Source organism: Carcharhinus amblyrhynchos, chromosome 7, assembly GCF_965287045.1.
Source record: "Carcharhinus amblyrhynchos chromosome 7, sCarAmb.v2.hapA, whole genome shotgun sequence".
NCBI lineage: Eukaryota > Metazoa > Chordata > Chondrichthyes > Carcharhiniformes > Carcharhinidae > Carcharhinus > Carcharhinus amblyrhynchos.
The window spans coordinates 60102782-60224677 of NC_137330.1; the positions used below are offsets into that span (position 1 = coordinate 60102782).

The 121896-nt window shown below is 41.8% G+C and overlaps 1 protein-coding gene and 1 non-coding gene across 2 annotated transcripts; both read left to right on the forward strand.

Moving 5' to 3' along the window:
• Window positions 1-21909: 21909 nt before the first annotated feature.
• Window positions 21910-22015, forward strand: LOC145345830 (U6 spliceosomal RNA). Its single transcript, XR_013887200.1, has one exon. It is a non-coding gene; the product is annotated as a U6 spliceosomal RNA (small nuclear RNA).
• A 10301-nt stretch (window positions 22016-32316) lies between these two features.
• Window positions 32317-119122, forward strand: tnfrsf21 (tumor necrosis factor receptor superfamily, member 21). The gene is made up of 6 exons (XM_080192428.1): window positions 32317-32834; window positions 53829-54471; window positions 57718-58149; window positions 72757-73022; window positions 115762-115969; window positions 117699-119122. Exons 1-6 carry the CDS (start codon window positions 32751-32753, stop codon window positions 117926-117928), a joined length of 1863 nt encoding a protein of 620 aa, XP_080048554.1. The 5' UTR covers window positions 32317-32750; the 3' UTR covers window positions 117929-119122.
• The last annotated feature ends 2774 nt before the right edge of the window (window positions 119123-121896 follow it).

The following is a 121896-nucleotide window of genomic DNA, read 5'->3' on the forward strand; positions in this document are numbered from 1 at the left end:
GATGGGTAGTCCTATTGTCAAATAAAAGTTGCGCCAGTTTAGTCTTTATGGACACTATGACTATAATTGATCTCTGACACAATTAAGAACATGGGACCCAAAAAATGATTGGCAAAGTCCACAGGACGTCTGCATCAAGGCTGGGCCACCATATGTAGCTCCTGGCTAGCATTATCATCTATGAAATCCCAGGGTGACTATGGTGAAATAAATTGACAAGGGTCAACTACACAGGAACCCCACGGGATGATGCTGTGATAACATCCATAAAGTCTTGGGGAATCATTGATTAACCTTTCTGCGTGACTTGTCAAATATGATTTCACCTGGTAACAGGCAGCAGCCTGCCCAGCTGGAATTCATTACTTGAGCCTTTTATAAGGCAGGCCCAGGACAGGGCCTATTGAACTGTAGTCATAGGCAGGAACTAGTGTGTGTACACCATGATAGTGGTTTTACTTTGCATTCTGTATTAAACAATGTTTCTCTCCAGTCTGGCTTCCTGTGTCATTACAGATACCAACCTCAACACTGAGCCGACCTTCATCCAATGATGTTTCATTTAATCTGCCGACTGTCCTTTCAATTCCCCATGTAATATTATGTTTTAATTTAGATAAGGCTGGGTCCTATTGCATCCAGGCCTTGATTTGCCTCACAAACACCAGTAAAGTGTTCAAAAAAATCGAGGGTCATTGCGACTTCTTCCACAACTGGTAGCAAAGCTGGGCTTCTGGGCAATCCAAACAACTCAGTGCATTGGCATTAGCTATCTGGGTCCTAGGGTAGTTTTCTAGGAGGTATTCATAAGCTCCCTAATCTTCTTTAAAGAGCACCAGAATGGTTTATGATCAGTTACTATGATGTAAGCGTTTTGATGGAATTTTTTAACACCGAACATAACTGCCAATTCTTCTCCCGATCTGGGAATACCTCCATTCAGCATTCGAGAGGATCCTGGAGGTGTATGCAATAGGCTTCTCTGTTTCATTTCTCCAGTGGTTTGCCAGCAACATCCCAACCCCATAAGGGGAGGCATTACATGTCAAGATAAAGTCCTATGTGGGGTCAAAATTGGCCACTAAATTAGAGGACAAAAGTTTCTGATTAATGCTGTTGTAAACCTCCATCTGTGGAACTCCGTCAAGACCACCTTTGATGTTTCCATTGTAGAGCATGCAAGGTGCCCAGTAAAGAAGTTAAATTCTGAATAAATTTCCCATAATAATTCACTAACCCCAAGAAGGTCTTCAATTCTGTGGGGTTCCTTGGAGCTGACATCTCCTTAATGGCCCTCACCTTGTCCTCCACCAGATGAAAGCCCTTGCCATCCATCCAATACCCAAATATGTCATGGTACTTGCTGGGAAGACACATTTTTGCCTTTTCAGGCATACCCAGACCTCTGAAAATTGCCATACGGTCTCTTCCAGGATTGCTAGATATTTGCGGCTGAAGTTCCTGTGACCAAGAGATAATTTAGGGGCAACACTACCTGAGGTAACCTTTGTAGTATCTTCTCCACGATCTGTTGAGGAATGGTAAATACAGTCAAGACCTCGAATGGCAGGCAAGTGTATAGGCCTTTGTGCGTATTAATTGTCATGTACTTTTGGGAAGGCTCATCTAATTCAAGTTGGAGATATGCATTGCTCATTTCCAACTTTGAAAATGTTCAATCTCCAGCTGGTTCAGTCGCATTTGACAAAGAGGTTATTGCAGAAGGTCAGGGGACTTGGAGTTGGGGGTAGGGTGTTAGCGTGGATAGAGGATTGGTTGTCAAATAGGAGGCAGAGAGTGGGGGTCAACGGGTGCTATTCGGATTGGCGGATGGTGACTAGTGGAGTGCCCCAGGGGTCGGTGCTGGGGCCTCAGCTTTTTACCATTTATATAGATGATCTGGAGGAGGGAACCGAGTGTAGGGTGTCGAAATTTGCGGATGACACCAAGATTGGGGGAACAGTAAATTGTGCGGAGGGTGTGGAGAGTCTGCAGAAGGATCTAGATAGGCTGGGCGAATGGGCCAGGAAATGGCAAATGGAATTTAATGTTGGCAAGTGTGAGGTGGTCCACTTTGGTAGGAAGAATGGTAGGAAGGACTATTACTTACGTGGCGAAAAACTGCAGCAGGCGACGGTGCAGAGGGACCTCGGGGTCCTTGTGTATGAGTCGCAAAAACCCAGCTTGCAGGTGCAGCAGGTGGTCAGGAAGGCAAATGGGATGCTGGCCTTCATAGCGAGGGGGATTGAATATAAAAGTAGGGAGGTCTTGCTGCAGCTGTATAGGGCATTGGTGAGGCCGCAGCTGGAGTACTGTGTAGTTTTGGGCGCCGCACCTGCGCAAGGATATTTTGGCCCTGGAGGGAGTGCAGAGGAGGTTTACTAGGCTGATACCGGAGTTGAGGGGATTGAGCTATGAGGAGAGGCTGAATAAACTAGGCTTGTACTCGTTAGAGTTTAGAAGAATGAGGGGAGATCTCATTGAGACGTATAAGATGATGAATGGGATGGATAGGATAGAGGTGGAGAGACTCTTCCCGCTCAAAAAAGACAGTAGGACTAGGGGGCACAGCCTCAAGATAAAGGGGGGGCGTTTTAGAACCGAGTTGAGGAGGAATTTCTTCACTCAAAGGGTGGTGAATCTCTGGAATTCTCTACCCGTTGAAGTGGTGGAGGCTGCCTCTCTAAATATTTTCAAGAAGCGGGTTGATGGGTTTTTGGTAAGAGAGGGGATTAAGGGTTATGGGGAGAGGGCCGGAAAGTGGAACTGAGCCACGACAGATCAGCCATGATCTTATTGAATGGCGGGGCAGGCTCGAAGGGCCAGATGGCCTACTCCTGCTCCTATTTCTTATGTTCTTATGTTCTTATGTGTTGGAGCCAATCTCTTCTTCAAAATATTAAGTCCTTGTCCCCATACAATGATGAGTGTAAGTCAAGCTGCCCGCTGCCTATAAGTCACGAGGATCTCTGTGATGATCTGCAATGGTTCTTCTGTGCAGGTGGCCAGCCTGGCCTTTGTGTTTTCAAAGTTCAGGGTCTGAATACCAGCCTGAAGGTGATCATAAGTCTGCTCCCTGATAATGGAGAATGGAGCCCCGCTATCTACTTCCATTTTCAATGGGTGGCCATTTACTAACAACTCCACCATTACCAAGGGCAACTTCTAATCATGGAAATGAAATTTAATTGCAATATCTCGATTTCTGATTGTGAGCATATCTGCAAGTTATGGTCCAGTAATGGCCTTGGCCTTTTTTTGAAATAGCATGCATTTTGACTGTCACTATTCCTTTGCCTCAGTTATGGTCTTCCACAACACTTGCAAGTGTCCATCATCAGGCATCTATACCTTCTGGAATATGCTCCCTAGAAGTCTGAAGGCTGTCCCTGACCTTCCTTGACTGCCTGGTGATATGACTCAGATTTTACCGCTGTAAGGGATTCTATGATATCTTACCAATACTCAGTTGAGGGATGGACACTGAATGAGTCCCCCCCAACAATTGGAAGACACTACTATCTCATGTCCTGTGTAATTCCTGAGCTCCTTTCACTACATTCTCCAATGATGGAACTATCTCAAAGGCCTTCTTTAGATCAAACAGGGTTCTGCCATAAAGTTTCTTGGACCATCACATTGATAATTCTACAGGCCAGTCTATCACGCAATATGTCATTCGGGGTGGCCCAAAATCAGAATGTGTCATACATTCCCCAGGGGTTCACCCTGCTGTATTAAGGTGGTGTTGTTTGAGTATTACAAAGGGATTTGGAGCATAACAGGCTTTAACCAAGTCCACTAATTCAATAAAGGTTTTGGAGTCAGGAACATTAGGTACGTCAGACTTTTTATTACACTGAAGGTGGGGACCTCACGTGCCATCAATAGGAAGACTTTCTGCTTCTTGTTCCCCTCAATATTGTTGACTCAAAAAAGGTAACATATGTATTCTGCATATTGTGTCCAGTCTTCTATGCTTGTGTAGTAGGCTTCAAGTTTACCAAAAAATGAGATTTTTCTTCATGGAAGATTTCTTGTCTCAACAGAAATGATGTCTGGAAGGAAAAAATAATTACTTTACTCCTCATCGCCAATGTAATAATTTTGCTGAAGCCAGTCTTCCATCACCACCGCTCTTCGTTGATAATGTGCTGTAAGTACATCTCAGTGGCTACAGAGTGCAAGTCAGGCCCAAAGTCTTTCAACAGCTGAATGTAACAAATTAGTTTTAAAACCCCGCTGTTTCTTCTCTATTGGGCGAGTCTTCACTTGCCTAATAAGGAAGCTTCTGTTCTACAAAATCCACAGAGAGATCTATTGATGATCTCTCCATGGCCATCATAACAATGAGGTTAAAAAGGACATGATATAGATTCTTTGTGTCCTCTTTTAAATTGTGCCACTAATGACCATTTTAATTGATTTTCAGAGAGAGGGCTGAATGAGGGGAGGCAGGAAAAAGGAGACATCTTGTTGAGTAAGTGTTGTGGTGGATTGGGGGGAAGTTTATGAAAGAGAGATAGTGATGAAACAAAGCTGACAGTAACTGTAATAAAAGTACTTCTGAAACTATCGTCTTTTGTTTTTGTCAGTTCCAGTCCTTTAAGGACTCTTAAGATAAACTGGCAACGGAGTATAATCATCCTCAAAGAAAGGCAGCAGTGCTATTTTTGTGTCTTCTGGTTTTACAGAGATATAAACTGCGGCTTAATTACAGACTTGGGGATGTTATAAATTTACTTTGAACTCCTAATATTAAAAAAAAAATGATTTTCCAGGTGCAATCCTTTCAAGATTTGTTTGAAGATCATGCGCTGAAGTTTCATCCTGAGGGTGAGTCGCTGGAGTTGGGAACATTCCTGGTTTATTGCGTCTGCTTTGAGATGAAGTGGCTCTGGAGACATAAACTTCATTGTCCAGAGGCGGGTGCAGTCTGAAGTTAGACCAGCAGACCCAAAACATACTTCAGAAGCAGAGACGATTTAGGAGGTGGGTGTTTTATGACTCAGTCCCTACTAAAAAAGGTTGCCTTTGAAGTCACTCAGTGACAGGAAGGCATTTGTGAAGGGGTCAAAAGAATGAGTGGGAGGAAACTTAATTATGCTGTCATGTGAGTACAAGTTTTCAATGTTGGGGAACTGGTTATTTTTGATGTAGGTCTATGTCCATTAAGAGCCTTCCACAGAAAACTTTAGATGCTTATTTTGAATGTGTAAGGAATGTCCACACAGCTGGCATTTACTGTTTGCAAAGATCCACCACACCCAGCCATGTAGATGTCAGCACCTTTGCAGCTACAGTTGGTCACAATACTGTTCTGCAAGTGAAATAAGCTTGGCACCTCAGGGGTTGGCATGCAGATCCTTCATGTCCAACATATGCCATTTCATCTGTCGCATTTCCAAGTGTGGGACCCAAAAAGTGCCTCACTCATAACCAAATGACATCAGCGTACTGTCTTCATATTGCACGGTGTATTCCCGAAGGGTCCTATAAGATCCAGACTACACCATGACATCCTGGGGTGTTCACACATAAGTACAGTACACACAACCCACAACATATGTGCGTCACTCAAGAAGCAAGTTCCAGTAGGTGGTTGCACATGGGTATTAAATAGCACAGCATAAAGAGAGAATCATAACTTAGCCATGTGTTTCATTCATTAACATCATGTCCCAGAGGAGCAAGGTGTCTGAGTCTCATGAATGAACTGCACCCAGGTTCTGAGACCAGTATCTGGAGATCCTGGTGCAGAAGGTTGTAGTCCTGTAGAAGGCAGATAGAAGAAACCCTCCTGCAGTCACAAAGTGAGCATGGAAGACAATTGCTGAATTGGTGAGACCATCAGGAGAATATGCCTGAACGAGGATTTAGTGCTGCAAGTGGTTCCACAACCTGCTGCATCCTGGTAAGGTGAACTGTTTGATCGAAGCACACATTTGACACTGGTTTGGGCCTCAAGTGACTGAGATGTAAGGTGGACACAACTGCCATATATGTCACCATCAACAAGGTTTACCAAACCAAAATGACACTCTTATATGTCCAAGTAAAAATGAGGGATTATCTGAATGACCACTTTGACAACTAGCCACATAGATCACGTTCATACATGGATGCAGGATTCAGGATTATTGTTACTTGCAGGACAAGAGAGCTGAAAATGCTGAGGCAATGAGCCAGACAAGGGGATGGACTTGTGAACATAAGAACATAAGAAATAGGAGCAGGAGTAGGCCATCTAGCCCTTCGAGCCTGCCCCGCCATTCAATAAGACCATGGCTGATCTGAAGTGGATCAGTTCCACTTTCCCGTTTTCTCCCCATAACCCTTAATCCCCCTGTCTGTCAGAAACCTATCTACCCGTGACTTAAATATATTCAGCCAGGTAGCCTCCACCACTTCAACGGGCAGAGAACTCCAGAGATTCACCACCCTTTGAGTGGGATGATTGGTCCAATTGAGAAGAGGGCTGTGCAGATAATACACATGCACTCCCAGACCATTGCAGGAAATGGTGAATCATCCAATGCAGGTGACAAAGGTGGTGTGAAAGGCATCTATAATCATGGCTTTACTGGTGGTGGTGATGGTTGTCCAATGCAGGAATATTTGGCATATGGCACATGATATAGTTTGATGGAAGGATTCCGGGTATTATAGTTTTTGATAATGACCTGTAACTACATGTGGGCTCACACTGAACAAGGATTTCACTAGTTATCTCATATTTTGTCTCACACAGACCTCACAGCCACATGCTTACAGTCCAGAGCTGAAACTTTCCTCAGGCATCAGGAAGGGTGTAAAGAGATGTCCAAGAATACATCACCCCAGCTGACCAGCCCACATTCTACCAGCACAGACACCAGCTCTGCAGAGGGAGGTAGCTCCTGTTTAGACTAAGTTGCACGTGGGGCAGGCGACCGCATCTGAGTGCAGGAGGAGCTGTCCAAGTTAGAAACATTTGTGTACAGCCCCGCTTGGAGGAGGGAGGATGGTGAAGATGATGTTCTAGCTGGCATTGAGATAGGGCCTCAGCAGTCACCTTATGGAGCACAATATTTGGATCAGCAGATGGCGGCACGCTGGCACAGTGGTGATGAGCTCAACATTGTCTCATGGGCTCAACCGCACGCACTCCAAATCTGTTTGAGATCAGAGGCAGCATCACTCGGAATAACTGCATGAGAAGCATGAATTCTTCCAAGAGAAGTAAGGCTCACTCAGTAGCCTGGGGCAGTCGCTTCAGAGTCTGACCACTGTCATCCATGGAATACATAAGGAACTATGTAGTCATAACAGGATGTTCTCATTGGTGGCGGAATGGATGTTTGAATAGATGACTGCGATGTCCTGGCAACCCATCTCATCCAACCATCCAGAAAACCAATCCTGGGGTGGGAGCATGAATCTCCTGTGAACAGTTCTGCATACTCATCTTCCACAGTGGCACAGTGGTTAGCACTTCTGCCTCACAGCGCCAACTACCCAGATCCAATTCCCAGCTTGGGTCACTGTCTGTGTGGAGTCTGCATGTTCTTCCTGTGTCTGTGCGGGTTTCCTCCGAGTGCTCCGGTTTCCTCCCACATCCAACGATGTGCTGGTTAGGCGAACTGGCCATGCTAAATTCTCCCTCAGTGTACCTGAACAGGCACTGGAGTGTGACAACTGGGAGATTTTCAAACTAACTTAATTGCAGTGTTAATGTAAGCCTACTTGGTACACTAATAAATGAACTTTAAACTTTAAATAGCTTCCCCAACCCCTTCACCCTGAGCTTTCATCCTCAGTGACAATGGTGGCCCCTGTAGAATTGCAGGGTCTGCAGTCTCAGGTAGGTCCCCAGTGGGTACCTGCATGAAGAGGCTGCCTATACTGCTCCTTAATGCCTTATTGTGAGGTGACTGTCCTCATAAGGACTGCTCCCACCTCTCCTGAGGCACCACGTAGGCACGTTCGAGTTTGAAATGTACCACAGCATTTCAAGCACTAACAGGTTCACATGTGGTTTGACAAACGGCCATTTGGACTCAAAACAACAGCACTTTTCTCTTCTTACAGATGCTGCCAGACCTGCTGAGATTTTTGGTATTTGTATGGCTGGTCTGGTTCAGTTTCTGGCCAGTGATATGATGTTGATGATAGTGGGAGCTTCAGTGGTGGTAATGACATTGAATGCCAAGGTTAGGTGGTTTGATTCTCTCACGTTGAAGGCAGTCATTTCCTGGCGTATGTGTAGCAATGAAGTGCTGCCTATAAATCAAAATCAGTCATCAACATCAAGGAACATTTTGAACTGAGTCTCACAATCAACATAATTCAGACCACATGCTTATATAAGGAAATTATACTTCATTTATTGTTTTGAAATTGTATAATGGATTATTGTGAATTAGGTATACCTACATTGTTATTTAGTTTGCAGACATTCAACCATTAGGTGGTGTTGTTGTGCCTCTAAATGCCACCTTCAGGCACCATTGTCCTCTGTACTATGTCACAATTTAAATTTAATTTCAAATGGTCAATGTAATTTTGCCCCATCAGTTTGGCCTATGACCTATGGCTAGCACTCTCCACCCTTCAACTAACCATCCAAATTTCTTTTCCCAGCCTCCCCTTTCTGGTGTGATCAGACCCTTCCTCACCTCAGTCCCCCAGTCTGAATCCTGTCCGTGCCTATTGCCTCTCTGAAAGCTAATTCTTTACAAATTCAATCCTCCTCCTCAGCTCAAAGCTTTCAGGTGTATAAAGTCACTTGTCACCAGCATTTTCACCTCCTTTATACTCTGTGCCTCTCCTAAGCTTCCTGTTACTCTTCACCAGCTGACTGATTCTTTCCATTTTGAAGGATACTAAACACTTATAAAATGTATTTGCCAACTGTAGTACAATTGATTGGACTATCAACATGTTCAGTCGTTGGGTCTGATTTTAATCTTTACTCACCTGACAGAAATCTGGTGGGTGGGCAGTTAAAATCACTCTTGGCCACTTAATGGCTCTGAGGTCACCAGCAATCAAGCCACAACTTTAACCTGTTCAGTTGAGCTGTCAGCAAGGATGCCCATCATTGGGATCTAATTACAATTTTCAGCAATTGGCCTTGAATGGAAAGTGCACATTAACTTACCAAGTCAATTCAAGGAGGAAGAAGATTGGGTCCAGTAGAGGTCCAATGTGAGTTGCTGCTGTGCATTGTGTAGATGATACACATGGCTGACATTGTGCATGGACTTTCAAGGGAGAGTATTTTTAGGGTGCTAAGTGAGATGCCAATCAAGCAGGCTGTTTTATCTTCTTTGATACTGAGCTTTTTAAGTGTTGTCCAAGCTGCACTCATTCAATGACTATCTTCAAGATGCGAGAATCAAACCATCTGACCTTGACAATCAGTGTCATTAACATCACTGAAGCTCCACAATCAACATCATACCACTGGCCAGAAACTGATCTGGACCTGTCATACAAATATTGTGACTACAAGAGCAGGTCAGAGGCTGGGAATTCTACGGTGAGTAATTCAACTCTAGACTCCCCAAAACCTGTCCACCATCTTCAAGTCACAAGTCAGGCATGTGATGGATTACTCCCCACTTGCTTGGATGAGTGCAGATCTAACAACACTCAAAATGCTCAATACCAAAGAGGATAAAGAGGTAACTTTAAAAAAACTGTTCTTGTTAGCTCAGGAGGAGCAAGCCAGCTTTGCCAGGCCCAACAGGAAAATTGAAATCTCTCTGCTGCAAACGTACCCCACCATACCCCCTCACCCCATCTTGGACATCCTGCTTATTTGCAGAACTCCCACAGAATGGCCCTTTCTTCACTTATCAGCTGTTGGCAGGCAATCTTTGTTGGCAGAACCATCTGTTATTCTCCCTCAGCAGCTTGTAAATGAGTTAACATACCCCCAGGCCTTACTTCAGTTACCAATTCACACCATTAGTCACTCATCCAAACCTGGTCCACAGTTAAAACTGGGGCAACTGTGTTGCCCATGCACATACAAATGTTTCTATTTGAAAGAAAACATATTACGTTATCAGAATCTCTGTTTAGTTTAGGACATTGTGTAATGTTTCCTGTTGCACACAGATATATTTAGAACCTCCTCTGCAAATATTCTCAAAAGTTCAAACTGACAGAACTTTTTGGGAACATCTGTAACTAACTTTACTAGCTATTTAAAATAACTTAGAACTTGAGCCCAGAATATTTGGGAAAGAATTAAAACATTGATGAGCAGCTTATTAAAGTAAATAGGAATCACATTAGACAACTTTGAAAGAGTGGTATGTGGCTTCAGATGTCATGATGTGGAGATGCCGGCATTGGACTGGGGTAAACATAGTAAGAAGTCTCACAACACCAGGTTAAATTCCAATAGGTTTATTTGGTAGTAAATGCCACAGATGTCCACATGGAGGCAGCCTTTACAGAAGGATACAGACTCTGAACTAAAGATAAACCAATTGCCTGAACCAACTGCCACGTTGCACACTTCTAAAATGCCACATCATCTGTTAAATCTACTGCGGACATACCAGATCAATATTTGGAAATAAATAATAAAGGTAGTGTGCACACCCTGATGGAATAATATCTCTCTTCCCAAACAAAAGGCAAGCAGGCTTGTATTACAGAATGTTTTGCAATGCCTAGAAAGCAAGCAGATTGCGATTATAGGTGTTAACTTTGAACCAATTGTGGTTTCGAGGTTTCTTGCTGCATACGTTCGATATGGGAGCCCGAAGTGAAAATCTCATGAGTGAACCACACTAATGACAGAGGCCTGCTGGTCTCCATGGGTGCTGGGAGAAAAGAGTTATCTTTACTCATGATGGTGTTTTGTCTCCAGGGCAGACATGGAAAACCACATCAAGAGTTGGCCAGGGTGTGTGTTCAATGATATTATAACACTAGATTTGAAGGCAGAGCTGGTTTCAAAGGCAGTTCAGTAATGCACTGACCATTCTGGGAACTAGGTCCCTGCTCCTGCTCCCCTCCCAATTGTAAGCCTGAGACAAGCTTGCTGGGCTGGCTCATCCCACAGTCATTTAACTGCCTTCGAGTCTATTTTTGCCTTTAGATGGGTCTTGTGTCTCCTTCCAAGAGGAAGTCCCACCTCAATGAGCTGGTAGCCAGCCAAATAGGTGTTCAATCTCTTGTCCCAGCAGTGCCACCAGAATGATGATCACTGCTGGGACTGCACAGCCTCCAGGGAAGGCTTCAATGATGGGACCCTGGAACGTGAAGTGAGTCTGTCATCTTGCAGTGGACCGGTTGGTAGGCTCAAGGGTGGTGATGTGGGGGGCATGGGCTGATAGGTCAAAGGGGCAGTTCACACTATGTGGTGGCGTTCTGCTGGGCATAGCAGCCAGAAGATATCCCTTCCTCCATAGCTCATAAGGTGCAAATTGCACTGAAGGCGGATGCAGGCTGACTCAATGCAGTAACCCATTCCCCGCATACCTGGCTCTAAGTAGGAAACAAGTTTGTCAGTATCAGGAGAAAGGCAAAGGTAAATGCTGCTCATTTTTGCTCACATGTTTTGTGAGGCCTATTAGTTGCAGTTCAATAGATCTGACATCATTACCTCTACTTCACAACAGAAGATGCTGTTGTGCTTCCTGCTGCATAATGACGTGCCTATAACATCTGAACAAGAGAATCTTTGTAGAAGTGAAGATTAACACAACATGAAACTTTTATACTCGCTGACTCCTTCCAAACCACAACAGGAAATCCCTGCCACATCAGATAGTCTGCAGTGCACGCACATGTCAAGCAAATAAATGCTATGATTTTTCTTCCACATTTTCTCAATGGAAAGGTGGCATCTGCTGGACAGTGCATCAGGATCTCTCAAATGCAAGGTATCAAATGTTGCATTCATGTCCTCAGAGCTCCTCACGTCAATAGCCTATTGAACAGGAAAGATGGGCACTAAATTAATGTTCATATCATATTAGATCACAGTAACAACGTTACATATGTTGATGGTAATTATTGAGCAAGTCCCCAGGGCCAGCCTCTGAAATTATAATTGCTGATGCCGCTAACAATCCCCCTAACAGTTAAAAGCTGTCAATAGTTTTTAGTGGCAATTTACAAAAACAGGAGAAGTTTATTGCCCAGTTCTTTTGCAATTTATTGCAACAGAATCTAATGCGGATTTTCCTGCTCTAATGTCAGTGTTGGTTCCTTTTATTCATGCAATTCATTCCACTCAACCTTCCTCTTTGTGCTGTGCCCAAGTGATCCAATTCACACAGGAACAGGAAAAACTTCTCCAGTGCTTGCGAACAAGGAAATAATTATGCACAATACAAGAAAGAAATGACTTGTATCCTTAGATATCCTCAAGTGCTTTCTGTACTTTTGAAGTGTATTCAGTGTTATGGTGTGGAACATAGCAGCAGCTAATTCACACGGCAGGGGCATATAATGCTTTCAATGGTAGACTCTGTTGCGTCAATTCCCAGTTTGGACATTGGCCAAGACAGTATGGAGACAGTAAGGAGATTAAGAACAGTGATAGGCAGAGAAATCAAAGTCCAGAGTTAGATAAGGATCGAGTAAAAAATAGTAGGAAAGGGGAAAGAAATGTTGAAAGTGCCCACCTTAAGGTCATGTACCTGAATACTGGGACCATTCAAAACAAAATGGATGAATTAGTTGCACAGATAGATGTAAAGGGGTATGACATAGATGACATTACAGAGACTTGACTCCAAGGTGAACAAGGACAGGAGCAGAAGGACAGACAGGAAGGAAAAGGAGGTGGAATTCATTGTTGATTAAAGATGATATTGAAACAATATTGAGGAAAAATATTAGCATCGATGATGTGGAATCTGTATGGGTCGAGTTAAGAAACAACAAGACACAAAAGACATTGGCGGGCATGGTATGCCAAACTGTAGTGGTAATGCTGGGATACGTATTAGACAGGAAATCAGAGATGCACATGTTAAAGGAACATCTGTGATTATGGGTGACTTTAATCTGCATATAGATTGGGAGAGTCATGTTAGTCACAGTACAATAGAGGAGGAATTTCTGGAGTGCATATGGGATGATGTTCTGGAGCAATACATTGAGGAACCAACAAGAGAGCAGGCCATCTTGGACAGGATGTTGCGCAATGAGAAAAGATTAGTTGGCAATCTGGTTGTGAGAGAACCCTTGAGGACGAGTGACCATAATATGGTAGAATTCTTTGTCGAGGTGGATAGTGATGCAGTTGCTTCTGAGACCTATAAAGGTAACTATGTTGATATGAAACATGAATTGGCCATGATGGATTGGGAAACATTACTGAAAGGAAAGACAGTGGACAGGCAATGGTAAGCATTTAAAGAATGAATAGATGGACTCCAGAAGTTGTTTATTCCTGTTTGGATCAAGAGTTATAAGGGAACTGTGGCCAAACCATGGCTTACAGGAGAAATTAGAGGCAACATCGGATTCAAAGAAGAAGCATATAAATTGGCAAGAAAAAACAATAAGCATGAGGATTGGGAGCAGTTTAAAATTCAGCACAGGAGAGACTAAGTGATCGGTTCAGAAAGGAAAACTAGAGTACGAAAGTGAGCTGGTGTAGAACATAAAAGCTGACTGTAAAAGTTTCTATAGATATGTAAAGAGAAAAAGATGGACAAAAACAAATGGGAGAATTCATAACAGGGAATAAAGAAATGGCCGAGGAATTAAATATGTACTTTGCTTCAGTTTTCACAAAGGAAGACACAAATAATGTACCAGAAGTGCTGAGAGAAACATGTTTTGGTGAGGAGCTGAAGGAAATCAGCATTAGTAGAAAAATGGTTTCAGGGAAATTGATGGGATTGAAGGTGGATAACTCTCCAGACCCTGATAATCTTCATCCCAGAGTACTTAAGGAAGTGGCCCTGGAAATAGTAGACCCATTGTTGGTTATTTTCCAAAATTCTTTGGACTCTGGAATAATTCCTGCAGATTGGAGGGTAGCTAATGTAAGCCCACTATTCAAAAAGGAAGGTAGAGAGAAAACAGGGAACTATAGATCAGTGAACCTAAGGTTGGTAATGGGGAAGTTTCTAGAGTCTATTATCAAGGATGTCATAACTCTGCATTTGGAAGGCAGTGGTATAATCACGCAAAGTCAGCACGGGGGATTTACAAAAATGAAATCATGCTTGACGAATCTATTGAAATTTTTTGAGGATGTAAAGTTGACCGAGGAGAACCAGTGAATCTGGTTTATTTAGACTTTTTCAAAAGGCTTTTGGCAAGGTCTCACATAGACTACTTTGTAAAGTTAAAGCACATGGGATTGCAGGTAATGTCTTGAGATGGCTAGAAAGCTGGTTAGCAGATAGGATACAAAGAGTTGGCATACATGGGTGTTTTTTTGATTAGAAGGGTTCTTCAGGGATCTGTGCTCGGACCCCAACTGTTCACATTATATATTAATGCTTTGGAAGAGGGAACTGAATATATTATCTCCAAATTCGCAGATGATACAAAGTTGGGTGGAAAGGTGAGCTGTGAGGAGGATGCAGAGATATGTCAGTGTAATTTGGATAGGCTGAGTCTGGGGCATCAGCATGGAAGATGCAGTATAATGTAGATAAATGTGAGGCTGTCCACTTTGGTAGCGATAATAGGAAGACGGATTATTACTCAAATGGGTGTAAGATGAGAAAGGCGGATACTCAATGAGACCTTGGAAACCTTGTGCATCAGTCACTGAAAGTAAGGGCGCAGGTGCAGCAGGCAGTAAAAAAGAATAATGGTATGTGGCCTTCTTAAAGAGAGGATTTGAGTGTAGGGATAGGAGTGTTTTGCTACAATTGTATAGGGCATTGACGAGGCCACATCTGGAATATTGTGTGCAGTTTTGGTGTCCTTATCTGAGAAAGGATATCCTTGCTATAGGGGGAATTCAGCGCAGGTCTGTCGTATGAGGAGAGACTAAGTTGGTGAGGATTATATTCACTAGAGCTTCGAAGAATGAGAGAAAAAGTCGTAGAAACTTATAAACTTCTAACAGGATTAGGCAAGGTTGATTCAGAAAGAATGTTTCCAGTGGTGGAGGAATCCAGAACTAGGGGTCATAGTTTAGGATAAGGGGTAAACCTTTTAGAACTGAGCTGAAGAGAAATTTCTTTGCCCAGAGGGTGGCGAATATGGGGAATTCACCACCACAGAATGTAGTTAAGGCGAAACGTCTAATTTCAAGAAGAAATTAGATACAGCTCTTGGGGCTAAAGGAGTCAAGAGATATGGGAGGAAGGGGGATCGGGATATTGAATCTGATGATCAACCATGAACAAAATGAATGGCAGAGCAAGCTCAGAGGTCCAAATTGACTACTCCTGTTTCTAGTTTCTATAATGGACCTCCTCTAAGATATATTCAAAACTGAGTGGTATCTTTACCTTTCTCAATCACAGAAACCTTGTTCTTAATTTGGAGCTGAGTGGCTCTCCCAATCCATCTTTTTAATGCTGATTATTCTTCTTCTTCTATTGGTGTCGGGCCATCAACTCCAAATAGGCCACCTCATTTTCTTGTACCCTTGAACTAGACTATCAAATTCTTCAGCATCAGCAGGTCCTAGTGTCTCTGATGTGCCTTTGGAGCATTATTAGTCAATTATTCTGCTGCCTGCACAACGTTTCCTTATTGGAAAATGGCCATCATCTATTGGAGTTGGTGCCTAGCTGGATTTTCTCTCTCCTGCCAAATATAAGTTCTCTGGGCATGTGTTCCATGTGCCAGGAGCCTATTCAAATGAAGAACAGGTTACTGAAGGTGAAGACCTTGTGCTCCAGGATGAAGCCAATCTCCAGATGCAATTATACAACTCATCTGCTTTATCTTGGACCATAACATCTTCACCTTCAACAATCACTTCTTCATCTAGACACTCGGAACAGCCATAGGGACCAAATTTACACCTCAATACGCCAACATCTTCATGCACAAGTTTGAACAAGACCTCTTCACCACACAGGACCTTCAATACTAGATACATTGATGACATTTTCTTCCTTTGAATTCATGGCAAAAGATCACTAAAACAACTACAATGATGACATCAACAAATTCCATCCCACCATCAGACTCTCCAGAACCAATTGCATTCTTGGACACTTGCATCTCCATCAAGGGTGGTCGCCTCAGCACTTCACTGTAACGTAAGCCCATGAATAACCTCATGATGCTCCACTTCTCCAGTTTCCAGCCTAAACACATTAAAGAAGCCATCCCCTACAGACAAGTCTTTCGTATACACAGGATCTGCTCAGGTGAGGAGGATCGTCACAGACAGCCACAGACACTGAAAGAGGTCCTTGGAACAACAGGATATGACACTCGACTCATCGATTGACAGTTCCGACGCGCCACAGCAAAAAACCGCACCAATCCCCTCAGAAGACAAACATGGGACATGACCAACAGAGTACCGTTCATTGTCCAGTACTTCCCCGGAGCAGAGAAGCTACGACATCTGCTGCGCAGTATTCAACATGTCATTGACGAAGACATCTCATCAAAGTCATCCCACATCCTCATTATTTGCCTTCAAACAACTACGCAACCTCAAACAAACCACTGTTTGCAGCAAACTACCCAGCTTTCACGAAAACAGTGACCATGACACACACAACCCTGCCACAGCAATCTCTGTAAGATGTGCCAGATCATCAACACGGATGCCATCATCACACGTAAGAAAACCATCCACCAGGTACACAGTTTACACTCAAGTGATTTGGCCAACATTGTCTACCTCATACGCTGCAGGAAAGTATGTCCCGAGGCATGATACATCAGCGAGACCATGCAGATGCTATGGCAATGGATGAATGGACACCACTCGACAATCATCAGGCAGAAGTGTTCCCTTCCTGTTGGGGAACACGTCAGCAGTCAAGGGCATTTAGCCTTCAATCTTCGGGTAAGTGTTCTCCAAGGCAGCCTTCAAGACACATGACAACGCAGAATCGCTGAGCAGAAATTGATAGCCAAGTTCTGCACGCATGAAGATGGCCTCAACTTGGATCTTGGGTTCATGTCACACTACCTGTCACCCCCATCATTTGGCCTGGGCTTGCAAAATCCTACTAACTGTCCTGGCTTGAGACAATTTACACCTCTTTAATCTGTGATTAAACCTCTCTCCACTTGCATTGTCTGTACCTGTAAAGACATGATTACCTGTAAAGAACTGCATTCCAACCATTAGCTTGCAATTGAGTCGATGTCTATGCATGCCCTGTTTTTGAACCCAACTCTCCATTCACCTGAAGGAGCAGTGCCCCAAAAGCTTGTGATTCCAAATAAACCTGTTGGACTTTAACCTGGTGTTGTGAGACCAGTCCAACGCCAGCATCTCCATTTCATATTAATAGAAAATATCCCACAGTATTGGTCATAGTGCATCAGAGATTGTGCTGTTTTATTTTGTTTTATGTGCAATATGTTTTCAATGTCAGCTTATTATGCAATGTTGGTAATATTTTCAATTTGTGCATATATTTGCAGTTATATCAGCAGAGAAAACTGGGATACAGTTGCCATTGGCTGTGATGTTTTGAAGTCTGACTGTTTGGAAGAGGTGAACAGAAACAAAACAGTTCAGTTGGCTGAGAAGAGGCCCACAGCAAACAGAGACCAGCAAATTGTGCACCTTCTCAGCCCACCATCTGCCTCTGCAGCAAATGCGACAGAGACTGCCATGGCCAGAGTGGGCTCCTAAACCACCCCAGATGATGCCTAACACAGAACTGACTACCTTGAGCAAACCATTGTCTTATAAGGTAAAAGGCTGCTGTGTTGTTATTCGTATTTAATGGGATGGATTGTTTTCTTCTGGCCTAAGTTACTTCTAAATAGTTCAGACCTGATACAAATTCTGTTCATTGGGTTAAGTACAAAATAGTCACCAATTCTCTGGTCTGAACTCCTTTGCATTGTTATAAGAAGAAGAAGAAGAATAAAAAAAAGCACGGGAAACAGGCCCTTCGGCCCAACGAGCCCGCGCCGCCATCTCAACACCATCAGTCCCCCTCTCCACCCACGACCCTTGTCCAATGTTTTATGACCATCCAGATTGAGGGAAACTGATTTAGGGACAATTTATTCCTGCCAATCAGCCTAACAGCACATCTTTGGGGTGTGGGAGGAAACCGGAGCACGCCGGCCCAAATCCATGTGTCTGCACAGCAATCAGCGATAGTCACTGAGCTGTCGACGATACACAGCAGGCATGATGTGGAGATGCCTGCGTTGGACTGGGGTAAACACAGTAAGAAGTCTGACCTGGTGTTGTCAGACTTCTTACTGTATACACAGCAGGGCCAGAGAGCAAAAGGAGGTCATGTTGAATTTGCATAAGACACTAGTTCCAATCTGAACTGCAGTATTGGGCTCAGTTCTGGGCACCCCCATATTAGGAAAGATATAAAGGCACTGGGGAGAGGACAGAAAAGATTCATGAGAATGATTACAGGGATGAGCAACTTCAATTAACAAGATAGATTGGATATGTTGGGATTGTGTTCCTTGGAGCAGAGATAGCTGCGAGGACATATAATCTTTAAGGCATTAGACAAGTGTAGGCAGGGATAAAGTGTTTCCATTCTTGAAGGATTGAGAACATTCAAAAGGTACAATTTAAAATAATTAGTAAAAGAAGCAAAACTGACATGAGAAAAAACTGTTTCACAAAAATGAGTGGTTAAAGTGTAGAGTGCATTATCTGTGAGTGTGGTAGAGGCGGGTTCAATTGCAGCATTCAAGGAGGAATAAACCAGTCACTTGAAAAGGAAGAATTTGCAGTGTTATGGGGAGAAGGCAGGGGAATGGCACTAGGTGAATTACTCATTTGGAGATTAGGTGCACAAATGATGGGCCAAATGGTCTCCTGCACTGTAACAATTCTGTGATTCTGTGAATTGGGCTCCAAACTGAAAAAAAGGGCGATTAAAAGAGGTGTGTAAAAGTTTTGTCAAAGAATGCGTTTTTAGGATGGCCTTAAAAGAGGAGCAGGTAGAAATGATGAAGATTTTAGATAGGGAAATTTAGAGATGGCTGAGTACAAGTGACGAGGGGTGGGGGGACTCAATGGAGAGGACATAGCACTCATGCAGGTAACAGAGAACTGGAGGGGCAAGATCATGAAGGGAAATAAGGACGAATCATTTTGAACTAGAAGCACTGGAGGACTGGGAGCCACCATAGCTCAGCTGCACAGTAAAAAGGAAACATCAGAAATGGATGGTGTGGATAACCATGACAAAGGCCTCAAGAAGAGGAAGTGGAGTAATAACATACCAAGGTCATAGTTTCAAAGAATTTTGTTGATTTGATGAGTTCCAACATAGGGAAGCCAGCTCTGAGATTTCCAATTACACTTAAAGGATTGGCGAGTGAATGATTGGGTTCAGTTGTGGGTCATCAGTGTATTGGTTACACTACATTTAGATTTACAGTGCCAATAATCTAATTTGCACAGAATTTACATTATTTCTTTGGGAAAAAAAGGTGTTAGCTAAGCCAGTACTTGCTAAATAGATACCATTACAAATAACATTGGAAGAAAACAAACTTTGCCGTGAAGTGACAATTTGTAGTTCTTTTCCAAAAATCATAAGTTCAACCTGCTGAAACTAGAAATTTAACTCCTTGGTGGCCATTTTTTTTATTGGTGTCTTGTATTCAAAACGACATCTTTGCCACATGCAAACAATTCTGGTGCGCGTTACGCTAAACGATACTTTGGTGATGGCTAAATAAGAGGCTCCTTTATCTGAAGTGAGTTTTAGGCGATTAAGATATGCCAATAAGAGGCTGATACTTGCTTCTTTCTCTCTAATTATTGTGGACTGTGCTTGAGGCCGCTACCATCAGCGCTAATTCCCTCAGGGAAAGACAACACTAAACAGCACAGAATTTTAAAAAATGATAAATACTGAATATAATCTCTGTCACCCCTGGTTCTAAGACATCTTATGTCAGTCCTAATGCTGACCCCCAGTATCTTTCGATCTTCCCTTAGCCCTGACCTCATACCACTTTCAATTGCTCTCCAAGGATGAAGCCCCAGCGTGATCTTTCTTCTGACCCCTCATAGCCTTCTGATTGTATTTCATATCCTAGCTGTTCATCCTCTAGTTCCCGTAGGTCTTACCCAATGACTTACTTGAACGGTGGCACGTGCATCTTTACAAGCCCTTCCTCTCCTTAAGCAGCGTTCAGGATAGAGGATGATTTGCTTCAACAAGGGTTCTTAGATGATTGATGAGTTCAGTGCATGATCTGCAGATTCTGCCACATGTAGGGCAGATGGTACTTGAATGGTCAGATAGATGGGTTGCTTGGATATTTGTGCACTCCCATTGATGCCTCGACTTTGCCTCTGCACTATCTGATAAAGTCGCCGATTGTGTTTGATACCTTCCTGAATAAACATTCACCATTTTAGTCAGTCACAATCCAGGGTCTCCTATGTGTCAGTGAGGTGTCTGATTTCATTGCACACTTCAAGGACATCCCTAAATTATTTTGCTGTCCTCCTGGGAGTCTCCTGCCATGAAGAAACTCTGACGAAGAGTCATCCAGACTCAATGCTTTAACTCTGTTCTCTCCCCACAGATGCTGTTACACTTGCAGGTGTTTTCCTGCATTTTCTGTTTTTGCTTCCGATTCCAGCATCTGCAGTAATTTGTTTTTATCTGAGTAGAGCAGTAGCTTTGGGAGTCTGGTGTCAGACTTATGAACAACATGTCCTGTCCAGTGGAGCTGGTTTTAAGTGATTAGCACCTTGATGCTGGGCATATTGGCTTGGGAGAGGACACTGCTGTTGGACTGACTCTCTTTCCTACCACTAGATTTGGGAGACCTTGTGAAGGTGCCGCTGGTAGTTTGTCTCCAGTACTGTGAGGTATTATAGGCTGTCCAAATTTCCAAAGCAAATAGGAGTGAGGGGATCATTGCTTCCTAATAGACCATGAACTTCGACTAAGGCTTGAGATTCTGGTCCAAATATGACTTTCCTCAGTTGACCAAAGGCTGAACTGGCACATTGGAGGTGATTACCTTGACAGGTCTTTACCCTTGTATCATCCACTGTATATGATAAAGAACATAGAACATAGAACGTTACAGCACAGTACAGGCCCTTCGGTCTTCGATGTTGCGCCGACCCGTGGAACGAATCTAATGACCTTCTAACCTAAACTATTCCAATGTTATCCATATGCCATTTGAACGCCCTTAAAGTTGGCGAGTCCACAACTGCTGCAGGCAGGGAATTCCACACCCTGACTACCCTCTGAGTAAAGAACCTACCTCAAAGGAGGTAGGTTCATGAAGAAGTTCATGACCAAAACTCCAAGCTTGCCCAGACTTCACTATTTGAGTGTGGGTTATTCGCACTTTCTATAGAAGGTGTCTAAAACTGGAATCTATGGAATTTCTTGGCCTTGATTTGTTAACTTTAGAATAATAAAAGTGCAAGTTAAGTTGCTTGATAGTTCCTGTCAGCTGCTCAGAAAGATAACTGACTGAGTTCACAGTGCCTCTGAGAATTCACATGAAAAAAAATCTTTTTTTCAGTTATGACACATTGAATATATAATTTTTACTAAAATTCAGTGGTTCAAGCTTTGAAAAGAACACTGAAAACTGGAATTTTATTGTTTGTAAAGTTCCTTCAACTATTTTAAGCAACAGGCATCATCAGACTTGTTATAGTGTTAGATTGTTTTAATCACTTTGCAGCAGATGCACTAAAGCTGCTGGAGTGGGTGTGCTGCAAACTTTTATTGGTTGGTCCTCATTGGAGATGTACACAGCAAGTGCCTTGCTTAGATTGGTTACCAAGCCAGGAAGTGGGACAGAGGACAAAATGGCAGCACATATAACTAAAATTGGAACGAAACAGAGAAGATTAGCATGGCCTCTATGAAAGGATGACATGCAAGTTCTTGAAGGGTTCCTTTTTTAAAAAAAATACCCAAACAGCGCTGTAGCTCTGATAGATTGATCCACCTTAAATAAATAGCTGTTAATGTCTATTATTATATTCAAGTCAAACTTGAGCACATTGCACACTCTAGCATGGTGGCACAGTGGTTATCACTGCTGCCTCACAGCACCAGGGACCCAGGTTCGAATCTGGCCTCATGTGACTGTGTAGGTTTGCACATTCTTGCTGTCTGTGTGGGTTTCCTCCGGGTGCTCCAGTTTTTTCCCACAGTCCAAGGATGTGCAGGTTAGGTGGATTAGCCATACTAAGTTGTCTCTTAGTGGGCAAAGATGTGCAGGTTAGGGGAGTTAGCCATGGTAAATTGCCCCTTAGTGTCCCAAGATGTGTAGGTTAGGTGAATTAGCCATGATAAATGTGTGGGGTCACAGTGATAGGGCCTGAGTAAGATGTTCCACCGGAGAGTTCTGCAGACAAAAAGGGCCAAATGGACTCCTTCTGCACTGTAGGGATTCTATTCTATTCTACGAGTAACCCTTTAAGTAAATCTATGGGATTGATTCCATGTCGCTTTCCAGAGAGTGGGAAATCACAAATGCACTGTCTGTGATTATCAATCGAGTCATTTTAATAAGGAGAAAAAACTAGTAGAAATGCAAGGATTGTCCCTTATGCCAAGTATGTTCCTTTCACTGGGGGAAAACAGGCATCTATGACAAAATTATAGGCATGTTTCCCAACTTTAAGCTGCTGGCAGAGAGCCTTGCCTGATGGCCACACATATTGGGACACCATGGGTAGCAAGCTTATTATTTCCCTCTGCGTGCATTACAACCTTCTGGCAAGTCTCCCTGTCGATACCACAAAGTTCAAAATGCTGTGAATTTTGCAATTATTAATTAATGAAGAAATTATGTGAAGGCATTATTAGGGCAAGCAGTCTTTCCAAATACAGATGAACTAGGCCATTTTGCTAAATTATAAATGAGATGATTACACTTAAATTTGTAAGTTTTTCCTTTTGATTTTTAGCACATATTTTTGATATTAAACTTGTATAACAGTTTGGCATTATTCTTGATGTTTTGCTCATCATTGTCTTTAAACGTTTAATGCTCCTTCCTAACAAGTTAAACATGTCGACTTCGTTTAGATTAATTTTGCATTAAACTAGGCTGCAAAAAAAGGCTTACTTGAACTCAAAACAAGCTTTGACTTTGACCACAAACAATCAGTCCTCAGCAAATGCCTCACATCCTCAACTCAGTGAACTTGTTACCTTCTCTGCCCACCACCCCTTCCCCTCCTCTCACCCAGCTCACTACTTTAACCAAGAGCTTTATCATCCACTTGACCCACCCCTCTGGCCTCTTACCTTCTGCACATCATTTCATTGCCAGCATGACATTGGCCATCGCAAAGGGCAGGATCTTTCAGTTGCTGGGATTTCCTATGCTGTCACCTCAAACATCAGCAGGGGAACACATCATCACTCATATCAGCTGCCATACATTCAGTTAATGTTCAGTAGTGCATTAGTTGGCTAAGAGTGAGACTTGTGCTACATCCAGTCAGATGGCTGGCAGCTCTGTAGTTCTAGCAGTGCCAGGTTTGAGCAGTACCCACAACTGGGAGTACAATCATCCCCAAAGAAGAGGAGATAATGGAGCTGGACTGAAGTCCAGGATGTTGGCGGAGCCTGGACGGCAAGTAGGGGGTTAGAGAGCCAGTTTTGAGAGGCTGATGTGAGGGTGGGGAGGTGGGGGCGTGAAGTTAGCTGGAAGGGGAGAATGATCTTGGAGGTTGCCTCTGAAAGGGGACCCTGAATGGAGATACATTGCTGATTTATCCAAGTCCATGCAGATAAAGCTATTAGGCTATCCTCTTGGTGTGGACCTCCCCCTGTCCTGGATAAAATAATGGTGGGGATGGGCTGAAGCTCTTAACTGGCATTAAAACCACCAATAAGCCAAGAGTGTGCATCTGTCTGATGCCTCCATTGCTCCTATGTAAAATGGGAGACAGGTCAGGAGTGAGAGAGAAGGCGGGCATGCCACGTTACATTTTATGAGTTGTCCCACCTTCAAACCTGTCAGCAGAGCACAAATTTTGCTGTTTCACACACTCTTTCTGGACCTGGGAAAATGGGATGTTGTAGGTTTAATGTGTTCTATTAGACTCTGAACAATCCCTCTAAACCTGCAGCACTCAATTCTCCCAGAACTAGCTGTAATATTGTTATTAAACCCAGTGACAAATGTGGCTGCTGCTGTCTGATGAAGCTACCTCTACCGAGCAGATGTTGAAGAGTAACTGATTAGTATATCCTCCTACCAAACAGTGGACCATATCACCATCAAACATCAAACTATTGTTTCCAAGTGTGCCACAGGCCTCATCTCCTCTGCAGGCCTTGTTTTCACAGTCTCCAAATTCATAATCCGCTAACCTCACACAACACATTTTCACAATCTTCTCAAGATCCACACACACACCTGTAACCCTGTTCGTGGCCCACAGGATTGATTTTTTACTATTGTAGGTCTTTCTTTTAACTTCTTGTAGAGTTTATTTATTAGTCACAAGTAAGGCTTATATTAATGCTGCAATGAAGTTACTGTGAAATTCCCTGCGTTGTCACATTCCAGCACCTGTTTGGGTCAACGCACCTAACCAGCACGTCTTTCAGACTGTGAGAGGAAACCAGAGCACCCGGAGGAAACCCACGCAGACATGAGGAGAACATACAAAGAGAACACAGACAGTGACCCAAGCCAGGAATCGAACCCAGGTCCCTGGTGCTATGAGGCAGCAGTGCTAACCACTGTGCCACCCAATCTTTTACCACCTACATCCGTAATTCTTCAATTGATCTCTGTCACTTTAGAAGTTTTCTGTTTCTTAGCCAAACTGTCTCCTTTTTGCCATGAATGATCAATCTCTCTTCATCTTCAGCCCTCACTATGTGGGCACTGAGCCTAAGGGTAGTCTATTTCATTGTTGAACAGATTCCCACCAGGCCTCATTCATCATTATTCTCCTCTAAAGTAAAAATTTTAAAGCTTATTCGTTTACATTAACACTGCAATGAAGTTACTGTGAAAATCCCCTAGTCACCGCACTCATTGCACCTTAAGGAGAATTTAGCATGGGCAAGCACCTAATCAACATAACTTTTGGACTGTGGGAGAAAACTGAAGCACTTGGAGTGAACCCATGCAGACAAGGGGAGAACATGCAAATTCAACACAGACTGCGACCTAAGCTGGGAATTGAATGTAGGTTCCTGGTGCTGTGAGGCAGCAGTGCTAACCAAAATGCCGCCCCTGTCTATTTCTCACATTGAGCAACTTCTTATTTGACCCCACTCACTTCTTCCAAATGAAAAATGTTGCTATGGGAAACAATGTGGATCTGAGAATTGCTTTCATTTTCTTAGGATGTGAAATATTCATTGTTCCAGTCCTACTCAGGTCCTCTTACTTTTACACAGTATATTGGTGAACAATGTGTCCTGCTCTCATCCCAAAAATTTGGAAATTTGTACCATTTTTCTTCCAATTTTCACCCTTTTCCACCCTCAGATGGTCTATCTGTGCCCCTTTCTTTCCTAGATCTCTCTGCCTGTATTCATTTGTGCAGGCTATCAACCAATGTCTGCTATCAACCCAATGACTCTCATAGTAACTTGACTACATTTCCTCACACCCTCCTTCCTGTTAAGACTCTGTTCCATTCTTCAAGTTTTTCTATCTCCATCTGTTCTGGTGATGCCAACTTCTGAACTAGTCCATCGGATATGTTTTGCTTGTTTCTCAGCTGACAATTGCCATCCTCTCTGATTGACACAACCCTCAACTGTATCAGTTCCATTTTCCAGATTTCTACTCCGTCTTCTCTGCCATCACAAAATCTTGACAGGATTCCTCCTGTCCTCATCTTCAATCCCACATATGAAGTATCATCCTCCGCCATTTCCAATATCTCTAGCCTTCATACCACCATGAAACATATCTTCCTCTTCCATCAACTTTTTGTACTCCCATTCCTGCACTGGCACTGTGGTCAACTCCTTAGACACTGCCAACCACTCTCCCTTTCCCACTGCACCTTCCTATGTAAATGCAGGAGACACTATACCAGTCTTTTTATCTCTGCCCTTCCCATTAGTCCCAAATGCTCCTTCCAGGTCAAACAGAGATTTAACTGTGCTATTTTCAATTTAGTATTCTGTATTCACTATGTGGTCTCCAGCCTGACCATGCAGACTGGGTGTCCACTTTGTAGAACACCTCCACTCAATCTGCATATGTGCAGTTTTGCTCTCCTCACCCAAGGAAAGATATGCTTGCCAGAGAGAGGAGTTCAACAAATGTTCACAAGACTGATTCCTAAAATGGGGGGATTGTCTATTCAGAAGATATTAAATAAACTTAGTCTATCAAACCTCAAATTTAGCAGAATGACAGCTGATCTAATTGTTTTACACATGATTCTGAATGAACAAAGCTGAAATACTGTAGATTCTGAAAACCTGAATGAAAACAGAAAATGCTGGAAAAACTCAGTCGGTCTGGCAGCATTGGTGAAGAGGAAAACAGAGTAAACATTCTGCCTCCAAGTTACTATGAAGAAACTCTGTCTCTCTCTCCAAAGCTTTTGAAGGGGCTTTATACAGGAGACCACTGAGAGATTGGGATGAGGAGAAATTACTTCACTCAAAGGGTTGTGAATTTTTGGAACACTTTGCTCCAGAGGGTTGTGGATGTTTCATCATTGAATATTTTTAAGCCTGGATTAGACAGAGTTTTGGTCCTTCAAGGAATCAAGGGATATGGAAGGAGGTCAGGCTGGGAGAGGAGTTGAAGCCCAAGATCAGTCATGTTAGTAAGTGAATGGTGGAGCAGGCTTGAAAGGCCATGTGGTCTTCTGCTCCAAATCCTGCTCTTGTGAAACAACATTTTTAAGGGATTAACAAGGTAGAATCGAAGAGGATGTTTTCCCTGGCTAGAGAGACCAAAACTAGAAATCTTAGCCTTAGAATAAGGGGTTGGATATTTAGGACTGATTTGAGGAGAAACCTCTTTGCTCTAGGGGTATGAATATGTGGAATTCTCTCTCCCAAACAACTGTTGATGCTCAATCACTGAGTATATTCAAGACAGGGCTTGATCAATTTTTGGATATTAAGGGGATCAAGGGGTATTGTGATAATGTGCAAAGGTAGAGTTCAGGTCGGTGATCAGCCATGATCTTCCTGAATGCAGAACAGGGTAGAAAGGCTGAAAAAAATTATTCCTGATCCTATTTGTTATCCTTTTATGATCATAAGTGTGTTACCAATCTTCCAGTCAGCTGTGATTTCAATTCTTGTGTTCACTTCCACTTTGACCATTCCATTCTCATGATCCTACACAGTTCCAGTGAAGAACACTATAAACTCAAGGAACAGGACCTTATTTTTGAATTAAGCACTTTACAGTGTTCCAGCCTCACAGCTAACTTCAACAATTTCAGATCATAATCTCTGTCCTTACCTGTTTTTGGATGACAGCTGTGCTGATGATTCTCTTTATTACATTAACCCCAATTTAGACACATATTTTGTTTCTTTTGCCATTTTTACCTCCTTTAACTTTGTGTCTTGATCCCGTTTGTCATTTAATTTCTCTTGTCCTTCGCTTGTTTACAGATCTTCCCTTTTATTCTCCCCTAACTATACCCATTCCCTCACATGATTCTTACCCTCATTCTTCCATTCATTTACCAGGATGAATAGATAAACAAGATTACAATGAAATGATGATGATGGTTATCCTTCAAGTTTGAAGAAGATGATGGATGTGCCTTCTCTGGTAGATGCAAAGGACTCCAAGGCACTATTTTGAAGAAAAAAAAGAGCTATCCCAAGTGTCCTGGCCAATATGTTTCTCTCAATCAACATCACAAAAAACAAAGCAAATGGTCATTATCATGTTGACGTTTGTGAGGCAACATTGTGTGTAGAATAAGGCACTACATCGCTTACATTACAACAGTGATCGCACTTCAAATGTACTTCATTGGCTGTAAAGTACTTTGAGATATCCAATGGTTGTGAAAAGAGCTATAAAGATGCAAGTCTTTCTTTGTACCTACTTAGTACACACATACACATAGAATCCCTACAGTGCAGATGAAGGCCATTCAGCCCATCAAGACTGCACTGACTACAATCCCAGCCAGACCCTATCCCCGTAACCCCATGCATTTACACTAGTTAGTTCTCTTGACACAAAGGGACAATTTAACTAGGCCAATCCACCTAACCCGTATATCTTTAGACCGTGGGAGGAAACTGGAGTACCTGGAGGAAACCCACGTAGACATGGGGAGAATGTGCAAGCTCCACACAGACAGTGACCCATGCTGGGAATCGAATCTGAGTCCTTGGCGCTGTGAGACTGCAGTGCTAGCCACTGTGCTGCTCCTTGTACTTGTTTCTTTTTGTGAGTTGAATGGGTGGCATGGTGGCATAGTGGTTAGCATTGCTACTTTACAGTGCCAGAGCCTTAGTTCGATTCCTGGCTTGGGTCACTGTCTGTGAGGAGTCTGCATGTTCTCCTTGTGTCTGTGTGGGTTTCCACCAGGTGTTCTAGTTTCCTCCCATAGTCTGAAAGATGTGCAGTTTAGATGCATTGATTCTGCTAAATTCTTCCTCAGTGTATCCGAACAGGCCCTGGAATGTGGTGACTAGGGGATTTTCACAATAACTTTACTGCAGTATAACATAAGCTGACTTGTGACAGTAATATATAAACTTTAAACTCAACACCCACTCAAATATGACCTTTGCTTTATCTGACTCATTTGTGAGTCATTAAGTTGCAAGTGAGATGTAACTTTCCATGCATCACTCTTTCAAATATTGATCTCACCACCCTCACAAACTACGGGCCTATCCCCAACTTCCTTTCCTCTCCAAAGTCCTTGTAAGTGGTGTTGCTTCTAAAATCTGTCCCCTTCTTTTCCGGAGCTCCATGTTTGAAATCCTCCAATCCAGTTTCTACCTCTGCTCCAGAATTGACTGGCTGTTATCAGCATCACAATTAATATCCTATGTAATTGTGACCATTTTAAACTGTCCCACCTCCTTCTTCACAACGTATCTGTAATCTTTGAAACAGTTCACGGCACTGTCACCCAGTTAAGTGGGACTGCATGTGCTTGGTTTAATTCTTCTCCATCTAATCATAACCAGATAATTATTAGTTCTGGCTTCTCTTTCTGCTCCCACACCCTTACTCCTGGTGTCCCCTAAAGATAAGCCTACAGGGCTTTTGGAGCCTATGCCTGTTCTCAGAGGCATGAGCCATACTGGCCTATTCAAGACTTGGTCAAATGGCAACTAATTTGCTCCATTCCATTTTTAGCATCTCATCTATGGAAAGAACATAAGAACATAAGAACATAAGAAATAGGAGCAGGAGTAGGCCATCCAGCCCTTCGAGCCTGCCCCGCCATTCAATAAGATCATGGCTGATCTGTCGCTGCTCAGTTCCACTTTCCCGCCCTCTCCCCATAACCTTTAATCCCCTCTCCTATCAAAAACCCATCAACCCGCGTCTTAAAAATATTTAGCGAGGCAGCCTCCACCACTTCAACAGGCAGAGAATTCCAGAGATTCACCACCCTTTGAGTGAAGAAGTTCCTCCTCAACTCCGTTCTAAACCGCCCCCCTTTTATCTTGAGGCTGTGCCCCCTAGTCCTATTGTCTTTTTTGAGCGGGAAGAGTCTCTCCACCTCTATCCTATCCATCCCATTCATCATCTTATATGTCTCAATGAGATCTCCTCTCATTCCTCTAAACTCTAACGAGTACAAGCCCAGTTTATTCAGCCTCTCCTCATAGCTCAACCCCCTCAACTCCGGTATCAGCCTAGTAAACCTCCTCTGCACTCCCTCCAAGGCCAAAATATCTTTGCGCAGGTGCGGCGCCCAAAAATGCACACAGTACTCCAGTTGCGGCCTCACCAATGCCCTATACAGCTGCAGCAAGACCTCCCTACTTTTATATTCAATCCCCTTCGCTATGAAGGCCAGCATCCCATTCGCCTTCCTGACCACCTGCTGCACCTGCAAGCTGGGTTTTTGCGACTCATGCACAAGGACCCCGAGCTCCCTCTGCACCGTCGCCTGCTGCAGTTTTTCGCCTCGTAAGTAATAGTCCTTCCTACCATTTTTCCTACCAAAGTGGACCACCTCACACTTGCCAACATTAAATTCCATTTGCCATTTCCTGGCCCATTCGCCCAGCCTATCTAGATCCTTCTGCAGACTCTCCACACCCTCCGCACAATTTACCGTTCCACCAATCTTGGTGTCATCAGCAAATTTCGACACTCTACACTCGGTTCCCTCCTCCAGATCATCTATATAAATGGTAAAAAGCTGAGGCCCCAGCACCGACCCCTGGGGCACTCCACTAGTCACCATCCGCCAATCCGAATAGCACCCGTTGACCCCCACTCTCTGCCTCCTATTTGACAACCAATCTTCTATCCACGCTAACACCCTACCCCCAACTCCATGTCCCTCGACCTTCTGCAATAACCTCTTGTGAGGCACTTTGTCAAACGCTTTCTGAAAATCTAGAAAGACCACATCCACCGGCTCTCCTCTATCCACCGCCCTAGACACATCCTCATAGAACTCCAGTAAATTTGTCAGACACGACTTCCCTTTAATGAAACCGTGCTGCGTCTGCTCTATCAAGCAATTCCCTTCAAGATGCCTCGCAATTTCCTCCTTAATGACAGATTCTAACATTTTACCTACCACAGACGTTAAACTAACCGGCCTATAATTCCCCGCCTTTTGCCTGGCACCCTTCTTAAACAACGGCGTAACATTAGCTGTTTTCCAATCATCCGGCACTTCCCCGGAATCCAGCGACGTTTGGAAAATAACCACCAAGGCATCCACTATCACCTCCGCCATTTCTTTCAGAACCCTCGGATGCATTCCATCCGGTCCTGGGGACTTGTCCACAATCAGCCCCTCCAGTCTGTCGAGCACCGCCTTTCTAGTAACAGTAATGTCATTAAGACCCTCCAGTCCTACCACCTTTCTATCGCTAACACCCGGCAAATTATTCACGTCCTCCTCCGTGAAGACAGAAACAAAAAAGTTATTCAATACCTTAGCCATATCCCCATCCCCTACCACGAGGTCCCCTTTCTCATCCTGTAAAGGACCAACATTCACCCTAGCCAGCCTCTTCCTTTTTATATATTTATAAAAACTCTTGCTATCCTTTTTTATATTAAGCGCTAGCCCAGCTTCATAGTTTCTCCTACCCTTCCTTATCAACTTCTTTGTCAATCTTTATTGACATTTAAAAGTCTCCCAATCCTCTTCTCGCCCACTACTCTTAGCTACTCTAAATTCCTCCGCTTTTAGTTTAACACTTTCCTTCACCTCCTTCGTTATCCACGGCTTATTACCTCTCCTCCTCCTATCCTTTTTGTAAGAAAAATTGGCAATGGGGAATGGGGATGATGCAACAACAACAACAACAGAATAACAGTGGGGTTTAGAGGGTTAAACTTGAGGAGCATAATCTTGGCTCTCAGGTACAAGATTTTTGGGGTGGGTGATTTGAGAGCAATGCTGCTGGTATAAATAGAGAAACCATTTTCTTCGATGGGAGTTGTAGAAATCTCTTCCTCCCAAAGGATGTGAATGCAGCGTTATTGGGGGCTCTCAAGGTTGAGACAGATTTTTTTACGTAAGGGTATTAAGGGATATGGAGATAAGGTGGTAACATTAAGTGGGGATAGATTATCCATGACCTAATTGAATGACGGCATAGGTGTATGCACGCGGCTTTCTCACGTTGCCATGTTAATCTGTCCCTGCCATGAGCATGCTCCTGTCTTTCCTTATCCTCTTAAAATTGCTTAAAATTATTTCCCCAAATTAAACTTCATTTCCATCCACACTTTCACCGCAGCAGCAAAATAATCCAGTTTAAATTTATAAAGGTCTGCTGTCCGAACTGAACGGGAAAACGCCATACACAACGTCCACCTCAATATTTGAATTGATTTGATGTATTACCGTCACATAGAGAAGGAAAGGAGGAGGCTGCGGGATGACAGTGTAACAGAGGTGTAGAACATGTGGAAACTCAGGAAAGGGTGACTCTCATTTGACTCTGCGGCCGGTGTGCTGCCGGCGAGTGAGGGCGGTGTCAGTCCGAAGGCGGGGGCTCGGCTGGGGTGTCTGATTGGCAATGGAATGTGGCCCGGAGCGTTCTGAGGATGACGCAGAGCTCCCGGCCCCGCCCCTTCCCCCTTCACTGCGACAGCGGAGCCGGAGAGCGCTTCTTGATCCCCATTCAGTCTCAGCCTCAGCTCGCCGCGCTCTGAACAAAGCAGCCTCACTGGAGCTATGGGAATAAATGCAGCCGACATTGACGACCAGTCGCTTCTCCCTTACTACTTGAAGCCAGTCGACTTGGTGAAAGTGGCCGCCAGGTTCCTGCAGTGGCGGAGCCGCTGGTGCCAGTAAAATCTATCGGCGGCCGTCCGTATGGGGGGGTGGTTGCCGATCCTAGCGCAGTAGAAGTGCGTCGAGCGGGGCAGTGGCACAATGCGGAGTGAGGCGGCTCGCCACAAAAACACGGTAAAATGAACCAGTGTGCGAGCTATGGACGCCTGGCAGCTCCAGCGGCGGCCACCAGCAAACTCTTAACCGCCTAGCCCTGCTAGCAATGGGAGCTTTTAGCTTGTTGTGGTGCTTTCTTCCCTCTCTCGTAGCTTGGTCCGCAGCGACGATGCATTGGAGCATTCTGACGGTAAGTGCATATGGATGTTAGCGATGGGTTGTTTACCACAAGCCCTGTGTTTGTCTTGGTGTTTGGAAAACAAATATACATTTTAGTTTCACAGTGTTACTTTTTTTGAAGGTCCATACAGATTGTGAAAGCTAGAGGTGTTGGGGGGCTTCGTGGTTTTTCTGTTGAATGTCGATGTTGGAATGCGTCTGGGCAGGGCATTAGGTGTATGGCAATTTTCTTTACAAAGGATGATGGCACGCTAGTTCCACCTCAACATCAGTGTTAAATTCATGCGCTGGTACCCAAGAACTGCAGGAGATAGTACGCTTAATGTTAACACTGATAATGGATATTTTCGGCACAATTTCTTTCCTTGTTTACCTTACTTTTTCCTTTTTAAAAAAAATCGTCGCAAGTGAAATGTAAACCAGCAAAGCAATGGTGCTGAAAATTAAATTGTAAAGCATTTAATTTGAAGTAACATGGTTATGTTTAGCCCCACAAATATGCCAGGGATGCAAATTGCTGCATCAAGTTATTGATGTTTAAATTAACAGCATGCCCTTGTTGGTCATAGTTACAATGATGTGAAATTTTGCAGCGTTGGACATCATGTTATATTCTTTATGCTTCAAAATAATTTGAAATCCTTTTAATTTGCCTTGTGATGGCTCTTCTGTATATGGGTATCAGACAGAAATGACATTTTATTTTTTAACCTGTTTACTATACAGTCTCTCTCCTCCTTTTGGGTTCTAGACAGGCTTTCATTCATGCTGACATGAACACAGTTAATGACCAAACTTGTTAAATATTCAAATTTTTTTGAACAAGGTTAAACATAATCATTGTGAATCCTGTACTTTAAGAGGCACAGAATTGTACTTTATTTCAGCAATATTTTCCCTGTTTAACTTTAATTTTTAATTATTGAGTGACAGTGGAGTGAGATCAATTCTTAAGTTCAATGTTCTGTTTTAAAATACAACACAGCAGAATTTTGGGAACTGTAAGGTTTGTTACCATAATTTTAATTACTCTTATGTTTGGATAATTTCATGTCTTTTAACCATAACATTTCATATAATTATTACACACTAAGCTATTTGGCCCAATCTGTCCATGTTGATCCTTATTGCCCCCACTCAGTCCATGTTGCCTGTCTCATCTCCATGTCACTTGAAGCTTCGACCAGTGTCTACCCTATTACCTTTTAGAATGATCTCTGGCTCACTCACTCACACTTCACAACTGTTAATATTTCTTCCCTGACCTAAGTTTCAATGTTGACCCCTTAATTACCAGAAACTGACATTTTCCAATCTCCCCTATCCTCAACGTTATACACCTTGACCGAAACACACTGTAATCTACTTTGTCTTTCTGTATATATTTCCTTGTGCCAGGCAGCATGCTAATGATCCCTAATACACTAAACCTTTTTTTTTACATCCTTCCTGTAGGACATTTTGTGGGGATTGCAAAGCTGTGCACAGCATTCAAACTGAGGTTTCATGTGGATTCACCATTGGAGTTTGACCTTTATATTCTATGCCTCACTTGCTTTGCAATATGAAATCCATTATATTTTGTCTTTTTACATTATTCACGAGTGCCCATTATTCCATTAATGGCCATTATTCCATTAATTCATTTTCCTGAGACATGGGAGGTGAATCACATTTCGCACTGAACCGCGCCCCCTCCATAATGTCAGACATTGAAATCTGTTTGCCATTTTTGCTAATTCCTCCTCCTTATCCATATCCTGTTGCAGCTTCCTTTTAGTCCTAGAATAATTTACCAAGCTTCCTAATTAGAGAACTGGACCCTGCTTTCTCCATCTCTTCCATTTTCAAGCATTCTGCATTTGTTTTTGTAAAACAAGTTTTCAATCCACTTTGATCTTTTTAATTCCATACTCATTAATCAACTCAAATATTGTCTGTGTGGTACCTTGTCCAAGACTTGCTATCCATGTACTATGTTACTTTCAATGCATTTTCCTTTTTCACCCCATCTATCATCATCCAGTCAGATTTGCCAAATGTGACCTGCTATTTTTCTCCTTTTAGATAACATTATGCAGCCCAATTAATCTACAATTTGAAGTTAAAATATTATCAGTGGATAAATTCAGACATGATTTATTGCAGTGCTGCCCTTGTGGCAACAGTGAAAGTCGGTTGGACTTTCAACTAATTTGTGGTGATGTCTGAACTCTGGCTTTTCCAAATGGGGGTGTTGGCCATTGTTACTTGAGTCTTTCAGCTTAGTTACGTTTTTGCCACAGAGAAGCTTTTGCAGTTACTGACTGATCAATTGAGTTTCTTTAACTAGGGAGAGGCACTGATCCTATCGGTGAACATGTTGTACGTTATCTTCTACCCTAATCCATGACAGTTTTGAAGGTAGAATGAGGGGGGAGGGAAGCAGGTATGAAATCCAGATTGTTACTTTTGTCTTTAAAGTGTATCAGCTGGGAAGCTCTTTCAAACGTGAAAGTCCCCGGAAGAGGTTAGCTATAATTAAACAATTAAAAATTACAGCAGTTACCTGGTTTGGTGTATGTTTGAAGTAAAATGCATTTACAATGCAGACCCTACAGTACTGGCACGTCAAGAAAATGATACAGTAAAAGTTCAGGAAATGACCACAATTTCAGTTATGGGCTAAAATGTGTTCATTTATAGTATTTCCAATCCATGCTTGGGTATTCTGAAACCTCAAAAACGTACAAGTACAATACCATTGTCAGTTATTGTGGCATAAATACTCTATATTGTTAGTTTTGTTTATTAATCCTTGTCAAAGAACTAATTTGCTGTTGTTCCTTCCATTCCCAGATATATTTGATTGATGAAACTCAGTTTCTGAATTACATTGAAATTTACTCGTGTAGTTAGATGGTTTTAGATACACTTTACTATATCCTACCAACCTGTCCTTGTTCCTTCATATTTGGCTAAAAGTCTAAATCACTGGATTTTTTTGTTACGCCAGAAATCTGAACAGTTGCTTTGTTAGGATCATTCTCGGGAGGGAAATTTTTAAAGCTTGCAATTGAACAACTTTAATTCAAAGTATTTCAATGTTAACTTTTCAGCCAGTATTTCTACTAACAATGCAGCTATAATAACTACTAGTTGCTTTAACGAATATGTTCAGACTATTTGTATTGTGATAAACATGATTCAGTTTTATATCAAATACTACCAATCATGCAGTTTTCACAAAAATAATTCCCTTTAAAAATTTATCTGCAGCATTTGAAGAATTACATTTATACAACCTTTCCAATTTCCCCAAGATGTCCCAAATATAACTGATGATTTACATAGATGATTTGGAGTTGGGGACCAAGTGTAGTGTATCAAAATTCACGGATGACACTAAGATGAGTGGTCGGGCAAAGTGTGCCGAAGATGCTAGAAGTCTGCAAAAAGATATAGATGATCTAAGTGAGTGGGCAAGGGCCTGGCAGTTGGAGTACAATGTTGGTAAATATGAGGTCATCCATTTTGGTAGGAATATCAGCAAAATGGACTATTATTTAAATGGTAAAAGATTGTAGCATGCTGCTGTGCAGAGGGACCTGAGTGTCCTGGTGCAGGAGTTGGTTTGCAGGTGCAGCAGGTAATTAAGAAGGCAAACAGAATTTTGTCCTTCATTGTTGGAGGGATGGAGTTTAAACAGTGAGATTGTGTTGCAGCTGTATAAGGTGCTGGTGAGGCCACACCTGGAGTACTGTATGCAGTTTTGATCTCCTTACTTGAGAAAGGATATACTGGCACTGGAGGGGATGCAGAGGAGATTCACTAGGTTGATTCTGGAGTTGAGATATTTGGCTTATGAGGAGAGACTGAGTAGACTTGGGTTATACTCATTGGCGTTCAGAAGAATGAGGAGAAATCTTATAAAAACATATAGATGCAGGGAAGTTATTTCCACTGGGTGAAATGAGAACTAGGGGGCATAACCTCAAAATAAGGGGTATCAGGTTTAGAACTGAGTTGAGGAGGAACTTCTTCACACAAAGGGTTGTGAATCTGTGGAAATCCCTGCCCAGTGATAGAGTTGAGGCTATCTCATTGAATGTTTTTAAAGCAAAGATAGATACATTTTTGAACAGTAAAGGAACTAAGGGTTCTGGTGAGCATGAGGGTAAGTGGAGTTGAGTTCACAACAAGATCAGCCATGATCTTATTGAATGGCAGAGCAGGCTCAAGGGGCCAAATAGCCTACTCCTGCTCCTATGTTCTTATGTAACATACAACCCGTTAAGTACTTAATTTAAAGTGTAGTCACTGCTACAAATACGACGTGATTATTTGAGGTCTGCACTAGATACTCTGATGGAGTTACCACTCTCTCTTAAATAGATCTTCCGCCTCTAATGATTTAGGTATTTGCTGAAAGGGTCATTATAATGAAGTCCCTTGTATGTGACTAGAGACTGTGACCTTGCACATCCTCCCATAGACGTTTCCTCCAATCCTGGAGCAAGATTACTGCTGAACCCTTTAGTGAAACAAGACCAATTATAAAGCATTGAGACTGATACAGGTTACAAATACTTTAATGAACAGTGGGGGCTTCAAGGTCAACTTTGTTCCCTGCGTAAACAAGATTTCTTGCTGAAAATGGAAGTTTTTGCATTGAACATCTGCCAGAGGTTTTGTTGTTTGGGCATTCATTCCAGTCACTATTTGGCTTCCCTTCTGGATTAAACCCAGCAAAGTGTGATCACTATGTACTATTTTGATCTTCAAACGCAGCATCTGCACATTGTCAAAACTGTCACCTTCTGACAAGGTGTTGCTCACCTTCAGCCCAACCTCATTCTCTTCGGATTCCCTAACTAGAGACTCATGAGGCATACAAAACTCATGCTTGCATCTGTTTTTGTTTTACTGGAATGGGCTGCTAGCCTGAAATCAGAGGCTATATATAGGTTGAAGGAGACAACTCTGCAGGAGACTCTTCTGTTCTTGCCACCTGCTGTAGGCATGTTGGATAGATTTGCATGTTGGTAATGAACTTGTTTGGCCGACGTGAACACCTTTCATGCCCATCCAGTCCTGCAATGGGACTTGGTCCTTGTATTTCTGGCTGAGGCAGAGACGCTGCTCAATATGACACAAGACCTCAACTTTTATTCTGATAATTACAGAAACCTTCATTTATGGCCATGTCATCTCTGCTTCATTTCTCAAATTTCCACTTCATGGCTTTATAACCAGAGGTTCAGAATTTATTAATTGTGTCATTTATTTTAGTCACTTCATTGTCCAAAAATCTGAAAACTTCCAAGGTTTACTCTCTGATGCCAAGTACATTTATGTACTTTGAAGAGTTACTTATCTGTGGTCATAATGTTTTGAGATTTATGCAATTCAAGCAAGAGAGATAATAACACATCTTGACATTGTTCTTTTGTTGGCGATTGTCCTGTCGTGATTAAATATATTGAATGTGTTAAAATCTTTCAACTTCACCCAGAGTGGTCAGTTCCCTGTCCAGAATTCAATGAGCCTTTCCTTGTTTAGTTGTGAGGATACAATTGGGCTGCTTATGCAGTGTCTAATTTAATGCAAAAGATTTTGCCATGTGTTTTGACTCATGGAGGGACCTCAAGTTTTTATTGAGTACAATACCCCGCTAACTTGATGTGTTTAAACCTGTTCAGATCAGTATTTCTCTGAGCCATTTTCAATTGATAGGCAAAATATTGAACAGGGTAATATTTGAGCCATCTTAAATTTGGGTGAGAATGTAGCTTGTTAAGAAGCTTAAAGCTGCCATCCACTTTGCCTACGTAATGCCATTGCATTTCAATTGCTCTGAAATACCATATAGTGCAATGTAAATACAAATCTAATTTGTTTAGTGTAGCCTCTTGATTTGTGCTAAGTCACATATTAAGGGTGCCTAATGTTACAGCCATCCATGCAATGCAAGTATACTTGATGTCTGCTATTAGGGAAAATTAGTTTTTATTTAAAAAAGGCCATTTTATGAGCCAACCGCACTAAATCCTGATGATTATACTTTGAGTTGCAGCCAGTTGCACATTACCTGCACGTTGAGTTGGCATCATAAGCACGAGTCTTTGAATGCTGTGAATGATGAGCATTTTTCATTTTTTTTTAAGCTGCATACAGCATTTTGGCCCAGCAGTTAAACTGCCGACCTGACAGTTTTGGTCAAAATACCACCAGACAAATTGCAGATTTATTTTAACATTGTGAATGGCAAATATAAATGCCAAGAATAAAGTCAAGGTGAAACAGGTGGGTGGGAATCCCCTTTGGCTCACCTCTTGGTTGTTCACAACAAAATGTAAGTTTAAATCTAAAGAAAGGATTTACATGTAAATGCAGAGAAGCTTCCTCAAACACAGACACACAATACACAAGAAAATGCATTTTATAGGTGATGTACGCACTTAGATTATTAATGGAGTAACAAGGAAACAAATCATGTGTTCAAATTAGTCCTTTTAGATGAAATAATTGCAAGGCCAGATGGAATCCTCTTGCGGTTCAGGCCTGGATGGGGTCCTCTTCCAAAATCCTTTCTAAGTTGGAAGTCTTTGGGCTTTCAGATGAAGTTGTGGCCGAGTGCTTTTTTTTGCAGGGGGAACAAATTAGCTCCTCTAACTGCCTTGGTTGACTGGTGAGCCAGGGTACTGTCGTCTTGTTGGAGGGTGGTCCCTCTTGTGTGCTGTTGGCCTTCAGACTCACTTGCTCTTGGCTGGTCTTTGGAATAATATGTTAGAATCATAGAATCCCTGCGGTGCAGAGGGAGGCCATTTGGCCCCTTGAATCTGCACTTAACACAATCCCATCCAGACTCTTCCTGTAACCCCTCATTTATCCTGCTAATCCCCTGACGCTGGGTTAATTTTGATATGGAGATGCTGACGTTGGACTGGGGTGAATGCAGCAAGAAGTCTCTCAACACAGGTTTATTTGGTAGCAAAAGCCACTAGCTTTCAGAGCTCTGCTCCTTCGTCAGGTAAATGAGTTCTGTTCGTAAACAGGGCATATAAAGACACAAACTCAAACTGCAAAATAATGGTTGAAATGCAAGTCTTAAAGGTACAGATAATGAATGGAGAGAGCATTAAGCACTGGTTAAAAAGATGCGTATTGCCTCCAGCCAGGACAGTTAGAGATTTTGTAAGTGCAGGCAAGTTGTGGGGCTTACAGATAGTGTGACATGAACCCAAGACCTTGGTTGAGATTGTTGTCGTGTGTGGAACTTGGCTATCAGTCTGTGCTCAGCAACTCTGTGCTATCATGAAGGCTGCCTTGGAGAAAGCTTACCCTAACTGGGTTACTCTTAACTGGGTACCCAGTTACCCTTAACTGGGTTAATTTAGCATGGCCGATCTACCTAACCCACACACCTTTGACTGTGGGAGGATATCGGAGTACCTGGAGGCAATGCATGCAGACATGGGGAGAATGTGCAAACTCCACACAGACAGTGACCCAAGGCCAGAATTAAAACCAGTCCCTGGTGCTGTGAGGCTGCTGTGCTAACCATCATGCCACCCCTTTATCTCTAGTCAATTTAGTTTGTGTCTACATGATCAATACTTAGACTCCATTACCACACAATGGGGAAATTAATGGCAGTTGTTCACACCTGCTTGTAATAAACTAGTTTTCTCTCCACCACTCAGGTTTCGAGCTTCCTGGGTCTGAGTGAATCATTGAATTTAAGTTTCTGTAATCAGTCTGATCATTGAGCAGTAAATTCACAAGTGGTTTCGTATCTGGAATGCCTTTTCAATGGAAGGTGTTCCACCCACATACTTACGTTTTAATTACTTTTGAGAGTCTGGAGTTAGATATTTGTCTGTGCAGAAATTGCGAAGGTCATCTGACCTCCTGGACTTCATTTTATAGAATGCCTACATTGCAGAAGGAGGCTTTTCAGCCCATTGAGCCTGCATCGACGACAATCCCACCCAGGCCCTATCCTGGTATCCCTTGCACAAAGGGGTAATTTAGCATGGCCAATTAACCTAACCCACACAGTGTGTGGCATGTACGAGGAAACTGGAGCACCTGGAGGAAACCCATGCAGACATGGGGAGAAGGTGCAAACTCCACACAGACAGTGACTTGAGGCTGGAATTGAATCCGGGTCCCTGGCGCTGTGAGGCAGCAGTGCTAACCACTGTGCCTATCCTGCCACCTGAATAAAGAAAAGTTATCCATATGTTATGTTATCCTGTTTGAAGTTGAATTGTCCATTGGCTTCATGTGCTTGCAGGCATGAGATGAGTGTCACAATGGAAATTAAAGGGATCAATACTGTGTTGGAAGCAATCTTACTATTACAGTTGACTAAAGACAGGTTTTATCAATATAAGAACAACATGATGGGGGAATGTTCAATGAATGCCAAAGCTTACTCCTTTTAACTATTTGATTCTGAGGAAATAATAGGCAAACTAATCCATGTTTGGAGATTTTTTGGGAGATGTGGAGGAAGGGACATGATTAAGAGTTTAATTTGAATTATAAGATGTATAATATTTATCTACTGTGGTAGGGAGAGTGTGTAGATGGGTGGATGATTTTTGAAGTGCAATTTTAGCATCTGAGCCACTATCTTGTCTGACGTTGAGTAAGTCAGTGCAGAGCAGAAATCAAAACAGCAACCAACAGTTTCCTGTGTTCTCCTATGTTTGATGTTGCCCATAGTCATGAGGTATGAAGAAGACTTGTATGTTTTTCTTGAGGACGTGAGCTGTGCTTAATTGTGGTTTGACGACATTTGAACTGGTCACTGCAATAGAAGTTACCCAGCAAATAATTTTAGCAAACTATTAGGTATCCCTGTTTATGAACATACCAAAACGCAGCATTACTGGAAGTTTTTCCTCCTGTCAAATAGATAATCTATTTGTTGGACCAATCCTTTGGCCATCTGCCCTAGTCTTTTGTGGCATGGTGTCAAATTTTGCTTTGTAACGGTTCTGTGAAGCGTTTGGGCTGTTTTGTAACATTGAAACAAGGATATAAATGCAACTTTGTCTTTGGTGGTGGTGGCATCCTTGTTTTTACATAAAATGAAGGACATGCAGTAAATGAAACCTATTAGAGATTAGGTAGCTTTATAATGTGCACTGATGGGTGAGGAGGCCAGTTGGTGAGAAGCACGTTTTGCCACAAGTGCTGCATATGGAGTGGTTGTTGATACAATTTTTAAAATACATCGCTTGTTGTTTGAGCTTTTGTTCTGAAAAATCACAGTTTGAATTCCAAAATGATCTTCTTCAAATGTGGTATCACACAAGGTCAAACTTGTGTAGGAATTACTACTTGAATTCTTGGCCTTTTAAAGTAATAAGCCTTTAGAAAAAGAAGTACATGTCGTAGTTCAGTTTCATGGGTTTTAGCTACCTACGATAAATAAATGTCCTGAGTGATAATTTTTCACATGTGAACCAGGACAGTGATTGCTGAATGTTGAACTTGATGGGGTACAGGTAGCGATGAATCTAATAACCCCAGAATTAATGTGCACTTGCTATCAATCATCTGCAAAGGTTTGAACCAATTTTAAGGCCTGTCGTATATTGAAGTTAGACGATAGTGACTCTGTGATTAAGTGTCCATTCCACTTTGTGGTTCCATTGGGGTTATATTCAGTTACATCTCAAGATATATTCAAGAGAATGTGGTATGGATCCTTAACTTTTCTGAAACAAATTTGCAATGTATCAGTCTCAGTAAATTTACAATTTAAGAGGCATAGAAACATGGAATGTACGAGCAGGAGGAGGCCATTTGGCCCTTTGAGCCTGCTCTACCATTCGTCATGATCATGGTTGATTGTCCAACTCAATATTCTAATCCTACTTTCTCCCCATAGCCTTTGGTGCTGGTGTTATTCTTACAATTATTGCTAACGCTGACAGTTCTGAAGCAAATTTCCATCCATCGATGTTAATAAGCTATATTCAGCTACAGAAGTTCATTGTGTCATCTCTTACTCCCTCATCAATTTTAAATGTAAACATTACAAGGCAAATACAGTACCAAGATCATGACTGAGATGAATACATGTTAAGATATACAAAACTGCAACATTTTAGATCATAATGTGTTTTTTCTTCTACTGTATGCAGTTGAAGAAAAAAGATTTAGTACGAACAGTCTAGTGATTGGAAGGCATCCAAACTTGCCCATGTTGACTCCTCCTCCGTTGCAAAATATTCTGACGGCTTATCCTACACCCAGTGGTGAATGAGCAGAAAATTTTCTCCAATTGAAAATGGAAGTGTTTAATAAACACTTGCAGGAAGTAACATACATTCAGAACAGAAGGGCCTATTCTCTGCAAGCAAAAGGTATATGTTCAAGCCTTGCATACTTGTTGAATTACGTGGAGGCTTGAGGAACCTATAGTTTTCCCATTGCTTTCTCTGTGGCAATGTGTTGGTCAAATGGAGTTGAGTTGCCAATCAATCAGCACCTTTTCTCCTGTAATACAAATTGTCATGAGTGTTTGAAATTTGGCATTCTTGAGTTTGTCCTGAGTGCAAGATGAAAAGCTCTACCAACATGACTCACTTATCTGCAATATTCATGGCTAAAATTGTTATTTTTGATTTTGGCTCCACACTCTGTTCCTGAGCTGTTGGCTCCATCCCTTTCCTTGACAACTGTCCAAGATTAAACCAGTCTGTTCACAACTTTTGTTGTCACATTTGGCCCCAAGATGAACTTGCAATTTTACTTTTGCACCATTGCTAAGACTGCCTATCTCCACCTCTGTAACATCGTTCAACGTCACCTCTGTCTCTGCTCATCTGCCACTGAAACCCTTGTGCCCTTGCTGTTTCTCACCTTTATTCCTGTGTGTTCCTGGCTGGTCTCCAACATTCTGTCTGTAAAGTTGAGGGTTTTCCAAACCCTGAGCAAGTTCTGTTCACTGATTATCACTTTTTGGGCTCCTGGTTAAACCATGTATTAGTTTTTAAATTCTTCTCTTGGCTTTTAAACCCCATGTCCTCCGTCCCCACATCCCTTAGAGATAGCAATGCTCCTTTAATTCTGGCCTCTTGAGCATCTCCAATTTCAATCTCTCCACCATTAGTGGCAGTATTTTCCACTGCCTTAGCTCTGGGATTCCTGTCCAACTCTCTACGTCCTCTGCACATTTCAGATACCCCTTAAAGGAGGTCTCTTTGACCAAGCTTTTGGTCATCTGACCGAATATCTCCTTTAGTGTCGTGTTTGGGTGCCCATGTGAAACACTTTGGGACGTTCATGGTAATATAAAAACTTCATTGGCATTCAGATGATGGTCAGCAAATATCTGCAGTTCTATTTAAGTGCACTTGTACAAGGCTCTGCCTTGCCTACTTGCGTTCAATAGTCATGAATCAGAAATTTGAAACATTGGAAAATAATTTTCTTATCAGTGATAACGTGAAGGAAGATGCAGAGCATTGTTGTATTGCTCCAAGTTTATCTGTCTTGGCTGCAACATTACTTATTTGATCTCCGGAATGGCAACACTTTGTTACTAAGGGATAAAAGTTAACTTTAACTTTCTTCCTTGGATAGTCTCAGTTTATTTTCATGTTATTTGTTACTGTTTCAATTCAAAATCTTAACTCCTCTCTATTTATCTTGTGTCTTTGTTTCCACGTAGTTACATAATTCCAGTGGATCAAAAGTTTGTTTTTACTTGTCTCATGATAGGTTATGTGTGCCGTTTAGTTTAATTTGTCGTGGTCAGAATTGCGAAATTGGATGTGCAAAAAATACCCATTTTGTTATTTGCATTTCCATTCCTTTAGGGTGTGCTCATGTTTCCTCCTTGCATCAGTGTCCTAGCTGGTTAGGATTCGAAAGAGAAAATCTGCTGTCAGGCACACGGCAGCATACAAAAGCCCTCAATGACGATATGTGCTTAATGAAAAGTAAGCCTAGAATTTTGTGCTCAAGTCTCTGGAGTGGGAATTAAGTAAAAGTCATAGATTTCCATCTTAATGATCTAAACTGACATTTGTATAAACTGTTGCACAGGTCAACATGTTAATTTTTTAAATTCATTCAGGGAATGGACCAACATTTATTGACTATTCCTAACTGCCCTTGAACTGAGTGGCTTGCTTGGGCATTTTGGGGTGCATTGAAGAGTCAACCACATTGCTGTGGGTCTGAAGGCACATGTAGACCAGACCAGGTGAAGTGACAGATTTCCTTCCTAAAGGACACTAGTGAAGCAGATGCTTTTTTATGGACTGTGGACAGACATTTCATGGTCACTGGAATTTTTTTTGATTCTAGATCTTTATTGACTTTAAATCCCACGATCTGCTGTAGTGGGATTCAAACCCGGGTCCCCTGAAAATTACTTGAGTCCCTGGATTACTAATCCAGTACCAGTACCACCATGTCACTGTTAAATGGATGATTATGAAATTAAGTACTCGTAGTATCCCATCATATTAAAACTGTGCATGGAAAAGGAATCTTTATTCTGTAAATTTAGATTGTCTGTCTGCGCAATATTGTAAAGATTTCTGAATGTTTATGAATTTTTCAGTATTTCATTATTGTTCAAAAGCAGCTGAAAAATGCTGCAATCTATTTAGTATTGGCAGAAGAAATATTTATGGAGTGATCGCTGATGTCTCTGTAAATATCTGATTGCAGGGACCGATGGTTTCATGTCTTGCAGACAGTTTTTCCCTGCATTATTAAGCAGTGTAAACATTATAGGGACTGAATGTGACGGAGATGAAAGGGTGGGGGAAATGTATCTTGCAGCAGGCAAGTTTTATTTATTTCAATTTGGATTGCAGATTTTTCTCCCAAGGTGTTGGAAATGCAAGTTGATAATGGTACAGCAAGGGTAAAAGGACATCTGATGCTTTAATGAATAATGGGACAAACATTATATCTCAACCAACGAGTTTACAGGATTGAGGAGGATGGTGAATTTGAACATAGAAGTAGGAGCAGGAATAGGCCAGGTGGCTTCTCTAGCCTACTCCACCATTCCATAAAATCATGCCTGATCTGACCTTGTCTTCCACTCCACTCCACTTTCCTGTCTCTATAACTCTTGCCAGCTCCAAGCCTGTCTATGTCAGCCTTGAATATGTTCAGTAATCCAGCCTCGATAGCTTCTGAAGTAGAGAATTCCAAATATTCATTGTTCCCTTGAAAGAAGAAATTCCTCCTCCATCTTTTGTCTCCAAATGGAAAACCCCTGTTCCTGAGTTCCATTATCACTTCTTGGAAATACTCATTCAGCATCTATCTTGACAGGCCCTTTTGGAATCCCATGTTTCGATACAATTACTTCTCATTCTTTTGAACCCCTCTGACTGTAGGACCAACCTGCTCAATGTTTCCTTACAGTACAACCATTTCATTCCAGGAATCAGCCTGATAAACCTTCTCTGAGCTGTTTCCACTGCAAGTGTAAACTCTCCTTAAATAAGGAGACCAAAACTATACACAGTAGTCTGTGTGGTCTCACTAATGCCCTGTACGGTTGTAGAAGGGCTTCATTACTTGTATATGCCATCACTATTGTAGTAAAGGCCAACGTTGCATTTCCTTTCCTAGTTACTACTTCTACTTACATGCTTAATTTTTGTTTCATGGATAAGGATATTCAAAATTTTGCTGTTCTTCAGAATTCTGCAGTCTCTCTCAATTTAAATAATATTTTGCTTTGACAAAGTGGACAACCTCCCCCTTTCCCACATTATACAACAACTGCTCGTCACTGCCCGTTTGCCAATTTTTTTTGTCCATTTACTTTACTAATCTATATCCCTTTTGCAACACTTGATATGCCCTTTTCACAACTTGCTTTCTGATTTTTCTTTATCATCGCCAAATTTGACTATAATCCACTCTGTCCCTTCACTCAAGTTGTTAATATAGATTGTAAATAATGGGGGGCCCAGGATTGATCACTGTAGCATCCCAGTCATTACAGTTTCTTTCTGAAAACAAACCATTCATCCTGACTCTGTTAATCCCCTCCATGTTAATAATTTGCCCTCCGCACCATGACATCTAATTTTGTGTGCCATCGTCCTTTCATTTCTCATTTCCTTTTAATCCTCATCTTAAAAACTATAATAAATTGATCAAATGTGATTTTATTTTTCTTTTCATAAAACGATGTTGATTCTGCTTGCTTGTTATAAAAATTTTCTACATTTCTTGCTGCTCCTTCCTTCATAATGGAATCCAACATTTTCTTAACGACAGTTGTTAGGCTAAACGAGTCGTTAATTTCCTGTTTTCTTTCTCTCTTCTGTGCATTAGAAGTTTTCCAATTTGCTGAAATCTTTGCAGAATTTCTGGATTTGTAAATCCTAACAACTAATACTTCTATTATCTCTATAGCCACTTCCTTTTAAGATCTGAGGACGTAGGCTATCGAATTCAGGGTATATGTCAGTATCTAGTCCCAATAATTTTTCACATACTTTTTTCAAGTTGGAACTGTTTTGCTTAGTAATAATGTTTTTAAGCAATATTTGGCCGTTAGAGAAAATATGTACATGACGAAGTGCATTAATCACCAAAGACAATATAAATTCTAAGTGCTAATGATGGAGGACTTTTGATTAGTTTAAATCAGTTATTTCTTATCTTCGTAATGCAATTTAAATTATAATGCTAGGTACAGATTTTGGGAGCATGCTGCACTGAAACACAGTAATCTGTGGGGGTTATTACTTTTTTGAGGAACGTACCCAGTGTGTACAGCAAGAGTTCCCAGATTAGATGAAGTACCAATTAAATTTTGAATAACACTACCTTCCATATTAATTGAACAATGGACCTTCATGCAAGAACAGATGGTTCTGTAATGGCTGTTTCAGTTCTCTGTAATTCAGTTTACGTTACTTCAATCCAAAAATGGGTCTATGCATTCTAACTTTGAACATGCTCGGTTAATGGGGAGACAGTTGGGGTGGTTGGAGATTGGTAGGTGAGTGACCTAAAGAGGGGTTAAATATCTATAAGCTAAAATTTTTCAGTGCCAGTGTAAACTTGGCTTTCAATAAGTTGTTAATGGATTGCATTTCCAATGGCACAAGTTTTCAAAACAATTAAAAACAAGCTGATTTGTATTTTAAAAGGAAAAAATACCTTTCTAGATCACCACACCTCTCAAAGTTTTACAGCCAATGTAGCAAGTTACAGTATCCTGTAATAGAACATTTGTATACTACAGTCATGTCTGGTTGGCACCCATTTGATTGGGGAAGTCCCATTTTGGTCAGTTTCATAATTCAACTGTTAATTTAGCTTGCCGATATTAATAGCAACCTTATGCATACATTTGCACACTGAATTATAAATAGCATTGGGGATAGAGCTTTTGCATGAAACAGATTTTGTGTTCCAAATCGCTGCAGAACAGAAAACAAACTCTGTATTGGTTCAATGAACTGAGTAACCCATTTATATTGACAATACAGGAGGCCATACAGCCCTTTACAATTGTGCTAGCTACTTGGTAGAGCCAAACCTATTCCCACTACATTATTATTCCTCAGTCTTGTAGTTTCTATTATTTTAATTTTTCATCCACCTTTCCCTTCAAAGATGCTATGGTCTTTGCCACAACCATCCAAAGGGAATGGATTTATGCTCCCACAATCCTATGAAGAACTTCCTCCAAAACATTCCCTACTCTCCAAGTGATTTCCAAGTTTCAGCACCAAGTAACCTTGAGATGAAAGTGAATGCCCTTGACATCAAGGCAGCATTTGACTTGAGTGTGATATCGAGGAGCCCTGGCAAACTGAAGTGGGAATAAGTTGCGGGGGTGGGGGGGGGGAAGTGGAAAGAATACCAAAGGAAGATGGTTGTGATCATTGAAAATAAATCATCTCAGTCGATGTAATTTTAATCTGTCTGAGGACACTTGTATTGTTGTCTATACTGCATCTATTTTAAGCTTACCCACAGCTAATTTATATAATCACTTTGCAACCAAGTTAATTTTAGCAAGGCCCTCGTTGCCTTTGCCGTTTCCAGCACCCTTATTGTTCGCCCTTCATTATCCTTTCATGTAATCATGTTGAGCCTGACTGTATTGTGATCACTACTTCCCAATTATTCTACCACATGCACATCAGTTATTGCCACCCTTCGTTTCTGAGATTTAAATCCAACAATGCTTCTATACTTGGACCAAAAAGCAACCCTGAGTGAATTTTAAAATCTAATTCCTATTTTACATTTTACATATTTTTTTACATACTTAACATTTATTCCAGTCTGCCATGGGATAGTTACCATCAGACTGTGTTATTCCACTGTTGATTTAGTACATATCTATCTAATGCATGATTTGGTGCATCAGCTGCATTGTGGCTTTGGACCAGCTCATCAGCACTTCCTTTGTAAATTCAGCTTCCTAGCTAATGCACATGGTGTATGTCAGTTGAACCGTTGCCTTCATAAAGCTCAAGTTTATAAAGCTGTAACGCGTTTTTTCATATTGACGTTAAATTCAAGTCTGACTGCAAATAATGAAGAATCTGTAATCTTCTATTTGAATGACTTTGTCCGTATTTCCAGAAATGAAGTGGTTACTTTACTAACCCAGAACCTCTTAGCATTAGTTTAAAAATAAATTGAAATAACAACAGAAATGCACAACAAGTTCATTATATGAAACTGAGGGATGAACATTTCACGTGCAGACTTGTTGGTTATTTTTAGATGCATGCAAATGACCCAACTGTTGTTTCAGTCCTTGCCTGGTTACGAAGAAAATTGTACAATGTTCACTTACCTTAATCTGCATATGAACTACGGAAATCTGTATTGTGCATGAAAAATGATGATACACGTAGTATTGTGTTTGTGTGTGCATATTACATATTGTATGGTTCTGCGAAACAAAACATTTAATTTTGGTGTAAGAAAGAAAACCTTTCTTGACTCTATTCAGAAAGCTTTGCCATGTTTGTTGCTTAAAAGCATCAATATATTCCCTCCATTGTCTGAACAGTGTGGCTTTGTTTTTAAACTGATTAGTTTTTATCCATACCCTTCACTCTTCAATTTTATATACTATTTTATATGCTATTGAAAGGGTACAGAGGAGATTTACAAGGATGTTGCCTGGACTGGGAGGCATGCCTTATGAAGTTAGATTGAGGGAACTGGGTCTCTTTTCCCTGGAGAGACGTAGGTTGAGAGGCGACCAGATAGAGGTTTATAAAATGTTGAGAGGAATAGATAGGGTGGATTCTCAGAGGCTATTTCCCCGGATTGAAATGGTCGCTACGAGAGGACACAGGTTTAAGGTGCGGGGAGGAAAGTACAGAAGTGATGTTAGGGGTAAGTTTTTACTCAGAGGGTGGTGAGTGAATGGAATCGGCTGCCGTCAGTGGTGGTGGAGGTGAACTCGCTGGGGTCTTTTAAAAGACTTCTGGATGAGTATATGGGGTTTTATGGGATTGGGGGCTATAGATAGGTGTTGATGTGATCGGCGCAACTCGTGGGCCGAAGGGCCTGTTTGTGCTGTAGTGTTCTATGTTCTATATACAATGAGTTTGTTTTTGCTGGCCATTGTCCCAGCCATTATCCCTTTCTCAAACACAACCATGTCATTAGAGTTGTAGATACAAGTCAGAGCATTAGAATAAGTTAATCTACACAAAGGATTTTGAGATAAAATGCTTCATCAATGTGAGGCTGATTTTTTTTTAACATGGGGATGTTCAGTCAATTTGGTCGCAATTAAATTCTTGAGTTCCAGAGGTGCAAAGAACCAGCTCGTCAAAACTTTATTATTATTACTCAAAAGCATAATTTCGTACTGGTGTCCCCCATTATCTATCAAAATGAAAAGAGCTCCCTCTTGGATTTAATGCAAATCAAAAATTCCATGAATTCTGCTCCTGTTGATATAGCACAGCATTGCTCTGGAATGCAGGAAAGTTCTGTTATGTGCACTGCGCTATCAGACAATTTTAAAATAAAAAAACTGGCATAAATCACCAAGGAAACATCCATGCTCTGCAGTAGAAATTGTCTGAAATTATGTGGAGTATCATCAGGATGATGGTTGTTTGTGCACATATTTTGGGTCTTGCATAAGTATTTGATATCTCAGCCTTTACTTTTGTGTGCCATAAAAATTATTATTTGATGGTTATTGGAGATCATAGAGTCACATAGTACAGAAGAAGCCCTTCAGCCAGTCAAGTCTGCACCAACACATGAGATGAGCCTAAACTATCTACCTAACCTCATTTACCAGCGCTTGATTGTTATGATGTACCAAGTGCCAAATAATGTGAAGTAATTTGGCTCTATCACCCTCAAGCAGCACATTTCAGACTGTCAGCACCCTCACACCACTTCTAAACCTCCTGCCCTTCATGTTGAACTTGTGCACTCTCGTGACTGAGGGGAACAGCTGCTTGCAGTTCACCCTGTCCATGCCCTTTACAATCTTGCATTCCTTGATGAGATCTCCCTTCAGTCTTCTCTGCTCCAACAAAAACAGCCCATATCCTCTGGGTGATCTGGTTTCCTCCCACACTCCAAAGATAGGCATGTTAGGTTGATTTGGCCATGCTGAATTGCCCCTTAGTGTAAGAGGGACGAGCAGGCTAAATACATGGGGAACGGCAATATGGCCTGGGTGGGATTGCTGTTTGCACAGGCTTGATGGGCCAAATAGCCTCCTTCTGCACTGTAGGGATTCTATGATTCTATCCACTCTCTGCTCAAACTTTTATGTTCTGCCCCTGGCAGCATCCTGATGAATCTCTTCTGCACTCCTTCCAGTGCAATCAACATCCTTCCTACAATGTGGCAACCAGAATTGCACACAGTACTCGAGTTGTGGCCATACCAAAATTTTATCTAACTCCCAACACGACCTCCCTGCTTTTATAATCTGTACCTCTTTTGCTAAAGGCAAGTGACCTGGATGTCTTTTTCATCACCCTGTTAACATGACCTTTGCCTTCAGATTGTGGTATGCCATTGGACACAACCTTCTGTCCTCTGTCTCCTCCAACGAAGTCAATTTTGGATCCATTTTATCAAATTACCTTGTATCCCATGTGCATTTTCCTTCTTTATAAGTCCCCCATCTAGGACTTGTTGGAGACTTTGCTGAAATCCATATAAACTACATCAACTGCACTACCCTCATAGACACATCTGATCGCCCCCTCAAAAAAAAACCATCACATTTCTTCAGCATGACCCTCTGACAAAGCTGTGCTGACTATCCCTGATCAAACCTTGCCTCTCCAAGTGAAGGTAGGTGCTCTCCTTCAGAATCTTCTCCAATAGTTTCCCAACCACTGATGTGAGACTTGCTAGTCTGTAGTTCCCTGGCTTATCCCCACAACCTTCCTTAAATAGCAGGACCACATTAGCTGTTCTCCAGTCGTCTGGCACCTCCCCCATGGTCTGGGAGGAATGAAATATTGGTCAGAGCCCCTGCAGTCTCCTCCCTTGCCTCCCACAGCCGCCCAGAACACCCTTCATCCAGATCTGGAGATTTGTCCACATTTTATACCTGCCAACACCTCCAATACTTCACCCACTACATCATGTTGCTCAAGAACCTCACAGTCTCTCCTTGAATTCCATACCTCCGTCCTCCATCACTTGGATGGACGTGAAGTATTTGATCAACATACTACCAATGTCCTCTGGCTCTATCCACAAATTGGTCCTTAATGTGCCCCTCTCTTTCCCTGGTTATCATTGATATACTTATAGAATATTAGGATTTCCCTTACTTTTGCCAGCCAGAGCTTTCTCATATCCTCCCTTTGCTTTCTGGAGATCCACCCTGCACTTTCTGTACTCTAATAACGTCTCCCCTGATTTGTTCTCCTTATACCTACTGGCAGCATGGTGGCACAGTGGTTAGCACTGCTACCTCACAGCGTTAGGGATCTGAGTTTAATTCCCAGCTTTGGTCACCATCTGTGTGGACTTGTGCCGCGTAGGTTTCCTCTGGATGTTCGCTTTCCTCCCACATTGTGAAATGCATGCTGGTTAGGCACATTGGCCATACTAAATTCTCCCTCTGTCCAAACAGTGGCCGACTGGGGGATTTTCACAGTAATTTCATGGCAGTGTTAATGTAAACCTACTTGTAACACTAATAAATAAACTTAAAAGCCTTTTTTCCTTTTCATCGTATCTTGATAATTAGTAAGCCCCTGAATGTTAACCTTTAGGGCGGACTTGAAGTTGCGGCTGTTGGCAACAGAACAGTAGGTAAATTTTTTTTTTGCCTCTTTCGATCTGATTAATGCTCTTACTGGAGTTATCTATTCACTTGAAATGGGTTGCCGATGCGTCTAGTATTCCACTTTTCGGCATTTGTCAAAGAGGGTTAATGGATGATTTCAGTTTCCCACATCCACTCTGGTAATGTTACATTGTTGCTGAATAGGTGGAATCTTATACTGGGTGGGGTAATGCAATTTTACTGTAATGTGAACATTTTCTTTCTGCTTAGCAAAGTAAGAGGATGATGGTGTTGGTAATCAGATGCTTCATAATTAAGGCAACAGTTGTTAGCATTAAGTGTTCTGAGGACAGACACAGCATAGCTAAATGCCAAATCATGCACCCTTTATTTAGACCTTACATGTCCTTTAGCTGCAAATTCGGAAGAACACTCTCTACTCTGAGAAAACTTTTCCTCTTTTCCCCCCACACCAAACATCTTTAGGCTTACACAAGTAACTTGCTAATCACGATCAAATTGAGGGTAATTTTGCATTTTATACACTGCTTGTGAGGAATAATTCCATGTGCATTGAGATGTATAACCAGTTAATTGGTCTGTTCTACTGTTTGTTTTTGGATGAACGTTGGGCACACCGCATGAAAAATCTGCTGCTATTTAATGTATCCACTTATGTAGAAAGACTCTAAATATTTTGCATGCTACAAAATGTCTGACTGATTTGCTTTCTCTCTTGTTTTGTTTCAGCTGCTGTTTGTGTTGCTTGGTGACATTACAGCTCAAGTAGAAACGGCTCCAAAGGCTGCTCTATCTCTTTCCGGTAAATACCGGCACCGTGATCGTGCAACAGGGATAGAAATTGACTGTGACAAGTGCCCTGCAGGCACCCATGTGGCACAACATTGCACTGCATCATCACTGCGTGTCTGCAGCCGCTGTAAAAACGGCACTTTCACAAAACATGAGAACGGCATTGATCAGTGTCACACCTGCAAGCGCTGTGTGGCTCCAATGATTGAGAAATTCCCCTGTACGATCTATTCTGACCGTGAGTGCACTTGCCCACCTGGTACTTTTCTGTCCAACAACATCTGTGTCGTGTATGCAGTCTGCGCAATTGGTTCGCGTGTGAAGAAGAAGGGAAGTGAGACAGAAGATGTCAAGTGTAAACCATGCCCTCGTGGCACTTTCTCTGATGTGCCTTCCAGTCCGAGGTGCAAAACACTCACCAATTGTTCAGAACAGGGTCTGGAGATCTTAGAACCAGGAAACCGGAAAAGGGATAATATCTGTGGCTTACCAAGCACAACTCGGAGCACAGCTACCAACTCAAGCACAGAGTCAGCTCACCACCACAATGGAGTACTGCCTGATGCCTCCACTCCATCAGGTAATTATTTATGATTCAAATACACCTAGGCTAATGCATTACAATTGAACTACAGTCTCCCATCACTTTTGCAGTACATATTAATTTGATTTGTCTGCCTGATGAACCAAATGAATTGTGTACATGAAGCATGTTGTGTTCAGCAGCACAATTACTGAAATCTGGCTCTGATCCAAGATGCCTAGAACTGGATAGCACTAAGCAAAGGAAAGGGCTTTTGAAGAAAATAAGCTGTAAGATTCAAATACGGGTTTCAAAAAGAACTGAATTAATTTCTTCAAAGTTGTAGCGGATTGGAAACAGATATTTCAACACTAAAATCCAAATATTCAGACCTATTTGCTTTGAATCAGATACATTTGCTAATTCATATATTTGAACTCTAACCAAAGCCACCAAATACCATCAAGATGATGAAGTAAAATAACTGCACTTTGTTGAATGTGAACTGCTTGTTGAACACCTATCTCTACCCTGAAATACTCAACGTTTAATATGCTGTAATGGCAATTTTCTAATAGATAGTAGGGGTGATGACACATTTGTGAACTTCTCCAATCATGTTTCTACCCATAACACAACACTGAAACACCCAATGTCACAAAAATTCTATATACGAAGAAAAGCACAGCACAAGAACTGACCCTTCGGCCCTCCATGCCTGTGTCGATCATGATGCGCTGAAATAAAAGAAAAACCTTCTGCCCTTAGAGTCCATATCCCTCCATTCTCTCCCTGTTCTTGTACCCATCCAGATGTCTCTTCAATGTTACTAATGTCTGCTCCCATCACCTCCCTTGGCAACACATTTCAGGCACCCACCACTCTCTGCCTGAAAAACGTCCATTGCACATCTCCCTTAAACTTTCGTCCTCCCACCTTGAACCTCTGTCCCCTTATAATTGACACTTCCACCTTTGCAAAATGCCTCTGACTATCCACCCTGTCTATGCATCTCGTAATTTTGTAGACCTCTATCAGGTCTCCCCTCAGCCTTTGTCTTTCCAGTGAAAGAAATCTTCCCTTATTCCACCTCTCCTGATGGTCAACACCGTCATGAACCTTCTTTGCACTCTGTCCAAAGCTTCCACATCTTTCTGGTAGTGTCGTGACCAGAACTGCACGCAGTACTCCAAATGCGGCCTAACCAAGATTTTGTATAGTTGCAACGTGATTTCCCAACACTTGTCCTGAATGCCCCAGCTGATGAAGACAAGCATTCCATGGGCTTTCTTAATCACAATGGCCACCTGTATTGCTACTTGCAGGCACCTGTGGACTTGAACACCCAAATCCCTCTGTTCCTGTTTCTCAGGGTTCTGCTATTTACAATATAATTTGTACCTAAATTTGATTGTCCAAAATGCATTACCTCACATTATGAGTATTAACCAAGCTCATCATTCTCAGCCTGCCTGAAGCCTTTGACATAATCACTAACACCATCCTCCTTCAGTGCCTTTCCCCTGTGATGGGACTGCCCTAACTTGGTTCCGTTCTTAACTATCCAATTGTAGATTGACACTATCCTGCAATGCCTTACTTCCAGCTCCTGCAGTTACCTGTGGAATTCCCCAGGATCTGTCATTGATGCCCCTTAATTACTTCAGCCAAAAAGACAATGTCAGATTCTGTATGTACGCTGATGCACCCAGCTGTACTTCACCACATCTTCTTGACCCATCCATTATCCCTCCATTGTCATTTTGACTAAGTATTGGGAATAATGAAGCCATGGTCTTCAGCGCCAGTCACCAGCTGCTTTCTCCATTGATAAATTGAATCCCTGTCTCGCTGCTGTCAGAGGTTGAAAAAGACTTTGCAACCTGAACTGTGCTTCCAACCCTATTGTATTCTCCGTCACAAAAAAAGCCCATGTTTCACTTTTGTGATATTACTTGTCTCTGCTTGAGCCTCAGTCCACTTGCTGCTGAAATCCTCAATTGTTCTTCTGTTACTTGCAAGCTCTTCCAATAGACTCCTGTCCAGCCTCCCAACTTCTACCCTTGTAAATCACTGCTATGCGTATCCTAACTTGCTCCAAGTCATTGTTATATGTAACACCTGTGCTCATTGACCTGCACTGGTTTCTTCACTAACAATGATTTGTGTTTAAAATTGCCATCCTCCTATTCAAATCCTTTTGCTTTTATCCCCCTATATTTGTGACCAGCATGCAAACGTGCAAAATAGCGGCAGTAATAGGTCATTTGGCCCTTTGAACCTGATTTGCCATTCAGTAAGATCATGGCTGTTTTTAATTTCTACATTCTCAACTACCCTGATGACCGTTGATTCTTTTGCCTAACAAAAATCTCGTTACCTCCATCTTCAATGTTCAAATATTCCATGATTCTGCCTTGTTGCCTTTTGAGGTAGATAGTGCCGAAGACGTACAATTCTTGAGAGGAAAATATTCTCATCTCTGTCTGAAAAGAGTGACCCTGAAGTTTAAAACCATGCCCAGTATTTCTGGACTCACCCACAAGAGCAAACATTCTTTCCATGTCCAACTTGTCAAGGTGATTCAGTATCTTCTGTATTTTAATTAAGTCATCCCTTACTCTTCTGAACTCTGAACTTTGCAGCCTTCAGTCTCTGCATTGCTCCAATTCTGATCTTTTGTGCAGCTCCAATTTTCTCTGTCTTATCATTGGCTGCTGTGCATTCAGCTCCCTGGACTCGAGGCTTTGGTATCAATTCCCTGAATTTCTTTGCCTTCCTACTCTCCTTATTAAGATATTCTGTTAAATCTTTGGCTAACATTTCCAAATACATCCTTATATGGCTTTGCTAACACTGCTGTGAAATGCCTTGGGAATATCTTGTAGCTCTCATGGACTGAGTCTCAATTTTTTTTTGACTGCTGACCACTTGGGCAGGGGATGATACTGAGCTGGCCAAATGGCCCTGTGTACTGAAACCATTCTACGATTCTAATTTGTCTCTTTGTTGAAGGTGCTGAAGCCAGTTGTCAAACTGCAGCATTCATCTTGGCTGAAATCCAATGACTGAGCAGCTTTTAAGTGCAGGTTCTTAAACATCCTTCCATGTTACTGGAGCACAAAATACTGGGTATGCTGCAGTGATACAATAACCTTATGAATTAGCTCAGTTGTTCATGATGTTCACCCACATGTTGAGAAAGCAGTATGAACCTTTTGGAAGATTGCCTTTTTTCTGACTAATGAGCTTTGATCCTTGCTTCTTCCAAGGTAAAGGAAACCAGTTTTTAATGTTTTGCAGGTATTCCTAAAAAATTGAGCACCACCGCTACATCTGCAACCACAACTTTAAACAGCGGAGTGACCAAAGAAGCACAGCTTTGGCATTCTTCCCGGTTACGCCCAAATTCAGCTCTTTCCGCTTCGATGAATTTTCAGCCAGTCATGGAAACCTCGAGAGCTGGTGCTGATTCCAGAGCTCCCAGGAAAGGCCTGCCAAGGCCAAGCGCACATAAGCACTTTGACATAAATGAGCATTTGCCATGGATGATTGTTCTCTTTCTGCTGTTGGTGCTGGTGGTGACAGTAGTCTGCAGCATCAAGAAAAGCTCCCATGTGCTAAAGAAAGGCCCCAAGCAAGACCCCAGCAGCATTGTTGAAAAAGCTGGCCTCAAGAAACCTATTTCCCCTACTCCAAATAAAGAAAAGTGGATTTACTATTCTAATGGACAAGGTAAGCAAACAAAGATTTAAAGCTTCAATGTAATAAATTGCAGCCACCTTTCAACTTTAAAATGCAAATAAATTCATGTTCCTGTTACACCAACATGAAAATGGAATGCTTCTGAGTCTCTGGTTTCAATTTTAGTTTTCATCATCCATTTTGCTGAATTTCTGATATTAACTCTGTTATTCGTGAACAATTGAACAGCTTCCGGACACTGGATACCTCAGTTGTCTGGATGGCAAGAGTGTGGTTCCAAACATTGCCAACAGTGTGGGTTTTCAGTTCCTGTTGTCCCTGTTGGGCCTCTTTGCCCAGCCTACCAAGAAAATGGCTCAGGTTGAAGCATCAGCAGAGAATGAGCTAAAGTTCTGTCTTTGAACAGAGCACATGTAACCATATTATATCATACCATTCTTCTAGTTTGCATTCCATTGGCATCTGTGGCATCGTGATACAGTGGTTAGCACTGCTGCCTCAGTGCTAGGGATTTGAGTTTGATTCCGACCTTGGGTGACTGAGTGGCGGTGGCAAGTTCTCCATCTGCGTGGATTTCATTTGGGTACTCCAGTTTCCTTCTACATTCCAAAGGTGTGTAGGTTGAAAGGATTGGCAATGCTAAACTGCTTCTTAGTGTCTGAAGATGTGGAGGTTAGGTGGATTCACCATGGTTACAGAGATAGGGAGATGGTGGTGGGTCTGGGTAAGATGCTCCTTCAGAGAGTTGGTGCAAATTCAATGGCTTCCTTCTGCATTGTAGTGATTCAAAGCCCAGCAGTGTCATGTGCAGTGTTGTTGTAAATTCCGTCCTTGCCCTGTCTTAAGAGTTCCTGATAATTCATGCTGACTGTTTTCAGTTTTAATTATTACAAATTATAGTACTTTAGTCAGTGTGTCATTACAAGTTAATGGATTAAGTGTCCTAAAAATCTATAATTGCTCTCAGATTATGGTGGCAAAAAGTAGGTATGGAATGATTGTTCATATTGTTAAACATATCACCAGGGAATGGCTGCAAGACTGGAGAATATTGGACCAGGAGTTGAGCTTTTGGAGCCTTTTAAGCTATTCAGTTAGATCATAGCTTGATCTGTATCTTAAGTCCACCTAATCACCTTGGTTTCATAACCCTTGATAGTCTTGTCTAACAAGAATCACTCTTGTCATTTTTTGGGGAGATCGTTTCAGATTTCTTCTGTGCCAGAATACTTCCTAACATCACTCGTGAAAAACCTAGCTGCAATTCAAAGTTTATGTCCCTTTGTTTTCTGCTCCTCCCAGCAGACCAGATAGTTTCCCCCTCTTGTGATTAACTAACTATTTTGAGCATAAACACCAACAAGGTCACTCTTCTGCATTCAAGAAAATACAAACCTAGTCTATGGAACCTGTTTTCTTAATTTAACCTTCATAATTTGGCTGCCATTCTGCACTGAACCACCTCCAAATTCAGTATGTCTTTGATGTGTAGTATGCATATTTAAATGAGTACCCTGCACAATTGTAATGTAATTTTCATTACTTTCCAATAGTCTTGAGGTAAAGGCTAATGGTTTTATTAGTTTAACTATGTTTTGTATCTACCCGTTAGCTGCTTGTGGGGCCCCTCAATTGGGGCTTATACATAGTTCCTAGCTTCTCACCATATAGAACGTACACTGATCCATTTGAGGTCCAACCTGGATGAACTCTCATTTTCCTACTTTGAACACCAGCCAGCGTTTCATCGACTTATTAATTCTGTTGATGTTCTATTGCAACTTCCTGCTTCCTATTTACTGCACCAGCTAATTTCTTCAGCAATCTTATTTATTACAGGCTGCATTTCTTTATCTGAGGTTGTTATAAATATAGTGAAAGGTTGTGATTCCCAGGAGGACATAACTAGTCACTGAGCCAATTTGAACATATACCAATAACTCCTAGCGTCTTTCTCCTGACTTCAAGCCATGTCAACAGGTTGCCTCCAAATTCATGACCTGAATTTTTCCGACGAGTCAGCGGGGAATACATCCACATCCTCTCTGGCTGCCGCACAGCCAATTTATGCACAGGCGGGCACTGACTGGCATTAGGCAGAGCTTTCACCCCTCATCTGGAAGGAAGTCACACCTCGGAGAACTGTCAGCCAGTCTGAATGGCTGGCAGCTCTCTATTCCCGACTGCATCAGTGTTGCAGTGGGTAGAAGAAGAACTACATGGAGATACCTGAGACTTAAATCCCAGGACCTGGAGAACCAGGTAAGTGTCAGGATGGGAAGGGTAGGGTCAGCCTGAGAGATTGTGAGGTGGGTGATAAGGGTTGTGGGGATAGAGCATGGGGGGGGGGGTGGGGGGGACTGGAGGAGGAGCAGAGAGTGGTATAGTGGGAGGTCCATAGATTATTTAGCCTTAAGGGGTGGGCATCCCATTCAGGGCTTCTGATGGAGCCTTCTGAACTTCCCATCCCAGATAAACTTACCTTATTTTCAGGTTTCCCTCCGCGGTGCTTCAATCCACCTGACAGCCTGAAAATTGAGGCTGGAAAATTGGCCACAGTATTGCTGCAAGGTAGGGACTGATGGGAACCAGCAGGGAACTGCGTTCCTGTAATTTCATGCTTCTGTCCCAACTGAAGTATTAAAATTCTGGCCCATGTGTTCTCCATTTTGTAAATGGCCTGTTAGGTGAATTGCCATCCATAGGTATCCTTACCTTCTACATTTGGTACCACCTCAACCAATTTGAGTAGGTTCATTAAATGTGATGTGCCTTTTTACAGTTTCATGCTGGCTGTCTCTGGCTGATATTTGTCCAAGTACTCAGCTGCTGTAAATTAATATAAATTTTTATTCTGTTCATTTGACCTTTGAAATGAGATTTTTATTTTTTTGATCACCCAAGTGGTGATTCATTGTTAGCCCAGATGGGAGAGTATGCTGTTCTCCTTGTTTTCTGTCTCAATTTACTTGAAACTTCAGCGACATTTCTGTCTTCCTTGTCCAGTGTCTTTTTGAAACTTCCTTTGATACATCAGATTTGGTCAACCAACGCCCTGTAGCTTGAAGCCACTGAGGAAGTACTGACATTTCAATGAAAGGAGGTGCAGCTTGCAATTGTACATTTTGTTTGTTAGCCACAATGGTTTCCTGATGTCAGCTGCATCGCTTTGTGTGTTTTGTTCAGAGTACATTTTGTTTCCGATATCAGGCGCAGAGCTAAAAAGACGTAAACACTTTCCATTGCTCAGCTACCATGCCTATTTGTCATATTTTGCATGGTTTATATTGCTTAAGTATATCTCTCATTCAAAAGTTGATGGGGATAAGAAGCCAGAAAATCATATGGTCTTGACATTCTGATTTTCTGTGTTATTGATCTATCCACAAGACTCTCATTTCATACTCAATAGTTCACAGGATTCAGGGGAAAGTTACTGTGAAATGTTTCACTGGGATGCCATGCTCTGAAGTGGGAGTTGAAGAATACTGTCCTCCATCCCCCTCCCTTCTTGTTGGTATTGTTTTTGTGACCTCTGTTTTCCATGCTCCTCATGCCATTTGGGAGTGACATGAAGGATGAGTGACATTAGGTCTCCCAACACTTTATTTGACCTTTTGCCCATGGAAATACGTTTCCCTGGGTGCTGAGGAAACTGCTATTTCACACCATAGCACAAAACCTCTACATTATTAGACAAAAGATAGATGAGCAAATGGCAGAATGTAGGGTCCAAAAGTATTGATTGGATCAATTCAGCAAGTATTTGAGAGTTGTTTCTTTCTGAATCAAATGTAGAACGTTCACCTCACCTTTCTCTTCACTGCAATGTTTTTGGCCCTTCTGGCATCTTCAGGAGGTGCTGAAATATGTCAGTCAGGCACATAAAGGTCGTACACTGATCTTGTGAAGAAAGCTGCAGGAAAATACAGAATGGGTACACTGCAAATAGCATCAAGTTGGGGTATGATTGTTAAATAGGTATTGAATTAAATGCCCTTTACCTTGCTGTGAATGCACCCATATGATTGAAAATTACAAGACACTGGGGGATTTGACAGGGTGGATGTTTCCTCCTGTAGGAAATCACGAGGCATGATTGTTTAAAATTATGGGTCACCTGTTTAAGACCGAAATGAGGAAAAACATTTTGTGTTGAGAGACTTTTGAATTCTCTTCCTCAAAATTTGGTTGAGGTGGAACTTTTGAATATAGCAGGTATCTTGCAGGTAGGCAGGAATGTGAAGTTGAGGTTAAAATAGATCAGCCATGATCTTAATGAATGGCAGAGCAGACTCGAGGGGCTGAGTGGCCTACTGCTTCTAATTAATGTGTTTGTATTCAGATAGATGAATTGATGGCACAGATAGGCATGGTATTATATCCAGTGGAGAAATGTGTTGCAAGGTGACCCAAGGCTGGGAGCTGAATACTCGAATATACCTGACATTTCCTTTCTTCCTATCCTTCTGAGAAAGAGATGGGAAAACATAAGAACATAAGAAATAGGAGCAGGAGTAGACCATCTAGCCCTTCAAGCCTGCCCCGCCATTCAATAAGATCGTGGCTGATCTGTCGTGTCTCAGTTCCACATTCCCGCCCTCTCCCCATAACCCTTAATCCCCTTGCCTATCAAAAACCTATCAACCCGCATCTTAAATATATTTAGCGAGGCAGCCTCCACCACTTCAACGGGCAGAGAATTCCAGAGATTCACCACCCTTTGAGTGAAGAAGTTCCTCCTCAACTCCGTTCTAAACCGCCCCCCCTTTATCTTGAGGCTGTGCCCCCTAGTCTTACTGTCTTTTCTGAGCGGGAAGAGCCTCTCCACCTCTATCCTATCCATCCCATTCATCATCTTATATGTCTCAATGAGATCTCCCCTCATTCTTCTAAACTCTAACGAGTACAAGCCTAGCTTATTCAGCCTCTCCTCATTCTTCAACCCCCTCAACTCCGGTATCAGCCTTAGTAAACCTCCTCTGCACTCCCTCCAAGGCCAAAATATCCTTGCATAAGTGCGGCGACCAAAACTGCACACAGTACTCCAGCTGCGGCCTCACCAGCGCCCTGTACAGTTGCAGCAAGACCTCCCTACTCTTATATTCAATCCCCCTCGCTATGAAGGCCAGCATCCCATTTGCCTTCCTGACCACCTGCTGCACCTGCAGGCTGGGCTTTTGCAACTCATGCACAAGGACCCCGAGGTCCCTCTGCACCGTCGCATGCTGCAGTTTTTCGCCACGTAAGTAATAGTCCTTCCTACCATTATTCCTGCCAAAGTGGACAACTTCACACTTGCTAACATTAAATTCCATTTGCCAGTTCCTGGCCCATTCTCCCAGCCTATCTAGATCCTTCTGCAGACTTTCCACACCCTCTGCACAATTTGCCGATCCACCAATCTTGGTGTCATCAGCAAATTTTGACACCATACATTCGGTTCCCTCCTCCAGATCATCTATATAAATGGCAAATAGCTGAGGCCCCAGCACTGACCCCTGGGGCACTCCACGTCACCAACCGCCAGTCTGAATAGCACCCATTGACCCCCACTCTCTGCCTCCTATTTGACAGCCAATCCCCTATCCACGCTAACACCCTACCCCCAACTCCATGCCCCCTGACCTTCTGTAATAACCTCTTGTGCGGCACCTTATCAAATGCCTTCTGAAAATCAAGAAACACCACATCCACCGGCTCTCCTCTATCCACCGCCCTAGACACATCCTCATAGAACTCCAATAAATTCGTCAGACACGACTTCCTCTTAACGAAACCATGCTGCGTCTGCTCTACCAAACAATTCTCCTCGAGATACCTTGCTATTTTGTCCTTAATCACGGATTCTAACATTTTACCTACAACTGACATTAAACTAACCGGCCTATAATTCCCTGCCTTTTGCCTGCCACCCTTCTTAAACGATTGCGTAACATTAGCCATTTTCCAATCTTCCGGCACTTCCCCGGAATCCAGCGAGGTTTGGAAAATAACTACCAAGGCATCCACTATCACCTCCGTCATTTCTTTCAGAACCCTTGGATGCATTCCATCCGGTCCTGGGGACTTATCCACAATCAGTCCCTCCAGTCTTTCGAGCACTGCCTCTCTAGTAACAATAATGTCATTCAGGCCCTCCAGTCCTACCATCTTTCCATCGCTAACACCCGGCAAATTATTCACGTCCTCCTCCGTGAAGACCGAAACAAAAAAGTTATTCAAGGCCTCACCCATTTCCCCATCCCCTATCACTAAGTCCCCCTCTTATCCTCCAGTCAGCCTCTTCCTTTTTATATATTTATAAAAACTCTTGCTATCCTTTTTTATATTAAGCGCTAGCCCAGCTTCATAGTTTATCCTACCCTTCTTTATCAACTTCTTTGTCATTCTTTGTTGATGTTTAAACCTCTCCCAATCCTCTTCTCGCCCACTACTCTTAGCTACTCTAAACGCATCCGCTTTTAATTTAACACTTTCCTTTACCTGCTTCGTTATCCACGGCTGATTATCCCCCCTCCTATGATCCTTTTTAACCATCGGAATAAATTTCTGCTGAGCGCCAAGAAAGATCTCCTTAAAGATCCTCCATTGTTCCTCAGCAGACCAACCTTCCAATGCGCTCCCCCAATCAACATTTGCCAATTCCTCTCTCATCCTATCATACTCCCCTCTGTTCAAACAAAGGACGCGTGTCCGGGAACCCACTTTCTCCTCCTCCATCTGCATCAGAAACTCCACCATACAATGATCACTCTTCCCAAGAAGATCCTTCACCACAAGATCCCTAATTCTACCCGCCTCATTACATAACACCAGATCCAAGATAGCTCGCTCCCTCGTCGGCTCCAACACGCACTGTTCCAGGAAACTATCCCGGCAGCATTCCAAGAACTCTTCCTCACGCTCACCGCGTCCAGTATGGGTCGACCAATCAATACGTAGATTGAAATCCCCCATAATTATCGCCGTTCTGTTCCTGCATGCTGCATTTATTTGTGCGTTAATAGCCCGCCCTACCTCCAGATCATTATTTGGGGGCCTATAGATGACACCCACCAGCGTCTTCCTCCCTTTGCTATTCCTAATCTCCACCCACAACGATTCCACTTTCTGCTCCTTGGCTCCTATATCATCCCTTACTACCACCCTGACGCTATCCTTAATAGGATAGTGATAGGATCCTTAATAGGAAAAGTGCAAAAAAGTCCCTACTCAAGCTCAAGATGTAGCATCAGGTTGCATGGAGATAAGAATTTGCAAGGGAAAGAATTCACTGGTAGAGTTGGTTACAGGACCTTTCATAGGAGCTACTCTGTAGGAGAGAATATAAATAAGACTTGATATAGATGTGTAATAGTGGTGCAATAATAGCAACTGACTTAAATCTTCTCATGGATTGGACAAATCAAATCTGCAAAGGTAGCCTGGATGATGAGTTTCTAGTGTGTTTGGGAATGTTTCTTAGATACTGTTAATGCAACAGCAAAAAGTTACAAAGGTGGTAAGAGCTGCAAGGGGAGAATGGAAAGAGACTGGCAAACAATATCAAAATCATCAGTTTGTTTTAATTACATTATTGCATTTTGAAAAAGACTGGTCAAGAGCAATGTGACCCTTAAAAACTGGTAAGAATATTAATATGTTATTGAATCAACTGGAGGGCAGGCTTTTTTTAGATCTGTTAGTGTATAATGACAGGATTAATTGATCTACTAGCAGATCAAGGATCCAGTAGAGAAGACTGCTGAGAACATGCTAGGATTTCACATCCAAGTTAAGGGTGAGAAATTTGACTCTAAAACTGGAGTCATAAGCTTAAATAAAGGCTGTTACCAAGGTATGCAGACAGGGTCTTGTGTCTCTTTGTTCTAAAGTAGGTGTATAATGGGAATCGGACCTTTCTGAGGCATTTGACTTGTCATTAATTCCTCCTTTTTCTGAAAACTCTTATTGAAACTAATCCCAGTTTCGTGAGCAAATCTGCCTATTTTTCTAAATGAGTGGTAGCCAGAAATAGCTTCCTGAAACTATCAGCCCTTGTTTCCATTACTTTAGGCTGTAAACTTCATCTTGCTGAATAAAACTTCCAAAAAAGGTAAAAGAAGCCAGCTGGATCAGAGTAGTCATGAAAAGATGAACTCTGATCACAGATCAACTTAAGAGACAAAAACACTCGGTGAAACTCGTCAGGCCAATCTGTTAATGGGTACTATTGCAAAAAAATACATGGAAAATGTTCAAAAAGAATTTAAATTGATACAAAACTAGTTTAGGTTGAAAGAGCTCTAATTGCCCAAAGAATGAGTCACAGACAACTGAAGAGATAAGCAACAGCAAAAGGTTACAAAAAGCTAGTAAGAGCTGAAAGGGAAATAAGTAACTTGCAAACAATATCAAAAGCAACAGGTTATTTTAATTACATTGCATTTTGAAAAGGACTGTTCAGGAGCAATGTGATCCTTAAAAACTGGTGACAATATTGTCAGTGAAAATAAAGAAATGGCAGATGTGGTGTTTGCAATCAAGAGATAAGCATGCAAAAAATCCCAAGAAAACTGACATTGAATCAGAGTTACTGATGGATTAAGCAAGGAGGTCAAACTGTGGCAAATGGATTCCAATGTAAGCAAATGTGAGGTCATTCACTTTGGACCCAGAAGGGATAGAACAGGGTCCTTTTCTAAATGATGAAAAGCTTGAAATTGTGGAGTACTAAAGAGACTTAAGGTGACAGTTTCATTTGATCAGTGAGCCATCATGAACAGGTACAGAAAATAGTTAAAATGGTTAATGCAATTGTATCTTGATATCAAAAGGACCAGAATACAAGGACGTGGATGCTTTGGCTACGCATAGCCCTGGTTACATCACACCTGGAGAATTATGAACAGCTTGGGGCACCTCATCTTAACAAGGATATATTCATCTTGAAACAAGTGCAGCTGGGTTTACCAGAATCAGTACCGAAACTTCAAGGCCAAAATTTGAGATGTGCGTAGACAAACTAGCATTGTATTCCCAGAAATTTAGAAGTTTAAGAAGTCATTTGATTGAAGATATTAAGGAGGACTAATAGGATAGATTTTGAGATGCTGTTTCCATTGGTTGGGGGTCTCGGATTAGAGGACATGCACTGAAAATTAGAGCTGGATATTTTAGGAGTGAACTCCTCTTCATGTATTGGGTGGTAGAAGTTTGGAAACTCCTGCAAATGACAATTGATGAATTGTTTGTTTAAAATGAAAGTTAATAAAGTGATCACTGAAAAAGTGAATCTGCGGAATTAATAATGGAAAATGAGGAGATGACAGATGAATTAAACTGATACTTTGTACAGAAATAGCTGTAAATCAAGAATTGGGAGGGAGGAACTGAGAAGAATTAAAAGCACCAGAGAAATGGTACTTGGCAAATTGTTGGAATTGCAGGTTGACAAGTCCTCAGTTCCTGATGGATTTCATCCTCAGCTCTTACAAAAAATGGCCCCTGAGATAGTTAATGCATTGGTTTTAATATTTCAAAACTCTAGATTCTGTGAAGTTCCACTAGATTGTAAAATGGTGAATGTAACTCATATTTTTTGGAAAAAAGGAGTCAAAGCAGGAAACTACAGGCCACTTGGTGCAACATGTGCCATGAGGAAAATGTTAGTAGCCAGGACATTATAACAGGCCAGTTGGTTAAACTCAGGGTGATCAGATGGGGTCAACATGGTTTTGTGAAAGAAAATCTTGTATAACCCACTTACTGGAGTTCTTTGAAGGAGTAACATGCTGTGTATTAAGGGAAACCTTGGGTGTACTTGGATTTTCTGAAAACATTTGATGAGATGTTATGTCCAAGTTTATTGCAGAAATAAAAACTCATTTCTGTAGGGGTTAACATAGTGGCATGGAAAGAAGATGGGCTAATAACAGGAAGCAGATTTGGATATGCCAAGTGGTGTGCCACAGGCATCAGTGCTGGGGCCTCAACTGTTTAAAATTTACATGAATGATTTGAATGAAAGGACTGATGGTATGGTTGTTAAATTTGCTCAAGACACAAAGATACGTAGGAAGATAAGTTGTGAAAAGAACATGAGGCTACAAAAGGATATAGCTGGGTTACTGAATGGGCAAAGATTTGGTAAATTGAGTATAATGGGTGTAAATGTGAAATTTTCCATTTTGGCAGGAAGAGTAAGAAAGAAGCTTATTATTTAAATTGAGAGATTGCAGAGCTCTGGAGTGCAGCAGGATCTGCACATCCTAGTGCATGAATCACAAAAAGTAAATAGGCAGGTAGAGCAAACAATTTACAAAGCAAATAAAATATTACTGTTTATTGCAAAGTGAATAACCTCCAACAATAGGGAGGTTATGCTTCAGTATACATTAAAAGTCTCACAACACCAGGTTAAAATCCAACAGTCTTCTTTGAAATCAAGAGCTTTCAGAGTGTTGCTCCTTCACCTGACGAGCAGCATTTCAAAAGCTCGTGATTCCAAATAAACCTGTTGGACTTTAACCTGGTGTTGTGAGACGACTTATTGTGTCCACCCCAGTCCAACACCGGCATCTCCACATTAGGTATATGTGACATTGACGAGGCCGTATCTATAGTATTGTATGCAGTAGTGGTCGTTTTTAAGGAAAAATGAGAACACAGTTAACTAGACCAGTCTGGATGATTCTTTGTCAGAGCTGAAGACAATTGGAAATTGATGAGATTTATACTGTTGTGGTGAGGTGTTGCTGTAATATGTCACTTTCTCCCTTGCCTCCACCTACCACTGGTCCTCCATCAGCCATCCCCTTCAACAAAACATGATAAATCTCATCCTATTTCCAGTTGTCGTCAGCTCTGAAAAGTCATCCAGATTCAACAGTGTTCTCTCTCTCCACAGATGCTGTTGAGACCTGGTCAGATTTTCCAGCATTTTTGATTTGTTTCAGATTCCAGCATCCACAGTAATTTGCTTTTATAATAGTTTGTTGATTGTTTCCACATAAATCGTTCACTTATCTCTCGCAGATTATGATGAATCTTTTTATCTACGCCAGCAGCTGCATTTTCTTTGTTTTGCCTCTGCGAGGATTACTTCTGTGTTCTTCACCTGTAAGCAGCAGGAAGTGAGAGTACTTGATGTATTAGCTAGAGCAGAGCAGCAACCACTCAATAGCCAGCTACTTTGGATTTATAGAAGTTGCACTAATTGCAATGGAGGATGGTTACTCATTGATCATTCCTTCAGCAAATTATATCCACTTTTACCAGAAAATCTTGACAGTCAAAGCAGTACTGAGTAATTTAGATTTTAAAGGGGCTGTGGCTACAGTTGAAACCAAATTTCTTCAGTTGCCGAGGAGTTCCAGTGCAAAGAAATCCCTCCTGAATAAGTGGAAAATTGGCCAAAGCAGGTGAATAACTATGAAAATGAAATGTCTCGCGAGGATCAGAAAGCTACGTTCGGTTCTGCAGTAATGCAGCATGAAGCACCAGTGGTTTAATTTCTGCAGAATGTAATTGAGATACACAAGCACAATTAACTGAAGACTACACCTGCCACTTGACACACCACATTATTAATGTGGTCTTAAGATTTATTATCTCTGACATCTGAATTTGGCTTTTAATTCTCCAAATAGTGTCCTGTGAGCAACAATCCATCAACAAAATCATTAACATATGCTCTTCTTGCAAATCTTTGTGATATTTTTGTGACAGTGCCTTTTCCATACTCATCATTGCAATTGCATGTATCCCTGGATATTCATTTCTCTTTTCTGCAATAAATTATATCCATGTATTTCCCCCAGAAAAAATATAAGAGTAAAAACGCTACCAAGTTATTTTGATATACAGGGAAGTGACTAAGATTGAAACCAAATTTCTTTGGTTGCCGAGAAGATCCAGTTCTGTGATGTGGCATGGAAGTAGTTTACTTCTTGTTAAAGCCCAGCAACAAGAGCATTATACAACCTGGCTGCCTCACGGCTTCAACAGCAGACACTGTCTTCTAAAATTCAAAGAAACCAGAGTTTCTGCTGGCTATCGAGTACAATTTGTGACTGTTGTTATGATTGGATGTCTTGTGGAGGGAGGTGGGGTGGCAGAAAGGAAGGTGACTGATGGTTTTGGATGATGCAGCTCTGTCTCTTGGTAACAGCTGTTTATTTAGTCAATATTGTGTGTGAATAAACAATAACATGAAGTATTATATGGTAAACAATTTTTAAAGGTCCAAGTTAATACCTATTTGTCTAGATTGAAGCATTTCATTGTATGAAGAGATCCCTCATACTTATTTTGGGTAATGTATGATCCTGTTTGCGCAAATGTACATAGAGATGAGGTTGCCTGACTAATAAAGTCTTAAAATGTAGACAGATGTGTAAATATCCAGGATCTTATTGATCTGCTTTCCTCAAATTGTTTTCCAGGTTCAACTTCTCCATGAGACCCACCACTAGTTCCCTTGAACCTATTTCTGGCCAAGCTATTGACCATCCAACTTCCCTTCCTGTATCCCATGTTTGCAGATACTGTTGCAGGTTCCCTCTCCTCAGGAGCGGTCCTCCTGCTATTCAGATCTACCAGCCTCCTCCCCATATGTTTCTTCAAATGATCTCTCACACCACTTGCAGTCAGCCATGATCGTAATGAATGGCAGAGCAGGCTCAGAGGACCAAATGGCCGCCTTCTATCTTTTATGTTTCCTCTCCAGCATCATTGGAAGTGTTGTTGCTTCCTGAATTTATCACTTTACCGCAACTTCATAGTTGAAGCTCCTCCAGTTGCTTTGGCCAAGCACAAAACTATTGCAACATTCTGTATCAACATTACAAATGGCATCTGGTTTGAACATGATGGCAGTAAATTGCCCTTCCTCATTCTTCTTGGTCTGTCTGTAGACTTTCACATGGGTTGTCCACAGCATACCTGTCCAGTTTTGTGGCTCGGTGGAACTGTACTTGCTCTGCTCCATTCCTACCCATACAGTCAGCAATCGTTCCTCACCTTTTTCCATCACTGATACCCCTGGTGCGAAATAACATGGATTTCAATTGTCTCAAAATAAATACTTTTTCAGTCATTTTTGAAGTAAAAGTTTAATAGCTCCAACAGAGAAATTGGCCACTAATCCACCTTGTCTTTTCACTTAGTGACTCCTGATCCTAGAAGAAGCATTGGGCACACATTGAGCATGGTTCGTTCCTCATTGCAATCATCATTCATCTACTATTTCTCTGCTGTGCTACATAAACAATCTGCTTTTACTAAGCTTGCAAAACATCCCAAGACATTTCACTGAAGCGTAGTCAGAAATAAGTGAATAATGAACCAATTAGAGGTTTAAGGAGGCAGGTTTAAAAAATGTAAAGAAGTTGGGCGAAGAGTGATTATAAGCGATTCCAGGATATGAGACCTTGGTGACTACGAGCTGTCTAATCAAAAGGGGGTACAATTAAATGAGATTTTTCCCATCATAATCTGGAAACAGAGTGAAATAGAGTTGTGACAAAAGTCGTAACATCTTCAGGATAGGAATGCTCAACTTAAACCTGGGAAGGAATTTGACCTTAAGACAGACTTGAAGCCCCTGTATTTGGAACGTAGGTTACTTGGTGATAATTCTGATGCATAACAATGAATTTGAATTTCTAGAAAGATCAGTGTCACATCATAAGCTTTCCTGCATGTATATTGAAGGGAAATAAATTTTCTTTAAATAGCTCAAAGGAAATGGAGTATTGGCTTTATAGTTGGCTATGCTTGCATATCCTAGGTTTGTTACCTATCATGACTGCATTAAAGGTTGCACCTTGAGCCAATTAAATTATTGTTCATTGATTATTGTGAAGATAATGGTGTGCACTTTTATGGTGAGTCCTGTTAACCATTTTGTTGATGAAGGATTCTGTCTTTGCTGGTGAGAGCTTTAACTCACATTTGACAGTTGTCTATGTACCAATGGGCATCCTACTGCTGGAAGTTGAGGACGTAGAGGGGTACTATCATTCAGTTCTCTTTGGGCTGAAGTAGATTGTACCCATGATGAGAAAAAATTGAAGAGTACTTTGTTTGCGGCAGGTTGATCTAATAACTGTCGGTACACCAAGCACCATTTCTGTTTGTTGTTCAGCCTGGTTCTATGCGACTGGGAATGGGGCATAAGAGTTCTCAATGAGACAAGTTCATCCCATTTAGTTCTATGTAATGCTGTTAGCAATTTTGTCATAACTGATAGTTGTGATTCTAAACTAATAAACAATATGGTTTCAGTTGGCTAATTTTCATTTGTGCTCGTAGCTAAAGTTGAGGCCTGTGTTTTGTTGACCTGCATTTAAGCTTTCTAGGGACTTGGGATATATCTACAGAATGAGAGTGTAAACTTAATATCAAGTTGAAACTACCTATCTGGATTTCACAAGAATTAGCATTAGAAACTCATTAAGCTGATGGGTTTCTGCATATGTCATGCATTTAGATTATTGCAAAGAGGCTTGTGTAGCTGCCAATCTTTTTTTTGCCTGTTAGAGTTTAAGCTTATTTGCACATAGTGAAAGAATTGCCAGATAATTCAATAACAGCGCATTGAGCTAATATTCAAAGGTATTACTAACGCAGTTGTGTTTTTTTTTGGATTAGGTGTCGACATTCTGAAACTCGTGGCAGCTCAGATTGGTAGCCAGTGGAAGGACATATATCAGTTTCTCGCCAACGCAACTGAACGAGAAGTAGCAGCTTTCTCCAATGGGTATTCAGGAGATCACGAACGAGCGTATGCAGCCTTACAACACTGGACGATTCGGGATCCTGAAGCCAATCTGGCAAAGCTCATTAGTGCTCTTCGTCGCTACAAGCGCATTGACGTGGTGGAAAACATCAGGGGACTTATGGAAGATACTTCCCAGGTATGTGCCCACTCGCAGCAACTGAGTAAAACCAGACTTCCATAGTATGAGAGCAAGGGAAAGTTTCCAAAAACAGTTGTTAAATTTTGAAGTGCATTTTGTCAAGCTTTAGCCAAGTCACTTTTTACTGATTTGGTGTTGTTACTTTGCACAAACTGTGATAGTTATGGACTTCTGGCAGGAGGAAAAACGGTGAAACAGGTTGTTGCTTGGGAACTAGGTACCTTTCGAAGGAGAGAGAAAGGTTTGGAGGATATAAACAAGATTACAGCAGCATGATTCAGACCAACGCAGTGGACTTGTTGGTCCTGAATTTGTGCCCACCCACTTCCCCCGAATCCTTGGTTTCTATGTATATTTGCGTTCCTGTTCCAAAGGTGCTGAGAGCTTTCGTAGTCTTGCATGTGTACATTCAGATATTTTGAGGACAGCTGAGCCAAATCCTATCCTGCTTTGGGTTTGAAACTGCGTGTGTGTGTGTACTGAATTTAAAATGTCGCTTGTTTAAAAAATATTGCGTAAGCTTCCGCTGCTGCTTTAGTTGTTTTCTTGGCATTCAGCTGAAAGTATGTTTGCTGATTGCCCTGGGATATGTTTCAGTTATGAAAGCACGAATGTTTTGGTGAAGAAACTAATCCAGCTTGTAAAATTTTGAACAATATGTGAGACAACATCTGCAGTACAACTGATTGCATGTTACAGCTGTGCTTTCTTTTGCTGTCTCGCACCGTTCTCTAGATAGGAAAAAGATTACATTTGAGCTTTTCCATAATGCTCTAGCTGGTACCATTATTCGGAGAGAAGAGAAAGTATTCAACACTCGTCTGTATGATGTTACCTACTATTGTCTTCATTGTTTAAGAGCCCTCTAATATGAACGATAGGCCTTGGAATCAGTAAACAATCTCAATGCTAAGTAAACATAGTAATAACTTGCATTAATGTAGTGACTTTAACATAGTAAGACATGTTGAAATGCTTCAAAGGAACGCAATCAAACAAAATGAGGCACCAAGCCACATAGGGAAATACTAGGACATGACCAAACTCTTGATCAAAGAGGCAGGTTTTAAGGAACATCTTAGAGGAGGGAGACATGAAAAGAATTGTAGAGGGAATTGGGAGGTTTACTAGGCTGATACCGGAGCTGAGGGGATTGAGCTATGAGGAGAGGCTGAATAAACTAGGCTTGTACTCGTTAGAGTTTAGAAGAATGAGGGGAGATCTCATTGAGACGTATAAGATGATGAATGGGATGGATAGGATAGAGGTGGAGAGACTCTTCCCGCTCAAAAAAGACAGTAGGACTAGGGGGCACAGCCTCAAGATAAAGGGGAGGCGGTTTAGAACGGAGTTGAGGAGGAACTTCTTCACTCAAAGGGTGGTGAATCTCTGGAATTCTCTGCCCGTTGAAGTGGTGGAGGCTGCCTCGCTAAATATTTTTAAGAAGCGGGTTGATGGGTTTTTGATAAGAGAAGGGATTAAGGGTTATGGGGAGAGGGCGAGAAGGTGGAACTGAGCCACGACAGATCAGCCATGATCTTATTGAATGGCGGGGCAGGCTCGAAGGGCTAGATGGCCTACTCCTGCTCCTATTTCTTATGTTCTTATGTTCTTATGAATTCCAGAGTGTCATTGTCTAGGTGGCTGAGGGCATGGCCACCAGTGACACAAAGATGTAAATCAGGGATGTGCAAGAGGCCAAAAGGATTGCTGTGCAAATACCAAAACAAGTTAATAGAGCCAGCAATCCACCATTTCTTTGTCCTATCCTTTCTAAATGTTACAATTTCTTTTTGTGCTTATAGCCACTTTACAGATAAAGGTAAAATCACCATAGTCCCAGATGACCATAGGCTGCGATTGAGGTGATTTAACCTGAGGTCACCACACCTCAGCAATGGGCGAGGTTGAGAAGGCGGCCCTTCATGAATAACTTCAGCCAGTACAGGAATTGAACCTATGCAGTTGGCATCACTAATGAGCTGTTCAGCCAACTGAGCGAAACCAATTAGGCTGTTCTTAACAAGCCTCAATGTGGTATCTTAGTTTACAGAAAGATTCAGCCTGTGATGTATGTGCTTTCTTGACAGCTTGGCAAAGTTTTATATTTTTAAGATGCTGAGCCAATTTGCCCAGTATAGCAAGGGGATCTTCTAAATATTGACTGTTAGAGAAGCAAATGGGAGTTATGAGAAAAGACTGGCAACCAAAATAATGGGGAATCCCAAAATCTTCTTATAGACTTAAAAATAGTGAAAGTGTGGTAAAAGGAGTGGGGCGGATTAGAGAGCTGAACACAAATTTTACATGGAGGCCAGGGAAGTGGCTGAAGTATTGAGGAAATACTTAACTTGGAACTCCTTGGCAAAGATGAATGCTATGTTGACAGAGAAGGAAGCTGCCACTAGTGTTAAAAATTGATAAGGAGGAAGTTTTGGATTGACTGTCAGTATTTAAAGTTGGCAAGACATTGGAACCAATGCAACCAAGGATCAGGAGGCAAGTGAGAAATTGCAATGACACTTCCCTAGACTCAGGAGAGGTGCCAAGGACTGGAGAATGTTAGATCTTGTGCCATTGTTCAGAAAAGATTACACGGATAAACCCAGCAATTAAGAGCAGTCAGCTTAACTTGAATGGTTGGGAAGCTTCTGGAAACAATTACCTGAGAGAGAATTAGTGGCCACATAGAAAAAGGTGAGTTGATAGTATAAATTTTGAATGAGAAAATTGTTGAATGTGCAGAATTGGCCCATGAGGATAATGCAGTTGATGTAGTATACATGAACTTTCAAAAGGCTTGTGATATAATGCCACACAATAGATTTGTGAGAAAAGTGAAAACCATGGAATAAAATGGAGAGCAGCAGTGTGGATACTGAATTGACTGAGTAATAGGAACGTAGCAGCACTGGTTAATGGGCATTTTTTGGATTGGAGGAAGGTTTGTACTGGATTCCCCGGAGGTCAGTATTGGCACGCATGCTGCTTCTGAGATCTACGTCTTGGTGTGCAAGAGACAATTGCAAAGTTTAAATGACGAGAAACTTTGAAACATTGTAAATTGAGGAGAACTTCAAAAGGGCATAAACAACAAGTTGTTGGGCATGAACAGATCAGTGGCAGATCAAGTTTAATGTGGAGAATTGTGAGGTGATTCATTTTGGTTGGAAGAACATGGATGGACAACACAAAATAAGGGGTACTGTTCTGAAAGGGCTGCAGGAACAGAGGAATCTGGGTGTATGATGCATATATCATTGAAGGTGGCAGGACAGGTGAAGAGAGCAGCTAATAAAGCATAGAGAATCTTAGTAGGGGCATAGAATACAAGAACAAGGAGATTATGCTGAACTTGTAAGGAACTTTAGACCTCAGCTGGAGTATTATGTACAGTTCTGGAAATCATGCTATCGGAAAGATGTTAATGCATTGGAGTGCAAAAGATGTTTGCTCTAGTGGTTTGAGAGATGAGAAGCTTCAGTTATGAGGATAGGTTGGAGACATTGGGTCTGCTCTCCTTGGAGAGGAGAAAGACGAAGAAGAGACTTGATAGAGGTGATCAAATCATGAGGGGTTGGATACAATGGCGTCAATGCTAAAGAAACGAAGGAAACAGTCATCAACTTCAGCAAGCATAATGGTAGACATGCCCCTGTCTACATCAACAGGAATGAAGTGGAAATGGTTGAGTGTGTCGAGTTTCTAGGTGTCCAGATCACCAATAACCTGTCCTGGTCCCTCCACACCGGTGCTATAGTTAAAGTCCACCAACGTCTCTACTTTCTCAGGAGGCTAAGGAAACTTGGTGAGTGTCACAGCAGGCATACCAACTTTTACAAATGCAATATAGAAATTCTTTCTGGTTACAGTTTGTTATGGCTCCTGCTCTGTCCAAGACTGCAAGGAACTCCAAAAAGTTGTGAATCCCAGTCCCTCATGCAAACCAGCCTCCCATCCATTGATATTGTCTACACTTCCCGCTGTTTCAGAAAAGCAGCCAACATAATCGAGGACCCCATGCACCTCGGCAATATTCTCTTCCATTGGGAAAAAGATACAAAAGCCTGACTCAAGAACAACTTCTTCCCTGCTGCCATCAGACATTTGAATGGACCTACCTTGTATTAAGTTGATCTTTCTCTACACACTACCTATGACTGTAAGAACATAAGAAATAGGAGCAGGAGTAGGCCATCTAGCCCTTCGAGCCTGCCCTGCCATTGAGTGAAGAAGTTCCTCCTCAACTCTGTTCTAAACTGCTCCCCCCTTATCTTGAGTCCTGCTGTCCTTTCTGAGCAGGAAGAATCTCTCTATCTGTACCCTATCCATCCCCTTCATTATCTTGTACGTCTCTATAAGATCCCCCCTCATCCTTCTAAACTCCAACGAGTACAGACCCAGTCTATTCAGCCTCTCTTCATAGTCCAACCCCCTCATCTCCGGTATCAGCCTAGTGAACCTCCTCTGCACTCCCTCCAAGGCCAAAATATCCTTGCACAAGTGCGGCGGCCAAAACTGCACACAGTACTCCAGCTGCGGCCTCACCAGTGCCATGTACAGTTGCAGCAAGACCTCCCTGCTTTTAAATTCTATCCCCCTCGCTGTAAAGGCCAGCATCCCATTTGCCGCCTTGATCACCTGCTGCACCTGCAGACTGGGTTTTTGCGAGTCATACACAAGGACCCCCAGGTCCCTCTGCACTGTAGCATGCTGCAGCTTTTCTCCTTTTAAATAGTAATCCCTCCTACTATTGTTCCTAGCACGACATTCTGCACTCTCCTCTTTATGTACAGTATGCTTTGTCTGTATAGTGTGCAAGAAACAATATTTTTCACTGTATACTAATACATGTGACAAATCAAATTACAGTAGATGGGAAGAAACTCTTTGCACTCATAAAAGAATCCAGAATGAGAGGGCACAGATTTATAGCAATTTGCAAAAGAAGCAAATAAAATGTGAGAAAAAACATTGTCAGACGGTGAGTGCTTGGATCTACAATGCACTGCCTGGAGATGTGGTGGAGGCAGGTTCAATTGAGGCACTCAACAGGGCGTTAGTTAATCATTTGAAATAAAAAAAAGAGAAGTACATTTTTGTTCATGGGGCACTGGAATTGGTACTTGGGAATGTCAGAGCTATACTGTTGGGACAACCTGTATCTGAACCATGCTGGACCAGTGTTCTTGCAAATTGTGAAACTAGGAAAGTAGAGAGCTCTAAAATAAATAGAGGGGGATAGTTTCAGAGTGGGGATATGTAAGCTTACAAAGCAAAAAGACCTGGCAGCGTTGTAAGGCAGCAATTTAGATAATGTATAGGGCATTGGTGAGGCCGCAGCTGGAGTACTGTGTGCAGTTTTGGGCGCCGCACCTGCGCAAGAATATTTTGGCCCTGGAGGGAGTGCAGAGGAGGTTTACTAGGCTGATACCGGAGTTGAGGGGGTTGAGCTATGAGGAGAGGCTGAATAAACTAGGCTTGTACTCGCTAGAGTTTAGAAGAATGAGGGGAGATCTCATTGAGACGTATAAGATGATGAATGGGATGGATAGGATAGAGGTGGAGAGACTCTTCCCGCTCAAAAAAGACAGTAGGACTAGGGGGCACAGCCTCAAGATAAAGGGGAGGCGGTTTAGAACGGAGTTGAGGAGGAACTTCTTCACTCAAAGGGTGGTGAATCTCTGGAATTCTCTGCCCGTTGAAGTGGTGGAGGCTGCCTCGCTAAATATTTTTAAGAAGCGGGTTGATGGGTTTTTGATAAGAGAGGGGATTAAGGGTTATGGGGAGAGGGCGGGAAAGTGGAACTGAGCCACAACAGATCAGCCATGATCTTATTGAATGGCGGGGCAGGCTCGAAGGGCTAGATGGCCTACTCCTGCTCCTATTTCTTATGTTCTTATGTTCTTATGTTCTTATGAGTGCAATGATGCCCAGAAAATAGTGTGAAAGGGGGAGAAATGGTTAGAAAGAAGAAAATTGATGGCTCGTTACTTATGTGCACACAGTATTTGGCACAAAATATAAGAAATAACAGCACAAATTGAGGTTAATAGATATGATCTTGTAGCCATTGTGGGGATGTTGCAAGAATATAAAAGCTGGAACTGAATATACAGGGACATGTAACTTTTGATAAGGACAGGCAATCGGAAAGAGTGGTGGGGTAACTTTGTTCATATGAGATGAAATAAATACAATAGCAAGAAATGTTCTTGGATTGGAAGATGTAGAATCCATATGGGTGGACATAAGAAATAACAAGGGGATGGAAATAAGTCTGCAGGCCCTACGAGTAACTACACTGCAGGAAGGAGAATAAATCGGAAAATGTCATGGTTGATGTTTAATCTTCAGGCGCATTGGGAAAATCAAATTGGCAGAGATAGCCTCGATTTGATTTATCATTGTCACATGTATTAGTATTGTGCACTTTACAGACAAAGCATACTGTGCGTAAGGAAGGAAAGGAGAGGGTGCAGATTGTAGTGTTACAGCCATAGCTAGAGTGTGGAGAAAGATCAACTTAATGCAAGGTAGGTCCATTCAAAAGTCTGATGCAGGGAAGAAGCTGTTCTTGAGTCGGTTGGCACATGTCCTCGGACTAATGTATCTTTTCCCATTGGAAGAAACTGGGAGAGAGTATCTCTGGGGTGTGTAGGGGCCCTTGATTATGCTGGCTGCTTTGAGTTTATAGTGTATTCAGGACAGTTTCCTAGAACCATATATTGTGGTTCCAAACAGGGATCAGGCTAACTTGGGTCTGGTAATATGTAATGAAGCAGATTTAATAAACAACCTCAGTTTAAAAAAAGTCCCTCGGAAACCGTGACTGTAACATGGTAAAAATTAGCGTTCAATTTGAGAGTGGGAAATTTGGATCAGCAACAACTGCACTAAACTTAAATAGAGTAATTGGAAAGGAATGAGGGCAGAGTTGGCTGGAGTGAACTGTGAACGGAGTTGAGCAGAGAAGATGGTTGATCAGCAGTGCAGACATATATGAAAGTAGTTCATGATTCATAACAAAGATATACTTCAGTGGGAATGAACAATTCCAGGAAGGAGATAAATTAGGCCATAGTGAACGTCGGCCCCTTACAGAATGAGACGGGGCAAATAATAATGGGGAACCAGCAAATGGCAAAGGAGTTAAATACTGTCAGTCTTCGTGGTGGAAGACACTAACATTAAAAAAATACTAAATAACCAAGGGGAAAAGGTGTTGGGGGGGGAAATAAATACAACAATTATCATTAAGGGAAAAGTACCAGGGAAATGAAGAAGACTAAGTGTTGACTCCCCTGAATCTGATGAATTGTATCCAAGGAGGGTGAAGGAAATAGCTGCCGAGAAAGTGGATGCACTGATAGTAATCTGCCAAGAATCCTTAAATTCTGGAAAAATCCCATCGCCTTCTTGGCTAGAAAATTCCAAAGCTTCACCGCTCTGCGTCTCAGCCTTAAATGACCTATCCCATATCCTGAGACTGTGACCCCTTGTTCCAGACCCCTTCCCACCCCCATCAAAGGAAACAAAATCCCTGCATCCTTCTGTCCAACTCTGTCAGAATTTTGTATGTTTCAATTGGATTCCCCCCTCACTCTTCCACATTATAGTGAATATCTCACCGATAAATAGAACATACATGTTAGATAGCTCTTAAAATTTATACTTGAGTCTGATGTATGTTATTTGCTGAACTGCTGCCATGCATTCGGAGAAGTAACTTGGACATTTCCTGCTGCCATTTCCACATTGATCTTCATTCCTCATTTTGGAGGTTTCAGTCTTGTTCAGGACTACAGTCCTTTTGTGTTCCATGCAACAACAGCCTTGATGTTGTAGAATTTGAATTTCTTTCATAGCATAAAAATCTCTTTTCTAAACCAAAATTCAAGTTGATTTGCATCCCTCAGATTATCAGTGTACCATCAAAGGCTTTTGATGTGTAAAGCAGTTCTTTGAATTTGTACGTCAAGCCTATATTAAAGATATTTTATGCGCCGTGGTATTTGGCACATCTGTTCTCCATTGTGAATTGTGCATTTGTAGTTTGGATGATTTTGTCTTGATATTTGTTACATCAAAGGAACTAGCTGAACTTTTGAAATATGATCACAGTTCTCCTGAATTGATATTCTACGGCAGGATATTCTTTCTGCTTTTGCGAGTTGCAGTGCTATCGAAGTTGGAAGGCTGTACCAAAGGTTTTTCCCATGCCAAAAACTGGAGCTTCATTTTTGCAATCAATGAAACTTGAATAGTTTACCTGCATTCCATTGAAGCATTGTTGCCTATTGCAGATTTTCTGATAGGTTTAACTTCCTGTCATGCTGCATGGTGACAACTAACCTGAGTTTGCAGAAATTTCTAGGTATATGTAGCATTGTGTTTTTTAATCCAGTTTGACCAAAGTGAAAACATGAACAAATCAACAAAATCAATGCAGTTATAGAGCAATCTTCAATGACCACTGGGTGTGGATCACACTGATGCCAATAACATTGTCCAAGCATCCAGTCCGCCATCAATGTCCTTGACACAAATTAGAAGATGATACTGGTTCATTTTGCTGTGTAGGACTCACAATCAGAGTCTTCCCAGCAGACATTGGTCCAAACTTCTGCCATTAATGGATCCTCCTGGGAAAGTTGGGGAGGATGATGCAAATGTTGAAAAACACATTCACTTTGAAAAATAAAACAGCCATGGCATCTGAAACTACTGCCTATCCACTTAACCATCCATGTTACCATTTCTGAAACGAAGTAGGCTTCCTTTTAGACTGAAGGATTTTGCTGCAGGTCAGTATGGAAGAGAGGAATAGATCTCATTGATATGTCAGACCCAATAGGTGGTTCTGCAGTGGAGTGTTCTAAGCTGTCTTGAACAACTCGATCAGGTCCCACTATCCACTTCTGTGCTACTTTATGTTCTAGTTGTGTGTGAAAATTGGACAAGTCAGCAATATTTCTAATACTGATTCAAAAATACACTGTACTAAATCTTCAGAATTTATTAACTACCTTTATTTTTTCCCTGGTCTAGTATTTCTCAGATCAAGTGCACGTATGTGATTTACGCTGCTTATTGATTGCTGCCAAATTAAATGTACTCCATGCATGAGCAGGCAAAGGTTACCTGACCCAAAATCAATTGCAAAAGGTAGCTTTCGTGGTAGTTTTTCTCCTCCTTTGCCTTGTTTATCAATTTCTGTCCAACTCTTAAGAGTGCATGGTGGGATTAAATGTTTATATTTGGCCTCTGAACAATGTTCAAAAAATGAAGAATGCCAGGCTTATAATAAAATGTTATCTCACTGGCCATCATGAATGGAACTGACGAATGCAAGGATCATCTGATTAATTCACAATTGTTTGAAATGTTTGCATCCCTAACAAGGGGACTAGTGATTGCTTGCAGTAGGTGGGTTTTATGAATACAAATATCTGAACATATTTTCATTAAGAATGCACATTTGTTTCTCATGAAAGCAATCTAATTTACCATAATGTAATGCCAGAATTTTTTCTGCAAACGTTTTCCCTCATTGGAACTACAGAATCCCAGTGAAAGTAGCACATACTGTACTATTGAAAAAGCTACTGAAATGCACACCCACAGGAAATTTGAGATGAGACTGGAAATTACAAATTAATAACTGGGTGAAGATGGTTTTCAAAATCTGTCTTTTTTCCCAATCACCTTATCTGTACTCAATAATTGCCATTCCATTCACTGGTCTATGACCAACATACTTTATTGGACCGAATGTTGAATACAGACTTCGTGGAATCCCTACAGTGCAGAAGGAGGCCATCTGGCCCATCAAGCCTGCTCCAACAACAATTCCACCAAGGTCCTATCCCTGCAATCCCATTTATTTATCCTGTTAATTTACGGTGATGCTAGGGAACAAGTTGGCATGGCCGCTCAGCCTAATCTGCACATCTTTGGACTGTGGGAGGAAACTGGAATACTCAGGTAGTCACAGGGAGAAAGTGCAAACACCACATGGTTGTATGAGCCAGAATTAAACTCAGGTCCCTAAAGCTGGGGCAGCAATACTAACCATTGTGCCACCCCAAATTGATGCCCATCTAGTTAGATTAGGAAAATGATGCAAATCATTATATTCTCTCTTGGATAATTAAATTTTGGCTCATGAGCTGTACGTACAGATATTGCTAGTGTTATCACCTGTTATCTTCTGACCCTCTCCCTGGGATTCTCAGATGAGGCTGTGATGGGGACAGATCAGCAGACAGAAGTTGTCCCCTGCTGCCAAACTTTCAGCTGGTTTTATGGTATTGGCACTGACTTTGGTACGTGGGGAGATGATGGCCTAGTGGTATTATTGCTAGACTGCTAATCAGAAATTTGGCTAATAATCTGGGGACCCAGGTTCGGATCCTACCATGGTAGAATTTGAATTCTATAGAAAATACCTGGAATTAAGGATCTACTAATGACCAGGAAACCATTGTCAATTGTCAGAAAAACCCACCTGGTTCGCTAATGTCCCTCAGGGAAGAAAATCTGCTGTTCTTACCTGGTCTGGCATAATGTAACTCCAGAACCACAGCAATGTGATTGACTCTCAACTGCCCTCCAAGGGCAACTAGGGATGGGTAATAAATGCTGGCCAGCCAGCGACGCCCATGTTCCATGAATGAATTTATTTAAAAAAAAAAGCTACTTGATCTTCTGAACACATTTTGAAATGGTTGCCAACATTAGCTAACCTGCATATCCGGCCATTCTTAATGAAAGTAATTACTCGTATATCAGCATCTACCAGTAATCCTGCATTCTGATATTAATTCTCTGCAAGGTAAAGGATACCAGTGCTCAAAATTGGGCTGAGTTCCATTTTGAACATTTGTGACCCCAGCATCTGGCCGGTGCTGTGCCTGATTCAGTATGACGCTCCCTCACCTTGTCCAGACATCTGTCCTCATGGGGACATTCCCCATTTCAAGGCTTGAATTTTTAACTATAATTAATTTCTTTTTTGGCCTCTGGACACTGAGCAAAGCTGACATTTTTTTGCCCATACCTAGTTGTGCCTATGTAGGTTATGATCAGCCACCTTCATGAATCGTTGAAGTCCGTGTGATCAAAGTACTTAGTGTTATTAGATTTGAAGTCTGCGGATTTTGTGTTAGTAGCAATGATAGTATATTTCCAAGTCAGGAAAGAATTAGACTTGGTGGGATACTTGGAAGTCATTCTGTTTCACTGCTTGTTGTCCTTTAACCTCAAGACTAGGTGATAGTTTGTGAGGTATTTTGGACAAAAGTTTTCAGCCGGCTATTGCACTGCATTCTGCAGATACACCATTTGCAGCCACAGTACACCAGGGTTGGAGGTAATAGATTTGTAAGGTGGTGGATGAGTTGCTAATCAAGCAGACTGCTTCTCCTTGGATGATGAGCTTCTTGAGTATCCAGAAAAGTGCAAAGCTTTCCATTGCACTCAGGTCTTGTGCCTCCCCATGGAGATGGGGAGGCTTTGGGAAGTCAGATGAGCAATCTATCAACTTTTACCCAATTTAGGGCATGAAATGCCCTGTCTGCAACAGTAGTGGACTTGCTAACATTAAGAGCATTTAAATGGTCATTGGATAAACATATGGATGATACTGGAATAGTGTAGGTTAGATGGGCTTTACATTAGTTTCACAGGTTGGCGCAACATCGAGGGCTAAAGGCCCTGTACTGCACTGTAATGTTCTACGTTCTGACTTGCTCTGGTAGTCATAATATTTGAGTCTTATTTCCAATAGGTACTGTGTTTAATGCAGCATGGATCTTATCCTTCTAGTCAAGGTAGAAGGATACTGTGACTCATTGCAACCCCAAGTCAAACAATTTTGTATCCATTCATGTAATCAAAAACATGATTATACGAGGTTACATTGGATTGCAGTTCAAAGCTTGTTCGTTAAACTAGTTTAACACGTTTTAAAAAATTCAAGAAGGAATGTTTGAGTAGAACCTCTTTGTTCTAAAGATAAGAGTAATTTATCCTCCTTCGCGTTAAGTGTTACAGACTCTGCTTGTCTGAGAGTGCTTGTGTTTTGATGTCAACAGGGCTGAGTTTTATGTTGATCTGTGTTCACTGTTAAAATAGAAACTTTGCTTCTTAGATTAGGAAGTGACAGGTGCAGGGAAGTTGGTATCGGCTGGGAGCAAGTCAGTTGTGTGTTTTTCGGGAGTGGTGAGACAGCTGCGTTGTTGCAGAAAAAATGGGCAGCAAAATCGGTGACAAACTGCCTTATGTTTTTCAGGCAAGAGAGCAAAGTAGTATGGCCAGAGCTTAGTTGAGTTCACATTGGCCCAGTTGGATAAAGATTATCAAAATGATCTTCATGTTCTTCTATGAATATTTAAAATATAAAATTATCTCAATTTATTTATCCCATGAATCTTAGTTCTATGTACCCATAGTACCCATTTAATCTAATTTGGTCTCTTTTTCTCTCTTGCATGATATGTATGCGCACACGTAGGCCTGCTTGCGATCTTGCACTTGCTCTTGTCCAACCCTCCCGCCCATCTGTTCAGACTGTTTGTAATATACTGGCCATTTTCCGGGCGTGCGTTTTGTTTCCCCACGTTTCCTACCTGTGTGCACATCCAATTTTATCGGTCTAAACGTTTGTTCTTTTCTGTGTTTCTTGTCCAATTTGCTGTATGATTTTTCTGTACGTGTTTATAGCTCATTGAGCACAAGGGAAGCATAGAGAGAGAGATAGGCAATCAGTCTGGTTTGAAGTCTCCCACTTATTTTCATTCATCCCCTGATCCTAAACTTCTGTTGTTTTTTTCCTATCTTTTCCCCCCAAGTGTTTTTGAGAAAAACCTGCAACATTTTCAGTCAGTGGATTCTCTGCTATCCCCTCTGATCCATGACTCTATTTTTTTACTTGGTGCCTATTTATGGCCACAGACATAATGCTGCGTGCCAGTCTACCTGGTCTCCCATCTATTGGTTCTGCTATTCAATCCACCCAAAAGGTTTCCCTATTGTTTAACCTGTGTATTTTCTTCACTTCTGATTTACCTGCAAGCTTTGTAATTCTGTTCTTTTTTACCCCCCCTCTTCCTGTGACCCATCTTATATATTTCTAAGCATAGAACTAGAACCAGTGCTGAAGGAGGCCATTCGGTCCATGTCTTCACTGACTCCAGAGCATTCCACAAGGACCGTAGCTTCTGCCTGGCCTATTTACCATGCTAATCCACCTAACCTACACATTTCACAGTAACTTCATTGTAGTGTTAATGTGAGCCTACATTATAAATAAAAAAAAAATTAGCATGGCCGATCCATCTAACCAGAGGAAACCCATGCAGCCAGAGGGAGAATGTACAAACTCCACATACAATCATGCAAAGGCTGCAAGCGAATCAGGGTCCGTGGCACCTCGAGGCAACAGAGCCACTGTTCCACCCATACCCTTGACACAGCTGGTAACCTAGTTTGGATATCAGTTCTCCACTCCCTTTTCCTAATCACATCACACTAATAATCTACATTCGTGTTATTCCAATTTAACGTGAGTCCCACAAGCAATATGGCCTCCATCAGCCATTTAAAATTAGCCCTCCATCTTTTATATAAAAATAATTCATAACAGAAGGTTTAAACAATTAAAGTACAAGAAGGTACTCATTTTGTGTCACAATCCCTCAGTTACATCACTAAAGTAGAATGGGCAGCATGGTGGTTAGCACTGCTGCCTCGTGGCTCCGGCGACCTAGATTCAATTTTCGGCTTGGGTCACTGTGTGGAGTTTACACGTTCTCCCTGTGTCTGCATGGGTTTCCTCCAGGTGCTCTGGCTCCCTGCCGCCACACTCTAAAATGTGCAGGTTAGGTTGATTGGCCATGCTAAATTGCCCCTTAATGTCCCAGGATCTGTAGGTTAGAGGTCAATATGTGGGGTGATGGGGATCGGGTCTGGGTGGGATTGTTGTTGATGCAGACTCGATGGGCTGAATGATCTTCTGCACTGTAGGGTTTCTATGATTCTTTGATTCACATCTGGTCATTATCACCTTGCTGTTTGTGGGATTTAGCCATGTACAGATTGGTTTTGCATTTATATTACAATGGTGACTACAATTCAAAATTCTTTGGCTGCCAAGATCCTTGAAATGCCTTTGAGTTCACGAAGTGCTAAATAAACAGATCTGTGATATCGTGCTCTCTTGTTCACTTGTACCTTGTTCTCCACCACCGCCTTTTACCAATAGTTGATCGTAGGACAAATGTACCAATGAGTTCATCTTCCAATTAAGCATTTTACAGCCTTCTAGACTTCAGAGCATGAACTCTCCCTTCCACCTTCACCTCATTTCCATTTGTTTTATTTGTTTGTTTCATCATATTGTTTTCATCCATTGGTTCATTGTTCCACCTTTTTTTAAAATGTCGCTTTCATCCCGCACTGCCCTGGACCTGTTGCATGTCTCAAGTTGTCCATTGACACGCTGCTTATACCTTTGTTCTGCTATTTACATATTCTAATCTCAATTGTTGTTATCAGCACCCTTCATAGCCATAATCACCACCATTTACATTCCCTTTGTCTTTTGGTCGGTTACATCTTTGTCAATTCCACCCCACTGTAACAGTATAAATATCATCCCATATTCGGTTGCCTTCAGCTCTAATAAAAGGACATCTTGACTCAAAATGTTAGCTCTGTTCTCTCACCAGATGCTGTCAGACTGGCTGAGATTTTCCAGCATTATCTGTTTGGTTTCAGATTCCAGCATCCGCAGTAATTTGCTTTCATCTTGGTGTTTAACTCACTGCCACTTCCTGCTTTCCCTTACAGTACTGCTCTTTTGTCTGACAGGATTTTACCTTCGTTGTTTCCCACTTATCCCCTGGTGTTCGACAATGTGTTTACCAAATTTGCTTTCACAGCCATATTTCCTTCCTCAGTGACTGTCTCCATCTCCAACCACCCCATGTGAATTCTAACGCAAGTTCCACCCCTCATGTTTCAAATCCACCCAGGTTTACAGATATCTCCAGGACATAGAATGTTTCTTGGGTGTTGTTCTCGCTGCATCCTGAGATCCACACTCAGGGCCATGTGCCGCACTAAGATGGGTGGAAGAGCAAAGTGTGCAGAGGACGCTGAAAGTCGGCAAAGGGATATAGATAATCGGGCAAGGGTCTGGCAGATGGAGAACAATGTTCGTAAACGTGAGGTCATCCATTTGTTAGGAATAATAGCAAAATGGACTATTACTTAAATGGTAAAAAATTGCAGCATACTGCTGTGCAGAGAGATTTGGGTGTCCTTGTGCAGGAATCTCAAGGAGTTGGTTTGCAGGTGCAGCAGGTAATTAAGAAGGCAAATGGAATTTTGTCCTTCATTGTTAGAGGGATGGAGTTTAAAAAGAGAAAGATTATGTTGCAGCTGTATAAGGTGCTGGTGAGGCCACACCTGAAGTACTGTTAACAGTTTTGGTCTCCTTACTTGAGAAAGGATATGCTGGCGCTGGAGGGGGTGCAGAGGAGATTCACTAGGTTGATTCCACAGTTGAGAGAGTTGACTTTTGAGGAGAGACTGAGTAGACTTGGGCTATGCTCACTGGAATTCAGAAGAATGAGGGGAGATCTTATAGAAACATATAAGATTATGAAAGAAATAGACAAGATAGCAGCAGGGAAGTTGTTTCCACTGGTGGGTGAAACCACAACCAGGGGCATAGCCTCAAAATAAGGCAAATCAGATTTAGGACTGAGTTGAGGAGAGACTTCTTCACACAAAGGATTGTGAATCTGTGGAATTCCCTGCCCGGTGAAGCAGTTAAGGCTACCTTGTTGAACGTTTTTAAGGTAAGGATAGATAAATTTTTGAACAGTCAAGGAATGAAGCATTATGGTGAGCGGGCAGGTAAGTGGAGCTGAGTCCACAAAAAGATCGGCCGTGATCTTATTAATGGTGGAGCAGGCTCGAGGGACCAGATGGCCTACTCCTGCTCCTTGTTCTTATACACACACACTATCTGTCCCCAGCAACACTAATTCACCCTGTCTCAGAACTGTCCTTGTCCTCTGTTTCATTTCATTCTTCTTCTCATCTGAGACCTTAAAAAATAAAATTCTCTTTCAGGTGTTGAGGAATGTAAGCTCCAAGGATTTGTCTATACCAACACCCATCCAAAACCCTCTCTTCCTGTCCCTCAGACTCCATCCCTCCTAATTCCAGCCCCTGCTGTGTATTCAACATTCCCTCTGACCTTCTCTCATGAGAGCCTGGGTGGGATTGTGGTTGTTGTAAACACGATGGTCCGAATAGCTTCCTTCTGCACAGTAGGGATTTTATGATATGATTCCACCCCCCCCCCCCCCCCCCCCCGCCCCGAAGCTGAACGTGCAGTACTTAGCAAAGTACTAGACTTCATAACCGCATGTCCCTATCACCTGTCTCCAATTTTCTTCATCCACCTGAACTCCACCCTCCACTTTCTTAGCTGCTGTTGATCTTTTTATTGAACTGTCAGACATGACATCGGTCACCTCAGTTTCTTTTCTCACCCACTCAAACCTGTCTCCTTCCTTCACTCTCTCAGATCTAAACCACCGACCAAGGATGGGGATGTTGTTGTCTGGCTTATTGACTTCTATTTCACAGAGGCTGATGCCAACTCTGAAGACGCTTCCCACCACTCCCTGGACCGTGTCCCAGGGGGACAGCATTGACCAGAAATTAGAGCAGCACCTAAATACTTCGTGACCATTCATGCCCTGCTGCCATTGTAGCGAGAACGGAGAATTTGGCATCCAGCCAAATCACTGTTCACTGCAACGGGACCACAAAATCCCATCGATGTGGCCGTAAGGTTCTACCCTATGCCTTTCAAAAGCCTGGTGTCTGTGAATATCAGTGAGCAGATTATTGGCATGTGTTGCTGACTGGCACCTGTGAATTACATCATCCATCACTTTACTGATAATTGAGTTTAAACTAATGGGGTGATAATTGGCCAAAACTGGATTTTACAGAAAGACATGCTGGTACAATTTTCCCTTGATTAGTATTGAATGATTACCACTTACTTTTGCGTTGGATTTGCTGCCCCTCCATTTTATAATTGTCATAATTTGATAAACTTCCATTAGGGAATTCTTTTTCTCCACTCCTCAGCCCACTTTCACTTGCTTTACAGTCTGTGCTTTTCTGATATAATTATGTGTAAACTGTGTATAAATCATCTGTTGCTGCTTTCTCTAGTTATTCATACAAGAGTAACTGAGGTTGACTTTATAGTCCATCCTTGTCTGCTTCCCTTTAAATTACATTTCACTTGGCTGATGGAGATCAGGATCTTTGCATTTCATGTTTAGGTGTACATCTTCACCCCATCTGAATTTCTGTCCCCAGATGGGGGACATAACACAACTTACAGCAAAAAGACTATTTGACCTATTTGGTTTACTGTTTGAGGACAACTTTTGGATCACTCCACAATGGTGCTTTCATGATGTGGTATTATTTGTTCTGCTTGAAACAAGTGTCAGGCTCTTGCTCTCTTTCCTGTTGAGTCAGAAAATTGAGTTCAATGAAGCACCATGTCTATGACTTAGGCACATAATGTAACATTTCCTTGTAACTAGACTGTCAGGTGAGACATTGGAAAGAGCCCTCAAGTGATGTAAAAGGTCGCGTGTAATTATGTGAAGAGGGGAAAGGTGATCAGGTGTTCTAACCAATATTTATCATACAGTGAAATCCTAAAAGTTGGTCTGCTCATTTTACTTTACTCCTCTATTTGTGAGGCCGTGCTGCTGGAAAATTGGCTGTCACGTTTCCAATATCATGTAAAATTACTTCTAACAACAAGGAATGCAGATTCGGATTTTACAGCTAAAGAATGCTAATTTTTAAAGTTCATTAGTGTCACAAATGGGCTTACATTAACACTGCAATCAAGTTGATGTGAAAATCCTCTAATCGCCACATTCCAGCATCAGCTCAGGTACACAGAATTTAGTATGGCCAGTGTACCAAACCAGCCCATCTTTCAGACTGAGGAAACCAAAGCACCTGGAGGAAATCCACACAATCACAGAGAGAACATGCAAACTGCGCACAGAAAGTGACCCAAGACCAGATTTGAACCCAGGTCCCTAGTGCTGAGGGCAGCAGTGCTAAACACTGTGCCGCTCAAATTGATAAGTAGCACAGAATTACCATATAATTTTTAACAAAGAAGACCAGGAAATTTAAATAAAATTCAAGCATTTTTAAAATCTGCAGCATACATGTTGTAGTTAGTCTGGAACGTGTCCTTCAGTCTTGGTTGATTGCACAGCAGATGCAGGGGTAAGGATTGTATACAGAGCATTGCATAAAATGTATTATTTTCTTGGTACAAGGAGATTTTGTTCTGTTTGATATTTGTAATTCTTCTGTCCAAAGTCTTAATTTACGAACACGTGAATGTGCGATTTGGCAAGATGATTTAAATTCACAATCCTTGACCTGCCCACCTGTAATGCTAAGTTCTTTTTCAGTTTTGGAGAATTGCCATGATAAATGTTTGTGATGAAGAGCTAATGTTCATGCGTTGGAATTGATTCTCACAAGGCCCTTGGGCATAAAGCAAAGTCCAGCACACGTTGCAATATTTAAATGAGTACTCACACCTGCAATACTTTCGTTAAATGGAAAATTCAGCATCTTTTTAAGCACTACTCTCACTTTTAATTACCTGGTGGAATTTAAACTGAAACTTCAAAGACTCAATCTGCATTTCTAGTTTTATTTATCAGTAATTTCAATTTATCAAAATTAATTGAGAATCAATTACATTTTCGTGATTTCGTTTGTCATGAGTCATACAAATCAATGTATCGCTTTGTATCTTAATGATTCATACTATATTGTTTTAAGATATTCAAGGTGGCGAAATTAATGGTAGCACTGTCACTCAAGATTAGGGTAGTTATTATCTGGTGTAAGATGTTTAATTCTTTGTACATTGAAGTGGCAGGAATGTTACCAGCTACTTGCCAGCTTAAGGGTGGGTGTTATTCCGATCCTGCTGTACATTGATTGTAGGCTGCTTTGTTATCAGAATGGAACCATACACTGGAATAATAAGCAAACAGTTTCCTTCCTGGTTTTGCAATTAAAGAAACACCATTGATAAATAGACATGGGCAGTTGGATTGAAAATGCTTACCTGGGGAGCTCTTGCAATGATGACCTGGGACTGTGTGATTAGCTTTCAACAGCCGTTTTTTATGCTCCAGACACAATTGCAGCCACTGGAAGCTTTTCTGCCTGACCCCTGTATTAACATATTGATGTTAATGATAGCTACTGTTATCTTAAGAAAAAAATGAACATAATGCAAGTATGTTTCCACTTGTGGGAGAGTCCAGAACTAGAATCAGTGTTTTTAAAATGAGTGCTCATCCTTTTAGGACGGAGAAAGGTTGGGGGGATTATCTGGGTCTGCAGGCTCCTGGCGAGTATTGTGATGGTCCTGCGAATCAGGTGCCAGCTGAAAAGCAGGCTCTGCACTGTTTGCTGAACTTGTCCAGAACTTCCCAGGACACACCACAGGCCAGCTCCGATTGGGTTCCTGGCAGTGTGGGTGGAAACCCAGTAACTATTGACATGGCCCCCTTGGCGTCTCATCAGGCTCGGAAGTTGATTCAATGGCCACCCGACATGTTCCCACCCCTCCAGCCAGAAGTCATGAGGTTGGGAATCGGTACAGGTCCTGAAAAGCGGGGACCTGATGCACTGAGCACCAGGGGAGCAAAGGGGTAAGTCACCAGTTGAAAGTTATACTGGGGTGTATGGAGGTGCCTTGCTTAGCATCTGTGGGGTGGTGGTGCCCATCCTGGTGATGAGGAAGTAACTTCTGGCGGTCCCCCTGCCTTCCACTCCTCTGAGACATGGGATTGGTCTAGTTGGATGTCCTTGTGCAGAGGGGATAGAGCTCAGAGAACTCACTCTACAACCAGTCATTATGTAGCTTGGTGTTGCTTACATGTCTCACCTGTGGTGTCTCCTTCCCCAATGATGATGTCATATGTTCTGTCAATCTGAGAGTCTCAAAGGAATCCATGGGTACGCTGGGCTCAGTCAGCAACCCTGACCTGTTAGCTCCTATTCGCTGGTTGTCAGGCACAGTTGGGAATTTGCTCTTTCAAGACTGTCTGGCCCATATAAAAAGCCCCCTCAATACCTCTCAATCATAGCTGCAGACCTGATGAAGGAGGGGCCAGCCAAGCAGAATTAAGTGAAGGAGCACAGCAACCAGCACCCTCAATGGATGTTCTTCCAGTCAGCCCATGTGACATAAAGGAATTGCTTGTTGAGTCAGTCACTCAAAGCTCCATTAAGGATCTCACTTTTCTGTCCCAGCCCTGCTGCTGTTCAATCTGGCCACATCTGCAGCCATGATATGGAGATGATGGCGTTGGACTGGGGTAAGCACAGTAAGAAGTCTCTCAACACCAGGTCAAAGTCCAACAGATTTATTTGGCAGCACTAGCTTTCAGAGTCTCAGGCTCCTTCATCATGTGAATAAGGACTTGTGTTCTCAAACAGGTCATATACAGACACAAACTCAATTTACAAGATAATGATTGGAATGCGCGTCTTTACAGGTAATCAAGTCTTAAAAGGCTGCCTACCTGATGCATTGCAGGAAAGGATGTCCCGAGGCATGGTGCGTTGGGATGACCATGCAGATGCTATGACAATGAATGAATGAACACCGCTTGACAATCCCCAGGCAGGAGTATTCCCTTCCAATCGGGGAACACTTCAGCGGTCACAGGCATTTGGCCTCTGATCTTTGGGTAAGCGTTCTCCAAGGCAGCCTTCATGACACACAACAAAGCAGAATTGCTGAGCAGAGACTGATAGCCAAGTTCCGCACACATGAGGACGGCCTCAACCAGGATCTTGGGTTCATGTCACATTATCTGTAACCCCCATGACTTGCCTGGGCTTGCAAAATCTCTCACTGTCCTGGCTGGAGATAATTCACACCTCTTTAACCTGGGCTTGGCCCTCTCTCCACTCACATTATCTGTACCTTTAAGACTTGATTACCTGTAAAGACTTGCATTTCAACCATTATCTTGTAAATTGAGTTTGTCTGTATACGATCTGTTTGAGAACACAATTCCTCACTCACCTGATGAAGGAGCCTGAGACTCAAAGTTGTGCGGCCAAATAAACCCATTGGACTTGAACCTGGTGTTGAGACTTTTTGCACATCTGCAGGCCAGTGGATAGGATTTCTGAACCCGCAGGCCCTGCTCCACCCCAGAGACCTGAGGTGTTGTATGACAGTCCATAACTCCTCAGCAGTGGTTTCGCTTCCCCAGCACCCAAGTTCCAACATACAGGAAGACACCTGGGCCCCTCCATTAGACACCCTACCACTGCACTACTAAGGAAATACAGGAGGAGCTCAATGGAGCCCATAGTTGTGGACGCAAACTGTTTGTGGCCGGGAGTGTTAGTGATGTCTGAGGCTTAAAGCACCAGGGAATGTCCACCAGGTCACCCAGCAGAGAGAGTGTTGTCAAGTGAGCTGGAGTTCTAGAATGGCCTGCATTTATCGACGGAGGGGAGTGCATATGAGCCAGGCATGAGTGGAAAAGTTGCTTGTTCCTTATATGGCCACACTGCAGTTTGAAGTTTGACATCCAGTGAGGTTCAGGGTCACCCAATCCAGAGGCTACAGTCAAGTCTGAGGGAGCAGGGACCAGCGTCTGACCCTGTCGTCTCTCTTGGAGGAAGCTCCTGCAAACTGCTTTGGTCTTCTAATGCTACATGACTCTGGATAAGGGGCGACTGAGTCACGCTTGCGATCTCACTCTCCATCTTCCCCACAGAGAAAAGATGAATTTCTGGCTTGTGGACAGGCCAGCTAGCCTTCATGGCATTGTCTGTTGCCGAGGCAAATAGGTATTGGCAACGACACCAGGGCCATCCCATTGCCTGGTCTAGACCCTGAACATCAGGGGGCCAATTCAGAGGCTCTGATGCTGACTGCTCATCAGGTAGTAGAGAGGGAGCAAAGATAGCCCTTCTGTAGGCCACGGCTGCACAGCAGGCACTGGTCATTTAACAAGTCAGACAACATGTGCCACTGAAGACTGTGCCTTCATGGGGAGATGTGGACCATCTGTTTTAGCTCACCTGGCACCTAGAGGAGCATAGGTTCTTGTTGGGCAAGGAAAGGTACTGTGGATATCTGGGAATGTGGAATTCAGATCAAAGCAATCAGTCATTTTATTAAATGGTGGAGCAAGCTTGATGGCTTATTTCTGCTCCTAAATCATAGGTTTGTGTGTTTGGCAACAAAAACGTCCAAGTGAACAAAAGTCCTATTGCACAGTGCAGTTTCCACACTACACTCCTGTACTGCGGTGACACCTGGACTGTGTATCAGTGAAATATAAGAGCATGAAAAAATTTCATTTAGCAAGCTCTACAAACATTCAGGCAAAACTCTTGAAAAACCAACTTTGCTTGGACTAGACATCTGAACGGATGTGAAACATCATACGCACACACCCCCGCACTCCTCCAGGTGCTGTTTTCTCAACTCTCCAATGATCCATATTCCAGGGGAGGACAAAGAAAATACTTAGAAACACTCTGAAGTTCTGTTTGAAGCATTGTAGCATTAACAGCTGCCAGTCATTCAGAATAATGACAACTTGTCCATCAAGCTGTAGCATACTTTCAGTCAAAATGTCTTAATGATGAGACAATGCAACTGCAGAGAGTGAAAGAAAAGGAAGCAAATGCTGCATTGTGCATTGAGAGACACACTGCCCCCATGCCCAAAGTTCTGTGGGTCCAGAATGAGCCTGTTCAATCACGCGAAGACCCGTAGCAGAAACTTTTGAATCCTGAATAGATGTCATCTTTGAATTGAGGGACAAATAATGTCAACTTTGTGAAGATTAGAGGACAGGTGTAACCAGTTCATTACCGGCAGGCATCCAGTGAACACCATTCCCTACAAAATCCCCTCCAGGTAACTCAATGTCCTGACTTTGAACTATATTGCCATTCCTTCACTGCCTCTGGATCAAAATCCTGGACTTGGCCCTTAACAGCACAATGGGTGTGCTTGCACCTGATGGATGGTGATAGTTTAAGAAGGCATCTCTGCCACCTTCTCAAGGGCAGGTTGTGATGGCAATAAATACTGGCTTTGCCAGCAATGTCTGCATCCCAAGAACAGATAAAGGAAATGCCCCATTTTAACTGTATTTTCATATGCCTGGATGGGTAGATCAAAGCAATGGTCGATTTGTCACAAATAAGTGGCCAAAGGGGAATTCACTTCTGTCATTAATACCTGAGGTAGAAACTATGTGTGCATTGGAGATTGGAATGTGTACGTGGGTGAAAGGATCTTGGAGTAGGCTTTGTAAATGTGATTAGAATTATTTGCTTGTGTGGAGAGTAAACACTGACAAGTATTTGGGATCAGTGCCCTGTTTCCATGTTGTAATCTTTATTTTTCTGTGGAATTGTTTTTACATGGCAAGGTCCCTGGTGTTGAGTTAGCTGATCTCAGGTGCTGAAAGTACATTTAGCATCCAGGGACTTGCTGGAAAATGAGAACATCACTGGCTTGTTAGATTATGCAGACTGGCTCATTAAAAACAGAACAGATTCTGGGTGTGCTGCTGGTGCTAAGGAATTAGCACATCAACACGAGTCATCACCTTCAGGAATTAGAGAAAAAAGGAACAATCTGATGACAATTTGACAATAATTGACCTCAATTTGAGGTCCCTATCTACTTCAAGAGGATGACCATCATCCCAGTGCCTCAAGAGCCCAGCAATGTGCCATAATGGCTACTGTCCAGTGGCTCTGACATCCGTCATTATGAAGTGCTTCGAAAGTTTAGTCATGGCATGAATCAGTTCCAGACTGCCGGACTACCTAGATCCATTACAGTTCGCCTACTGCCGCAACCAACCCACAGCAGACTCCATCTCCCTGGCCCTGCACTCAACCCTGTAACACCAAGATAACAAAGGCACCTATTTATTGACTACAGCTCAGCCTTAAACACCATTAATCACACGAAACTCATCTCCAAACTCCGTGGTCTGGGCCTCAGTACTTCCCTCTGTGACTGAACTGGTGTGGCACCAATAATCTCTCCCTCATGTCAACAAAATGAAGGATATCGTCGTCATCACCTTCAGGAAGCATAGATGAGAACATGCCCCTGTCCACATCAACGGGGATGGAAGAGAAAGGGTTGAAAGCTTCAAGATTTTAGGTGTCCTAGTTCTCTCCCACCTCCTCCACCCCGCCCTCCCCGAATGCTGACGCTACAGTTACAAAAGCCCACCAACACCCCTACTTTCTCAGACTAAGGAAATTTGGCATGTCAGCTACAACTCTTACCAACTTTTACAGATGCACCATAGAAAACATTCTTTCCGATTGTATCACGGCTTGGTATAGCTCCTGCTCTGCCCAAGATTGCAAGGAACTACAAAAGGCATGAATGTAACCCAATCCATCACAAACCAGCCTCCCGTCCATTGACTCTGCCTACATTTCCCACTGCCTCGGCAAAGCAACCAGCATAATTAAGGACTCCACACACCTGGACATTATTCCGTCAGGAAAAGGATATAAAAGTCTGAAATCGAGTACCAACCGACTCGAGAGCAGCTTCTTCCTTACTGCCATCAGACTTTTGAATGGACCTACCTTTATATGAAGCTGATCTTTCTCTACACCCTAGCTATGACTGTAACACTACATTCTGCACGTTTTCGTTTCCTTCTGTGTGAACAGGGTATGCTTTGTGTAGTGTGCAAGAAACAATATTTTTCACTGTATGCTAGTATGTATAACAATAAATCAAAAAGGAAAGGTCTTGCATTTAAATGGCACTTTTCATTAAAGGATGGCCCCAAGAACTTCACAAAATGGGAGCCAGTTTGTGCAAAGCAAGCTCCCACACAATGAAGCAATAGCCATTCACCTGTATTCTTGTCACGTTGATAGGGGGACAATTATTTTGCAGGATACTGGGGATAGCTCTCCATCTCTTGAAATAGTGCCATGGGATTCCCAGCATCCTCCTGAGAGAGCAGGGGGGTCCTGGATTTGTATTGTCTGAAAAATGCCACTTCTGATTGTGGAATACAGCCATCCCACCCTCTGTTCTTCTCTAGTAGATCAGTTAGGTTTTTGTGCTCACGAGCCTTAGTGGTCTTGATCAACAAGCTTTGTGACTGAAAGGCGAGAATGCAACTAACTGAACCGGCAGCAAGAAAAGCGTTCTGTTTTGGAAAGCTGTTTCAGTCGAGGTGTACTGTTGTATGCAACTGCATGTCTCCAGGAAAATTGGCTAGTACTTTCAGTAAAGTGCTTTTGATTTGATTTTATTATTAAGTGTATTGGATTTCCAGAAGACATTTGACAAGGTACAGCACAAAAGGCTGCTTCATAACAAAGGTGCATGGCATTACAGCTAATGTATTAGCATAGATACAGGTTTGGTTAACTCATAGAACACAGAGTGGGGGTAGATGGGACCTGGGTGCCCTTGTATATGAATTGCAGAAAGTTGATTTGCAGATGCAGCAGGTAATTAAAAAGGTAAATGGAAATTTGTCCTTCGTTGCTAGAAGGATGGAGTTTTAAAACAGGGAGGTTATGTTGTAGCTGTATAAGGTGCTGGTGAGGCCACACCTGAAGTACTGTGTACAGTTTTGGTTTCCTTGCATGAGAAAGGATGTCCTGGCATTGGAGAGGTGTAGAGGAGACTCACTAGGTTGATTCCAGAATTGAGAGGGTTGGTTTCTGAGGAGAGACTGAACCAACTGCTATTATTAGAATTTAGAAGAATGAGAATGGATCTTGTAGAAACATAAAATCATGAAGGGGATAAGATAGAAGCAAGGAAGTTGTTTCCACTGGCAGGTAAAATTTGAATAAGGGGAAGCAGATTTAGGACTGAGTTGAGGAGGAACCTCTTCACCCAAAGAGTTGGGGATTGTTGGAATTCCCTGTCTAGTGAAGCAGTTGAGGCTGCCTCGTTGAACGCATTTAAGGCAAAGAAGGATCTTAAAGAGTAAAGGAATTAAGGGTTATGGTGATCAGGCAGGTCAGTCGAGCTGAGTCCATGAAAAGATCAGCCATGATCTTATTGAATGGCAGAGCAGGCTTGAGGGGCGGGATGGCCTACTTCTGCTCCTAGTTCTTATACAGTGAAAAGTATTGTTTCTTGCATGCAATGCATACAAAGCATACCATTCATAGAGAAGGAAAGAAGAGGGTGCAGAATGTAGTCTTACAGTCATAGCTAGGGTGTAGAGAAAGATCAGCTTCATGTAAGGTAGGCCCATTCAAAAGTCTGATGGCAGCAGGGAAGAAGCTGTTCTTGAGTCGGTTGGTTTGTGATCTCAGACTTTTATACCTTTTTTCCTGACGGAAGAACTTGAAGGTAATAAAACTATACTTCAGAGTCGCAGTCTGCAGCATTGTTGTGGATAGCGTAACTCCCAACTATTCAAATTCAAGGATGGTCACCTAGTAATTTTGGATATGAAAACTGGATCTAAGTAGTTACTGATCTGTTGTTGATACTATTAAAAATACTCAGGGCATTGTTTGATTAAGGACTGGGATTACATATACCGAGAGTCAGCTATGACAGGAATAGAAGGCTGTGAATAAAGCTACCGTCAAGGAAAAGAATTGCCTTGTACTTCATCTGTATTAGATCCAATTAATAGAAGTAGCCTAGCTGTTTGGTTGGTTTCATTTTGAGGTGACCATCTGCATGTAAAATCCGTTGGTTTTGCGGAAGCTTTCTGGCTTCCATATGTGTTTGCACTGACCAAAATGTGGTCACTGTAGTTGCAGAGCTTAGATGAGGGGTCAACGCCAGTTACTTTATGGAGACAAAATTGTTTGACACTCTATGCAGAATTATGATGCAGTTGGTGTTGTCCGAGTTTAGTTTCAAAACTGTGTTTTTCTGAGGGGATAAGTGCATTTCAAAGCTCTTGCAGGGCCATCTTGTTTGGCAGAAGCTGATGACATTTTGAAGGTGCTGAGAAGAGCTTTCCGTCACTATATTTATGATGCAAAGAATGTTGATTGCACACATGGCCTTTTGAAGATGGTTACGCCAGCTTTTTAACGAGAGACATGTACACAAGAATGTTGTTTATGCACAGACCTTTAGAACTTGGTTAAGCCAACTTTTTAATGAGAGAAATCCATATACTGCTCTGTCTTTGAAAAGGCTTGCAATGCATTAGAATTGACCTTTCAGGAGATTGTACTTTCTCAATATTTTGACTTTTTGTACTAATTTGATTATAGAATTAAGTGCTTATTAGATTAACTAACTATACAGGATAGGATTTTCTCTTAAGTGAGTAAGTGGATTTGTCTGCAAGGATCTGATTGGATTCTTGACACAAAAGTAACAAGAAAAACAAGTTCTAGTTTCACCCAGATAAACCAGGCTAGATGTTGCTTCATAAATTAAATTTGTGATAGTGTCTGCTTTGATTCTTGAATTTCTGAATGTGGAACAATGAAGTACGGATCCAGTTTTTCTTAATAACATTAAACTCATCTGTGCCTCAGTGGATGAATCCTTGTTTTAAAGCACAAAATAACTTAACTTGAAGGATGCAGTGTTCTTGAATGCTCCTATTCTTCCTCAATACTGTCATGTGAACTATTTAGAGGCTGATTAACAGGCTGGTGTTAATGCTCTGCCGAACTGTATACCAGGTGATAGGATGAATAGTCCTATAGAGCAGGAAGATCTTATGATATCACCATATGGGATGTGATGCAGAGAGGTCTATGGGTGCAGGATGTTCAAACCTACTGGTCATTGGTCTCCAAAAGCAGTTCGGTGGCATAGTAGTTAGCACTATTGTCTCTCCAAGCTAGGCACCCAGCTTCAACCCTAGCCTTGGGTGACTGTCTGGAGTTTACACGTTCTCCACATGCCTGGGCTTCAAAAATGTGTGGGTAGATTGATCGGCCGTGTTAAATTGCCCGTAACCGTTACAAGATCGGTTGGTTAGGGTAATTAGCAGAGTAAATATGTGGGGTTACGGGAATAAGGCCTGGGTTAGATGCTCTGTTAAAGAGTTGGTGTGGGCTTGAATTGCTCCCTTCTGTACTGTAGGGATTCTATTAAATGAGACTATCTGATGGGAGGTTTGAACCTTACACTTTGACTCAAAGGTTGTAATACTGCTACTGAACTAAAGAGATAAGAACAACAATGGCCAACAAAACAGGTAGCCTTTTTATTCTGATGCAGTTTTTAAAATTATGTTGAATTAATCACCAATGCAACCAAACCGTAAACACAGCATGTTGCAATGCATGGTAACTGGATCATCTCTGCACCTTTGACTCAAACTGTTATAGCATCTGGTATGGGACAAAATGGAGAGTGGCACCACTGTTAGATTCACGAGCACAAATCTGTACCACCTAATTACATCAACAATGGGGATGAAATTTAGGAGGTGTCACCTGGGCTGGAGATGCTATAACTAACGAGTTGCACAAAGATCGACCACTGCCTGACAGTAAGGTGGCAGCAAGGACATAATCCACATTTCAAATAAAGCAAAGATGTCAATGTCACACTATACTAAGTTTCAAGTTCTCTGTGTGAAGTGGCTGCACAAGTTATAATTGCGTTGAGAAAGCAACCATCATTTATGGAGGAGTGAACAAGCAGCATTGTGGTGACCAGATGTAACATAGAAAATGTGAAAGAGAAACTGAGAATATCAGTGAATATGCATTGTTCAATAGTTTGCACCATTAAAAATATACAGAACAAAAGGCTGTCATTCAGCTATATGGTGACTCTTTGCTAGAGCAATCCAAACAAGTCTCATTGCCCTTTCCTGTCTCGTCCCCACAGTCCTGTATCTACCTTTTGTTTCAAATGTCTCTTCTCACTTTTAGGATGCACAGGTCTTTGTGTCAACTGTTCTCGATAGTAAGAGATTCATGTGCTTAATGATTCATTGGGTAAAGGAATTTCAACTAAAAATACCTGATTTTAAATTCGGACTTTCTCGTCAACAACTTTGAAATGAACGGAAATAATTTCTTTACTGTTCACCCAAGCCCTTCATGATTTGCTTTTAATGAAAACAAATTGACCTATATGTGATGGAAAATCTAAGTGTCTGCAGTTGGTCAGGCTTTCATTTATATGCTTAGACTAATAACTTCTTATGTAACAAAACAGAAATTCTAAGTTGATATGTTCTCGACGAGTGAAACAGTGCAACGCGATTTGAACAAACAAGACAATCAATTGTCTAACCAGATTCCTTAGATTTTAGTATGGCTCTCATGAACTGAAAGAGAGAACTTTCTATCTATGCTAAAATCTTACCCACCATGCCATAAACGCTTATTTTGTGCAGTAACCTTTGATGTAGCACTTTGGACACAAAAGTAGGAATGAATGGATCATTTTTAAGATGGCTCGTAACTAGTTAAATGCTGCAAGGATTGGTGCTCGAGCTTCAGTTACTTCATAAATTCTATCAGTGAGGGGACCCAATGTAGCACAATCAAGTGTGCTTATGACACAATGATAAGTGGGAAAGTAAGCTGTGAGGAGGATGCAAAGATGAGTAGATTGGGCAAGAAAATGGCAGATGTAGTATGCCAAAAATGCCATGGATAGAATGGAGTTGCCTTCTTGCTACCTGCAACCTGTGTTTCACGTGGAAAGATGTTTTTTTGGAATGTGTTTAAAAATATTATTTATCTTTACACAGTTACCCTGTATTAACACACACACGCATGCACATCAGATGGAACACTTGTACAGATTAGTTAATTCACACTCTCATTTCCATGTGATCAAAATGGAACATTTTCAAGACTTCTGAAATTAATACTCGAGCGAATGAGGCTCCACAAGAGTTGAAGTAGTTAATTTTCAGTGCCAGAGAGGTCAGCTGCCAACAACTAACATTTTTCAATTTGTTCAAATGTTTATTGGAATGAAATGGTAGACAACTTTTGAGGTCAGTTTGTTTGGATCTTGCAAATGCAGGAACTACATACCTTTCAATGTATCTTGGTGGTGAGGCAGACAATGAGATGCCAATCCACAAAGCTAATGGTGGAGCAGTGCTTCTTGGGCAGGTAGTTCTGGATTTCTGTTTCTAACCGTGCACCGGCTCTCACTTGAAGTTGCTGTAGTGTTTGTGCTCAAGCTACAAGCCTGTGTTACTTTGAAGCAACTTGTAGATCAGTAACACTTAGTCTCTGCTGCAACTCAAAATACATTTTTGAGTCTCTGAAATGCATTTCTGCATCCCCTGCCATCTGTTTGGTAATTGTGCACTCTGTTTGACCTGAACAACTTGCCTATAATAGTATGGCTAAATTTGCATGCAGTGGTATATAATTTCTTACTTGGGCATTTGCACTTTGAAAGCTGATCTATATTGCATTTTGGCTTGCAGTAGGTTTGTGTTCATGACCGAAAGGTCATTTTCCATAAATGGACCAACCTAAAACTTGTCTCGTGGTAAATGCCATTTATAAAATTATATACCTGATTAACTACTATCTCCTAATTACAATGTGACTTGGCTGCTATGGATGTGCAACGTTTCACTTCATCCCATTGTCTTTGAATGCGTGGAAATGTTGATTGAGTTAAGTCTATGTCAAATGTAATAACTTAGCAGACGCAACAAGATGCTGAACTGGCATATAAGACATTTTGAAGAACAATGAATCTCTTCAAAAGGGTTATAATGGCCTCTTCAGAATAAGATTTTCCGGTCTGATGAGCGACACAAGACTTTTTTTGATAAAACCATGTTCTTTCATGGTGACTGACACTATATGGAGGATTTTTAGTCTCGAAGTTCTGATCGCTAATCATAATACAACTGTCTATTTATCTGATTGTAAAATAATTGAGTTACTCAAAATCATGAGGCGACTGGAGCGAGTAGATTGGGGGTCGTGTGGGGGCTGCTTCCTGTTTGTGGGAGGATTAAGAACCAGAGGGCACGTTTTTAAGGTAATTGGCAAAAGAAGCAATGGTTTTGAGAGCAAAAACCTTCTGCAGTGAGTAGTTGGGATCTTGTATGTGCTGCTTGGGACTGTGGTGGAGGCAGATTCAATTGAGGAATTTAGTAGGGAACTGGATTATGATCTGTAAAGGAAAAATGTGCAGGTATATGGAAAGAAGGCAGAAGAGTGACACTAGGTGAAGTGCACTTAGAGCCAGCACAGACATGATAGGCCAAATGGCTGCCTCCTATGCTGTGACTAGTCAGATTCAGAAGTGGGAATGTTCCTGATGACTGCACAATGACTCAGCTACTGAAGCAGTCCCCATATCCATAACCAGCAAGACCTGGACAACATTCAGGCTTTGGCTTTTAAATGACAAGTAACATTTTGCATCACATGCCAGGCAATGTTAACCTCCAAGAGAAGATCCAGCTTGACTGGTAATATCATCCTTGAATCCCCAACTATCAATATTCTGGAGGTTACCATTGACCAGAAACTGAACTGGACAAGCCATATATATACTATGCCTACAAGATCAGATCAGGGGCTTGGAATTCCCTGAAATGTAACTCACTTCCTGAGTCCCCAAAGCCTGCCCACCATCTACAAAGCACAAGTCACGAGTATAATGGACTCTTCTCTATTTGCCTGGATAAGTGCAACTCCAGTAACAATCAAGAGCTTCATCACCATTCGGAACAAAGTATCCCACTTGATGCCCATTCATCCACTCCTCCACCACCAATGCACAGTGGCAGGAGAGTGCCACCTAGAAGACACACTGCAACAACTCACCAAGGCACCTTCCAAACCCGGAAGGACAAAGAGTGCAAATACATAGGAACTCTACCATCTGCAAGTTCCCCTACAAGCCCCACACCTTCGTGAGTTAGAAATTTATTGATGTTCTTTCGCTGTCACTGGATCAAAATTCTGGAACTCCCTCCATAGCAACACATAAAATACAGGGACTACAGCGGTTCAAGAAGGCAGCTCACCACCACCTAAAGGGCAGTCAAGAATGGGCAATAGATGTTGGTCTAGCCAATGCTATCCATGTTCCATGAATGAATTAAAAAGTATTTTAATTGCTACTTTACGCCCTATATATAGGCTAATTCAAGTTATCCTAGCTTGATCTAAAGTCAGCTTGTTACTGACTGCCATTTTCTTGCTGTGGGGAAGTTGTAAGAATTTTTGTACTTGTCTAGTGTTAATTATCAGCTTGCTTATAGCTTATTGGGGATTCAAGGATGATATTACCAGTCAAGCTATATCTTCTCTTGTTGTAGGTTAACATTGCCTAGCATGTGATGCAAATGCTACTTGCCATTTAAAAACCAAAGCCTGAATGTTGTCCAGGTCTTGCTGGTTATGGACATGGACTACTTCAGTATCTGAAGCATAATTTCCTATTTGATTTATATTTTTGCTTGTAAGTAACTTTTCAAAATAAGCGCAGTTGGTTTGACTAGGGGCTCGTGCTGTTCTTGATGGGTGGCTCTCAGAACCTTGCCAGCAAAGGGAACACGTTATCCCATTTGTTTAAGAGTCGTTTACGGATTTAACCTCCTGTTATCATGTCCACTGGAAGCTAGCAATGTGGAAGTAGACTGAACACCAGCAAAGGCAATAACCAAGAACAGGTCACCATCTTCTTGATGTTTCACCATCTCTGAAGCTGTATTGTTGCCTATATTATAGCATTGCCAAGAATGTACAATCTTTTATTTGAAGGGGACCTTTAAATCCTGCTTCCTGATGAGCTATCAGACTTTGTACCAGTTGTGGTCAAAATTGAGACAGACATCACTATCACTGATGCTCTGGATTAGATATTAAGAGATTTCTCAAGTAATGTGGACTTTGACCAATTCCTCCTCCTCCCTTCTCTCTCTTTTTCCTCTCTTTCTTCCACCTCCCCTACCTCAGTTATTCTCAGTAAGAGATACCTTTTCTCACTTATTTTACAATCAGACCTTTGTGGTGTGGAATTCACAACATGAAACCGTAATTTACCACTGTACAAAATTTACAATGAATTGTATAACTGCCCTACATCAAGTAAATTGTGTGTTTCCTTGTTCATTTTCCAACTATGTGAAATGTGCATGGTTGTGGCTGTCTTCAGTGGAAATAAATTATATCACTGGCTCAGTAAATAGTGATTATCTTCTTTGTGAGTAACTCTTGTTACAGAAAATAGTGACGTATCCAGTTATGCAGAGTTGTTCAAAATATATTGGCCTAGATCTCCAGATTGCTGGAGACCAAACATACAACTCAAACTGCATGTTGCAACATTTCAACTTGATTTTGAGCATTTATCTTTACCCGTTATACCGTTGTCATTTTATCAGTTTTTTTGGACTAACTGCTGGAAATAAGATTTGCTCAAAACAAATTTTGTACCGTTTAGGATTTGATTTGGTGCAGCCTTTGGTAGAGCACTTCATGGGAATGTGTTGTGTATTGAAATTATTTTTCTTTCATGGAATATGGGTGTTGCTCGGCCATTTTGAAGGACAGTTAAGAGTCAACCATAGTGCTGAGAGACCGGAGTCACGTGTAGGCCAGACCAGATAAGGTTGACCAATTACCTTCCAAAATCATTAAACTAGATGAGTTTTAACAAAATCAATGATGGCAGTCATGATCACCATTACTAACATAAGCTTCATATTGCAAATTAGTTAGTTAATTTTAAGTTCCTCCACAACTGCTGGCGGAATTTAAATTCCTATTCCCGGAATATTAACCTGGGATCATTAGCCCAGTGACATTATCTTTCTGCCACCTTCTCTTTCTGTCTCTCCCATTCTTTCTGTTTCTCTCCAAGCATTTGTTTGATTGCTAGTAAACTGCATTGCAGCTGTTTGCAGGTTATAAAAAAAATTCAGTCACACTCTCCATTTGAGCAAAAGGTGAAAAAATATTTTGAATGTATATTGAAAATACATTTCATATTTGATGTCAGATACAGAATATTGCTTAGTTTGTCCAAACTTGTGTATGTATCTAATTGTTGGCAAAATTGACAATTTGTTCAGGGTTAAATTGAGGAAATGGATTGAGTGAAAAGTTGTAACTTTGTACCATTGCTTTATTTTCTAGACTACTCATCAGTATTTCAGAGCAATTCACATTGCAACTTTCAGGGTCCACATGCGCTTAGTTCAGCACAAACCTCAAAGTTGCAGTCTGAATTACTGTGCCCAATCAGTTGTACTTTGACATTGAAATCCATGTAAGTGTGAGAAGTTGCGTGGTTGCCCACTAAACCCATTAGGACTGACACATTAATGTGGTGAATTTTTAACCATGTGAGCAATCATAATTACCATCAACCTCTGTGCCCCAGAAAATGTGATTTTGCAAATGAGTTTAATTCCTTCAGAATTTAATCAGAATTCAAGACTTTTAAAAAACTTTCTTACTCTTTTATCGCTTCCTCCAGTTCCCCTTTCTCAATCCCATTTTTCTTTCCCAGTCCGTATTTTACTTTCTGTATGTGATAAATTTTAAATTGACTTGCCTGGTTTAGACTCTGGACCCATCCACTTGAGTTAAAATTGAGCCTTTTGTATGTTAGCGGGAATACTTCAATTGAAGGACAAACATCACACAGGCAACCCTGTAGAGGACAATGTTCTGGAGCAGATGCCAAATGACGACAATTCTCTGCCACAAAAGTGTGGGAAAATTCTAGGCAGCTGTTGATGCAGAAAATGGCAAGTGCCGTTCCTTCATTTCTAACTGCAAAATCGAGGCTATCGTATTCCAGGTGGCACAGTGGTTTACACTGCTATCTCACTGCCAGGGACCTGGATTTGATTCTCAGTTTGAGGCACTGTGTGGAGTTTCACACATTCTCCCTGTGGGCTTCCAGATGCTCCCATTTCCTCCAACAGTCTGAATGACGTGCTGGTTAAGTATGTTGACCATGCTAAATTCTCCCTCAGTGTACTGAAACAGGCGCCGGAGTGTGGCGACTAAGTGGTTTTCACAATAACTTTATTGCAGTGCTAATGTAAGCCTACTTGTGACACCAATAAATAAGCTAAACTTTCCTTCTGTCAGCACACTTGCTAATGAAAATTTGCAATAGCAATTGAACATTTAAAATTTTCCCTTCCTCACACAAGTGAGTCAGTTTTCGACTGAGTTGAAATCTTGTCTACACACTTTGTCTAATATTCAGCCAAGTTAAAATTTGGGAAATATCTTAGGAAGTTGAGTAGAATATGTTGTGTCCATGGAATATTGGTGTTTATTACAAGTGGACTGGAATATAAAAGTGGCCAAGTTTTTTACTGCGGCTGTGCAGGGCTTTAATATGACTATCTCTGGAATCCTTGTGTACAGTTTTAGTTTTCTTATTTGGAAAGGAGAGACTTCTATTGAAAGGTTTACTAGACTCATTCTTGGGTAAAGGGCTTTACCATGTTAAGAAAAGTTGAATAGCCTGAGCCCAAACCCATGCACATTTTGGAGAATGAGATGTGATCTTATTGAATCAATCATGTTAGGTCTTCAGTGGACTTGACAGGGTAGGTACTGTTCCTCCTGTTGAGGAGACTAGAGTAAGAAGTCTCGCAACACCAGGTTAAAGTCCAACCAGTTTATTTGATAGTAACCCCACAAGCTTTCAGAAACAGTGTTCCTTCATCAGGTGTGTGGAAGGTTCTGATCAGAGAAAGGCATATAAAGACACACACAGGAGACTAGAACCAAGGGATACAGTTTAAGAGATTTCCTTTTAAAGATTGAAATGGAGAGAATTTCTTTCTCAGAGGATCATTAGTTTGTGGAATTCTCTTTCCCAGAGAGCAGTGGAGGCTAGATCATTTGAAGGTATTCAAGGCTGAGTTGGATAGATTCAAGGGTTATGTTGGGCAGAAAGGAGTTGAACCTGCAACCAGTTCAGCCGTGATCCTATCAAATATCAAAGCAGACGTGAAGAGCTGAAAGACCTACTGCTGTTGTTCCTAAGTCTTGAGTTCCAATGTTTGGCCCCTACCACAGACTCCAACTTTCCATCCATCTCGACTGCCACTTGGCAGTTGTTTTGGATCGAAGTTGACTATTGGTGACCTACCTGATTCCGAGCTAAGCTTCGGATCCCATGGGTGTAATGTTGTCCGCCTTCTTTTAACTGCTCCCAAAACCCCCATTCATTTGTCTTCTCTCATGGTCAGACTGTACTGTTTCAATGCTTCCAAACTTCACCTCCAAACCTTACTATCTGACTTCTGTTTTTGCTGATTAACTTTGTCTCCAGGTCTTCTATACACCCCTCATTTTAAAATTCTCGTACCCAGATGTAGGCAAACCAGCATGCCATCTGGTAACGAGGAAATACAGGCACACTTGCCTCAGCCTCGAGATGAAGGTTAGGTGTCTGCTGTTTCCCAAAATTCAACTTAATATCCATGATCCATATGAATTCAAAGTGTTGTTGTTCAAGATAAAGAATGTAATCCTTTTCTGCCCCATCAATAATGTAGCTTGTTGGAACACAGAATCACAGAAATAGAAACCCTACAGTGCAGAAAGAGGCCATTCGGCCCATTGAGTCTGCACTGACCACAACCCCACCTAGGCCCTGTCTCCATATCCCTACGTATTTACCCACTAATCTCTAACCAATGCATCTCAGGACTCTAAGGGGCAATTTTAGAGTGGCCAATCCACCTAACCTGCACATCTTTCGACTGTGGGAGGAAACCCACGCAGAGACGGGAAGAATATGCAGACAGCACATAGTGACCCAAGTCAGGAATCAAAACCAGGTCTCTGGAGCTGTGAAGCATCACTGCTAACTACTGTGCTGCCCTTGTTTCAAAAGTAATATATTTCACATGTGAGTGAACTGTATGTAACTTCCAACACTACCTCTAAACATCCTTTATGCACCAGGTATAGTGCTGGATCCATTATAATACATTGTGTGCTGGCTCTGTATAGTGAAACTACTGAGTAGTCTGATACTGTGCCAATTGAAACCAGTATCTAGCAAAAATTGGCATCACATCAGAAACTAAACATTGTGCCCTTGAAAAAGCTGGAAAATCTAAATTTCTGAGCAACAACAGTGATGTAGTTAAGCATTCAATCAATTAGTTGCTTAGTCCAACTGTTTAGAAGTCTATATTTAAAATAAATGAACTGATATTGGATAGTGCAAGGACACGAGGTTAATGTTTGGCTGATATAGTCTGGCTGTTTTTTTTAATATAAGTTGAAATTAAATTTTTAATGGCCACATTTGCATGTCTTATTTGAATACCCAAGATGGAGGGCTCAGCATAGTTTTGGGAAAATTTACATCATACTCCTTGAGTAATGTTGAATCATTCCAGCTTCCTTCTGGATAAATGCTGCTTCAGAGAGCTAGAGAACCACATTTGAGAGGAAGTGAATACTTGGCTGATTTTGTCATTAAATGAAAAGCCCTGATTTGTCAGAGGCACATCATTCTCAGGGCAAACAATTTATGATTGCCTTTTTAGATTCCTCATTTATCACCAAATGCAAACACCAGCAGCAAAAATAGAACAAAAAAACTGATTCATCAACTTTGCCTGATCATGGGGCTTCAGTATCTGGACAGCATTGTTTGTTTTAAATACCTGGACCACATTCAAAAATTTCTCTGCCCTGAAAACTTTTCATCACATCTCTTAGGGCAACTGGAAGCTTGATGTCGAGCTGGGGAAAAAAATCAAACCATTGCCTGGTTCTTTTGAAGCATGATGTGGAGATACCAGTGTTGGACTGGGGTAAACACAGTAAGAAGTCTCACAACATCAGGTTAAAGTCCAGCAGGTTTATTTGGTAGCAAACGCCACTAGCTTTTGGGGCTTTGCCCTTCCGTCAGGTGAGTGGGGAGTTCTGACCACAAACAGGGCATATAAAGGCACACACTCAGTTTACAGAATACTGATTAGAATGCGAGTCTTTACAGCTAATCAAGTCTTAAAGGTGCAGACAGTGTGAGTGGAGATAGCATTAAGCATAGGTTAGAGATGTGTATTGAGTCCAGACAGGATAGTTAGTGAGATGTTACAAGCCCAAGCGAGTCATGGGGATAACAAATAGTGTAACGTGAACCCAAGATCCAGGTTGAGGCCGTCCTTGTGTGTGGAACTTGGCTGTCAGTCCCTGCTCAGCGACTCTGCGAGTCGTGTGTCGTGAAGGCCACCTTGGAGAATGCTTACCCAAAGATCAGAGGCTGAATGCCTGTGACCGCTGAAGTGTTCACCAACAGGAAGAGAACAGTCTTGCCTGGTGATTGTCGAGCAGTGTTCATTCGTTCATCAGTTGTTGTAGCATCTGCATGGTCTCCCTAATGTACCCTCCTTGGGTCATCCTCTCCTCTAGCATATCAGATAGACAACGTTGGCCAAGTTGCAAGAGTATGTACAGTGTTCCTGGTGAATGGTGTTCTCACGTGAGATGATGGCATCCGTATCAATGATCCAGCATGTCTTGCAGAGGTTGCTGTGGCAGGGTTGTGGTGTCATGATCGCTGTTCTCGTGAAGGCTGGGTATTTTGCTGCGGACAATGATCTGTTTGAGGTTGTGTGGCTGTTTGAAGGCAAGAAGTGGGGGTGTGGGGATGGCCTTGGCGAGATGTTCGTCTTCATCAATGACATGTTGAAGGCTCTGGAGAAGATGCCATGGCTTCTCTGCTTTGGGGAAGTACTGGACGATGAAGGGTACTCTGTCCACCGTGTCCCGTGTTTGTCTTCTGAGGAGGTCGGCGCAGTTTTTCACTATGGCGCGTTGGAACTGTCAATCGATGAATCGAGCGCCATATCCTGCTCTTATGAGGGCATCTTTCAGCATCTGGAGGTGTCTCCTCATCTGAGCAGATCCTCTGTATACAGAGGGCTTGTCTGTAGGGGATGGCTTCTTTAACATGTTTAGGGTAGAAGTGGAGTGTCGTGACGTTATCCGTGCACTTGTGGTACGGTGAGGTGCTGAGGTGACTCATTAATGGAGATGTGTGTGTCCAAGATTGCAACCGATTCCAGAGAATAGTCCATGGTGAGTCTGATGGTGGGTGGAATTTGTTGATGCCATCATATAGTTGTTTCAGTGATTGTTCACCATGAATACCAAGGAAGAAAACGTCATCGATGTATCTAGTGTATAGCATTGGTTGAAGGTCCTATGCAATGAAGAAGTCTTGTTTGAGCTGTGCATGAAGATGATAGCATATTGAGGTGTGAATTTGTCACAACACCAGGTTAAGGTCCAACAAATTTATTTGGTAGCAAACATCACTAGCTTTCAGGGCTTTGCACTCAACGTCTTCATTATGCCATTTGTTTCACGGCCATACTGCTTCCATTGTAATGTGTGTATGTATTTTGCATATTTACTGAGTCTGTTGATTTTAATTTATTCAGTCACAATTTGTCAATGGTTAGGCCAGCATCTATTGCCTATCCATTGTTTCCCTTGAGAAAGTGGTGGTGAACTATCTTGAACCACTGCAATCCAAGTGGTGTAGGTATACTCAAATAGTTGTTGGGGGAGGTCATTTCCGGATTTTGACCTAGTGATATGGAAGGAATGACGATGTAGTCCTTTGTCATGATGGTTTCTGACTTGGAGGGGAACTTGCATGTGGTGATGTTGTGATGTTTCTGTTGTCCTTGTGCTTCTAGATAGTAGAGGTCAGATGGGTTCTGTCAAAGGAGCCTTGGCAAGTCACTGCACTGCAACTGTAGGTGCTACTTCTGTTGCTGCAGCATTTGGGGGTGAAGGGAGTGAATGCTTTAAGTGATAGATGGGGTGCTGATCAAATTGCCTGCTTTGTTCTGGGTGGCGTTTGTTGTAAACTGTTGGGTGTGATTCGGTAAGCCCCTTCAGTACAATTGGAGTTGCACTCATCATAACAAATGAAGTGTGTTCTGTAACACTCCTGACTTGTGCCTTGTGGTGGAAGGATTTTTGGGACTTAGACACTACCTGCCATAGAATTCCGTCTCTAACCTGTAGCCACAGCACTTGTATCGTCCACTTCCATTTCTGATCAATGTTTAGCTCCAGGGCGTTAATGATGGGATATTCAGTAATGGTAATACCAATGAAGGTCAAAAGGAGATGATTGAATTCTCTCTTTTTGGAGATTGTTGCCTCTTGTGGCATGAATGTTTCTTGCTACTTCAATCCAAGCCTAAATATTTGTCCCAGTCTTGCTGCATATGCCCAGCGCAGTAACACGAAATCCAGAATATCCCACATTCTCAATAACCTCTCTGTTCCTTGTCCTGCCTTCTTACAGTCACATACTGCTTTCTCCCAGGCTTAACTTTGATTTGATTTAATATTGTCACAATATAAATACAGTGAAAAGTATTATTTCTTGCGTGCTATACAGTCAAAGCATACCATTTATAGAGAAGGTAAGAAGAGACTGCAGAATGTAGTGTTACAGTCATAGCTAGGATATGGAGAAAAATCAACTTAATGTGAGGTAGGCCCATTCAAAAGTCTGATGGCCCATCTCCATGGCAATTTGACACGCATGTCTTCTCCCTAGATAGAAATGTGAACTAATTAGGTTTAATTTTCAACCGTTTCAATAAGTACCTGAACACTTTAAAACCTTCCCTTGTTTACAAGTGCTTTCAAATCTTCTTTGATCTAGGGAAATAACATGAATAATTTAAATCTTCTGTTTTATTCTGTATCTTCAAAGCCTTTTCTGAGATGCTGTTAGACAAACTGTCTCCAAGTGAGATCCTGAGAGACCACCATTCTAGCAACACAATGGGACTTTCCCATTGATCTGTAATTGCCTGGTTCTGTCTGATAAGCTCATCACACCAGGCATTCTTTCATTATTTAAAAATTACAATTTCCAGACTACAGATAATCTGATGCGAGTTTGTCACAAACACATCTCTGTTGCTCATGTTTGGACCAAGACTATGAGGTCTAGAGCTGAGTGGCCCTGGCAGAACCCAAACTGAGCAACAGGTTATTTCTGTGTGCTGTTTAATAGCACTGTCACTTTGCTGGTGTTTGTTAATACACCAAAAGAGTGGTTAATTCATCAGAGTGGATTTGTCATAAACTTTGAGACAGGATATGCTGGGCAATTTTCCACATTGTCTGATTGATGTCAGTGTTGTTGCTGGAATAGCATCACTGGGAACATGACTGTTCTTGTTCAGTATTGTAGCTAGGATGTTGTTGGGGCCCATTGCCTTTGCTGTATCCCGTACATTCAGCTGCTTTGTGATGTTGCATGGAGTGAATTTACCTGGTTGTCCACTGGCATCTGTGATGCTGCTGACCACAGGAGGTGGCCAAAGTGGATTGTCTATTTGACACTTCTGGTTAAAATGGCACAGCAGTCAACGCTGCTGCCTCTCAGCGCCAGGGACCTGGGTTTGATTCCCAGTTTGGGTCACTATCTGTGCGAAGTCTGCATGTTCTTCCCATGTCTGCTTGGGTTTCCTCTGTGCTCTCTGGCAGTCCAAAGGATATGCTGGTTAGGTGCGTTGACCGTGCTAAATTCTGCCTGTGTACCCGAACAGGCACCAGAGTGTGGCGACTAGGGGATTTTCACATGAACTTCATTGCATTGTTGATGGAAGCCTGCTTGCGACAGTAATAAACAAACTTAAAATTAAATGACTGCAAGTGCTTCAGTTTTGCCTGACAGGTTTCGCTTTCATTCAGAATGGTAATGCTTTTGGAATCTCCCTCAATTGGTTGTCAGTCCACTGCCAGTCATGACTGTTTGATCTATTGGTTGTAGAATGGCTCAGCTCTCTCTACAGCATAAAAGCACAATATTGCAGATGCTGGCATCTGAAACAAAAATAGAAAATGTTTGAAAATCTCAGCCAATCGGACAGCATCTGTGGGAAGAGAATAGAGCCAATGTTTCAAGTCTGAATGATCTTTTGTCAAAGCTACAGCATGCTGTTCAGCTATTTTTTATTCTTTGAATGGGGATGTGGGCATCACTGGCAAGACCAGCATTTATTGCCAATCCCTCGTTGCCCATGAACTGAGTGGCATTTTAAGAATCAACCTTGTTACTGTGGTTCTGGAGTCACATGTAGGCCAGACCAGGTGAGGACAGCAGATTTCCTCCCCTAAAGAACATTAGTGAACCAGATGGGTTTTTGCAACAATTGACAAATGGTTTCATGCTCATCATTGGACTTTTAATTTCAGATTTTTATTGAATTCAAATTTCACCATCAGCCATGGTGGGATCCTAATCTGGGTCACCAGAGCAGTACCCTGGATTTCTAGATTACTAGTCCAGTGACCAATACCACTAAGCCACCATCTATCCCATGTCTGTAATCCTGTGTTGTAGCTCCACCAAAAAATGAGGTGCTAATCTGATAAAAAGCAGAAATGTCACCATTTTGTTGTCTTTATTTGAAAGACAAATCCCCATTTTGTAATCTTAAGTAATGTAAGACAGGTTTGGGAACTGCTCTAATCTTCTGAGCTGAGGAAAGAGTTCTGACTAACTAAATTGTGTTTCTCCGACGTGCACGTGCTCAGATTCATTTTGATTTAAACTATTTTGTTTAAGCACCATTTTAAAATCTGAATTTTTTTCCCCCTACAGCTGGATCTTGAGAAGCTTGTTCCTGTTCTCAGCAGTAAAAATGGCGTTCCTCCAAATCCTGCTGTTCCCAGCACAACTGTTGAACCATCTTCAGCTGACAAAACAAAAGTGTTTTTTGTTGATGAATCAGAGCCCCTCCTTCGCTGTGACTCAACTTCCAGTACTTCATCTTCAGTTCTCAGCAGAACTGGATCTTTCATTTCCAAAGGTAAAACCGCATCTTATTTAGAATGGTTTCTAAAAGTTCCTCTATTATTTAAACTGTGCAGCTTGCATTTCAATTTTGTGGATACAGTCCTGGAACCTCATTTTAAAGTGGAGAATGGTATCTACTGTATAATATCCTTTCCTTTTTTTAGAGCTGTCCATTTCACTTGATAACATTTTTTTTGTAAAGACAGTTTTAGGAATGATTAAATAAAAACAATATAGGCAAGCCTTGCTAAAACTGTACAAGACATTAGTTGGACCACACCTGCAATACTGTGAACAATTTTGGTCCCCTTATCTAAAGAAAGATATACTGGCATTGGAGGCAGTCCAGAGATGGTTCATCAGGTTGATCCCGGGTATGGAGGAATTTTCTTGAGAAGAACGGTTGAGTAGGCTGGGTCTGCACTCAATGGAGTTTAGAAGAATGAGAGAGAACCTTATTGAGACACATAGGATTCTCAGGGTTTGACAGGATGGATGCTGAGAGGTTGTTTCTCCTTATGGGAGAGTCGAGGAGCAGAGGGCATGATCTCAGATAAGGGGTCATCCATTTAAGATGTATAGGAGAAGGAATTTCTTCTCTTCAGTGTAGCAGATCTGTGGAATTCTTTGCTGCAGAGGTTGGATCATTAAATATGTTTAAAGGGTGGGACAGAGATTTTTACTCAGTAAGGGAATCGAGGCTTATGGGAATAAGATGGAAAATTGGAGTTGAGGATTATTGCATGCAATCCATCATGATCTCATTGAATGGCGGAACAGACTCGGTGAGCTAAATGGCCTACTTCTGCTCTTAGATCTTGTGGCCTTAAATTCACAATTAAAACTGCAAGTGAATCCATCAGAACTGATGGTGACTTAAAGTCACCAAATTATTTGCCATCTAGTTCCCAGTCTATTCCATTTCTCCAAGATATTTGTGCAATAATTATTTCAGCAATCACTCCAATGTTAACAGAAGCAAGTAACAACCTTTCTCCACAAATGCTTAAAGCTGTTCCAGTGGTTAGAACAGCTTTAAAACTATTACCTCAGTGATATTCAATATCTCTGGCAAACCTTCAGTAGACATGGTGTGATTCTGGTGACAATATCTTCTTACACTGTTTCGGAGTTTGCCACTTGGACTTTTTGGTCTTGGTTCAGCAAAATAATTGATTCAATCAGCAATCCTTAGTTTAAAATAGATTTTGGAATTGCCTTCACTTCCTGGGTAAAGACTGCAGATGGAAAGTGAAACGAGTTTTAAAAACTTAAAAGCATCACCTAATAGCCTACTTAGGAAAGAAGCTGCTTGGTTTGAAATAACCACTGGTCTCTGGTACATGAACTGATCTTGACTAAGGTGTCGGGGGTGAACTATAATTGACTCTGGCTCAAGAAAAAAATCAGTGAAAGGAATTGGCGCAATCCACTGACTATCCAGTGTCTCCACTGGACAGTCATGTCAGTTCATGTTTAATTGTGAAGCTCTCAGATTTAGACAGCCTAGTAGTACTTGCATGTTTAGCCTTCCCATTCTGCTTCTCCATGTAGTATGGCTCCTGTGGAATGAGGTGTGGGAGGGCATCTGTGAAATTGCAGGAGTTAATACTTTTTCAATGATGGGGGCAAACGTGAGAGAAGAAACTCAAATCCCTAATGTTTCCATTTGCAAACATATTTGAATGAAACTGTTTAAAACATTCGAATGAACTTAAATATCTGTTTTTTCTAAACTGCAGAGAAGAAAGACACCATTTTACGACAGGTACGTTTGGATCCTTGTGACCTGCAGCCTATATTTGATGACACATTTCATATTCTTAACCAAGAGGAGCTCAAGGTGATTGAAGAAATTCCACATGCAGAGGACAAACTGGACAAGCTCTTCGAAATTGCTGGAGGGAAGAGTCAGGATGCCAGCCAGAAACTCCTGGACTCTGTTTATAGCCACTTGCCTGACCTCCTTTAATCTTTTGCAGCATTGTATGTGATTGATCATACTTATTGATGGCGGTTATGGCTGTTCAGTGCCAGTAGTCTAAAGCTTGAACGTGCTCAGGCTGTATGTGGTATTTAGCCAAATGGAAGTGGGTGGTGTTCTTGGGTCATTCACTTTGTACTCTGGAGTTGGAAGTTTTGCTTCCACTATTAGAAGCATGGCATCCATTTGGCATGTAGAAGCCAGTAATTTGCTCTTCCTTTCATTGTTTCTTTTCATTAACTGAAATATCATTCCGAGGCAAATTGTGTGCACTTTTTATATTTACTGTATTTAACTGATGGGTTAATCTGTGTACTCATGCACTAACTTTTAAACAATTCCTGAAGTAAATTTGGAATAGTGATGTCTTCTATGGAGCCTGCTTTGATTCGATTTTTTTTCTCAAGTGCGCTGAAGTCTGGTTGCTAAATGTTCACTTTCTGCTTTTTAATGCAAAAAATCATTTTTACTTTGTTTTTCCACACAGGTCTTTTACTGACTTGTTTTACTTTTTGCTGTTGAAATGGCTGCAGAAGTAGCTCTGATTCACAAAATGATACATAAAATCTGAGCTTTAATAATCAACATAGTACTTGAAGCAAGCTGTCGTACTAGTTAACTTTTACAAGTATTTTCAATGGCTGTCTAAACGGGGTAAAATGGAAACCGATTAAAACTGCTATATAGAATACTATAAAATGATTCTAGGATATTGTATTGAATTGTCAAAGCTGGTGGATTACTGTTCATGAGAGGAACTATTTTGTGGTTCTATTTCCAAAAGAGGAAGTGTTGACGAGTTGCTTCACCACTTGGGATAATATAGCTGGTTACGTATCGAGCAAAATAGGTGCTCGATTGTGGATCTTTTGACAACTTTAATGGTACTAATACTGTTACCTACTACTTGCTGTATGTGAAAGAGAACAAAACTATTTTTAGCAATCTGCTCAGCATAGGTGGGAAAGGATGTGCTTGTTTTGGTATTTTTTTAAAAACTACTCGGAACAAGTCTGTTACCGGTCTAGGATGATACTAATTTATTCAGGGTACAAATAATTGAGTGTTTATTACTATTATCTGGTAAAATCATGCTGCATTTAATTCCACTCAATATATCAGCAATGTAAACAATTAACAAGATGCATCCTAATAAAAGTTCAAACTGCTTTTTTTCCACAATGAGGAGTGTGATTTGTCCTTGGGTTGAAGGTTAACGCTCTGGTTTTAGTTGAGTTGTGTCTTACACTGAATGTTCTGTTACCATCTTGATGTGCACAAAAGGATCTCAAAGAAAGCTTGAGCTTGCCACATCATCTTGGGCTGTCTACTCCAGGTATGGGCACTTGTGGCTGTCACATTAATCTTATTTGTTCTGTACTTTTGCCCCAGTGGTGGATGGACAACAGATGTGTTTGGGAAGTTCCCTCTCCACCTTGTTGTGGGATCCCTACCTTTCTAGATGACTGGAACCAAATTTTTTCCTGAAAAAAATGAGTTTGTATTTTTGTTAGAATAGTGGAGATTGCGGTTAATTTGATTAAAGTATTTGGAATGATGAAGGGATGAGGCAAAGCAATAAGAATCAGACGAGATTCTGAGGTTAAGATCATGTAGAAGATTAAATGTAAGAAATATAATGCAAGGAGCAATAAAAATGTATTTTAGATCAAGCCTTTGAAATGTGCAACCAGCATTTCTGATTGAAACAGTGACTGTCAGATTGAAGAATATGTTTAATAGATGGTTAAAATAGATAGACAATACAGGAGGTTAAAAACAGGTAGTTAAACAGTCCTTCATTGATATTAATATGAAGGGTTGATTGGATTCTGAGAAAACATATATTGGGGAGATGCTGGTAAAGTGATAATGTCACTAACTAGTAATTTTGTGGCCCAAGTTAATGAATCATTGAAACCGTACAGTGCAGAAAGAGGCCATTTGGCCCATTGAGTCTGCAATGACCACAATCCCACCCAGGCCCTATCCCCTTATCCCTACATATTTACCTGCTAATCCCTCTAACCTACACATCTCAGGACACTAAGGGGCAATTTTTTAGCATGGCCAATCAATCTAACCTGCACATCTTTGGACGGTGGGAGGAAACTGGAGCACCCGGAGGAAATCCATGCAGACAGGAGGAGAATGTGCAAACTCCACACAGACGGTGACCCAAGCCAGAAATCAAACCCAGGTCCCTGGAGCTGTGAAGCAGCAGTGCTAACCACTGTGCTACCGTGCTCTGAGGACACAAGTTCAAATGCCAACATGGCAGCTGGTGAAATTTTAAGTTCAATTCATTAAATCTGGAAAGAAAAGCCAGTCTCAGTAATGAAACCCTCATTGATTGTTATAAAAACCTCCCTGCCTAGTTCACTAATGCCCTTTTAAGGAAGGAAATCTGCCATCCTTGGTCTGAACCACGTGTGACTCCAGATACGTAGTAATGTCATTAACTCTTAAATGCCCTCTGAAACAGTCTAGCGAGTCACTCAGTTCATGGGCAATTAGGGATGGATAATAAATTCTGGCTTTGCCAGAAACACCCACATCCACTGAAAAAATAAATAACAATAAGGAAGTTTTCAATGCTTTATTTAAAAGATAACACCACATGCATGATTTTTTTAATCCTAATATCCATCTTAATGGTAAGAATAAAATCAGCCATGGTAATGAATGGTGGGGCAGGTTTGAGGGGCTGAATAGCCTCTTCCTGTTCCTAAAATAAAATACAGATTTGCCTGGTTTGGTTAGGTACAACAGAAGTACATCTTTTCATTGTGATGCACAGTCCTTAACCCAGAAGGCCAGGAATGGGACTAATTGATGGCAATTGAAGTTCTCAGCTGTGCTGTCACCAATCATTCGACATCCTCCAAGAAGGAGAAGCAGAAAATGGAAGCAGTGGAGGGAATCTCCTCCAGTATTAAGCACGGAGCAGGCCGGGCGAACCATCAGTCAGCCTTGTGCCAGACAATATCTAACTGCATTCTGTGTCTGCAGCGTAAGCCACTGCTAGGGAACTGGAGGGCACTTATTTGGCCCCCTATACTTCAAGCGCTTCTGCGTTAAGCAACAGGTGAGTTATCTTGAATGAGGTGAGTGTTGTGTCAGTGTGTGGGCCAATTGCAGCATTTTATAGACGGATGGGGTGAAATGTATAATCAGTGATTTTGAGGAAGGTGTGGAGGGAGAGGACTTGTTTGTTCCCAACTGGATAATAGAACATATAGAATTCTACAGTGCAGAAGGAGGTCATCCGACCCATCAAGTTTGCACCAACCACAATCCCTCCCAGGCCCTATCCCCATAACCCCATCCATTTACCTTAGCTGACACTATGAGGCAATTTATAATGGAAATTAACATAACCTGTGCATTTTTTGATTGTGGGAGGAAACTGGAACACTCAGAGGAAACCCACACAGACACGGAGAATGTGCAAACTGCATTCTGAGAGTGACCCAAGCTGGGAATCAAACTTGGGTCCCTGGCACGGTGAGGCTACAGTGCCACCGGGCTGTCCCATTGTGCCACTCTGCTTCATAAACTACTCTGGAAAGTAAGACATTCGAAGCAATTAAGTTTGTTGACTCTGCCATATCTTACTTGGAAGAAGCAATCTGGCTGCCTTCCCGAAGCACATGCCGTTCTAATTTTACCTTGGATTGCTAATTGGTGAAGAGTGGACAATGGCACAAGTGATAATTGTGAGGCAGGTTGCACAATTTAAGAAGTATGGGCTTCCTGGAAGTTCTGCAGAATTTAATAGCAGAGCTGGATTTGATATTTTAAAAATGAATTTCCCAGTTTCAGCCAAGAGTAGTTGGCAAGTAGGCAGCTGGGGAACAAATTGGAGGGGAGTTGGACATCGTTGGAAAGGCTACGGAAACTGGACTATGACATCTGAGAATGGGTTGGACGTCAGAAATATGGAAGTGGGGGAC

What these genes read in the sequence shown, in the direction of transcription:
- tnfrsf21 (XM_080192428.1), top strand. Translation starts at nt 32,751, where the DNA reads ATGGGAGCTTTTAGCTTGTTGTGGTGCTTTCTTCCCTCTCTCGTAGCT. An exon ending in TTATGGAAGATACTTCCCAG is followed by an intron (nt 73,023 to 115,761) that starts GTATGTGCCCAC and finishes TTCCCCCTACAG; the next exon opens with CTGGATCTTGAGAAGCTTGT. An exon ending in TGGATCTTTCATTTCCAAAG is followed by an intron (nt 115,970 to 117,698) that starts GTAAAACCGCAT and finishes TCTAAACTGCAG; the next exon opens with AGAAGAAAGACACCATTTTA.